The following is a 144,179-nucleotide window of genomic DNA, read 5'->3' as shown; positions in this document are numbered from 1 at the left end:
AACGCTTCAGTGATTTAGAGCAACAGCTACCGTAGGGCAGACAGGTACTCCTTCACTGAATTGAGACATTCTCAACTAAATTTTACACCAGAATAACTCTTATTCCTATAAACTTTAGTCATCGTTCATTTGGTCAGGAAATTGCTAACTAACTTAACAACTCCCCGTAAGTGTGACCCGTTATTTTCGGACCTCAGAGATCCACCCCAATAATCACGCCGTAGGGAAGGAAAATATTGGAGCAAACCCTAAGAGACCCTTATCCATTTCTGGAGTTTGCCTTGGTTTTGATTCCATACAATGAACCCTCTGTAGGGATGGTCGCTCCAGGACGACACGCAGGTCATGTATGAAACCTCACGGTGCAAACCAATGGCAGAAATCGCAGGATGTGTTGTCACACATCCTTCTCCCACTTACTATGAATACTATCTCCATTCACCTGGATTTGAACCATGCAAACACCTTTCGTAGGGAGGCCGCGCCTAGGGCGATACGAGGTCGAGCATGGAACTCACAGTGTGAATATAATGGAGAACGTGATAGAGATAGAAAAGAACGTTATATATACTTTGTATGTCAAATATATACGCTGTATATTACATATTCCCTTTAGCTCTCACTTAGTATTCTAAGACTAGGGTAAATTACTTAGATAAATCCCTGCTAAGTGAAAATAACTAAGTGATTTTTTAGTCGGTCCAATATAACTATTATATTGGTAGTTGTACAATAATGTTTTAGTTCATTAAACACTTTAATAAACCAACGACATTATTGCATGTATATAAAATATTGACTAATTCAACCCCCAGGTCGGTTCCCAGGTAGAGGTGTTCACTTACGATCAGCTTAAATACCTCAACCTAGAAAGAACTTTCCTTAGACAGGGTTCCCTTATAGACAATATTTTATATTTAGTCTTTCATCATTTCATTTTAAACCTAGTTAAAATAAAATAAAAGACTATCCTCTAATCATATTAGAAGATATAACCTAATGTCTAATTAATTTTAAACCCCTTTAAAATTAATCAACTTAGACCCTATGTTTGCATGCAATTCTTTATTACAGATTTTAATTTCTTTCTACCACATTTTATAACTCTTATAAAATTTAAGAAATTAAAACTATAATCATGCATTGTAAGCATACATTAATATAACAATTATATTAACCAAGTAATGTCATGCTCAATGCAACTTTATTTTCATCTAATTAATACAACACTTATATTAATTACGAAAATAAAACATGCATTCATACATTATAACATTTATAACTATATCATGCATGACCATACATACATACTGTATATCAAACATACATATTATGCATGTAACCTATGGTGGGATTTTAAAACTATATGGCATACAATATGCAATATGCTTTTAATTAAAATATACATTCATAATGCATAAGATAATTAAATAGCAAAGTTGGAACGGTTTTTGGCACCCTAAGAAACCAAAATAATAAAAAAAAAAGAGAAAACGACTGCAACCGCCCTCGAACCGCGAACCGGAACCACGAAAACGCGCCGAAAAACACCCTGGACAGCGCCTCGGCGCCTAAGGGCAGCGCCACGGTTATGAATTCAATAACAACTTTATTGAATAAAACTTTATTGAATATACATTTGTTTTTACACAAAATAGAAACTACGAGTTTAGGGCAACACACCCAACAGGAACTATGTACACATTATCTAATAATATATAAATATTCTTGTTTGTAAACAACTTGAGCTTCCCTACTGCCATAGTTGAGACGACCTCTCCCGTTCTGACCTTGAGAGTCATCTCTTCGGCGTCAAGCTATCTCCAGGAACTAATTCCCTAAAATGAAGAACAAATGTGACTCGTGGCTCCTGAATCCAGTATCCAGGCGGAGTCATCGTTCTCCAATAAACATGTTTCCAAAACAAGTAAATCATATTTATCTTCGTTGGCTTTCTTCTTTTGGGCCAAGTATTTTGGGCACTTGCGCTTCCAATGCCCGTCCATATTGCAATGGAAACACTTTCCTTTCTCTGCAACCTTGGCCTTGCCTTTCTTGTCAGTGGCAGCAGTGGGGTCAAGTCTAGGCCCCTTACCAGTGGCCTTCTTCTTCTTGAAAGTCTTACTTCTAGAAGAGGATGGCACAGACTTGGCTCCAAAGGTCGAACCTCGGTGGAACTTTTTCGAGGTGGCAACGTTTGCCTCCCCTTCCTGTCCCTTACTTTTCATAAGAGACTGGTAAGTCTGTAGCTCATTTAAGAGTGTGGTAAGAGTGTACTCCAGCTTATTCATAACCGCATTGCTATGGAATGGCAGGAAACTCTTCGGAAGAGATTCCAAAATGAAGCTGACCTGACTCTGCTCGTCTATGACAGCCTCGTTCGACTCTGCCACGTTTAAGTGGACCATCAGGTTGAGAACGTGTTCTCGCACTGAGGTGCCCTTCTTCATGCAGAAGTTGTAAATGAACTTAAAGGCTTCATGTCGAGCCTATGGGGACGGTTGTCCAGACATGCTCTACAGTGAGTCCATGATCTCGTAAGCGGTAACCGTGTTCTCGAGCTTCTTAGCAAGCACATCAAACATACTCGCCAAGATATAGACCTTGATCCATCTGTCATAGACGTTGCGCACTGCCACAGTTGCGTTAGGCGCAGGAGCTTGAGGACAATCCTCTTGCAAGACGATACTAAAATCATCTATCACGAGAATCGTGTTTAGATCGATTTCTATTGTTTGTAATTCTCGTCGTTAAGTTTTTGCACAGCTAGGAGTGCAATAATAGAAGTAGACATGCTGAAAGTAAAACAAACCTATATTAGTTTCATGCATTAGCCTTTAAACTCAATCAAATTTTAGCAAAAGTAATTAAGCATCCTAACAAAAATTTTTTGCAACGACCCTTCAGTGATTTAGAGCAACAGCCACCGTACGACAGACAGGTACTCCTTCACTGAATTGAGACGTTCTCAACTAAATTTTACACCAGAATAACTCATATTCCTATAAACTTTAGTCATCGTTTATTTGGTCAGGAAATTGTTAACTAACTTAACAATTCCCCGTAAGTGTGACCCACCATTTTCAGACCTCAGAGGTTCGCCCTAATAATCATGCCGTAGGGAAGAAAAATATTGCAGCAAAACCTAAGAGACCCTTATCCATTTATGGAGTTTACCTTGGTTTTGATTCCATAAAATGAACACTCCGTAGGGATGATCACTTTAGGACGACATGCAGGTCATGTATGAAACCTCACGGTGCAAACCAATGGCGGAGTCTGCTGGATGTGTTGTCACACGTCTTTCTCCCACTTACTATGAATACTATCTCCATTCACCACGATATCGAACCATGCAAACACCTTCCATAGGGAGGCCGCACTTAGGGCGACACGAGGCCGAGCATGGAACTCACAGTGTGAATATAAAAGAGAACGTGAGAATATACAACTTGTATATCAAACATATACGTGGTATATTATATATTCTCTTTTGCTCCCGCTTAGTATTCTAAGACTATGGTATATTACTTAGATAAATCCCGGCTAAGTGAAATTAACTAAGTGAATTTTTAGTCGGCCCAATATAACTTTTTATATTGGTAGTTGTACATTAATGTTTTAGTTTATTAAACGTTTTAATAAACCAATGACATTATTGCATGTATATAAAATATTGACTAATTCAACCCCCAGGTCGGTTCCCAAGTAGAGATGTTCCCTTACGGTCAGCTTAAATACCTCAACCTAGATAGAACCTTCCTTAGACAGGGTTTCCTTATAGGCAATATTTTATATTTAGTCTTTTATCATTTTATTTTAAACCTAGTTAAAACAAAATAAAAGACTACCCTCTAATCATATTAGAAGATATAACCTAAGGTCTAATTAATTTTAAACCCTTTAAAATTAATTAACTTAGACCCCATGTTTGCGTGCAATTCTTTATTATAGATTTTAATTTCTATCTACCACATTTTATAACTCTTATAAAACTTAAGAAATTAAAACTATAATCATGCATTGTAAGCATAGATTAATATAACAATTATATTAACCAAACTAATGTCATGCTTGCAACTTTATTTTCATCTAATTAATACAACACTTATATTAATCATGAAAATAAAAATGCATTCATATGTTATAGCATTTATAACTGTATGATGCATGATCATACATACATACTATACTATATATCAAACATACATATTATGCATGTAACCTACGGGGGATTTTAAAACTATATGGCATACAATATGCAATATGCTTTTAATTAAAATACACATTCATAATGAATAAAATAATTAAATAGCAAAGTTGGACCGGTTTTTGACACCCTAAGAAAGCAAAATAATACAAAAAATTAAGAAAACGAACGCAACCGCCCTCGAACTGCGAACTGGAACCACAGAAACATGTCGAAAAACACTCGGGGCAGCGCCTTGCGCCTAAGGGCAGCGGCGCCGTGCTATAGCATGGTGCCATGGCACTGAACAGCGTCGGCACTACAGTGCAGCGCCATGGCGCTGTGTGCTGTCCCTGCAACGCCATCGCGCTGCTGCATGAGACCATGGCGCTGTCTGCGCGGTCTACTTCGTCTTCTTCGCTGTTTTCTGCAACTTTTCACCCAATCTGACGCCACGAACAGCTTTCAATCGACCCAAACTTACAGACTCGATATAAAAAAACAATTCCCAAAACATCGTGCCCTCACATGATCAAATCAGAAGTAAATTGCTATCTACATGCCAAAAATAGGGAAATTTCCAACCCGCAAATCCATATTTTGAAAGTATGAAAACACCCACCAAGAACACTGATTTTGCCCCCAAAAAATCAGAACATCAACCTGGCTCTGATACCAATTGATGGGATGTGAATCCCGTAGCAGAAGCAGATCATCGTCCATGAGTTTTTGAGAAACAAAATCAAACGTTCAAAGATAAAATACATAGGAAAAGTTGTTTACCTTTGAAGAACTTTTCTTCAATGGATTAACCAACGAACACCACCGAACGATCTTCCGTGCAATCCTCTTGGGTCTCGAGAACATGCTTGTGGGAGCAACAGCAGGGAATTTTTTAGAGAGCAAAAACTTGAGAAGAAAAAAAAACTCTGTTTCTTCTTTGCAGGTGTTTTTCTTTCGAGAGTCTGCAAAACCGTTCTGCTTTTCACCGAAAGAGGTAATGTGGGATAACTGCCCACATCACCACATCACCACTCCCCTACATTTTTGGGGGGAGAGGTGGTGTTTGGTTTATATTATTTTTATTACTTAAAATCAATTAATTTAATTAACTAATTATAATTAAAATAAATTAATTAACATTTAATTAATTTAATTAATTATTAATCTAATTAATTATTAATCTAATTAATAATTAATCAAATTCAAATATTAATTAAATAAAACTATATGTTTGCATCATATTCAAACAATTCTCTCTTATATAACCTATAGATTTAATGTACATCTTACGTGCATTAATTTTTAACCTATAATTTTAATATGAATTTAATTCATATTAATTATTTGAATCCTATTCAAAGATTTCTCTCATAATGTATAGTATTAATTTTGAATCTCTATCTAAAATTAATATATACTTATATATAATGTATCAATATACATTATATATATTCCTTTACATAATTTGAACATTTCAAATTATTTCATTATTCTTGATTCTCGTTTTACCCGTTATGAGCTATCAAGGGGACCTAATGGACCCACAGATCAGAAGCTCCAACGGTACGAGATTAATCGGTCAAACTCATTGACCGAGTTAATCAACATTCGTTAACTACGAGTCACCCCACTAAAGACCCGCAGTTGCACTCTTCTCACTGTAGAAGTTTTCGTGTTTATGGATATACGACCATTAATGACAAGTCAATCCTTCACGGGTGTTCGTAACCACAGATGGGTCAAATTACCATTTTACCCATGTGTTACATCTTGCTCCTTAAATACCACTGCTCCTCTAATGAACAACTCGGTTATGGTCCGGCCAATAACCGAAAGTACCTCTCGGGCCAGTGATTAAGAGAACGCTCATCTACTACCCTAAAGTCGGGGAGGAGTGAATTCCATCTTGTGAAATTATGTTCCCAGCTCCACACTCGGTCTCGTCCTCGAAATGGTAGGAATATTGAGTCGGAAACTCAGGCCACTCTCACTCATACAGATCAAAGGACGAGCCCTCATGGGCAGGAGTCCATAACTCACTCAAGATTGAGAATGAGTTGTCTGGTGATCCTATGAAATAGCAATCTGTTAGTCAATGGCGTTACATCTAAAGATTGGCTATTTCGCAGTCCAGTCTTATACAAACTCATTGTATATGATACCCCCACTAGCATGTCTCTACAGGAATGACCTGCATCGAGTCGTCTGTAACATTTACAGAGTGGGCCCTATCCATAGTGTTGTCAGGATAAGGTACCTAGCATTATCCATATACTATAGACCCTTTAGGTTATTCACGGGACATTATCCACTTGTATATCAGGGGTGTATCAAATATATACCTCATATATCAGGGGTATATCAATTATATACCCAGTATATAAAATATATACCCAATATATATGTTGTCCCGGTTACATGATAATAACCTTGAATGTTTAGTTTATTGGATTTTGGACAATGCAATGCTATGAATTCACCAACATATTTATTGAATAAAACTTTATTGAATTTGTTTTTACATAAATACAAACTACGAGTTTAGGGCAACACACCCAACATAATGGTGTGTCACTGTTGCGACTTTCTCTACCTTTAAAGATAAGAGACACGTGCAAGCGTACACGGTCACAAGTAATACTTGGATGTAATCCAATGTCGAATCCTCAGGGACATGTTCTTTCAAAATAGTTTTTAAGAATCGAATGGTTCAAAGATGCAATTGTGGTTTATGAAGAAAATTGTGACAAAAGTTGTTGTTTGGGGTTTCAAATATCAAGCAATTTTATAAAACACAACCTCTTTGCTTCCTACCTTAGCTTTGATGGAAAATATGGAAGATACAAACTTAAGGGAAAATGCACCAGCCACTATTTGGCTAATCTTGGGAATATGACTTATACTCTTTCACGAACCGCTTTTGATTGTTGCATAGGTTAGGGTAACCTACAATCATATTTATATGTGTGATTACTATCCTAGAAAGTAATTATCCATTCATTTTCATTTATGGGTCAGAGGGCCTATGTCTAAGATCGTGTTTTATGCGCTTATGTCTAAGTCACATCTCATATTGACTTCCCATTACTTTACCTAACCCACCCTTCTCAAAGCTGGGTTTTAGTGCATATATCAATTCCTAGTGGCCAAATGGAAAAAAGATGTAAAGAAAATTTGTTAGAAGCCAATCTAAGATTGCGCCAGGCACAATCTGGAAAAATATCGAGCATGCTCGAAATCAATTCATTTTAGCCAAGGCATTCCACAAAGAGGTTGATAAATAAATTAGTGCATAACTAAAGGAAAGAAAATACACGAAAACATAAAAGAATAAATTTCTATTGAATTTAAATGAATAATAATGGCTTACAAAAAGTTCTAGCTTAACCCTCTTCTCCTTCGTGCGTGAGGGGAGTGTAAACTCACTTAAGAACTTAAAAAGAATACAATAGATGAATAATGGAAGTATGAACTTGAATTAAAGGCAATACGATAAGTAAAAGTATGAAAATACAAGAAAAGAACAACTAAAACATAACTCCAAAGCTTATGAATGAAATTTACAGCTAAGAATAGAAGAAATGAAGATGAAAATGGGATGGAAATGGATGATTTGCTACTGGATGAGAGGCTTGCTTTTATAGGCCCTCAAATTAGTTGAACTTCACACCATTTTAGGTGGAAATGGGTTGACATTCTCTAAACAAACTCTCCTTTACTTGGACTCACGGTTTTGGCTTCATTTAAACATGTTGGAAATGACTCTCTTACCCTTCATGAAGTGAAATGCACGATTTGGAGGTTGACCATGCCCAAATTGCGCCCGACGCATTTCTTGCAAAAACAAATTATGTGATTTTCTTCCAACTTTGACAACATTTTGAGCATGTTGACTTCTATTATTGCTCTTTCAGCCGCTGAAAACTTAACGGTGATAATTACAAACAGTGGAAATCGAACCTAAACACTATACTCATAATAGATGATCTTAGATTCGTCTTGCAAGAGGAATATCCTGAAGCTTCTGCGCCTAACGCCACTGTGGCAGTGTGCAACGCCTATGACCAATAGATCAAGGCCAATGACAAGGTCGAGGTCTACATCTTGGCGAGCAATCTGATGTGTTTGGATAACTGTCCTCACAAGCTCGACGTGAAGCCCTTAAGTTCATGTACAACTCCTATATGAAGGAGGGCTCGTTATTAGGTTAATTGTTATAACCTTCTCTAGTTATGGGATTCTCCTTTAAATTAGCTAGCTTATTTAGTATTATTTGTAAATTAGTTGTACTTAGGCTCTATAAAATGGCTCTTTGTATTCACTTTAAAGTCATCACAATACAGAAATTGTTTTATCTTCATCCCTCTCTGTTAGTCCTGTCATGGTATCGGAGCCCATTGACACATGTCATTGGGGTCCCTTTTTTCGCTCCACAAGTCCACCATGGGCGATACTTCCTCTACTTCTTCTTCCTTCATGAATGCATCTACCATTTCTTCTCCATTGTTTCTTCTTTCGAACATTTGCAATCTCATATCTGTTCGACTTGATTCTACAAACTACGTACTTTTGCGTTTTCAGGTGTCCTTAACTCTACGAGCACATTCCTTTTTTGGCCATGTTACAGTTCTTCTCCTTCACTGGAATAGTTTGTTCGATGTGGCAGTGGTTCAGTAACCACCAAAGTCAATACCACATTCCTTCAATGGAGTTCTCGTGATCAGGGTCTTACCACACTAATTAATGCTACACTTTCACCCTCTGCCTTCAATGAAGTACTCTGCTAGATCTCGTTCCAGCATCCTTGAATTACGCACTGCCCTATATACGGTAAAAAAAGTCCTCTACTAAGTATGTCAAGCAGTATATTCGTCGGATTAAAGATATTTTTGACATATTGCTACTGCATCTGTTCAAATAGGTGATGAGGAAATTCTTATTCACATTTTAATGGTCTAACTTCAAACTTTAATGCCTTCTACACTTCTATTAGAACACTAAATGACACTATTTCTATAGAGGAACTTTCTGTTTTGCTTGAGGCAGAGGAGAAAACATTAACGGCACATTCTTCTTCAACTATTCCAGTACCAATTACAATCGTATCTATAAAGGGCGCTCAATTTCCTAATTCAGTAAATTTCAATCACAAAAGCAGTGGCAATCGTAGAATTTTGGCAGATGCGATTGTGGCAATAACGGTGGCAAAAATTTTAGCAACGGTAATGGTGGTGGCTTTCCACAAAATGCTCTTCCTCACTTCAACAGTGGTTCTCATGGACTTCCTCCTCCAAATGGGCGTGGATCACATTCAAATGGCCAACTTTCTAATTTTGGTCGTAGTAATAATTACTGCAATATCTTTGGAGGTGGTCGCATGTACTGTCAAATTTGTCTAAAGCCAAGGCATGTGACACTTGATTACTACAACCGAATGAACTTTGCATTTCAGAGTCGTCACCCTCCCCCTCAACTTGCGGCCATGGCGGTAAATGCAATGACCCCTTCTTCATCCTTAATACTCACAATAATTTTTGGTTGTTAGATAGTGGCTGGTCGTACATGTGAGCAATGATTTATCCAATTTGAATAAAATTGATTCTTACAATGGAAAGGAATCAGTCACAGTCAGTAATGGACAACCTTTAAATATTACGCACACAGGCAGTGGTATACTTTCTACATCCTCGCACACATTTACCCTATCCAATGTGCTCCATGCTCCTTATTTAGTCTCAAGTCTTATTTCAGTTCATAAATTTATCTTGATAATCATTACACTTTTGTATTTGACTCTGACTGGTTCCTCATTCAGGATAAGGTTACTGACAATACTCTCTATAAAGGAAAGAGTGTTAATCGACTCTATCTCATCTCTAGTGCGTCTACTTTGTCGTCACCATGCAATGAGTTACATCCCAAAAACTTTGCTCTTCTTGCAAAAACGGAGAATGTTGGCATTATCAGCTTGGCCATCCTTCACCAAAAGCATTATGTCATGCTCTGTCTACATTTGGTTTGTCAATGTCTCATTCTTTTAATACTTGCGAGTGCACTAGTTGTCTTAAGGCAAAAATGTCTAAACTATCATTTCCTATGCCTCACTTCTCTTCTTTTGCTCCTCTTGAACTTGTTCATAGTGATGTTTGGGGACCTTCTCCCATTATTTCTCTTACTGGATGTCGCTATTATGTTAGTTTTGTGGACAATTTTTGCAAGTTTACCTGGCTTTTTCCAATTGCAAATAAATATGATGTGAGTGTTATTCTTCATAAATTTGTGCCATTTGTTGAAAATCTTCTCTCCTCTAAGCTTAAAACTTTTCGTTCTGATGGTGGTGGTGAGTTTGTTAATTCTTCTGTTTCTTCCTTGGCCTTATACTCTTAAGCAAAATGGTGTTGCTGAATGTAAACACAGGCACATTGTTGAAACTGCTCTATCATCATGTTTCATTCTTCAACACCTGCTGAATTTTGGCCTTATGCATTTTCCACTGCCGTCTTTCTCATAAATAGAATGCCCACTCTTCTCTTGTTATGATTTCCCTTTTTGAAAAACTTTTTGGTAAGACTTTGTATTTACTTTATTTAACAGTTTTTGGATGTGCTCGTTACCCCTTATTAAAACCATACACTAAACGTAAGGTTGAGCACAAAACATCTCAACATGCTTTTCTCGACTATACACTTGACTTCAAACGCTATATTTATTTTGATCCCACTACGTGTAAGTTTATTGTTTCTCGTCATGTTGTAATTCATGAAATTGTCTTCCCTTTTGCCCAACCTAATACTCATACTTCCCATGTCTCCTCCTTCATAGACCCTATAGTTCTTCTCAAGCACCTGTTAACCTTGGCCCATGCCCAACCATTACCTCATGACCAGCCGTCCAGTCCATCTGACCACCTTGTCGTTGTTTCTTCTTTCTCTATTGATCGAAATTTTTGTGCTGTCCTTGTCCCACCTGCACATAACATGCCTTTTTCTTCTGCTCCCTTGTCAACTATTATGACTCATACCTCCATTGTTGTTACGCCTGATCCCGTGCTCCCTAAAGCCTTATCTCCTTATGAAGACCCTACATTATCCCCTTTCCCTATTGTTTCATGAGGCGATCCTACTTGCTCATCCACTTTTTGCAGTTCAGCCATTGATGCTCGCCCCATTAATGCCCATCTGATGCAAACAATGGCAAAGCCATGTATTTTTAAGCCCAGGGCGTATTCAGTCCTCAATGAGTCTTTAACTATTCCTACAGAACCTTCTTCATACACTGAAGCTGTCAAGTTTTCTAAGTGGAGAGCTGTTATGTCAGATGAATTTTTAGCTCTCCAAAGAGCAAGGCACATGGTCACTTGTCCCTCGAACACCCGATATGAATGTTGTTGGTTGTAAATGGGTATTTCGCACTAAGTTCAATCGTGATGGCTTTATCGCCCATTATAAGGCTCAATTCGTGGCTAAGAGTTATGATCAAGTGGAGGACTTTGATTTTGGAAAGACCTTCAGCCCTGTCGTTAAGAAACCTACTATCCGAGTTGTACTGTCTTTTGCTGCTCATTTTCATTGGTCACGTACTCAACTTGACGTCAAAAATGCATTTTTGCATGGTAATCTTCAGGAAGATGCCTTTATGTCTCAGCCCGTTGGTTTTATTAATAAGTCTTGCCGTGATTATGTTTGTTGCTTACACAAAAGTTTGTATGGCCTAAAATAGGCTCTTTGGGCTTGGTTTGAATGCTTCACCAATTATATTTTCACACTTGGGTTTATGGCTTCTCTTGCTGATACTTCTTTATTTGTAAGGTATGTGGATGAATCTCTAACTTTTCTCCTATTATACGTGGATGATATTATCATCACTGGTCCTGATTCTTCCTACATTACTGTTCTCAAGAAAGCTCTAGCTACTGAATTCCAAATATCTAATCTTGGTGCTCTGAGGTACTTTTTGGGTTTAGAAATTAAGTCATTGCCTACTGGTATTTTTGTGAACCAAGCAAAGTACTTACAAGATTTATTAGTTCGTTCTAGAACGTGCGCGGCCCAATCATGCTCCACTCCTATGTCCACTTTTATAGATCTTCATGCTTCTACTCACATGTTTACTTATGCATCTCTCTATCATCAATTGGTGGGTTCATTACAATACTTGACATTTACTCATCCTAACATTACTTTCTCTGTCAATCGGGTTAGTCAGTTCATGCAAAATCCCACAGTTGTTTACAAATAAGAATGTCTCAACTGTGGTGGTAGGGGAGCTCAAGTTGTTTACAAATAAGAATGTGTATATATTATTAGATAATGTGTATGTAGTTCCAAAAATCGAAAGGAACTTATTTTCAATTTCTTGTTTGTTAGAACATTTGTATTTCATTTCATTTAATCAAATGAAGCTTTCAATTTTAGAAATGGTGTGATTGTTCTGTGAAACTTGAAAACAACTTGTATGTGCTAAGACCAACTGATACGCGACAACCCAAGTGTATTGAGCTACTCGAGCCACAAGCCACTTGAATCTAATCGTATAGTTGGTTCAACCTGAAAGACTAAAAGTTAGAGGAATTACCTTCGCAGTCATTACCTTGAGCAAACAGATTACTCACTATGCTCGAGGTCGAAAACACTCCACGAGTTTGTTGACCAATCAAACAAGCATGCTCCGAGGGGTCAAATACGAAAGCCTAAGTTCAACCACACAGAAGGATTCAAAATTTGAGGGGGGTTTGCACAAGGCAGGGAATAGAAACACTCTCAATTTTCTATTAAAACACAATTTCAAGATGTTTAATAGTGAGGGGGTACAAGCCAATTTATAGGCTAAGGCCCTTGGCCTTTAAAGAAAAATAACAAAATTAAAAAGAATTTGAAAATTGATAAATTCCTAAAAAGTAAAGAACTTGCTTAAAAGATGAATTTTAAAAATGATAACTAAAGATATTAAATCGAAAATTAAATCCAAAACAAATCCCACCAAAATAATCCAAAATCAAAAGGAAATCTATTCCTTAAATGGGTGGAGTGGGCGGCAAGGCAATGGCTGGGCGATCAGTGGGGCGTACGGAGGCAAGGCTGGCAAGATGGGCGTGCGCATGGGCGGTGAGTAAGGGTGCTGGGGGGGTGAGGATGCTGGGTGGTAGGGGTGCTGAGGGTAGTGCGATGTGCGCGGGTGTAGGCGCTAGTGGCGTGCGGTGCGCGCGGGCACTTGGGCATGGGGTGCGCATGGACGCTAGGCGAACAGAAGGCACGCGGGTGCTGGGGCAGTCGTTAGCGCACGGGCGTGTGCGGTAGGTAGGGGCGTACATACGTGATGGAGGTTGCGTCCACACAACTGTGTTGACAACACGTGCAAGTATACGCGATTCATTGGTTGTAGTACGTAACAAGGTTATATCTACAGGGATTTTTTGTTGTATTTTAACGATAAAAGCAGATACTAACAATTAAAAATATACAAAGATTAGGTATGGATATTATCTAGGAAAAAAAATAAAATAAACTAATAACAAGACGACAGAAACTTGCAAGAGAAAATAGTTTCGAAGCTATCAACACGAGAAAGCAGTAGCACAAAAAGCAATAACGGGGGAGATTCGGCATACTGTCACAAGTTATCAACTTATCCTCTAGCGTAGAACATTTATTAGTGTCCAGCTCGACTGGGTTCCCTTTCGAGACACCCCAAACATGAGCAAGTACAACTCTCGTTGCGAAATACCCAAGCAATAAACCCAAGCTATAGGCATGATTAGGGGACCCCATTCCTCTGTATCCCTATAGTTATAGAAAAGCGCTAATCACAAGCAAAACAAATCAGCACCCATAAGCCCTTCCGGGTCAATACAGAAGCTAGCATACACGAAACAGCGTCCAATAGTAACGCAAAGATTAAGAAATAAAATCAGATATGCTTAAAAATAAATGTAGCAGCTAGAGGTTCGGTCTCAAATCAGTTACAACATGTAAATCTCCCCCAAAATGGGATTTAGCTCATAATGGGTAAAGAAAACAAAATGGAAGAAGAAGAAATACAACCTATAGTAGAAAAATAGCTAAATTACAGAGAAGAAGAAGCAGTCAGCTCGTTCCAGCAGGCGAGCTTCCCCTTTCTGGCGTCAGCTCTCCTCCCGAAAATGGGTATATTTCGTTCCCTTGTCTTTTCAGCTCTCAATTTTTGTCTTTCTTGGGATCTGCGTGTTTATCGGCTAGGGCAACATACCCTTTAAATATCGGGTTTCGTTTTTAGGGCACCCAACTGGAGATTGTACGGACATAAATGAATCCCGTGTTTTTGAGTAACTATACGGACACTCATGCTCTGGCATTGCAATGCTCCAGCATTCATATGCTCTGTCTTGAAAATGTCTTGACTTCTCTGCTCCGGTTCAGCACTTCCTTCTTTTCTTAGCTCTTCTTTAAAAACATGTGCAAATGAACCACAAATACGGGATTTTATGCTATTTTTGGCCAAAGTTTTCAAGACTAAGGATATTTAGCTAAGAATTTGCATTTTAACAATATTCGGGCTAATTATGACATAAATTTGACATACTTTGCTATTTTAATGCACATTTTCACCCAAATAATCACCGGAATAACTCTCTTTTGGAGAGTTATCAATGGGCAGGCGTTGGCATGCAGGCATGGGCGGCTGGCGCTGGCGTGCAGACGCGGGCAGAGAGTAGGTTGTGACGCCCACATAGTGGACAAGTGGTGGCGACATGCATATGTTTCCCGTCGGGCCATGTTCAGGGCATAGAGAGAAGTGTCGTGATGCGACCAAGAAGGATGGTGCATCACCTATGACACCCCATGGATGTGCATAAGAATGCCTAGAGAAGGCGTATGCAGAATGCAAGGTGAAGGCGATGTCAGTGGTGTCGATGTCAGTGTTGAGAGAAATATAGAGCTAAAAGAAGTTATGTAAGCTTTTCAAAACCATCAAAATGACCAAAGCTTTCAAGAGTTTTTAATGTTTGAACAAAGACCTTCTTAAATAGGGAAAAATACATGTAACTCTTGAATGTCTAAGTTCACCAAAAGCTTACAACACATATTCCACTCATGCATGGCATGGCTAAGTGTCAAAATGCATGTCTAAGTTCACCAAAAGCTTACAACACACACTCCACTTATGCATGACATGGTTAAGTGTCAAAATGTGGATTTTTGAGATTATTTAAATGTTCCACTCAACAAGTTAGTGGAATATTCTACCAACTTCGTTAAAAAATATTATTTTAATCTTCTTAGTCAACCTTTGACTTTCTCGAGTCAAAGTCAACTATTTGACTTTTCCGAAGTCCAACTATTTGACTAAATCCATGCCTCCGATTATGAATCCGCATTCATAATTTTAATTTTTAAATCCAATTTAAATATTTATACCAAATTTCTTAATTGATATCATATATCAATTACTTAATCATATCTCATATGATTAACCTAATTCGAACAATTCGAATTATTCCTTCAAATTATTCCAAGTTTATTCCTATATGAGCTAGCCAGGGGACCATATGGACCAACAGATCATGAGCTCCAACGATCCGAGATTCACCGGTTAAACTCTTTAACCTAGTTAACCCACATTCGTTAACTACCGAGTCATTCCACTAAAGCCCGTAGCTGCACTCTCCTCAATGTAGATATATTATGTCCATTTCATATAACCATGATCGTTAAGTCGACCCTTCACAAGTTGTTCGTAATTACAGCTGGATCAAAATATCGTTTTACCCCTATAATTACCTCTTGTTCCTTTAGTCGCACTGACCCCTAATGAACAATGATTTGTAGTCCAACTATCAAATAAAAAAAATTAAAAAAATTAAAAAACTTCTCAAACCTTTTGACGAAGGTGGTGCCAATTGTTTAAGACCTGGATTCAACCCTTAAGAGAACAACCTTTCTACTATCCCAGAAGTGGGTAGGAGTGAATTCCTTTTTACACCCTATGTCCCTAGCTATCTACCTGGTCTTACCCCTGAAATGGGAGGCTTATTGAGCCAGCGCTGTTGAGCTGCTATCACTCATGCAGATCTAAGGATAATCTTGAGTAAACAGAAGTTCATAGTTAGCAGATTAAGATCGAGTTACCTAGACCATCAAAGTCGAGATAGTCAGTTTTAGACAGTAAACGGTGTTAAAAAGTAAAAGTGACTATCTCATGGTTCGGTCTTATGCACACTCTTTGCACGAGACGCCCCCACTCGCATGTCTCCACACGAACGAATTAGGACCATATCGTTTGTACTAGCTACAAAGTAGGCCGCATCCATAGTGTCCCCAGAATTAGGTGTCCAACCTTATTCCTATACAATAGACCATTTAGACTGTTAACTCAAACTTGATGCACATTTATGTCTCTACATAAAGTTTGAGTCTCACGTAACAGTCTAGGATCCTTAGTTTATTGGATTTAGATCTAATAAGAACATTTTATTGGATTAATAAATACCTATTGATTATAAATTTCAATAACAGCTTTATTGAATAATAAAAGTATATCTGGCATTTACAAACTATGAGTTTTAGGACATAAAACCCAACACGAAAGCTCTAATCTAAATTTCGAAAATCCCATTTATTTTCTTCAATTGCGCCTAGCGCAATTTTAAGGAAGGTTGGAACTTGATCGAACAAAATTCAAATGCAAAAACAAAAATTATGTTTGGAATATACACAAAAAAAGCCTTAATAAATGTAAAAATTTCAAAAGAAGACAAAAAATATTTTACATAAAAACACCCTCAACGCTGATAGAGGGACTGTTCTCATAGTCTTTTTCATGGTTCTTTCAGTAGTACAGAGGTTTTGCCTCTGTCAATATGCTCACAAAAGTATTTCTTTACTCGATACCCATTTACCTTAAAAATATTACCTTTCGGATCACACAAATTCACAGCTCCATGTGGTGGATAAACACGTTCAATAACAAACAGGCCTGATAATCTAGACTTAAGCTTACCTGGGAACCACCTTAATCTAGAATTGAACAACAAAACTGAGTCACCAGGTTCCAAGTTCTTATCCATTATTTTCTTATCGTGCCACTTTTTGGTTTGTTCTTTATACATCTTAGCATTCTCATAAGAAAACTGACGAAACTCATCCAACTCATGTAACTGTAGCAACCTTGCTTCACCTGTAGTAAAATAGTCAAAATATAGTTTTCGCGTAGCCCAAAATGCTCTATGTTCTAATTCTAGCAGAAGATGACATGCTTTACCAAAAACAATGCGATAAGGGGACAAGCCTAACGGAGTTTTATAAGCAGTTCTATATGCCCAGAAAGCATCATCAAGTTTAATAGCCCAGTCCTTCCTATTCTTATTCACAAACTTCTCTAGAATAGATTTTATTGCCCCTATTAGATACCTCCGCTAATCCATTCGTTTTAGGGTGATAATTAGTGACAAACTTATGATGGATGTTATACTTTTTTAACAAATTACTCATTATTCTATTTAAAAAGTGCGTGCCCTCATCACTAATCAAGCTTTAGGTGTACCATATCTAGTGAAAATAAACTTTTGCAAGAAGAGAGAAACTACCTTGGCATCGTTAGTAGGGGTGGCCAAACAAAACCTCAACCCTTTTCGAAACATAGTCAACAGCTTACAGAATGTAATTCTTACTTAATGAAGGTGGGAACGGACCCATGAAGTCGATGCCCCAAACATCGAAAAGTTCAACTCCCAATATTGGGTTTAAAGGCATCTCATGTTACCGCGTCAAGTTACCTGATCTTTGATATCGGTCACAACTTTGAGCGAATATGTGAGCATCTCCAAATAGGGAATGCCAAAAGAAACCACTTTGGAGGATCTTCGCTGCAGTTTTACGTCCAGCAAAATGTCCAACATATGGTGATTTGTGGCACGCCTCCGAAATCTCCTTCTGTTCATGCTCAACAACACATATGGGAAGAATATTGTCAGGTCCCAATTTGAACAAGAAAGGTTCATCCCATCTATAAAACCTAACATCATGAAAAAAAAACTTTTTAATCTGGTGCTTACTTAAGTCATTAGGAATAATGTTGCTCACCAGATAGTTTGCATAATCAGCATACCAAGGGACTTCAGAAATAGCTAATAGATGCTCATCCATAAAATGTTCTTTAATTTTCGAGTTATCATGTTGCAAGAAGACTCTAGCCTAGACAAGTGATCTGCTACTTGGTTTTCTGTTCTTTTTCTATCTTTTATCTCTAAATCAAATTCTTGTAGCAATAATATCCATTTAATTAACCTAGGCTTGGCTTCTTTTTTAGCAAACAAGTATTTTAATGCAGAATGATTCGTAAAAACTATCGCCTTAGTCCCAATTACATATGAACAAAATTTGTTAAATGCGAAAATGTCAGCTAAAAGCTCTTTCTCAGTTACAGTGTAGTTTAACTGACTACTGTTCAAGGTCTTACTTGCATAATAAATAGGATGAATAACTTTACCTTTTCGCTGACCCAACATCGCACCTATTGCAAAATCACTTGCATCACACATTAGTTCGAATGGTAAGTTCCAATCTAGTTCAATTATGATGGGTGCTGAACTAAGTGCATCTTTTAGTGTCTCAAAAGCTTTCAAACAGTTTTCAGCAAAATCAAAGGGTCGATCTACTTCTAACATCTGACACAGAGGTTTAGAAATTTGTGCAAAGTCTTTTATAAAATGGCGGTAGAAACTCGTGTGTCCTAAGAAACTTCTAACACTTTTTACAATAGTAGGAGGGGTAATATGGCCATCAAATCTATCTTATCCCTATCGACCTCAATTCCTTTTCCTGAAATTTTGTGACCTAGGACCATTCCTTCACGTACCATAAAATGACACTTCTCTCAATTAAGCACAAGGTTAGTCTCTTCACACCTTTTTAAAACATTCTCTAAATTTTCTAAACAAACTTCAAAGGACCCACCAAACACAGAAAAATCATCCATAAATATTTCTACCATATTAGAGAAAATAGCGGTCATGGATCTTTGGAAGGTGGCGGGAGCATTACAAAGACCGAACGGCATCCTCCAGAATTCAAATGTCCCGGAGGGACACTTGAAAGTGGTATTTTCTTGGTCCTCTGGAGCTATTGTAATCTGGTTGTAACCAGAATACCCGATTAAAAAGCAATAGCACTCCTTCCCTGCAAGACGATCAAGCATTTGGTCAATAAAGGGAAGTGGAGAATGGTCTTTTCGAGTTACGTTATTTAGGCGACGATAGTCCATACACACTTTCCAACCAGTCACCATCCTTGTCGGGATCAACTCGTTGTCATCGTTAGTTATCACTGTCATACCACCCTTCTTGGGAACGCATTGGACCGGGCTAACCTAGCTGCTATCAGAAATATGGTAGATCACCCCGTTATCTAACCATTTTATTATCTCTTTCTTTACCACCTCTTTCATTTTGGGGTTCAGCCTACTTTGGCTCTCGATAGAATTGGTGGCTCCTTCTAGGATGATTTTGTGCATGCAAAAATTTGGGCTAAATCCTCTTATTTCCGCTATGGTCCATCCAATAGCCCTATTGTACTTAGATAAAATCTACAAAAGTAAAGATTCATGTTCATCAGTCAAATACGAAGAAATAATAACCGGCAAATTATCGTTTAAACCCAAATATACATATTTTAGATGAGAGAGTAGGGGTTTCTTCTCCAGTTCTGGAGGTTCAATGATGGAAGGCTGCAAGGCTTTTGTTGATAGTGGAGGTAGAGGATATTGTGGGTTTCTATTCATCTTGATGGTCTCTTCTTCAACTTCAACTTCTTTCTCTTGTTGATTTTCTCTTTCTTTTCTCAACCTCTGCTCACGCCTTATCCTTTTAAGGGTTCTTTCAGTCTCTAGATCAAAGGTCAACCAACCAAACTATGTGCTCGTACACAACTCCCTTAAAGGTTAGATATAATAATTAAGTCCAATGAGAGAGGTATGCAACAATCACACATGGAACAATTCACTTAAAGAAAAAATATATGATTTTGAAAATTAAGTCTTCGGCAACAGCGCCAAAAACTTGTTGGGACTTTCTCAACTTTTAAAAAGATTAGAGACTCGTGCAAGCGCATACGGTTACAAGTAATACTTGTGAGTAATTCAAGGTCAAATCCTCAGGGACTTGTTGCTTTCAAAACAGTTTTTAAGAAGTGAATGGTTCAGATATGTAATTGTGGTTTATAGAGAAAAATGTGATAAAAAGTGTTGTTTGAAGTTTGAAATGTCAAACAATGTTATAAAACTCAACATCTTTGCTTCCTACCTTAGTTTTGATGCAAAACATGGGAAATACACACTATTGGGAAAATGCACCAGACGCAATTCTCTAGCTTTTCTTGGGAAACTGAGTTCTACTCTTTCACTATTGCTTTTGGTTGCTGCAAAGACAAGGGTAACCTACAATCATATTTCCGTGTGCGATTACAATCCTAGAGATTATTTATCAACTCATTTGCATTATGGGTCAGAGGGTTTGTGTCTAAGACCATGTTTTATGCACTTATGTCTAAGTCAACATCCCATATTGGTTCTCTATTATTGTACCTAACCTACCCTTCTCAGAATTGGGTTTTAGTGTATAAATCAAAATCCCACCAGCCAAATGGAAAAAAGACATAAAGAGAAGTTTTTAGAAACTAACCTAAAAAAGTGACAGGCGCAATCTGGACAAAATCTCAAACGTGTTGAAAATCAAATCATTTTGACTAAGGCATTCTACAAAGAGATTGATAACTAATTTAATGCATAATTAAAGGAAAGAAAATGCACAAAAACATAAAGGAATTATTTTTCATTGAATTAAAACGAATAAATAAGTCGTACAAGGAGTTCTAACTTTATTCTCTTCTCTTTCAAGTGTAAGAGGAGTGTAAACTCATTAAAGAACTTAAGAAGAACATAATAGATGAAAAACAAAAGGTAGAACTTGAATTAAAAGCAATACGATAAGCAATAGTATGAAAATACAAGGAAATAACAACTAAAACTTAAATCTAAAGCATAATAACGAGTTCTACAACGAAGAAGGAATGAAATGAAGTTGAAAACAAGCTTGGAAGGAATGATTTGAAGCTGAGGGAGAAGCTCCATTTTATAAGCCCTTGAGTTGGTTGAACTCTCCATCTTTCTAGGTGGAAATGGGTTGAGATTCACCTAACAACCCCTTTTTGACTTGGATTCACGGTTGTAGCTTGATTCAAACATGTTGAAAATGTCCTCCTTACCCTTCATTAATCAAAACGCACGTTTTTGCAAAGTTGGAAAAAATGCTCCCAATTTGCGCCAAGCGCAATTCTTGTAGAATCAGGAAAACTGTTATTTTCTTCGAACTTTGACCATGTTTTTCTCATTTTTTTCCTAAAATACCATATATTGCAATTTGTCCAGAAATGTTCTATGTATATTCTACTTTAAGAATATGTAATATTTTTTGGCAAATAATAATGGGACAGGGTTTAAAATCGTGGTCAAACAAACATACCGACACATATTTCTGCAGTAAAAAGTCAACCCTAACAACTATCCTTTACGAGCTAGCAAAGGGACCTAATGGATGTACAGATCAAAAGCTCTAACGGTACGAGATTAGTTGATTAAACTATTAACCATATTAATCAACATTCGTTAACTCTCGGTTACTCCACTAAAGACCCACAGCTGCACTCTTCTTACTGTATAATATTTTGCGTCCATGGAATTTGACCATTAACGGCAAGTCAATCCTTCATGAGTGTTAATAATCACGGTTGGGTCAAATTATCGTTTTACCCCTACATTACATCTTGGACCTTAAGTACTGATGATCCTCTAATGAACAACTCGGTTATGGTCCGACCAATAACTGGAAGTCCCTCTCGGGCTAATGAGAGGGTGGATCCCTTATTCAAGTCCTAGAGTCAACACTAAATGGAACACTCATCTACTCCCCTAAAATCGGGGAGGAGTGAATTCCATCTTGTGAAGTTATGTTTCCAGCTCCCAACTCAGTCTCATCCTCAAAATGGTAGGAATATTGAATCGGCGACTTGGGTCACTCTCACCCATACAAATCAAAGGATGAGCACTAACTGGCAGGAGTCCATAACCTACTCAACATTGAGGTCGAGTTACCTGGTCATCCTATTGAAATATTAATCTATTAGCTAACGGTGTTACAGGTAAAGATTAATTATTTCGTGGTCCGGTCTTACACAAACTCATTGTATAAGTACTCTCACTCACATGTCTTCACATGAACGACCTGGATCAAGTCATTTGTAACTATTACAAAGTCGGCCGTATCCATAGTGTTACTAGGATAAGATACCCAACATTATCCATATACTATAGACCTTTAAGTTACTACTGGAACATTATCCATGTTAGTTTATTGGATTTGGGTTCATGCAATTCTAAAATAAACTTCAATAACAACTTTATTGAATAAATATTTGTTTTATGTTTACAAACCATGAGTTTAGGGCATAAAACCCAACATTGTGAAGCATGGGACTAAGTCGGTTGTAACTTCTCCAGTTCGGCCACCCTCTCCCTTAAACGCCTATTGTCCTCTTCCAGAGTGCGGACTTGGGCACAATACTCGTCGACCATCATCTGCGATACTGCAACCCTTGCTTCCGCCTCGCGTAAGTTGCACTCTGCTTTGTGCAACTGATCCGTCAGGGACTTGTCGTCAGTAGATTTAGATTCGCCATCGCTATAATCAGAGTCGCTGGAAGAGTTGTAATGACATTTTGTTTCCATCATATCATGAACTTCCTGAGTGACCTCATCATCTAATGAATGACGATCACATGGCGATTGGCCACTTCGTCAGACATCGCACAGTTTGTTCTAGAGTAAGATTTAAATGCGCTTTAAATACTTTTGTGTTAGATGATCGTGCAAGATGACACCTATATAGACGAATTATAAGTGGAAGATTGGTTGGTGTACAAATTTATGTTCGATGATGGGTAGTAAGCATGAAAGAAACTAATAGACGAGTATTAATATGATGCTGACAAGTTTGGATGTAGTAGTTAAATTCTACTAATCAGCTCATCTGTAGATTAGAAGTAGAAAGTAGTCGCATCAGAGTTCAACATCGGTATATGCCTAGATAAAGATGGTATCGATAACGCTGTATCTCCGTATTTATTGAAAATATTTGTGGGTGTGAACAAACAATAACGATATTGATAACCAAGCCACAGTTTTATATGACCATATAAGAACAGTGTCGTCGATGAATGCACCGATAACGATATCGATAAAGATACATCATCATATCGATGGGAAGTATACTTGGATGCCTAAAGGTGACGTCTGTAAAAGCCCATATAATAACGATACTGATGTATGCGCTTCGATGTGGTTGCCTCGTTGATTAATGACATCGCTATCAATATATTGATATGACAGTCGGACATATAGTTCAAACTGTAACGGTAGCGATCGACGTGTATGTGCAGTTCTAATAACGGCATCAGTGACGATATCGCGATAACAATTGGAAATATAGTTCAAACGGTAACGGTAACTATTAGGCTGTGTTTATGCCTGGATAAAAATTGGAATTGATTCAAGTTTATATAATGGTATCGATAACGATATATCCCAATATCAAACGGAAATAACCATTTGTCAAACGGACAGACAGATGCTTTCTTCTTACAGTGCTTCGCTTTTAGATGTTGCGAATTTATGAAGACCGATTCGCTGTAGTCGTATCAATTTTTATTTAAAAAATTTTTTATAAATTTAAAGATAAGCAAATCTATTGTTAATTAAAACATAATAAATTAAATCAAATTATGTAACTAAAAATTCAAAAAGTGAAATAATTTGTTAGATAGTCAAAATTATAATTTAATTTTAAATGATGGGAATAAATAAAATTACCTATTTATTACTCTTAAGCTACGTTCTAAAATTGAAAAATCAATTTTTTTTCTATTTTTAAAAGGATAAATATAAATGATATTGTACCTTTTAAATATAAAAATAATCATAAAATACAATTTATACCTACTGGCACAATAATTAACAACTTTCTTACCAAACAAACATACTAATCTAAATATGGAGACAAAACTATTAGAAAATTTAAAAAAATGAATGGTATAGTTAAGTATATTAAGATAACCTTTTGTAAGTAAGATAAGAAATAATGCTTTGATATTAGAAAAATAAAAATAAAATAGATACAATACAAAAATTGAAATGCATGGCGAAAAAAATAAATTAAACCCGAATAGTAAATAAATAATTATAAAATCTATCTTATTATATATATATAAGGTTGAGCATCAGTTGGTCAAGGTCGGTTTTTGGCCAACTCCGACACCGAAAACTGACCTAAGTCAGTGTCTTGAAAACCGATTTCTTCGTGATGCCAACTTGCATCGACTGGTCGACTAGTCGATTCGATCGATCGATCGATTTTATCGGTTTTCTTAACATTCTTTTTTTTATTCTTTTGAGCTACGACATTGCAAACATAGAAATAAGGGATGAGCACGAGGGCCAGTGTTGGACTCGAAGGGGCGGTGAGTGACTACTAAGCATGGGGCTGTGGGTGGACTGTTGTGCATCAACGATTTAGAAGATGGGAAGAAGAAGAGGAAGGAGAAGGTGTGCAGGTGAGATATGAGAAGGGAAGAAAAGAATAGGGGGGGAGAGAGAAAAAATAAGGAATGGGATGGGAGGAGAAAAACAAATTTGATATTTGATAATAATAATTAAAAAAACAACCTTAAAACTAGCGGCCATTAAATGCGACGTTGGTTTTCAATTCCTTGGCCAGCGGCCATTTAATATCGTTGCAGACTGCATTTAGTGCAGTCTACTTCTATTTAGTTTTTTTTTTTAATAGAAGTAAATCGCCGATCGGTCGGAAAGAACCGACCAGCCAAAAATCGATTTTCATTTTAGAAAATCGATTCTGACCGAAATATTTATCAAATTGATTGACCGATGTCAATTCAGTCAGTTTTGGTTGGTCAGACTGGTTTTTCGATATCTTTTGCTCACCCATAATATATATATTAACTATGGAAGAGAATCTATCTCTTTTATCAATAAAATTTAATAATTATTAATTTCGATAATTTTTTTTTAACCCTTTTAAAGTAAGAACTCTTCTAACTGCTCTCTCTTAAACTTCTACCCACAATAACTCATTACTATCTATGTAATCATAAATTTCAATACAATAAAATTTATTTGAATTGGACAATTCTTATTCGTTGAAGATTTTCGGAAAAAAAAAAACAACCACAACAATTTTGTGTGTGTTTTCTTGAATTATTTACTTGTACCAAGTTTTTTTATCTTGGGTATATTATGTAATAAGAAAGAAGGAATCTCAAATAAGATAAATTAAAGAATTAAAATTTGAGAAAGAAACTGAATAGTGTACTGCCATAAAATCATTGAAAAAATGTGGGATAAAGAATCACATGATGAAAAAGATAAAATAAGAACAACATCAATCAAAAAGTCATATTAAGATAAATAGGAAAGCTAATACTAAAATATAACATGAATATATTTTAAAACTTGAAAAGAACATTAACTAAATATTAAATTAAACTTGAAAAGAACATTGACTAAATATTAAAACACGAATGTATGATGAATATATAACTTAAAAGAAATATGCATAAATAGATTAAAATAATCTAAAAAAAATTAAAAGTTGAATCACGAATATGTAATTTTATACTATACCTCTTAATCGATTAAATAAGTTTCTAAATTATCAAAGATTCTTTTGACATGGTTCAATTTTCACTCATGAAGAAAATAAAATTCATGATTAATATTTTGAAAATGAGTTTTAGGACAAAGAAAAAAAAGACATAATTTTTTTTATTTTATAGATGATTTGTTAGGACACCTATATGGAGATGGATGCATTACTTCATCAAAAAGTTGCACTTCTCATTAGATTAACTTCTCTCAACACATCTTTTCACTCGAACAGTCACAACTCTTTTATATTAACTCTTGGTTCCATCGAATGGTTACATCTCTTTTGGATTAATTCTCTTAACTCTTTTGTATCGAAAACCCCACGTTCAATATCGAGGAAACGCTGTAATCACAAAAAATGACCGATGATTAATTGTGAAAAAAAATATATAATAAATAAAGAAAAATTAAATGAAAAAACAAAAAATTAAACAAAACAAATTGTAACAATGAATAAAATAATCAATACACGTAAACCTAGATAATAATATTAAATGAATTAGGTTGAAGGTTTGATGTGGCAGCATAATTGAGAATCCTTTGCGAAAGCAACAACGACATTGAATTATCTGTTTTTTTTCCCTTGCAATATATTGCAATGTATTGCACTGGATTGCAATTTGTTGCAAACCAAACAATAACCCATGAAAATGCAAGATCCTATTCATTTAATAGCATCCTTGAATTCAAAATGTAGTTTCAAATGAAGCAAATGAGTTAGAGAAAAACAATAATAGAGAAGTAGTACTTATTTTTGACAATATGTTTTTTTTTCTTGCAATATATTGGAGCATATTGCAATGGATTGCAACTCAAACCAAACAATAACCCATGAAAATGTTCATCCAACCTGTTTTTTTTTTCTTTTTTCATTTTTTTTTGTTTTGCAATGTAAAAAATTCAAACAAGCTCACTCGAAAAATATGAAGCATCTATAATATCAAATATCTTTCTTGCATGTATATTTACATGAAATAGCAACGTTAAATCATTAATACATACGAATATTCGTCCATATTTGGAAGGCTAGTCGTTTTCTAAAATAATTCATGTTCTTTTGATTTAGAGTTCTAAAATGAGCACCAGTTACAATGTATATGAAAAACTTAATCGTAAATACACCACAATCACTACCATTACATTGAATTGGTGTTGAATCTACAATTACAATTGGCCAAGGCTGCACATGTACAGGTGACCCACCTCGTCTATCAAATAATCTAGTATGGTGCAAAATCAATGGCACTAATGTTCGCACCGGCTCTAGAAACAATGTCATCTCTTCTATTGTAGAATAGTTTGGGAGGGAATCCCATACCTTTATCTGACAATCAAGAAAGTCAAAACATATTAACACCCAATGGTTGCTCTTCACGTTGAATGGTGCATATACATAGTCGACATCAGCCCAAGCATCCTTAAAGTCGTCATTAGATCCGATAATGTAATTGATCAATTTGTACTCAACTTGCCAATTGAATGTAAGTTTATCTTGACAACACTATTGATATAGTTTCCACGTTACTCTGAGATAACGCTGCAAATTCAAAAACATGTAATATAGATGTGCACTTACGATATTAAAAAATGTTTGTGATTATGTACAAATTCAAATAAAGGTAATACGGATGTGTACTTAACCAAGAAGACGGTGTCCACCGTAGTAAAGCAAATTGGAAAACAAGAGAATACCCAACAAATATGACCATTTTACATTCTGTTTTTTTTTTCTTGAAACATATTGCAATGCCAAAATCCAAGCAAGAACATAAAATACAAGTGTCAATTGATTCAATATCATCTATATCTTCTAAATAGTTTCAAATAAAACAAATTGGTAAAAGGAAAACAACAATATCCAAGAGAAATTACCATTTTACATTTAACTTTTTTTCTTGAAATATATTGTAATATCTTCCAATGCCAAAATCAAACAATCAACCGAAAAATTCAAGCTACGAAGAATAAAATAAATGTTACGAAGATAAGAATGCTTAGAAGAATGAAAAAATTAAAACTAAGAACCAAGAAATAGAAGCTTGGTCCCCGGAAAAAATGGAAGCTTGGTCGTCGGAATAAATGGAAGCAAACTCACTGGAGTTCGTCGTTGTTGTTAGCACTCGCCGTCGTCACCTCAATCCTCGGAAAAAATGGAAGCTTGGTCGTCGGAAGAAATAGAAGATCAACGGTGTGTGAGAGAGGGTTCTTTTTGGTGTGAGACGGAGTTTCAAAAATCTGAGAGTTTCATATGGGGGAAATTGGGGAGAAAATTAGGAGAGGGGTAGTTATAACTTTTCACCCTCTTTAAATGAAAAAATGATCATCAATCTCTTTAACCTTATTAAAATGGTCCTACTTTTGGCAATTTTCTAATTATCTTTTACACTTCCCAATTCGATTTGCATGACTGTTCGTTTTCCGATGCATGCAATAGTCATGCCCATTGAATCCAATGCATGTAATGTTGAAGTCAAATGTTGTTATGCAACGGGTATAAATAAAAATACGCATGAATACCGAACCCAACAATTACCCGAAATTAATTGACAAAACTCTAAAATGTCAGGGAGTGTAACGAGTACTTCCGTCTCTGCCATACCTAATTCATCTAAGGGTAGCACTTCGCCACCACCATAGCAGCCCAATGTGAACAGTCCACCTGTACAGAATCAGTATGCCGAGAAATCAACAATCTAGACGATGCGAACCAGACGATTTACACATTGAAGGAAGAGTTAGCTAACGCAAAATCCAACCTCGCGTATCACAAACACGCTTTCGAAGAACTTAATTTGCAGAGAAACGATGGAGAGAGAGAAAGACGAGGTGAGAAGAATGGTTCAAACGCTGGAAGTAAGATTGCTGTTGACGAAGAAAAAGATCGAAAGAATAAGAGGGGGTGAAATAGATGAATAGATTATTAGTCACATAAATACTTGAGTAGTTACTTCAAGAGACAGTGACTATGGATGGTTCCAAAGGGCACAAGATGCTCTGGATAACATCGTACAGTACTCTCAAGGCTCAATGCAACGCCCATTCAATATTGCGGATGTATGAGATGATCCAAGAACGGATTTCATGGCAGGAGACGCTTATCAATCAACAACGCAAATGGATGGCAGAACTGGAGACTAGTCTTGCCGCTGCAGAGTGACTTCGTAGGCGAAGATCAACATTATGGGTTACTTATGTTTTTTTTTTCCTTTAATATCTACCTACCTTTTTCTGGGTTTTTTGAAAAACTGAAGACTTTTTCAAAGTTTATTGAAAAAAACGGGTGAGTTGTGAAGTATTTAGAGTTTTGGGGTGTTGCGTCTTTTTGAAAGACGCATTTGACCGTGTTTGTAAGAATGCGTCTCTTCAAGAGGCGCATTCAGTGCACACAGACGGAGTCTTGACGAAGTCAGTTAAGTTCGTGAGACGGAGGTATGGATGCGTCTCTATGTTGGAAATGCAACTATTCCCTGTGCGGTTCAGGGTTTTCTGCACCAGGATTTGACCGAGTATTCCTTCTTTTTTTTTTCTTCTCTTCAAATTTCATTTTTCTTCCCTTCAAAACTCGGTCAGTTTCCATTCTTCCTCTCACTCTCCCATTCTTCCTCTCATTTTATCTTCACCATTACTTTCATTTTAACCCTATTTTTGTTTCCTTCCCTTCGTCCCTTCCATTTTTTGTTTCCTTCCTTTCTTCCTTTCAATTTTATCTTCATCGTCATTCGTAATTGTTAATTATTTTATTGTTTATTTTTTTAATTTTTAGTTTTATTATTAATTTTCTTTTGTTGTAGGAATCGTTCAAATTTAATAGAAATAGCAAACTTGGAGCAAGATTTTGTCTACAACACAGGTATCTTTAATTATTTTATTATATATATTTAAAATATTACATATGATTGTTGAGATATGGAAATATTTTTTAATATGAATTTTATTTTAGGCATGTTTTTGCATATTTTTGTTTTAGTAATTGAAGTTCAAAAGTGCACATATATACAATTTTGAGAATGTTCCCAACAATGAGAAACAATAAACATAATTAATTACAAAATGCTTGGAAAACGAAAACGTTACCAAACAAGTGCTTATATTTTTTGTCCCCAACTTCATTTTGTTAATTATGGTGTAAATATATCAAATAATTAAAAAAAAATTATCTATACTTGCCCTTTACTGAAATTACACAGTTTCAGTAAAAGGCAAAGGCAAGTATAGAAAATTAATAATACTTATAGATTGTTATATAAATAAACTAATAATTAGATTCTTTTTTCTTTTTAATTTCAAGATAAGATATTATTTGAAAATATATTCAAATTCTAAATATTCAGATATTTATGATATTCTATTCTAAATAAAACAAATTATTAGCAATACAATCTAATTTTAACTATTTCATTCTAATTTTCTTAAAACCGATTTATTCTCAATTTTCTTAATTCATGATGTTTTTAATTTTTAATTTAAAAAAAAATAAGCTTACTAATTATCAATCCAGAAGAAAAAAAATTTTATAAACAAATGAAAACAAAATAAAATAAAAGTTGCGAGTTAACAAATCTTTCTTTTTTATCAAATGGGATCTAAACGAACTTATTCAAAGCTTAATTCACTACACCTAAAAACCAATAATAGTTAACAAAAAATATATATATTAATAATTTCAGATGTTTTTGGTTTCCAATTTCCATTTTGAAATATGTAAATATTTTGAAACTCCTAAATATTTATCTAATTTTTCACATATAAAAAAAGAACAAAACAAAAAACAAGAAAATTGACTTGGGAATTGAGAAGGAGAGACTAATTTGTGATGTATTTCATTGTTTTTTTAGAACTAACGTGGATTATGAAATTGTTTTTTTTTATAAATGTTTTTTGGTTTGTGAGTTTTGATAAATGAAAAGGGAAAAAAATAGTGAAAATTAAAAAAAAAAAAAATATATATATATATAGTGCCACACGTTTTTTATCAGTTTGCGAGTTTATTTACTTTTTAAAAACATTTATAAAATTTAAGCAAAATATTGAAAACTAAAGACAAGAAAAGACAAAATATGAGTTTGGAGCATGTATGTGTTAAAAGACAAAAAAAATAAATTCATACGGTTACAAAAAAAGTTTTACTGATTTTTTTTTCAAAGATATTATATATATTTGAAATATTATGTTTGGTTTTAAAGATTTTAGAAGTTTCGGAAATTTGTAAAAGATATTATATTATACTTTAGTTTCAAAATATCTCTCAAACATTTCGAAAATATAAAGATTAAAAGGAACAAAAATTGAAACTACTAATACCAAAATAGTAAAAAAAAATATTTAGGGACTAAATTAAAATAGTATTTTAAATGGTATATATATATGATACTAAAAACAGAAGGATGATGGTTTACTTTATAACTCTTTTTTTTTTAGAGAAAGTATAACTTTGTTGTTTTTATCACTTTTCAAAATCTATTATACATCACCTTATTAATTGATTTATGGTGATAAACTTATAGCAAAAAGATGTAAATATATGAATCAAATCTAACCGTAGCATTAAAAAGTATATCCTTGACTAAAATATCGTGAGTTTGGATCTCCATCCCACCAGTTGTTTTAGAAACGTTAATATACTTTTCTCACTTGTTATAGACTCAATATTATATGAGAACAATAAATAATCATGTTATTTTTTACAAATTAGTATTAGTGCAAAAATTAATTTTGTAATTTTTGTTAAAGGAATATGATTAAATTAAAATATATACTACATGTCATCAAAATAAAGAAAAGGAAACCGATAATGTAGTTTCCTCATATTATTAGAGTCAAACTCTTCATAAAGAAAAAACAAAATTCACCTGTCTGTAATTTTTAAAAAGGGTTTGGATCCTTATTCAAATGCTAATTTGGCGCAATGGGTCGACAAATAAATGGACCACCTTTTTATCTCCAAATTGCTCGACACAGTGGAAAATGAGTAGACACTTGAGTTTTCTTTAATCTACATCAAACAAAACGAAGCTTAGATAGAGAGAAATTCAAAATTGATATAGGAATTGGAAAATATTTGAATTTTAGGCGAATAAAACACAAAAAAACTAAAAAGTTATTAAAGTTTATTAAGAGCTAAACCCTAAACCCTAAACCACAAATCCTAAATTAAATACTAAACCCTAAACCCTAAACACTAACAAACCCCTAAAACTCTAATACAAATCAAACACTAAACACTAAACCCTAAACCCTAGTACAAATCAAATCCTAAACCCTAAATCACCCTAAACCCTAAAACTCTAATACAAATCAAACCCTAAACCTTAATACAAATCAAACCCTAAACTCTAAAACTCTAAACCCTAAACTCTAAACCCTAATCCCTAATACAAATCAAATCCTAAACTCTAAAACCCTAAACCCTAAATCAAACCCTAAAACCTAAATTAAACCTTAAATCCTAAACCCTAAACCCCAACGAACCCTAAAACTCTAATACAAATCAAACCTTAAACTCTAAAACTCTAAACCCTAAACATTAAAACTAAATATATAGTTTATCATTATTTTCTAATATAATTTTTTTAATTTCAAATATCAGATTTAGTTGCATAACCATAATGGGAGACATGGGTGTAGGATTTAGGTGTTACATGAACGGGCCTATTATCAGTGGACCGAATGGTATCGAGTACACTATGCCCCCATGTCTTCAAATAAATGTTGTTCGTGAGATCCAATTCGACTCATTTAAAGACTATTTACGTCAAGCATTATCTATTAACGGAGATCAGAGATTAGAGGTCATATTTAGATACGAGAGTATTGATATGACAGGATCAACTTTGTACGTTCCTATCCCACTACGAGGCGAGCATGAGTTTAGGTTTATGATGACCATTGTTCCATCCCTACCAAATACTCTAGACATTTTCATTACTCAACCTTACATTGATAACTCCTCTCTAATTAGAGAAGTAGATAATTCTCCTCAAATTGCGCATTGCAATGGAGAAATAGATGGTGAAGAACAAATGTCAGAGTTGCCCAGCGATAATTTTGATGATCAAACTATCGCCATAAATGATGAAGAAGTAGAGTATGTAGGACAAATGGCAGAGTTGCCCCACGATGATCTTGATGACCAACCTATCGCCACAAATGCTGAGGATATTTCAACTGATGAGGATGAAGATTGCCTAGAGCAGTTAGGTGACGTGCATCGTGAATATGAAGTTCCTGAAATGTTCACTAATTTAGATATGGATGCTACGAGTTTTATGCCTGAGGTGGACTTTGTGGAGGAAACTCGTGGTTCGGACTACTTGTGTGTAGGAATGGTTTTTAAATCAAAGTCTGATGTAAAAAACGTTGTCAAAAGCTATTCTATTCTTCGTCATCAACATTTTGATGTTGTTGAGTCCAACACCAAAACTTGGGTGGTTAAATGCAAAAGATACAGCAATGGTTGCATGTGGCGGCTACGTGCGAGCTATTTGAAAAAGCATAGGGGTTTCAGATCATGCAATATATTGGCCCACACACTTGAGTCTATGCAAGATTGAGTCAAGATCATTAACAGTTGGACTCTAATCTTATTGCAGCAGAGGTCCATAGCGTTGTGAAATCTAACCCAGCCATCAAGGTTGCAACACTGCAGGAAATATTAAAGAAAAAATATGGCTATTCTGTGGGGTATTCAAGAGTATGGGATGGAAAAAGAAAAGCCATTATAAATGTATTTGGTAATTGGGAAGAATCGTACCAGATGTTACCTGAGTGGATGAATGTACTACAGATAACTAATCCTGGTACTGTAGTTGACTGGTTGTTAATGGGGGCAGAAGATACTGGTGAAGCTGTATTTCAACGCATTTTCTAGGCGTTCGGGCCTGTCATAGAAGGTTTCAAGCATTGTAGACCCTTGCTTCAAATCAACGGAACACATTTATATGGGAAGTATAAGGGGAAATTGTTAATAACAACGTCTGTCAATGCTAATAGTCACATTTACCCTGTTGCATATGTCATTGTATCAGACGAAAGTGCTGATTCATGGGGATGGTTTCTATCTAACATAAGACGTAATGTGGTAGGGAATAGGAAGGATATATGCTTGATTTCTAATAGACACAAGGGCATCATATCTGCCATAAGAAACCCTGCAAATGGATGGACAGATGCATATCATAGGTTTTATTTGCGACATCTTGCAAGTAATTTTAATGAGCGATATAAGGATAACACATTGAAAAGTTTGGTATATCGTGCGAGATCGCAGTTTCAAGTTCCAAAATTCAAAGAATGTATGGATCAACTTGAAATAGCAAATGAAGAATGCATGAGATTCTTCAGTTCATTAGATCCAAAACAATGGACGCGGGCATACGATGGCGGACACCAATATGGGTGGTGTACCACAAATATTGCTGAATGTATTAATAGTGTACTAAAAAGTGCTCGAAAGTTACCTATAACTGCATTGGTCCAGGTAACATTCTATCGAACTGTACATTATTTTGATAAACGAAGAGTTGAAATACAAGCTATCATTGCAAATGGGGAACGCTTCACAAGGTGAATTTTTATTAATACATTTCCTATGAATGATAATGATATGATCATTTAATAAATTTTAATATAATTTTTAGGTATGCCATTGGAATATTAACTCCTTGGGAAGCACGTGTCACTGCACACAGTGTGCGTAGGTTTGATATGAATAGTGGAACATTTGATATTACCACTGCAATTCATCCACGGACGTTTAGAGGTGGAGCCACACATCGCGTGAACTGTAGGGAGCGATCATGCCAATGTAATAAATGGCAGTGCTACGGGATTCCTTGTTCCCATTCCATTGCAGCTTGTGCAAGTGTCGGCACAGATTATTTGTTGTACATAGACAAGCATTATAATCTAGAGACATATATGTCTTGTTATTCACCCCTATTTGAACCTATCTCGGATAAAAGAAGCTGGCCCACCTCTAACTTCATCAAAATTCATCCTGATAAAAATTTAGTGAGAAGTGTCGGCAGACCATCTACATCTCGCAAGCATAATGAGATGGATTGGAGGGAGCCAGCAATAAAAATACATTGTGGAATTTGTAGGCAAGAAGTGCATAATCGACGAAATTGCCCTAGTCGAGGTTATAATCCCACTTCCTGATGTTTGATGTAACATTTTCTGTGTAATTGTTATTGCCCTAGCATTTTCCATTTTAAATTTTCCATTGTGGCATTTTTCATGTAATCGTACTGGAATTATTGATGAATGTAATGTTTTACTTTAATTTTTAACTTAATTCATGTGCAAACAAATAAATTTTGGACTAAAGTGACGAATATATGGTTTATTAATCTACTAGACTATCAGAATATAGACGATAATAATAGCATAGGACCGTATGATTCATCTGTTTTACATCTTCAAGCTAGCCATCGATCTGAGTTGGTCTGGCAAACTGGATACACCGACCCCTTACATTGCAGACGTCGAGCGGCTACTATTAGTAGGGTGACACGTCCAGATCCTCGTATAGATCCATATCTACAACAAGTAGGATTTTATGGTGTGTCACGTTTGAATTTTATACAGTTAGACTGGCATTTGATCACAGCTTTGGTGGAGCGCTGGCGACAAGAAACGCACACATTTCACTTGCCGCATGGAGAGTGTACCGTCACATTACAAGATGTCGTCATCCAATTTGGACTACCTATAGACGGGAAAGCTCTTATTGGATCATTTCAGCACACTTGGCGGGATGTGTGTACTGAATTACTAGGAGTTACACCAGGAGAAAGAGAGTTAGTTGGTGGTCGTCTTAGCTTACCATGATTGGCAAACCAGTTTGATGATTTTGCCCATCTTCCAGATGATGTTGATGATGTAGCTCTACAACGTTATGCTAAGGCATACATTCTTACCCTTATTGGAGGTATTATATTTTCAGATAAGTCGAATAGTAGAGTCCACTTGATGTACCTACCTCTACTAGCAGATTTTGGTATAGTTGGACAGTACAGTTGGAGTGCGAGTTGTCTTGCCTGGCTTTATAGACAGTTATGCAAAGTTGTAGCTATAGATACACAAGATCTAACAGGACCAGTTATATTACTACAAATTTGGGCATGGATCGCTTCCCTTTACTAGCACCCCGCAGACTCCATATACGCGAGAATAACTTAGGAGATAGACCATTGGCAGTACGATACGTAATTTTATTTTTTAGTTCAAGTAATTCACACGTATGTTTCTTCAATAAAAACTAACATTCAACTTCTCGTAAATGTATATGGAACGATGATTTTAGAGTTACTGAATCCCCGACTCACGTACTTATCCAATACCGATTCATGTTGGGTCAACTGATGTCAGATCAAGTATTATTAATTTTATTTATGTATGACTGTTTATTAACGTTGGATTTATTTTTTGGGCTTATCTTACAAAATTAATGCAGATTATCTGGGAGCCATATAGGCACTTATTCGGGCGGAGTATCGCCTCATTGGTCAGCATATATGGACGACTAGGAGTCCTCTCATATGTTTTTATGCGGTAGAGTGGCAATTTCCCGACCATGTTATGCGTCAATTTGGGTGGGTGCAATATATTTTGTACCTTGCAACATAGATATACGTCTTCACACATATGACCTACGCGGGCGTCATGAACAAAATTGGGAACGAACTTTGACTCCCCAGATTCAGGAGTGGGAAAACCGCCAAAATAATACTATTAATGGTCTCCCTATAAATGAGGGTGCAGACGTTGATCATAATTATAATACTTGGTTCAATCGCATTAGTAAGAGATTTCTCACCAGGGTAGGAGCATCATATAATTATTTGGTAATTAACATCATAACTAAATTTTTATACCACCTTATTTATCAGTATTAAATTTGTTTTCATCTTTTTTCCAGAATGTCATGCCCAATATGACTGATAGCGATAGAATACATTTATCTAATATTACCGAAATATATCGATTAATGCAATTTGAAGGAGTGATACCAGATCGTGGGAGAAGACGACAACGAGGAGGAGCTAATATCCTTGATGATGATCCAAATGACTAAGAATAGGAATTAGGTTAAGTCTTAATTTTTTTCTAAGAATTTTGAGGTTTGATTTATTATAATCAATGAAATTTCACGACATGCAATTTCAATTTTAACTATGTATTTATTTTTATGAATTTTGATATTCGTATTTATGAAGTATATTTAATTGAAAATTTAAAAATTTAGATAAATTATGAAGTTTGAGTTTAGATTTTATTATAAAAAATTTAATTATTAAGTTAATAAAAATATGAAATACATATATTAATATAAAAGAATAAAATATTTTATTTAAAAAAGTAGTCATTAAATTTTGAATATTTATTAATATAAAGTAATAAACCTTGACCTAAAATACTCACAAAATAATATAAATCGATAAAACAATTAATTCAAAAGAAAAAAAAACGTAGTGATGTCCATTCAATGAACACTGGCGACGTATGTATCCCTCTAAGATAAGATACGAGTGAAGTTGTTTAATACGAATATCGTAATTATGGTACTTAATCAAAATTAGGATGAGATGTGAAGGGAAGTAAAAATAAAATTAAAAAAAAAAACTAGATGCGTCTCTCCCGTCACGCGGTCCGACGGACCCGCATAACGGACCGCGTGACTGCGTCTGTAACGGACCGCGTGACGGCGTCTGGTGGTGACGCATTCTGATCAAAAAGATGCGACACCCCAAAAAACGAAATACTTCACACCTCATCCATTTATTAATTTCTTAGTGGAATGTTTCATCAATTCACAAAGATCGATTTACCTTAACTTATCATGCACTTCAATATGTGTAAATCAGTATACCTTCTTGATTGTTTGGTTTCTGGTAGCGGTTAATTAATTTGAAAATGGACCGATATCCTTAAAAAAAATAATAACAAAATTAGACCAAATCAAACTATTTTAAGAATATTATTAGAATTAAACCAGATTTTGACCCGATTGCACTGAAAAACAATTCTATTCTCTACTTCATACACAATTGGTCCAGGAGAAATTATGTGAAATATAGGGGTTCAAATTTGAATTAATCTTTTGATCAAGGTTTAAAAGGCCACAGTTGTCAAATTTGAGTTAATCGTTGTCATTATTTGAGTTAATTGTTGTCAAATTTGAGTTATCAAGTGACAACGATTAACTTTGATATGGAGATCTCCATATCGTTGTCAAATTTGAGTTATCGTTGTCAAACTTAATTATAATTTTGACACGCATGTTGATAAATCCTTTCAAATTCAATGTTCGTAAATTGTCAATTTCAATTTTTTTTTTCTTTTTTGTTTTTAAAGATTCTTTTTTATTTGGTTTGGAATTCAAATACCCGATTTATCGCTTTAATTTTGATTCCGTTTTAGATTTCAAACCTTCAAGTATTTGAATTCAAAACCAAATAAAAAAATCTTAAAATAATAAAAATAATACATTTGAAATCGAGTATTTACGAACAATGAATTTGAAAGGATTTATCAACATATGTGTCAAAAATATAATTTGTAAAAAACATAATTTAACAACAAAAAAAATTGAAAGGATACATAGTGTTTGTTATTAATAGATGTACTACTGGTGATTCAACTACATAACCCTAGTTATAAATGATTATTAATATAGAAACTAATTGTTCGGGTTATATAACACTTCAAAACCCAGTATTCTTCCAACCCCTCAACATATAAATACGATATACCAACAGATGGTACAGACGCGATAGGAGAGTAAAGGCTGCTATAGAGAAGAGGTCGACAAGAAAATAAATAAATAGGAGGAGGAGCTACAACCGCTGTCTTACTGTTGCGAAAAGACACGCGTAAATAAATAGTAGTATTTTTTTCTTTTTTTATGTTGTATGTTGTTTTGTCAAAGCAACCATACATCAAAAGAATCGAACATCTTTTATACCTGTATCTTTTATTTAGTTGTTACATTTTTTTCAAGTATCGTGACTACTTATTAATTGCTGCCTCAAAAAAAAATCTACTTGTTAATTGCAAATAAGGTAATTAAAACCAATATTATATCAGAAGACAATAAATCCATTTTCAAATAGTTTTTACTATTACAAATCAGGGAGTTAATTACCGTTTCATATTCCCAATGGGTTCTGGAAGACGCAACCAACACGATCTTTGGTATCTGTTGTATGAATCCATTATTATTTTTTCAGTTTTTTTGTTTATATATCGATAGTAGTAGCAGCTTCGCCCACATAATTGATCACAATCTATTTCGTTAACATGTCAAACAGTGCGACATCTCCTTACATCGGTGAAATTATCCAGTTCCTCTAATGTGAGAACATCATTGCCACCAATATCCCATCGTCATGATCACAGTAGTAGACTCGTCCAGAGTATGCTGCAGGCAGATCGGACTGTTAGGAAACTGCAGGCTGAGTTCGTAGGAAAGGAAAGAGCCAATATCGCCAGGGTAGATGAGATTATTGGCAAATTGAAGGATGAGTTCGGATACATGGACAATCTAACGCTAACCGGACTATTCGCGCATTGAAAGATGAATTGATCGACGTAAAGCAACGTCTCGAGTTCTACAAGGATGCTTAAAAAGAATACCACCAAGGAATACTAATGGTCATGAGCGTTAAGGACGAACTCAGATGCAGGATTGGGAGGTTGAAAGAAGTTATGCTTCTGCCAAAGAGAGGTAAAAAAAATTGTTGCCTTAGATAAATGATTGTACAAACTTTTCTTTTTTTATATATATTTTCTTTTTATTGATCATTTCATTCCTTTTTATTATTTTTTTTTGTTATATTTCTTAGTTCTCTTAAATATGATGTGCCCCTTCAGCTAACTATTAACTATTAATGAGAAACGACCGTATATGTCTATTATCGTTTTAGTATATTTAAGTTTAGTAGAAAGACTTCATTAATTAATACGAGGCATAAGGCTCAATAAAAGTTCAGGCTACTTTCCAACGTAGGGGAATGCCTCTCTAACTCGACAATGCGTCTGCGAAGACGTAAAAGTTGCGAAAAACTCTCCAACACTCGACGGGAATGGAATAAAGGATCCGAGAAAGGAGGTCTGCTGCAACGATACATTTGGTTACACACAGCTGAGCAAATAAGTTATACCTATCGCTATATTTATCGTTGTCGCCGTGGATATATGTATATCACTATTGCTACCACTAACGTTATCGATATGTATACAACTTAATGTATCACTATCGAATAAAGCTTCGCGTTAGCGTTGCGTGTGGTATTTACGTCTAACGCCAGGTCCACCATTATATCTTTATTGTATCTTTAGTGCCCGCTCCAGTGGAGATTGCTTGCTTTCTCGATGGGAATTGGTAATACTTGGTCTTGGTCTTTGATGAGGTAGTGGTGGCAGGGCAAAGAATGGGTGGAGATTAGGATATAGTCAAGATATTCCACTGTCTCGGTAAACCCATTTCTAGTTCTTTTTAAAAAGGGGCTTTGCATTCAAGACAGTGTCATCTGTCTTTCTCGTTGTGGATTTCGATTCATGCGGTCGTTCTTTGTTGCATTGGTGTTTTCACTCCCCACTCTCCACCATAACAAAATGTTTCAACTATATCTCAGGAGTCGTCAAAGGAAGTATGGTGGGCATCTATGGATTCCCGGAGCTGGAGTTGGTTACACACAAATCCACTTTGATTCGATATCCGAGTCGAGCTGGTCTCACTTTGATTAGTTGCCCTCTTTTTGAGCCTATGGGAGAAGGCATGTTTGCACGCTTTCATATAGAGAGATCGATGATAGACCTTATTTCACGCCTATAGACGAAATCAAAAAGCAACTGCCCCTAAACCGATAGGTCTCATTCAAAAGCCACTTTAGTTGATGTGTCCCAATCAATGTGCTCGGTGATGATGTTGTCATCGCTGATACCCAAGCGGAAGCCCCCAAAAATGGTTTTCAAAAAATGGGTGATCAAAAGATCGGTCGAGGAAGGAGAATCATATGAGTCCTCCGAGTTGTTCTCCAGTAGCAAGAACTTTCTTTCCTGGTTGATTGGTCTATAAACTCGGGTGGTACTTTCTGCGGTTTTGTGCTTTTTTCAGGACATGGGATTTTTTAGCAAAGGGGTTGGGAACCATCAAAAGACTAGCAACCTGACAGTCTTAAGCAACATGGAACCAACAACGGTTGAGAGGGCTATCGTCTTTAGGTTAGGTCAGAGCTTAAGAGTTGGCAATCGGTAGTCAGAGACGGGCTATTGGAAGCCCTCTTTCCATTAGGAGCTTCGCCCAACTGAGCTAGGCTACTTCCCTATTGAAACTAATAAAGTATGTGCCAGAACAGCCGTGGGTCTGCATTTTTCAGGAATTAGAGGATCATTGGTCAAATAGCGTATAGGTCTGGGTGGGATGATACGAAATAGAGCAGTTGCCAATTCACATGTTAAACCCAGGAGAAGTCCCGAAACTCTTTGAGACCACTCCACTCTCTCTAGACAACAGATTTCTTCAACGTGGGTAGTCCGAAAGGTCAGGATAAGACAAGGCGGTTAGGCTGAAGGCAAGGAACTCCCGTCTGACAACTGTTAGCTGGCTGTTGACGAGAAAGAGTCAACTAGCGATGCCTTCGGTTGGGTTAGCTTTTTGGTAGGAAACGCGATAGTAGAGTTGCGTCAGGTCCTTCGCCTAACTCTACTCTTTGTTTTCTAGGCAAGGATGCCCATTGTTCCCTGCTCTAACTCTTCCAGTGCGTTCGTTATATACTTTTATGCGCGTTCCTTCTTCGAACCGTAGAGTACAAGGTACTCGCCCTTACTACATCTGAACCTTTATGGCTTTCTTACGCCTTCGGAACGAAAGTTGGCAACATGAGTATGCTACTTCCTGCGAGAATGCATTCTAATGGTTTGTCACGTTCCTACTCTCTGCGATAATGGCCCTCAAGCGACCCACCCTGCCAAACATAGATGCAAAGGTTACCGTTTTCTAAAATGCCTTATCCAAAGGGTCTGCCTCAGCAAATGTACAAAGTGGACCGCAGTTTGGCTGACCCTCTTCTTCCCATTCGGGTTGGGTTGACACAGAGTCAAGTAAGAAGGAATGGAACCACATGAGAGCGGGCCGACAGGTCGGGCGGATGGGGACCATATCTGCTTTTGTGCCATGACAACCTCACTCGAATTACGGGGACCTCGACTTGACCTCTTTTCATCGGTCAATCATCACTCTTTGTCGTCTGTCAAAAAAATTGGTCGAAGTGCTTCTTGAAGTTTTTTGATGTAGTTGAGCACGTTTTTGCTTTTTTCATCGAGATTGGATCGGTATTCAGCCAAGCCGTCCTTCTACCCTATCTCTAAAACTCTAAAAGTGCCTGTCACTTCGTTCGTACCTTCTTGGCCGGTCTAGCCATGCATAGAAGTAGTGGACCGGGAATTCCGCATTGCACTGGCCGGACAGGATTCAAACCTGCAGTCTTCAGGTCATGGGCCCGATGAGTTGACCAATTGCTCAAAAAAAATAGAAAGATTATGTTAAATTTCTTTTGTATCGTACAAATTCCATTTGTGTATGTGCTCCCGAGAAACATATTAAAGGGACGTGAATCCCGGAGCGGAAGCGGACCATCGTTCATGATTTTTGGGAAACAAAATCAAAAGTGTTAAAAAGAAAATACAGGGGAAGATCTTTACCTTTGAAGAACTTTTCTTCAACGATTTCCCCCCGAACACCACCACTGAATCTTCCTTGCTATTCTCTTGGGTCTCGAGATCGTGCTTGTGAGAGCACCGATTTGGAATGAGAGGGAGAATTCAGAGAAAGAGCTTCTGGGAGTGCTTCTATTTTTCTATTCTGTATTTTGCAGAACTGCAAAAGAACCAAAACCAAAAGCAGTAACGTGGGGAGTTACCCCACGTCACTTAACTGCCCACTCCCCTGCAAATTTTGCAGGGGAGTTAAATATTAATATTAATATTAATAATTAATATATATATATATATATATATATAATAATTAATATATATATAATTAATTAATTAATTAATCATACTAATTAATAAATGTTAATTAATTATTAATCTAATTAATAATTAATTTATATATATATATATATATATATCAAATAAATAATTAACCCTTAATTATTTATCACATAAATAGGATCATATTCTATAGCATTTCTCTCGTATAACCTATAGTTCTAATGTACATCTTATGCACATTATTTTTAACCTATAGTTTTAATATGAATCTTATTCATATTAATTTTATTTGAATCTCATTCAAATAATTTCTCTCATAATATATAGTTTTAATTTAGAATTAACTATATATTATAATGTATCAATATACACATAATCCCTTAAGTAATTTGAATAGTTTAAATTCTGCCAAAAACTTGATCCTCGTTTTACCCGTTATGAGCTAGCAATGAGACCTAATGGACCTACAGATCAGAAGCTCCAACGATACAAGATTAATCGGTCAAACTTCTTAACGAGTTAATCAACATTCGTTAACTATGGGTCACTCCACTAAAGACCCGCAGTTGCACTCTTCTCACTGCAGAATGTTTTTGTGTCCATGGATATACAACCATTAATGACAAGTCAATCCTTCACGAGTGCTCGTAACTCAAGTTGGGTCAAATTACCGTTTTACCCCTTAAATACCACTGTTCCTCTAATGAACAACCCAGTTATGGTCCGACCAATAACCGGAAGTCCCTCTCGGGCCAATGAGAGGGTGGGGCCCCTTGTTCAAGTCCCGGAGTCAGCATTTAAGAGAACACTCATCTACTCTCCTAAAGTCGGGGAAGAGTGAATTCCATCTTGTGAAGTTATGTTCCCAGCTCCCCACTCGGTCTCGTCCCCAAAATGGTAGGAATATTGAGCCGACAACTTGGGCCACTCTCACCCATACAGATTAAAGGACGAGCCCTCACGGGTAGGAGAACTCACTCAGGATTGAGAATGAGTTGTTTGGTCATCCTAGGAAATAACAATCTGTTAATCAACGGCGTTACATCTAAAGATTGTCTATTTCGCAGTCAGGTCTTATACAAACTCATTGTACAGGATACCCCCCACTCGCATGTCTCCACACGAACGACCTGGATCGAGTCGTCTGTAACATTTACAAAGTGGGCCGTATCCATAATGTTGCCAAGATAAGGTGCCCGCCTTATCCATATACTATAGACCCTTTAGGTTATTGACGGGACATTATCCACTTGTATATCAGGGGTATATCAAATATATACCTCGTATATCATGGGTATATCAAATATATACCCAATATATCAAATATATACCCAGTATATATACTGTCCCGATTACATTAAAATAACCTTGGATGTTTAGTTTATTAGATTTTGGACAATGCAATGCTATGAATTCAACAACAAATTTATTGAATAAAATTTTATTGAATATACATTTATTTTTACATAAATACAAACTACGAGTTTAGGGCAACACACCCAACACATATAGGACTCTGACTTAATGTTTGCACAGGGAGTCATCGAAAAAAAAGCCAGGAGATGGATACTAAACCCCTCCGCGGATGGGTGGAGGAGAGAAAGGAGAAACCCTAATCTCCGTGGAGTCAACTGAACATCTCAGCAGCAGGATTGAATACCCGGATCGAATCAGAGTTCACGCCGCCCGCCCTGAACAAATAGGAGGCGTGGGCCACAGGTCGCACATTAGCGGTTTGTATAGGCTGCGGTTACGTTTTTCAACGCATCGTACCGTACGATGATGGGAGGGGTCGGTACCTCCTTTAGATATCTCGAGCCCCCATACTCCTAATGTCGAGCTAGAACGGGTACCATAAAGCAGGCAATTTCATCCTTCGAAAATGTTGCCGGTAACATATCGCTTCTTCCAAAGCACCACGTTCATTCCGCTCGCAACAATCGAATTAGTTCTCCTGGTGAAAAAACATTAGATGCTGAGGCTTCCATTGGGTAAGTAATAATAAACCGGGACTAACTCAGTATTTTCACAGCTCAACCCGTCATGGAAGAAACCCAACCCATTCATTTAGGGACCGCAGACGAACCCAAGAGGTTAGGATAGGAACCACTTTAGCGATAGTTATGTAGCGCTGCCGAAAAAGCTTCGATATCGTTAAGTGTGGTATTTATCACTCATGCGGGTCTACTGATATAAGACCCCATTTACTTACCCGCTATCGTAATCAATGAATCGTTAGGAAAACTTTGATTCCCTTTGATGGTGTTTACCAATTTTTAGGAATGTAATCAAATGGTGGGACCCACATCAAACTTTATAATCCCATTACATAAAAAGATGTAATCCCAATACACCTTACAGCCCCATAAATCTCATTCTCATTCCTTATTCCGTGGACCCCACATATATTATAATTAATGTACCACTTTTACCCTTTCTCTCTCGCCTATGGATTAGATCCATATAATTTGTAATTAGTTTTTTTTATTTTATAATTTCTTCTCCATCTATACTCCAATTTTTATTAGTTGATGTGATTTTATTATATAATATGATAAATTAATTATTAATTAATATCAATAAATTTTTTAAATAGATTTTATTACTTTTAAATATTATGGATAATAAAATAATATGTTATATTAAAGTTTAGTTGTTCTAATAAAAAAATAATTTATTTGATGTAATTTTATTTTAATTATTCATTATGTATTAATATTAGATAAATTGTTATAATAAAAAATATTTACTATCAATAATATAGTAATAAATTAAATTAAAATTTATTATTATATAATTGAAAAAAGATTAGCACAATAATATATTTGTAATTAGCTAAAAAGGAGAAATTGGTATATTAGTAATTGTTATATATTTGATTCCAGTAATTGTTATATATTTGATTCCGATTTCGATTCGAGGTAGTTTTAGTAAAAAACATCAAAGAAATTCTGATTAAGATTGCAAAAAATTTATAGTAAACAACATCAATGGAATAATATTACGATTCCGATTGATTTCATTACAATTGATTTCATTACGATTGATTTCTATTACGATTGCGGATAAGTAAACGTGGCCTAAATAGATACCTACTGCTTATGAAATTTATGGGTAACGCCTTCCTATCATTACATTTGCCTATATATATAGGACTATCTTTATCTATGGTATTTATCGCTGACGTCAGATTTACCTATAAATATTTATCGTATTGTCAATATTCTATAGCAGAGTGTATCATAAGGTATCGCTATAGTTATGTATTTGCAATTTTTATGTCTTGCGTTAATGTATCACCATCACAGATTGTAATGTTCAAATCTAAAACCAATTTCCCTAAAAAAAATAGAAATGGGGAAAAAAAAGGGAAAACATATTGGAAATTTGAGGATGAGCGTGAACAAGAGTAGGTGATCAAAATTTAGGGATTAAAGGTAAAAGAGTAATTTAACGTTTGTACTGACCTTAGAAAAGACTAGAATAACAAGTTTTTTAGAATCATATCATATCTCTCTCTGAATTTAGGTCCATTCTTGAGAATATCCCAAAGATGCCATTGCAATAACTATTGTATTTCAGGGTGATTTTTCAATTTGCCCCAAAATTAACATCAACACAGTTGAACGATAATTACCATGTTTCCCTTAAGGTTGGATGTTTGCTCCCCGATATTCCGAGAAATTGGCATAGATAACCTAAAAAAGTTTGTTGTTTGCTCAACTGACCTCAATTAAAAAATTTGACTCAACTGACCCAATTTAATATTTTGAATAGAATATTGAAGGGTTAAATTACTATTTTAGCCCAATATGGAATGCAAGTGAAGTCGCAAACGAATTAACACGGAAGGAAACTAATGGGCAGGTTCGACCATGGTTTTGACCGTGGTTATTGTTAGTTTGAACTTGGTTAGTAGAAGAGTAACACAAATTTTTTGCTTTACCACGGCCGTGAAATATAGGACCCCGACCATGGTGTTCATGAAAGGCAACTAATGGGCTAGGTTGGACCATGTTTAAATTGTTTGATTGACCACGGCCATGAAAAAGAGTACCACAGACGTTAATTTAATGACCATTATACCCCTCAGTTCAAATTCAAACTGTTCGTATCTCTCATTCCATCTTCTTTTATGTTCTTCTGTTTTCGTTTTTGTTTTCACCCATCCGATTTACGCTCCCTCAATTTCCTCTGTTTCACTCTCTACTAGTCAATATCGTGCTCCGAATCGCTTCCCATATCCGAAACTTCGAGTTTAGAACATTTTATTTCGTATTTGCGTCCCTTTTATGGCAAGAAAATAAGTTTTTTTTGTACTTATATTTGTGATTTTTTTCGTTATTCGTCCATTCATTCCTTCCATGGCAGCCTATTTAGTATTTTTGCTACTTGTAGGGCTCGAAATCGGCGTTTTTTGTTTATGATTTGCGTTTATGGTTGAAATTTTGATTTAGGGCTTCAGGGTTTCTGTTTTCGATTGTGTTTGCGTGGGTTTGTGTGGGTTGATGTTTTCTGCTGCATTTGTAAGCATTGTGTGGGTTTTCTGCAGTGGAAGAAGGAAGGTTTAAGGGTTTAGAAATTTGTGTTGAACCACGACCGTTAACGCAACAGTGGTTTTGGGCAAATTAATGGGCGCGTTAACGGCCGTGGTTCAACGCAAATTTCATGACAGTGGTTTTTGGCCATGGTTAAAATGATTGCTTGACCATGACCATGGCCATGAAAAAGAGTACCACAACATTGGTTCTGTCCAAATTCACGGTCGTACCACGGCCATGGTCGTGACATTGAAATTTGACAGAATCAATATCCTTCTTGAATTTGCACTACCTAGGCCATGGTAAGCCCGTGAATTTGGACAGATTATGTTGTTTTTGGGTTTTCATCTGTTCCTTTCTATGTTTGGGTTTTCATCTATTCCTTTCATCTGTTCCTTTCTTTGTTTGGGTTCTGGCTTGTTGAATAATAAGTTATGTATATATTGTATTTGTATTTCAGGTTTATAAAATGGAGATAGTACCTAAGATTCCTCCCTCTAGCTATCGTTAAGCCAATTTGACCTGCCTATCCCACATATGGAGCACGGTAAAGGCTATTAAGAGTAAACTAACCCCTAAGCAACTTAGTATGTTTAGGAATATCATTTTCGGCAATTTGCTAGACGTAAATCTCGTACTTAATGGGCCACTTATACATAACCTGTTGCTTAGGGAGTTGGATTATAGTAGAGCAGACGTAATTACTATGGACGTGCTTGGTAATAGAGTATCTTTTGGATTTAGTGAATAACCTGTTGCTTAGGGAGTTGGAGAATAGTAGAGCAAACGTAATTACTATGGACGTGCTTGGTTATAGATTATCTTTTGGATTTAGTGAATTTTGTCTGATAACGGGCTTAAAATATAGTAGACGGTCGATTCGTAAGGACACTTCTCCTAAGAGGCTTAGGAAGTTGTACTTCGACGACAAAGCTGATACCTTACTAAATGAGTTCGAGGCGAAGTATATGGTGATGCAGTTCGAGGATGACATTGATGCGGTCAAGATATCAATGTTATTATTCGTTGAGCTTGTCTTGTTTGAGAGGGATAGGACGTTGAAGTTGGATAATAGCCTCTTAGGAGTCGTGGATGACCTAGAGGTTTGCTGTAATTATGACTGGGCTGAGATGTCTTTCGAGAAGACTATAAGAAGTTTGAAGCGTGCCCTGACGAAGAAGGGGAGAGATGAGGGGCTGAGGAAGACATATAGTCTGTACGGTTTCCCCTGGGCATTCCAGGTATTTGCAGTGATTGTTTTAGTTTTAATTTATATTATATCTTATTCATTTTATGTGATGTTGTCATATGTCGTGTTGATACAGGTTTGAGGATACGAAACAATATCCTGTTTGACCGGTCGGGTTGCGCATCCTATAAAACCGGATGTTGTCCCACGCATACTTAAGTGGAAGTGTGGACATTCACATGCGTGGGTTGTCATGGAGAAGGAGATATTCCGTCTACATCGGTGAGATCATTTACTATTACATATATATGGTATTTATTTTCATATAACGTGCTCTTACAAGTATGTTTTGTGTACAGGCTAAAGTGCCTATCAGACTTTTCGCAACGGAAGCGGAGGAGAGGTTCATGGAAAGGGAATTTGAGCCACCATCCAATGACGACTTAGGTGACGAGGAACAGGCAAGCGAGCAAGTGCAGTATGAAATGGAAGGTCGTGATGCGCAGCACGACACCACCCATGCCGATCTTGATGTCTCGACCATGGATACAGATGTGAGAGGTAAGAGGAAGACGAAGAGTGCCAAGAAGCATCGCTGCAAATGTAAGTCTGGCTTGAGGATCTTGACTGAGCAGGTGGCGGCCATGGATACGCGACTTGCGAATATGGAACAGGTAGTCACTTCTATGGACGATCGCGTCGCTGGCATGGAAGGTGATTTGAAGAGCATTCAGAAGTTCTTGCGTCGGCTAGTTAAGGTGCGTACTCCATTAATGCTTTCTAGTCCATCTATATGGTATGTGCTCTGACATTATGCTTGCATACAGGGAATACGAGTCGATACTTCGGTTCTTCGAAAGAACAAGGCTGGACATGGAGATGACACCAGCGATGGAGATTCTGCAGGATCAGTTGGTGGTAGCAAGAGTCCGACGAAGGATAAGGATGAAAAACGTGACGATCGAAATGGGGCTGACCAAGACAACAAAGCAATGGAAGCAGACCCTACCGACCGAGGAGGTAAGGTTGGAGATGTGGTGAATGCACTGGAGGCTACGGAAGTGTCTCATGACGTTGTTGGGACTTCGAAAGAAAGGGAAATGGTGGAAACGAAACATTCCAACGTTTCGGAAATAGTCCTACCGACACCCGAGGAAGTACCTTGTTTGGCGCTACCAGCTATCAAAAATCCGCAGGAGTACCAGTCCCACAGACACCCGAGGTATGTACGAATTTTAGCGTTCCTTTGTATTTCACTTAGTAACTACAGGTTGACTTAGTGACTATATTGTTTTACAGGACCAAGTCTTCGATGACTTTTCGGACACCGAATCGGATGAGATCCTCGACGTCCAGTCACAACCCCCAGAGACCTCATCCGACGTGGCATACGGTCATACAGATGACGTGCGCATTCTATCACAGCCATTTGATCCCCCTCCACCTCGTCCGGGGGAACGAAAGAGGAAAACACCATGGAAGCTTCGTGGGTCCTTCGAAGTTAAAGTTGGAGGTAAACGAAAGAAGGTCATGGTTTACAATCCCGTCGCCGAGATCCCGAAGGAACAAGACTCCAAATTTCAAAAGTGGTTGGATGATGCCAGTAATCCGCGAGCAACATGGAAGACATGCTACGCAAAACTAGGCAAGCAATGGTTTCGGGATATTCTAACTCCAAACAAATGGTGTTCGTGTGAGGTACGACTGCTTTCCATGTCTGAATTTGGGTATATTGATGTTCGTACCTTCATTACGTTGTTGTTCGTCTTTACAGGTAGTCGATTCGTTGGTCATGTTCGTGCGTAAGAAGCTCGAACTATGACCAGACTTATGTCGTCACAAGTTCACCACCGGGGATCAAGTACTTGCGGTAAGCTTTAAAAACCAGAAACCTGAATCTATATATTCGCCTTTTATTCAATTGTCATTCTTGTTACAAAACTTCCTCAGATGTATGGATGGTGTCTATGCCTGCATGCAATCTCATAGCGTCATTGCTTCGAGGGTTGCAACAGACTATGATTGGGAGGGAAGAGCGAAGACTCTACTCAACTACATCGATGGTACTCACTCGGACTACGAGCAACGCTGGATGGATGTCGATGTCTTTTATCTACCGTACAATATCGGTGGAGTGCACTGGGTAATGATATGCATCGACTTCGACAAGGGTGAGGTCATCGTGTGGGACTTCTTTATGTCCTTGACACCACTTTCTAAGTTGGAAGAGGTCCTGAAACCGATGATAACTATTATCCCGACACTAATCTGCAGGGTCAGTGTTCAGCTAAACAAGCCGAATATACCACTCACACCATGGCGCATCCGTAGAGTCGTATCAGCACCCCAATAGGAAGGCGGCGGTGATTGTGGTATATTTTGTGTTAAATTTTTTGAGTATGATGCGACTGCCTCTAGCTTTGATACCTTAACATAGTATAGGATGTCATTCTTTCGGCGGCAATTTGTCGTTCAGCTTTGGGCGAACAAATGTATCGTATGAATAGTACATTTGTAATAGTTAAATACTATTTTTGTATATTTCAACGTTGTTATTCTTTGAATCGTATACAGTTGAATGCATTTTTTAAATATGTGAATGCTGTTCATATACTGGATTTGGAACTGTTAAGATAAAAACAGGCACAGGTGATGACAAACAACTTGAGTAAAAAGTTATTCAAAAAATGCAAGATCCACGGCCGAAATATTCATAATTCACGGACATGGTGTCAATAATTCAAGGCGGTGATGAGGAAATTCACGGCCGTGTTGGATAGAATTGAAGGCCGTGGTTGAGATAATTCATGGCCTTTTTCGAGAATTCATGGCCGTGGTTTCGAAATTAAAGGTCGTGGTTCATAAATTAAAGGTCGTGGTGTTGGGAATTCATATACGTGGTTCAGAAATTGAAGGCCGTGGTTTTGAAATTAAAGGTCGTGGTGTTGAGAATTAATGTGCGTGGTTCAGAAATTGAAGGTCGTGGTTTTGAAATTAGTCGTTTATCTGAACCATAACCACGGTCGTGATCAATAAACTCACAGTCGTTAATTGTCCAGAAAAGAGTACAACATTTGTTATTCGTCATAACGTATGAGCGTGTTTCCAAAAATTTCAACCGATTTAGTCTGCTGAGTAATGAAAAATATATCAGTTGGATCTGTTGAATAATAGATAAGAGTACAACATTTGCCAAAATTGGTTAATAGTTCAGTTAATGTTTTACATGTCTCAATCTATAGTTCTAAGTGGTTGGCGGCATGTTTTTTATTATGACCCATGTTGCCACACCGACCGCATTTGTGGACTTGGCGGGTCTCCCCAGCAGATGGAATTCGTACAGTTTGACGTCGACCAACGCGCGAAACATATCTCGACGGCTCCACTATACGGTCGACGAAGTCATCAGGTAATATCCAATTCTCCTCATCGCCGAAAGGGTAAACAGGTTCGACATATGCGTTAATGAGAGTTTGAAGAGTATATGCAGGTGAGCATAGTGTGTACCTGTTCACGTTCCGATAGGTGGCATCTGCAATAGCGTGGGAGCAAGGAAGCTGAAAGTAGTCAAACTCTTTACATCCACAGGTCCTTGCATTTAAATTCACATGCAACCTTTTTAGTCCATCGCTAACGTCTAACTCGTGATGGTCAATGGGTGTGATGGAGTGAGTATGAGAGAAGTTCTCTGCAATACGCATCTTATTCTCACCGTAGTCAGTGAAAATGGTTTCGCAATTGGATGCGTATGTTCGCCTCTCGTAAAACCAGCGTTGTAAGAGTGCACGAGCATGTTCCAGAAGTGACTGGCAGAGAACGTGCATGGATAAGGACTGCATTCATAGACTCCACAATATTAGATGTCATTTGGTCATACCTCAAACCCGATTGAAATGCACGAGTCCATTTTTCAAAACCAATTCCTTCCAAGTATCGCTGGACCTCTGGAAATCCTGCTAGTTGGGAGAAATAGTATCTGAACTCTAATTTCCGGCAAGCCTCTGCCGCTAATATGAACATTTCTTGCAAGGCATCGTCCTTGAACTTGTCCTTCAGGTTCGTAGACAAGTGTTGCATGCATATTCCATGAGCCGCTTATGGAAAGATCTGCCTAACAGATTTTGTAATGCACACATGTCGATCAGATACGAATAATAACCCATCGACCTTTCCAATACACATCTTGACCATGTTCAGAAACCAAGTCCAGGATTGATCACTCTCTTCATCGACAAGTCCAAAGGTAAGAGGATATATTTGATTGTTGCCATCAACAGAAGAAGCAATAAGAATAACACCTCTATATTTACCCTTGAGATGTGCACCATCTATCACCAGTACTGGGTGGATACAACTGGAGAACCCTCTAATACAGCAACCTAGAGCCATGAACGCGTACTTAAAATATTTATCTTTCTCCAGTTCCACTTAAAAAACAATGCCTACATTAACAGCCTTTTATGCTTCACCATATTTGCGTAACAAAGTATATGAATGCTTAGGTGACGCCATAAGCAGATTCAAGGCAACATTCTTCGTTCGCCATGCCTTTTCATATCTAATGTTCACCCTATAGTTCTTTCGCATGTCGTTAATAATGTCTTTAGGTCTGTACTGATGGCTGACATCCTCCAGATTGGACTTCACTAACTGACCAACCACCCAACTCCGAGCTTACCTGTGGTCATGGTTCAGTACTTCACGTTTGCACTTGTGAACATCATTAAACTTCGAAATGATGAATGAGTCACCACCTCGGATACTCTTCGCACGCAAACCCCATTTGCAACCTTGCTTGGTACATCCAACAGTGAACAATGTCTTCGTCGATTTTTTAACCTTAAATTCGAAATTCAACTTCATAGCTAGCACAGACAGCTTGAAGCGTAGTTCTTCCTTCGAACGAAAAATACCCTTAACAGCAATTTCACCTACGTAGTCAGACTCATTGCCAGTTATGATATTCTGCATCTGACGTGAAAAAACTTCTTCAACTATTTGACAAGGTGCATTCCCACTAACTGTATGGGACTCTTGAACATGTTGACCTTCATTCTCATAATGTTCGTCAAGTACATCCTCGGTATGATATTCATCCTCCTCCCCATTGTCATACTCATTCCCATCATCGTCCTCAACCCCATCCTCGGTACGATATTCGTCATAATCATACTCATCATCACTCTGAAATTCGTACTCAACCTCGTTCTCATACAGTTGACCATAATATGGAGATTTGTCGTCGTCTAGGTTACATGGGATAACGTTATCGGCCAATGGTGTAATCTGTCGGACAAATGAGGGGAGATCGACATCATCCAGAGGAGAGTCAACAGAAATAGAACGACCGAAACATGGATCATTCTGCCCTGGGTAGTATGGGAATGAAGACGATGTATGGGTTTCGAAAAAATTATTTCCTCTCCTGCTCCCACTACCATATGATGCTTTAGGTACGACGGTTACGTACAAGGCTACTTGTGACGGATCGGGAGGGCCGTTCAAATAGAATCTCAAACTGTTGTCATCAAATATTAGATAGTTCGGGACTTCGTACTGAAAATCAAATCTATATACGCACTGTACAATAAGATCAAATTGGTCAGGATCAATTTTAGTAAGCATGTGCAAGACACTTACTAGGTTGGCATATGTTATCGTTTCATCAACATCTAGCCCCACCCATGACGCCACCTTCGTACACCGTACCAGCCTCGTTCCACTTGCCACCATAGATCACAAATAGTCGACGCAGCCTGCATGGAGAATAATAATAACACACAAGTAATAAGTAATCAAAGTCACCACAATCGTGTTAGTTTCAGACACGACCATAATATAAAGCACAAACACGAGTGGGGGCACATAATCGAACATTAGAGGACCACGACCCCAGGAACATGTCACAACGACCATGAAACAGACGATAAGCACCACGACCGAGGGAATTTGCAACCACGGCAATGAATCAAACAATAAAGGACCACAACGAAAGAACATGCTACCACGACCATTAATCAGACGATAAACACCACGGCCGAGGGAATTTGTAATCACGGCCATGAATCAAACAATAAAGGACCACGACCGAGATAACATGTTACCACGGCCATTAATCACACAACCACGACCGTCGTCCTAAACACCCCGATCACGAATCGACAAAATGGACCATGGTAGTGAGCCGATCAAGGTTATCTGTATGCAATCAACCTAAAACCACGACCGTTAATCATAAAACCATTGACCACGACCATTAAACGAATAAACACGACCATGAATCATTGACTTACGTAACTTCTTTTACCCACAAAAATACTGATAAAAATTCAGAAATTCCATTTACTCCAACTAAATACATCATATTCTAGACGAATCAAATACAATATTATGAACCAATAAAAAACTAACCTCGTTCAAGGTGTCAGAGATGAAAAATTGACTTCCTTTAATGGATTCAAGATGTGAAAAATGTTGGAAAATGTATGGAAGTTCTTCAGAACCACGTGAAAGATGTGCTTCTGGACAATACGGACTGAAAAATATTTTTATTTTCTGCAATCGGTGAGAATGTGTGGGTATATAATAAATGATAGTACAAAAATTTGGTGGGAAATTATTAAGTTTGTGGTACTTTAATAAATTCATGGCCATGAATCAAGTGGAACTCGCCCATGGTTTTAATTACACCAACCTACGTGATTCCGTGCCAGATTTGTTGTAGTTCAATTCAATTGGGGGTATATCCATAATTACAGAATCTCTAAAATGTCAGAAAAGTTAAAATTGGATCAGTTGAGTCAATTTTTATAATTTAAGTTATTTGAGCAAAATAGAAAAATTTTTCAGGTCAGCTGAGTCAATTTCTCGATATTCTCTCGTACTCAAAATACAAAAACAAAAAAAGAAGAAAAAAATTAACCGACGCGAGCTCGAGCGACCAACCCAGCACCCTCACGACCTTCGGTATCTCCCTCGTGATCTTCGTCCTCCCGGCGGTACGATCCCCGACCGATCACACTCACGCCGACGGATCTTTCTGCGGCGGCGTAACCCCGACCCACGGCAGCCAGATATGCAGCGGTAACTTCCTTCCGGTCATAAACCAGCACAAACCGAAGCAATTTAAGCGGTAAAACTTTAGTTAACCAAGTTCGTTAACGTTGATTTAATTGGTTCTGTTTAGAATTCGGCCTGAATAGCTTCTGAACAATGAAAACCTCGTCTTTGTTTATTTTAGAAACTTCATTTCAGTCGAAATTTGTTTTCGTTAAAGGATTAAGATAAGTGGTTCCTTACTTGAATGGCTTGTTAAGTATGTAATTGATGCAAATTATTGATACTTAAGCCAGTTTTATAAACGTGGAGTTGATATAGCATGTTGGAATCGCTGATGAGAATATGTTTGGTGAATATACTGTGTGATGTATTTTCATGATGTGTGTAGTTATGAATTTTTGATATTGAAGTTGGATTATGGATTTGGGTTTTAGTTTCCTGAATCCTTGTGAAGAAAAATGCATAATTTGTTGAGTATGTGAAGCACATACTTTCATGATAGTAAAATGCATAATTAGTTTGGCTATGTTGAGCATATACATTCATATTAGTTTGGATTAGTTGAAAAGCAAGCATGTTGTTTCATTTAGACGAGATTGAATTTAGTATGCTTAAAGAAGAGGTTAATCTGGTTTACGCTTATCAAGAATTGGAATGGTATTAGTTTAGTCAATTTTATTATGTTGTGTAAGCTTGGTGACTATTGAAGTAGAACTTGCATTTTAAATAAGGATGGAGTCGTTTCAGTTTGATTTTTCATGCTAGTTTGATTGGAATTAAACGAAATGAACGAACACCAGTTCATTGATGGTTCAAAATTTATATGTTGAACCAATACATGAAATATATACATGTATACATGTCTATATAATCTTAGTTGGTTATAGAAGAAATTTTTTTTATGTAATCTTGACGTCGTCCTTTTTCTTGCTTTCTTACAATCTTACCAGATATTCATTGTTAGTATTGTTTACTGAAATGCAATGCAAGCTGCAAGGGTCTCTGCTAAATTGACTCGACGAGGTTTGTCTTGTTGCCATGCATATAATCCAACCATGGACACTTCAGGCCGATTTCTTGTTTCAACTTCTTCGCATGTGGGAGTCAACTTCTTCAAAAGACTTCCGATGAATAGCACAGAACGAGAAGTTGATGATTGCTGGTATGGACGAAAAACTTATTCATCTAAAACTCATGACCCAGTATATATGATTGCAATTATATAGTCTGATTATGATTTATGAGCTATGGGAAATCCTACAGTAAGTAGAATTAACCATAGCTTGTCGATTTGGTGTGACGTGAATATGGGCCATAGCTTTGAAGATTTTGTTTTGTATATAATTACTCGACTGTCAGCAATATCATGACTCATGGAAATGTGTTATAGGATTTTCCTTGGGTAAATGCAATAGAAACCTTACTTTGGGTCTGGTTAGGAAGAAACAACATTTGCATTTCCATTGAATATGTTGTTTAAGAAGAAACAACATATTCAATGGAAAGGCAAATGGTTGAAGGGGTTATTAGAATTAGAAAAATGTCAATTTCGCTTTGTTTTCCTACACATGGTGAATTTAACAATTACTGTCCCTTTGCAATTTATACAAATTAGGGCAGACTTCTGTAAGCTCTGTGGGGAGTTTGCTCCCTTATATGCATCATGCAATATACTTGGTTTATTGGGATCTGTAACTTGTGTACTAAAATCTAAAACTGTACTTTATCCATTATTACTTTTCTAATGACGTATACATTTAGATTAACCGTGGAATTTTTAGTATCTATTTCATGATTTTAAGTCTCATACTTTGGTTTGAATGTAACGCTGCATTTCTTCTTTCCAGTCAACAGGATGGAAGAGATGCAGCCCCTTTGAGAGAAAATAGCAGGAGATTGTCCCAGAGTGATATTCTAAAATGGGTAGTTCCTAGTACGAGATGTAAATATAGAGAGTCGAGTAATATTCATGACACCTGGCATTTATCGAATTGTCAAATGTCCACGATGACCTCAACAAAGGTGTTCCAAATTTTGGAATGACTTTTTTCCTTTGTTCTATTCTTGAGTTCCTATTCCAGTCAAGATCCCTATCCTTCTCTTATTTGTACCCTTGTCTCTTTATGTTATTCGCGAAAGAGTTGAAATGAGCTTTATTTTTTTTTAAATATCTGTAATTGTAACTTCTTGCAATGTTGTTTTCGATTGTAATTGTTATTGCCTATTATTGGGTTGTTTGATGAATTGTTGTTTCTGCTCTCCCAGTATTTATGCAATATTCCACAGTTCGTGAAGATTGTTGAAGTTGGTCCAAGAGACGGACTACAAAATGAAAAGCACATTATACCAACTTCTGTTAAGGTTGAATTGATAAAGATGCTAGTCTCTTCTGGGTTGCCTATTGTTGAAGCCACGAGTTTTGTCTCTCCAAAATGGGTACCGCAGGTAATTGGGTTTGATATTCTATGAACATGTTGATGGGTATATTTTCTGTTCCTGAAACAGTTCCTTTCTATCATTGTTCGTTCTTCTGGTGCTGCTCTTCCACTTTTCATGTGCTTTACCTTCATGTCTGTGTTTCTTGTACATATACTTATAATCTCCTGTCATATTTTCCTCATATTTTTCTCAGTTAGCAGATGCAAAAGATGTTATGGGGGGAATTAAAAATGTTGAAGGTGCTCGATTTCCTGTGTTAACTCCAAATATTAAAGTATGCATTCTTCAAGAGTAATAAAAAGTTAGGACTAATCTGGAAAGAATTTTGTGATAATTGATGAGGTTTTTGGATCTTTTTGTCTAGGGTTTTGAAGCAGCTGTTTCAGCTGGAGCAAAGGAAGTTGCCATCTTTGCTTCAGCTTCCGAATCCTTCTCAAAGTCAAACATAAATTGCAGCATAGAAGAAAGTCTACGCCGTTACCATGAAGTTGCTGTTGCTGCAAGAAAACACGCCCTTCCAGTTCGTGGGTAGGTACTTCAAATCAGAAAACTGAGTATTTTTAATGGATCAGATATTTGATCATGATTTTGCAATCTTCTAGTGTTACACTTCTCCAATGTTTTTTAGAATAAGGAAATTTAGCTGCATTGGCTTGACTTAGTATCCAGACAAGCTAGCACCCAAATAAATACAGCTACTAAGAAAATTGGCTTCCTTTTAAGCTACTCCTCTCAAACTAGATCCTCCCATACATGGTTTAGAACACATGCAGTAGCTTTAGAGCGAATAAACATTGAATGTGAAATTAGTAAGGCAAGATGCATAGTTATGATCGAACCCGAATAACTAAAATAATATTGAAATATGTAGAGGCGGTTTGAGAGAATCAGATAAATCCATTATCGTTCACAGAATATATATAGACAAATATACAAGGTTGACCTAAGTAAAGAATGTAAAAGAACGATAAAGGACAAAATAATAAAGACTATTACAATAATAATATAAAGAATAGGTATTCTAACACTCCCCTCAAGTTGGAGCATATAGGTTAATCATGTTCAACTTATTAGAGAGATAATCTATTCATGTTCCATTCAATGCTTCAGTGAAGATATCTCGTAAATTGTTCTCTAGTCTTCACATATCATGTAGATACCAATCCTTACTGTATTTTCTCGTGTTAATAATGCCAGTCGACTTCAATGTGTTTAGTCCGTTCATGAAATACTGGATTGGATGCAATATTTTTTTGATGAGGAACACATATTTCATTGATAATATGAAATATACAAAAAGGGAGGGGACCAATGATGATGGGTTACAAAATAGCCCTCCAATTCATCAAGAGATCATTTGAAGTATAACTAGAAAAAGAAACAAAGTGACATTTACACCAGGTGAGGTCCGAAACCAGGACACTAGTCAAGAAGTTACAGTAGGATTGGTATCTATCTTTAAAAGTTATATTGTTCCTTTCCTTCCATAAACACCAAATGAAAGCCCTAGTAATCAGGGACCATAAGATCACCTTGTCTTTTGTGAAAGGATGATCCCCGAAAGATGCTTGGAGATGGCCAATGATGTTCAATTGATTAGGAGTCTGCTAGCATTGGATGCAATATGGAGAGCTACTTGATTGTCACGCCACATTTTGGTTGGAGTGGTGAATGGTGATATCAAATCCCAAATCAGTAAAAAGTTGATATATCCATACTAATTCACACACTGACTATGCCACCATTCTATATTCTGATTCAACACTTGAACATGACACCACATTTTGTTTCTTACTCTCCTAAGAAACAAGTTTACCTCCGACAAATACATATTATCTTGAGGTTGATCTTCTATCTTCCTTAGATTCAACCAATTGACATCTGAAAAACATTCAATATTAAAATGACCATGATCTTTATATAATAAACCACGTCCAAGAGAACCCTTCAATTAACATAGAATATGTTCTAATGCGGCCCAGTGGTCAACTGTAGGAGAACTCATATACTGATTCATAATACTTATTGGGTATGCATTGTTTGGCCTAGTCACTGTAAGGTAATTTAACTTTACTACTAACCTCCTGTACCTCTCACGATCTTCTAGAAACTCCCCTTCCTTTGCAAGTTGTAAATTAGGCATCACTTGTCTCAGTTAACAATCAAGTACATATTTTCTCTGTGATAAAAGAATTTCCTTCTTGCTTCTAACCTCAATCCCCAAGAAGTCTTTTAACATTCCCAAATCTTTAACATGGAATTGACTATGAAGAAAATTTTGAGAGATAGGATGCCTGATGTATCATTACCAGTAATAACAATATCATTAACATATACAACTAGTAAGATGACACCAGTTTCAGATGGTTTATGAAAGACAGAATCATCTGACTTACTCTTCTTCATTCCAAAGCCTCAATCACTTGACTGAATTTTTCAAACCATGCTCGTGGACTTTGTTTTAACCCATACAAGGATTTATGAAGGCGACATGCCTTTCCATTTTCCCATTGAGCAACAAAATCCGGTGGTTGCTCCATATATACTTCTTCTTGAAGATCACCCTGCAGAAATGCATTTTTAATATCAAGCTGAAGTAAGGGTCTACGGTAGATGGATGCAAACGAAATAAATAACTTGACAAAAGTCAATTTAGCAACCAAGGAAAAGTATCAGAACAATCAATTCCACAAGTCTGTACGTAGCATTTATCAACAAGACATGCTTTCAATCGGGCAACTGATCCATCAGGATTAACTTTAATAGCAAACACTCATTTACAATCGATAGACTTCTTTCTTGCAGGAAGAGAAACTAAATCCCAAGTACATTGTCATCTAAGGCAGTCATCTCCTCCAACATAGCCGCACGCCAACTAGAACGAGATAAAGCTTCACGAACAGTTTTAGGAATATATAAAGACTCAAGGGTTGCAATAAACGAAGATTTAGGGGAGGACAAATGGTTATATGAAACAAAAGAAGAAACAGGATAAGTACATTGGCGTTAACCTTTTAGAAGAGCGACGAGAAGATTATTACTTGTTTTTGGATCCAATGACGAAGAAGCTGTTGGTTTCGGGCATGTGACCGAATGAGGTTGCCGCCGAGTATAAACCTGAGTAATAGGTTGGAGAGAAGGACCAGGCACAAATGGAGAATTACTGCTAGAGGGCACTTCAGTATAAGAATAGACAAGAAAGTCATCATCTTCCTTTGGATGCTCCGCTTGACTATTAATCACAAATGATGAAAACAAAGTATCTTCAAAGAACGTAACATCAGGGGATACAAGATATCTATTGAGATATGGACAATAACATCAATACCCTTTTTGGACACGAGAATAACTAAGGAAAATGTATTTCAAGGACTTGGGGTCCAATTTTGTGAGTTTGGGGCAAACATCCCGAACAAAGCAAGTACAACCAAATATTTTAGGTTTGTTGGAGTATTTAGATTAGTATATTTTATAATATTATAATATTCTGTATTAGTTTGTCCTTTATCATCCTTTTACATTCTGAGGTCAACCTTGTATGTTTGTCTATATGTATTCTTCAGTAATGATAATAGAATTATCCGATTCTCTCACACCTTAGCTTTTACATGGTATCAGAGCATTAGGTCTTCTCTTCCTAAGAAATTAGGATTTTGTGAACCTTAGGATTTTGAAGTTTGAAAGTTGAAACCTTTGGGTTTCCTTTTTTTTTCGTTGTGACCACTGCCACCGACCACCGTTGCCATCACCATCGCCGACCTTTCTCGGCATCATTGCCGCCGATGCTGCTCTGTTCGTGGATTGTGTTCGTTATTATCCTTTGTTTGTGGTTCGTAGTTCATTATCTTTCGTCTGCTGCCGCAGTTGTCCATCACTACCGTAGTCGTCCACCGCTGTTGCTGTTCACTCTTCACTGCTTCCTGTGGGTTCACCGATGTGCACATATTTTCTGACATACTGTTCGTAGCTGGCTATTGTAGTGGGATTAATTTTCCAGCCAATTTCGTGGCTGCTAGGGTTTTTTGTTTTCAAAAAAGTCTGGTTTAGTTGAGAAAATTGGAACGAAGTTAGATCGATGGAAGAAATTTCAATTATCAAGAGGAGGGAGATTAACTTCATGCAAGTCTGTTTTATCTGACATTCCCATTTATTGTCTCTCTTTATTTCAGCTGCCATCTGGGTTAGAAAACAGATTGAAAAAAGGCTAAGCTGAGGAACTTCCTATGGAATAGTGGTGATAATCACAAGTTGCTTCACTGGACACCACATCCAAGCATTTGGAGGATGGAGGTTTGGGAGTGGGTGGACTATTCGCCAAGAATAGTGCCCTCCTTGCTAAATGGGGGTGACGCTTTGACAGCTTTATGGCATCAAATGGTGGAAAGTCTTTATGGTTTGAGTAACCTTGGCTGGTTTACAGAGGAGAAACAGAACAGGTGTGCAAGATGTCCTTGGATCAACATCTCCCGCCATTGGAAGAAGGTGCAGCATTTCTCTACCTTTAAATTGGGTTCTGGCTCTAGAATTTTTTTCTGGCATCACATATCGATTGATGACGGTTCCCTCAAGAATAGATTTCCAAATCTATTCCGTGTATCTTCATTACCTAATGGCACAATTGCTGATTTTTGGGACTCTTCGACTTCATCATGAAAAATCCAAACCAGGAGATTGCTTAAAGATGAGGAAGCTGAGGAGTTTATTGAATTATTGGCTGTTTTAAATCCATACATTCCAAACAATATGGATGATGGCCGGTTTTGGTCTCGGGAGGCTTCTGGTTTGTTTTCAGTGGCATCCCTCTGCAAATCCTCTTCTGTTCCACCTCTAATGTCATCTGATTTATATAAGGCAAATGGAAAACAAAGAGTCCAAAGAAGGTTAGCTTTTTGTTTGGATTATCATAAAATGAAGGTTAAATACTGCTGATGTTCTTCAAAGGAAGCTCTCTGCTCCCTGCTTACAACCCTCAAATCTGCACTTTTTGTCAAGACAACGGGGAGAACTTGCTCCATATATTTTTCAATGTCTTACGCCTAAGAGGCACACGGACACGCGACACGTCAATTTCCAAAAAAGTAGGACACGACACGTTGGGGACACGTTAATTTGTTTTAAATATATATGTGTGCATATTTTATCATATTATCAATATTTATACTATTTTTACCTTTAAACATCAACATAAATACCATAGGTCCATAACATCCATGCATTAAATAAAAAACAGAATGTTATTGATTCAAAAAAAAAAAAACCAGAATGTTAGAAGAAACAGAATGTTGAAATTAAGTGAGATTCTTTCATACTTAAAACATGCCTAAATGTTGAAACATACCTTGTAGCGTGAAGAAATCCGAAAGAAAAGGAAGAGGAACCTGAGCCCCCATGTGTGAATAGCGGGAAGGAAGTGAAGAAAAACGAAGAAAATGAAAGATGAATCGGCCTGAGTGTGGGGAAGGAGGTGAAGAATTTTTTTCTTTTGACCTTGCATGCGTGAATCCAAGACGGGGGAAGAGAGAAGTAAAACTAGGTTTACTTTTATATAACCCTAATGGGCTTTGGGCCTAATAATTCATTAAAAAACCATATCGAAGTCCAAATTCTTAAAAACACTTGATTTAACAAGAAAAATTGTACTTTTTATCAATATTTCAAATGCCAGTTCTTATTAGCAAACAGATTGAGCAAAGTTTGAGATCATTTTTTTGGGAGATAGTCAGAAGTGTACATTGAAACACTTGGTTAGGTGGGATTTTGTCTCTCGTTGCAAGGAAGAAGGTGGTTTGGGTATTGGGAGATTGTTGCATAGAAATCATGCTTTGCTAGCCAAATGGGGCTGGCGGTTTAGTATAGAAACTTCAGCTCTTTGGAGGCAAGTTGTGGCAAGCATTTATGGTATTGACCGTTTTAACAGGAATGTTTATGGGAAAAAAATTGGTAGTCGTCGTAGTCCATGGTTTTGCATTAAAAAACAGTGGTCGTTGGTGGCAAACTTCACCTTTTTCAGGGTTAAGAATGACAAACGAGTTCTATTTTAGCACCATTTATGGCTGGGAGATTCTATCTTAAAGGATAGGTTTCCATCCTTATTTCGGAGCTCTTCTTCTCCTTTTATACCAGTTCATGATGCTTGGGACTCACATTCTTCTTCTTGGAGAATTGAAGTTAGGAGAATGCTAAAGGATGAAGAATTGGAAGAATACTGTCATGTTTAAATCCGATTCAGCTTTGTGATGATGAAGTTCAGTTGAAATGGAGTTTAAACTCTTCTGAAGCCTTTTCGGTTAGCTCCCTCTGTAAGCCTGGAGTTGGTCCTTCATCTCTGCCTAAGGATTTTGTTTCAAGATTGTGGAATTCGTGCAGCCCAAAAAGGGTGAATGTTCTAACATGGATTCTCCTTAATGAGAAAGTAAATACTTCCGAAACTCTCCAAAAGAAGCTAACATGCTCCTCTAACCTTCTATATGTGTTTTGTGTGCTGCCACTTGAGAAGACCAAGCGCATTTGTTTCTCTTTTGTCCTTATGCATCAGTTTGTTGGGATCTTTTCTTTCATATGTTCAATTTAGCTTGAGTAAAGGACAAGTCAGTATCTTCATCAATTTTTCAGTTGCTATTTGGTCCTTTCTTTTCGCCTAAAGCAAGTATTCTTTGGGTAAACGGCCTTAAAGCGCTTATATCTGAGTTATGGTTTGAGCGGAATCAAAGGACTTTCGAAGGGAAAAGCCGCTCAGCTTTCGAATGCTACAGTATAGCTAAGTTCAAAGCCTCATAATGGTGTGCTCTCTCCAATCTCTTTGCAAATTATTCTCCTAGCATGATTTGTTCTAATTGGGAGGCTTTTTTGTGTAATGTTTAAGCTTCATTTATTAAGTTTGGTTTGTTTGTATCTTTTTTTTTTTATTTTTTTTCCTTCTTCATCCCCTTCATTTCACCCCTTTGGGGGTTTGTATCTTTGAACAATTTTTGTTCCCTTTCATTTATCAATGAAAAGTTCGTTTCTTGTTAAAAAAACAAGAAAAGAAAAAGAAAAGAAAAGACCCATTGGCGTGTCCCGTTCGTGTCAGACGCGTATTGGCTGCATGTCCGACGCGTGTCCGAAAATTAAAAATAATAACAAAAATTTCGGACACCTTAATCACGTCTCGGCCGCGTGTCGGGGTGTTTCGGTGTCCGACACCGACACCCAGCCCATTTTGGCGTGTCGGTGCTTCCTAGCCTTACGCCCTGCATTACTTGTTTTTGTTATTCAAGGATTTCAATTTATCATGGGTCTTCAACAATATAGCAGTGGACAATGTTCTCCAACTAATCCTTGGACCGAATCTGCCTCCACAGAGTCGTTTGTGGTGGTTAAATGCAGTCAAAGCTTTGCACTATGAGCTTTGGTAAAAGAAGGAATCTTCAAGGACCGTCGCAAAACCTCCGCTTGATCGGTTTAGCTTGGCTAAATTTAAGGCCTCACAGTGGTGTTCCATGTCATCTCTGTTTGAAAATTACTCTCCCTCCCTTATCTGTTTTAATTGGGGAGCTTTTAGTTTATCTCTTAACTTTTGAGTTTATATTGTTATCTTTTTATCTTTTACTTTATTTTGCTTATTTCACTCTTTTGAGAGTTTGTATCGTCGAACATTTTCATTCATTCAATGAGAAGTTTGTTTCTTGTTAAAAAAAAAAGTGTTGGTTCGGTTTAGCCGGTTAGGTTCAAGTTGGTTTGGTTCAAAGTGGTTTGGTTTAGTTAGATCAATTCACACAGTTTTTTTTTCCTTCTTCCAGATCGATAGATCTGTTTCAGTGCAATTTTTTGTTTGTGTCCATATTATTGAAGTAATGGCTCAAAAGAAATGTATGGTGACGTATGAAATGATTCTGATGATATCAAAGATCACGGAACATAAGTTGATTGGATCCAACTACTCTACATGGAAAATCAACATTTATTATTTTATGCATAGCATTGATATGGATCATTACAAAATGAAGATCCACCTAGGGATGACAACAAGAAAGCTTGGTTGTGGGATGATCCGCGTTTTAAAAAACTCGAGGTGCACTAAAGCGCAATAGCCTTCGAGGCTTAAGCACGAGGTGCAAAAAAGTGTGGGCTTTTTTGTACGTAGCGCACTATATATAATAAATAAATAAATATATATATGTTCATATACATAATAATAAATACTCAATTTTTATAATAATTTATAGGTTAAAAAAATAAACACTCATTTTTTAAAATGTGAAAATATTAATACATGAAATTAACTTAAATAACTAAGAAAAGTAATAAGTAAGAAAGAGATATTCAAATTTAAAACTAAGAGAGAGATGTTTGTTTAAATAAATGGAAAAAAAAATTAATGTCTTAACCTTAGAAAGAGAAATATTGCCATGTGGCAATTTGACTAGCATGCGGCTTCGTTTGTGAGCTTAGATATGTAAGCTTCTTTAATGCTTTGTTTTCAAACTTATCTTCTCCTCTTCCTTCTAAGTTCTACTCCTACCTTTCCTCGATTATTGTTCCCCTCTCCCAACCTTTCTTCTTTACCTCTTTCTTCTTCACTTCCTTCTGCCTCTCTTCCAACCTTTCTTCTTCACCTCTCCCAGAACTTTCTTCTTCGCTTCCTTCTAACTCTCTTCCAACCACTTTTCTTACTCTTTAACCAGTTAAAAGAGAGAAATTTAAGAAATGAGATGAAAGCATGAGTAAGAGAAGAATCGTGGAGGAAAAAAAAAGGAAACGTTATGGGTTAAATTTATTTGTTTTTCCTAGTTATTAAGAAACGCCTGAGGTGCAAAGTGTTGTGCCTCAGGACTTCAACAAAAGGCGCACAGTTAAAGCACACCTTCCTAGTGTTGCTTTTAAAGATTGTGAGTCTGTAAAAGAGGCGATTCATCTTTCATTTTCTTCGTTAGGTTAACATTGTATATTTATCTATATATATTCTTTAATGATAATAGAATTATCTGATTCTCTCACAGTTTAGTTTCTACAAGGTTTAGTAGGAAATAAAGGCTGCTTGGGGTATAAAGTATGATAAGGTATTTCACCCTTAAAAACTGATAAAGGCATGCGATTAATTAAGAAGCACGCCGTCGAAACAGCATCACGCCAAAAATGTTTCGGAACATGCATCTGAAACATTAAGGCTCTTCTATTTCGAGAAGATGTCTATTTTTCTATTCTTAAACTCCATTTTGAGACGAAGTATCAACACAAGAAGATTGATGAAGAATACCATGTTCACTTAAATAGGAGCCAAGGATACTAGAGAAATATTCTTTAGCATTATCACTTCGTAGAATTTCAAGAGAACCACCAATTGAGTTCAAATTTCATCATGAACGTTACGAAAATGAGAAAGTAACTCAGAACGATGTTTCATTAAATATAACCAAGTTATTCGAGGAAAATCATCAACAAAAGTAACAAAATACCAAAATCCACTTTTGGACTCAATAGGAGGACCCTAAACATCGTAATTAACTAACAAAAAAAGAGCAATAGCTCGTTTATTGACTCTAAGATACGAGTTGAGACGATGAAACTTAGCAAATTGACACGACTCACAATCTAAGGAATGCAATTATTTATTTATTTTGATATCCGTGAGTGTCTGGGCCAGCTTACGCGCACCTCGACTAATCTCACAGGGCAACTGCCTGACCCTACAACATTTGGTGCCAGGAAACAGAAACACATAGGAATTACTAATTCCTAAGGTAGGTAGCCATCATGGAAGAATGCAATTATGAAAATGAGGATAAAGACTTCTTCAACATAGAGAGAGATGGATGACCCAAACGACAATGTTCTTCTAAAGGCGATGGCACTGTAGTGCATACAGTGGTTGTAAGTATGTGTGTATCAAACGTGTTGAGACTGTCGGATTCATGTCCTTTATCGATAGTCTTCTTTGTTGTAAGACCTTGAAATAAGCAATAGCCAGGGAAGAATAAGACTCAACAATTGAGATCAAATTAATAAAGAATTGTGGTAAATTTAAAATAGAGGTCAATAAAAGAGATTTAGAAAGATGGAGTGTGCCAAATCCGTGAATAGGAGAAGTTGTGCCATCCGCTATAGTAACATCAGACAAAGATGTAGATGGTGAAAATGTAGCAAATAAATTGGGATTACCTGATATGTGATTTGCACCATAATCAATGACCCATTTTGATGGGGATGAAAGAAGACATGTACTTTTTTTGTTTTTGGATAAAGAAACTATTTCATTGATATATGAAATATGAGAACATAAGGCCAAGAAAAGGGCTACAAAAAGGCTTTCCAGTTAGATAAGAGGGAGGCATAACTGTAATGATGGAAAAGAGGGGAGCATTTACACCAAGAGATAACCAAAAAAACTATAGATTCAAAAATAAGGTGATGTGTGCGCTCCCTATCTTGGAAAATTCGCTGATTTCTTTTTGTCCATATCGTCCATAGTAAAGCTCAGACAAAATGATGCCAAAGGTAAAGTATCTCCTTTTTGAAAGGGTGACCATTGAGGGTATAATTGAGGAGCTTTGAGATATCTGTGGTCAATGCAGTCGACCAGCCAAACAAGGAAAGAAGCTTATACCATAAGTTTGAAGCCAAGTCACAAGTGACAAAAATGTGCCCGATGGTTTCACCATGATGCTTGCACAAAATGCACCGGTGCGGGGAGATACTCATGAAGGGCATACGTCTTTGGAGTTTATCATGTGTATTTATAGCATGGAGACTAGATTCCCAAAGAAAGAACTTAATCTTTTTGGGGTAGTGGTCCTTCCATATGGTTCGGTACAGAGAGGGTGAGACCTGGGTTGTTGTTGACCGTTGTATGTCTTTGATGAGGGAGGAAGTACTGAAATGCCCATTTGGTTCCAATCTCCAGATAATAATGTCCCTGTTGGATGTGAGGCAGATTGTGGAGAGATTGTGCAAGAGAGATGTCAGCTCCATAATCTCTTCATCCTTTAGATGCCTTCTAAATTGGATGTCCCAAGAGTTGTCTATTGAAGACCATAAGTCTTGTACAGTGCCCAGTTTTCTATTGTGCGAGGCAAAAAGCTGGGGGTATGTGTTGCAGAGGGGTTTTGTGTTGACCCAAATATCTTTCCAGAATCTTGGGAGGGAGCATATACCCACTTTGTATACTATTCTGTAAAAAAACAGGGACTTATGGTTGTCAATGTCCCTCCACAAACCCTTGGTTCCGTTTGGTAGCTGGTTTCGGTGGTCTGTGATGGCGTATTTTGCTACAATAACTTTCCTCCATAGGGCAGAATCCACCATAAGAAATCTCCAGCTCCATTTGGCAAGAAGAGCCCTGTTTTTGTCTTTGATGCAGCAGAGACCAAGCCCCCCTTCTTCAATGGGCTTCTGGACTTGTTCCCATCTGACCAAATTGTGAACCCCCGTGTTGTTGGTGCTCTTCCACAAGAAATTCCGCATGACTTTTTCGATGTCCTTGGCCACTTTTGTTGGGATGGAGAAGATAGAGAAAAAATAGGTGGGCAGATTGGTTAATGCGGCTTGTATGAGGGTGAGCCGTCCCCCTTTTGAAATATGGGAGTGATCCCAAGAGCTAAGCCTTTTCCTCACTTTCTCAATGACTGGGTCCCAAAAGGATGCTGTTTGAGGTTTACCGTGGAGAGGTAGGCCAAGATAAGTGGTGGGACAAGAACCTTTTCTACAGACAAACCTAGATGCCAAGGATTCAATAGCAGATTCCTCCAGGTTTATTCCGAAAACTTCTGTTTTTTGGAGGTTGGAGTTTAGTCCAGATGCTTCTTCAAAGGATTTGATAATGCTGAAAAGATTTGTTACCTTAGTGTCGTCCATGGTAGAGAAGAGAATAGTATCGTCGGCAAATTGGAGATGATTTATCTGTAAAGGCGGGCTGCCAAGAGTGAAACCCTCAATGATATTGTTGGTGGCTGCGCGGGACAAGAGTCTACTGAGACAATCCATAATAAGAATAAAAAGGAATGGTGAGAGAGGGTCACCTTGCCTTAGTCCCCTAGTGGCCTTGATCTTACCTCTAGGTTTCCCGTTGATGATGATCGAGAAATTAGCTGATGAAATACACCCTCTAATCCATTTTCGCCAACGTATCCCAAATCCCTTTGCCTCAAGAATGCTGTCTAGGAAATCCCAGTCAACTTTATCAAATGCTTTTTCAATATCGAGCTTTATCACCACCCCTCTTTCGAGTTTCCTTTCCCATGCGTCAATAAGTTCATTGGCAATAAGCGAAGCATCCAGAATTTGTCTATTAGCAACAAAAGCAGATTGGTATTCAGTTATGGTAAAGGGAAGGACCTTTTTTAGCCTCTCCGAAAGGACTCTCGCTATAATCTTGTACATACAGGAGATCAAGCTTATTGGTCGATAGTCACTGACTGTCCGAGCATCAACTTTTTTCTGGATTTAGCAAATATAGGTCTCGTTGAGGCTAGCATTAATGATTCCATTCCTGAAAAAATCTTGGAACACTTTCAAGATATCTTGTTTGAGAATGTTCCAATACTTTTTGTAGAATTCGGCGGTGAAACCATCTGGGCCTGGCGTCTTATTGATTCCAAGGTCCTTGACTGCTTGCCAAATCTCTGCCTCTAGGAAAGGAGCTTCAAGGAGGTCTCGTTGTTGGAGGGATATGGGGTCCCAATTTAAGGATGATGGTAGTTGTCTGGTACCATTCTTTTTGGTGTACAAATCTGAATAGAATGATACAAATTCTGTCTCAATCTCTGCATCATTCACTAAGCTGTTGCCATCACGGGACAGTAACTCAAGGATAGAGTTCTTTCGATGCCTAGCAGCCACCACCCTATGGAAAAAACCCGTGTTCAAGTCCCCATCTTGCAACCATTTCAGTTTACAATGCTGGCGCCAATGAGCCTCTTCAGATAAAGCTAAGGAGAGAAGTTGTGCTTTTAGTGAGGCTCTATGGGTGATTTGTACAGCTTGTATGGTGCCATCCTCCTCCAAGGAGTCTAGAACGGCCAATTCTGATAATAGCTGCATCTTTCGGCTCTTGGCATTTCCAAAAGTCTCTCCTTTCCAAGCTCTAATGATCCCTTTAAGGCTTTTCAATTTTTGAATGAAACCATGTCCAGGCCATCCTCTCAACGGGTTATTAGTCCACCAACTTTCGATCAATGGGAGGAAAGAAGCATGTTGCATCCAGGCGTTTTCAAAACGAAAGGGAGAGGGGCCCCATTGGTTTATTCCAAAGGATAATTGAATCGGGAAATGGTCGGATGTTTCCCTGTCTAAACGATTAACCACAACGTTAGAAAATTTTGTAAGAAAGGGTTCAGTGCATAAGAGCCTGTCTAGCAATGATAAGTGAGGAGTATCCCTCATGTTTGACCATGTGAAGAGACCATTGTTTAGGGGAAGGTCTATCAAGCTGGATTCAGCAATGAAGTTGTTGAAGAAATTCATGCTACAAGTGGGTCTTCTGTGTGAGGATTTTTCAAAGGACCACCGAGTGACATTAAAATCACCTCCCAATAGCCAGCCTTCATTGCAGAGGAAGGAGAGATCCTTCAGTTCATCCCAAAAAAGACCACGGTCTCTAGCCTTAGAAGGGCTATATATTCCTGTCAACCAAAATTTAAAACCATCAGCGAGGGTGATAAGAAGTGAGAGGGAGAAGGCTCCAATTTTGATATCCTCCACAATAAGGGCTGGGTCATTCCAAAGAATGACGATGCCACCAGAAGCTCCAATAGATTCTTTGAAGGCCGAGGCAATATTTCTCGAGCCCCAGAGAGATTTAACAAGAAATCTGTCAACTTTGGAGATTTTAGTCTCTTGTAGGATAGCAATGGTAGGGTGGTGTTGTTGAATGACACTCTTCACATGGGCTTGTTTCTCCTTTGAGCCAATACCCCGAACATTCCAAGATAGAATATTCATATAACATTAGATGGCCCACCATTGGTAAGGGAGGAGGAGGAAGGGCCATCGTAATTGATGGATGAATAAAGCCCAGCTAGTTCTCTGACATATTTGGTTTGTTTTTCTGGTCTTGTGATTTTTTAGGGGTCTTTGTGGGAAGAGGTAGAATGCCTAGACCCACAGAAGTTAACCAGGGTACTACAATTTGGAGGTAAGTCGAGGGATGAGTGTTGTGATAAAAAAAGGGGTAGGATGAGGGAAGGGGCGTGATAGATTCATCAACTGGTTGCAGCACATTGAATTCTTGTGTGAGGTGTATTTCAGGAGGGAAAAGTAGAGTAGGTGAGAGGGTTAAGGGAGGAGAGAGAGGGGGGAGGGTGGCGTGTGATGATGGATAAGGGCTAGAGATGTAATTTTCAGAATCCAGCTCAGAGGGGAGGGGATTTGTAGTCATTTTGTTCCCAGACACGAGGAACGTCTTTTTTGATGCAATCTCAACAGGTATGTGGGGAACATTGTTTAGGGTAATAGGGTTTGGGAGTGGGGATAATTTTGGATTAGGATTAGGTGGGATGATAGGTGGAGTGTCAGAATTGGGTGGGAGGATAGGTGTAAGGTCAGAACTGGGTGGGGTATCCGTTGTGTGTAATGTGTGGCCCAGCTGTAAAGTTTCAATTAAAGGCCCATCACAGTCTTCCAAAATTTCTTTCCCTTTTAAGCTTTTTGTTCCCAGCTCCAAGGAGGGTTTTGTTCGTAGGTCGGTGGATTTTGCTGGAAAGGGGTTTGATAGGCTGCCCCTGACATAGCTCATACTGGGAACTGCCGGCTGCTGTGATTTGTCTGGTACACGGCAAGAGAGGCTGTCTGGTTGTGAAGCTTGAGGGTACGGACCTGGGAGGCCGTCGCCACCGCTGTCCGGTCGAAGATCATGTTTTTCCGGTGGCAAAACCCCATGGATTCCGGCTAAAAAACCAACATAGTGTTCTGTGACAAAAAAAGGGTCAATCTGTATGGTCGATTGTACCTGTTCGTCCCCGTCTAAGAGAATGGTCTTCGGTATAAAACCTGTGGCGTTCTTTTTGACTCGGATAGTGGCTTCCATAAGATCCAGTCTTGAGAGGGTTTTCTTAGACGCCTCAATGTATCCACCACATTTATTGCCGATGAAGTAAAAAGTTTCTTCATTCCACAAGTCCAGAGGTAGGTTACGGATTTTGATCCAACCTCCATAAGAGGGGACCACGGTGGAGGCTAAGGAGGCCTGGCTATTCCATGGGGCAAATTTTAAGTGATAAGAACCCACTTTTTACCAACCTGTAATGGATGATAGGATTCGAGCTTGTTCTTTGTCTTCACATTTGAGAAGGGCCCTATCTGCTGCAAATGGGTTAACAGTACAAAAGTGGCAAATGCGGGCTTGTAGAGCTCTTATGATTTTAAACCATTCATCATGAAAATTCTTCCGAAAGACAATGATGGAGGTGTCCAGGTTGGTATGAGCGTGTGGGTAGCTCTACAATGTGGTTTCCTTTCGAGAAAAGTTCCCCTGTGGCTGAAATTTGTCCTTCTTTAATACCTCACAGAATGATAACGGGGGATTGGTTTGTGTCTGGTTGGTAGGGGGTAGAAAATGCACAGGGTTGGTTGAGGATGCAGGGATGGATGGTAGGAGAGTCTTATCAGAGGAGTCTTTAATGATGTTGTGGAAAGAAATCCAGCCTTTTCTGTTTTCTCCAACTGGGACAAAGATTTTGTTGATGCTTCCGTTATTATCCAGCTTAGCAATCTCAGCTAGGGTGCCTTTTTTGTTGGATGTCTTTTCAACCCACAGAGTCTGTTCATCGATCCTTGTTTCCTTGAAGAATTTTTGATTGATGGGCAAGTGTATGAGTGAAGCAAAACAAGTTGAAACCCATGTGAGTGAGGACCAATGGATAGAAAGGGAGGACTTGTATTTTGTGAATTCAGTGAGTTTGACACGGCTGCCTCTGTATCTGTTGTCCACAACCAAGGTTTTAAAAGGCTTGAGGCGGGCTTGAGGCTTTTTCTCTAGGAGAGGCGAGGCGTAAGCCTTGAGGCGGTATGAGGCGTAAGCCTCATTTTAAATAGAAAGATAAAAAAAATAAAATTCATAAAAGATAAAACATTAAATTTTGTATTCCTAATATTATAATGTTCCTATAAAAGCATAAAACCCACATAATAATGACAAAAAGAAAAATCTTGATAGTCTATCCAACTTTCTTGAGATAAAAATCTAAAGCTCGTCTACGACATCATTATCACTGTCACTAATAGGATCTTCCATAGAGTCATCGTCATATCTAATTGCTCCATCCTCATTTTCATTGTCACTTTCAATATCCACCCATTCCTTTTCATCCAATGTCATCGGCATCTTCCCTTTATCTGTTTACGAAATAAATTTTGGAAATTTAAAAGTTAGAACCTAAGTTAATATATGTAACTTATAAGTTAACATTGAAATTTAAAATTAAAATAATTTCCCATAAGTCACATACCTTTACTTCTAGATTTTGGTTGTTTTGTCTTATCACTGACGTCTCTCTGTTGAGTACTATTTCCTTCTCCAAGCTAAAAAAATATTGATGTTAGGATCATCATCATGCTCAATAAAGGCATCAACTCCAAATTCACCATCCCTAGTGTTCTCAACAATCCACTCATCATCAGACGCCAAATCATCTAGTACCAATGGATCTTCTTCCTCTTTGAGAGCCTTTCGCTTCAAGTGCTTATCCTTTAATCTTTTATTGTACATGATATAAACTAAGTTATTTAACTTAGTTGTACTCAAACGATTCCTTCTCTTTGTATGCACCTATCAATATGAGACATAATTTATACTAAATTTAGCACCAAAGTCTCAAACAATTGGTTGCAAGTTAAAAAGGAAAATTTTCTATAAACCTGATTAAATGTACTCCAATTACGCTCGCAACCAGATGCTGAACAAGTAACACTCAAAACTTTGATGGCAAATTTAGCTAGTTCTGGTGTGCCATCGCCAAATTGAGTCCACCAATCAACTACATTGTCGAATATCATATCAAGTTAGGAAACCAAAACTAAAAGAAATAATAGGTTATATTTCATCTTCACAATGCTTACCTCGAGATCGCTTTTTGCAAGATGCTATTGCCTGTTGGAAGCCAAAAAATCCTTCCCTCCTTCGAAATGAATCAACCTGAAGATCAGCTTTTACTCTTTCAACTTCATCGACAATCATTTTGTCGATACATGTATATAAACCCAACTTGATCTCTGGATGAGTGGAAAAATTATTATCATATTGGAAATGTGGATTCAAGAAATATGCTGCGGCATGTAAATGTCGGTGAAGTTGAAATTCCCACTTTTCATCAATAATGTTCCATATCTCTTTGTAGCTTGCTTCCTCCCCTCCATGATTTTTGGCAATCTCCTCCTTTGCTGAATCCATGGCACCGTATATAAATCCCATTGCAGGCACCTTTTCAGAATCAACCATTCTCAAAACCCCCACTAAAGGTTTAGTTGTCTTAATTGCATATACCACAGCCGGCCAAAAATGTTTGTCACTTAAAATTATTCTCTTAACTTCCTTCCCTTCTGGCTTTTTTGCCCAAACACTATCCTGCCGTTGCTTAGAAGTAAACATTGCTTGTAATGGTTGTTTAGATTGGCAAATGCTTTGCAATGTCAAATAAGCAGTAGCAAATCTGGTGGTGGCTGGACGAACAAGCTCTCTCTTCGTAAAAGACCTCATCAATGCTAACACCCATCCATGATTATAGATAAAGTTGCTTACTTTTTTTGCTTTTATCAAGGCATTCTTATGTTGAGGCAGTTCACCAAGCTTCTCAAGCATCAAATCGAGACAATGGGCAGCACATGGAGTCCAATATAAATGCTTTCGTTTTTCCATCAACTTTTTTCCTGCCGACTTGTAGTTTGATGCATTGTCTGTCACAACTTGAACTACAAGATTCTCTCCAATTTCATCTACTACGTCATCCAGAAGCTGAAATATCATATTTGCATCCTTTATAGCATCTGAAGTGTCAATAGATTTCAAAAATACCGTTCCACTTGGTGAGTTTACAAGAAAGTTAATCAAACTTCTTCCTCTCATATCCTTCCAACCATCAGATAAGATCGACACTCCAGTGTTTACCCATGTCTTGCGTATGTCATTCAAAATATTACGTGTAGTCTTCATCTCCTCTTTCAAAATCCATGAACTCAGTTCATGCATACTTGGTGGTTTCAAACCTCGACCAAAAAAAACCAATGGATCGACACATATTTACAAAAGAAGGACTTCTTGCCACGTTAAATGAAATACCATTTTAAAAAAAAAACCTCCCAATGTCCATACACACAGAATTACGAGCCTCCTTCGCATTTGTAGGAGTGACTTGATTTTGAACCTTATTTCCACCATCGGCATCAACATCACCAACATCAGTCACCATGAATCGATCCATTGGTCCTCGAATTCCTCTCGAAGAAATATCACAACTACTTGAAGTTGCACCATGATAATATGCACCTCCTTCAACCATTTCTTCAAATTCCTTCTGACTAGTCATCTTAGTCGTTTCTCCTTTTTTGAGATAATCTTGAATCTCTTCTTTAACCTCGTTAGGAACTTTATTACATGGTGCAACATTTTTATGTGTTCCTCCAAGATGATCTTTCATTCTTTTAACACCTCCTTTAATAACTTTGTTACAAAAATTGCATTTCATATAAACATAGCATTTTCCTATTGCACCTTCTTGCACCTCAATACCATACTTCCATGCTGGATCTTTTCTAGCCCCTTTATTTGTTTTTTTAATATTTCCAACCATCTAAATAACAAGAACGATGAAAGTATTAGGAAAATAGAAAAGGAAAAAAAAAACAGAATAAAAAAACCGAAAAGAAAAAGAAATAAACAAAATAAAAAAATTGAAAAAGAATTCAAAACGCTAGTAAGTAACAAGTAACAAATAAACAAAAGAAAAGATCAAAGAAAATAAAACAAAAATGAAAACATAGATAAAGGAGAGAAAAAAAAACAGAACTTAAATAAACAAAGTTAAAATAGCAATAAAATAGGATTGATAAATAAACGAAAACTTAAAAAGTAAAAATAAAAAGGATAGTTAAACGAAAGAAAAAAAAAGAAGAAAAAAACAAATCTGAAAGTTGAAATTAGAATTTTGGAAGTTTAAACTGGCAACCAAATCAAGTTATAAAACATTAAAAAAAAAAAATAACAGAAACGTGAACATGGAGAGGAAAAGAGAGAGAATAAACAAAAAGTCATACTTTTCTGTTGTAGCCCCACCACCACCACCGCTTGATTCCTATCACCGCTTGAAAGTTGAAATTCTGAATTGCTTTGCCTTGTCTGTTAGTGCTTCTTTGGTTGGGTTTTATTTGTTTTTTTTCCAATTCCTTTTCAAATCTTCCACGACTTTTCGTTCCCAAATGGTAATAATAATATTATATTAAAATCTTCCTAGTTCTTTGAGATTCCAAGGCAAATAAATAGTTGCCTTTTCAGTTTTAGTCTTTTACAATGATCGAGGATGCTATTAAAAGCTCATCACCACAAAGGCCGGTCAAAATAAAATTCATCCGGTCAAAATAAAAGGCTTACGCCTGTCAAGCCTTAAAGGCGTACGAATAGAGAGGCGTAGCCTCTTTTTATTTATATAAGGCGTAGGTATCGAGGCCTTTTTTCCCCGCCTCGCCTCAAGGCGCACGCCTCGTTCGCCTTTTGAAACATTGTCCACAACAACAGAAAATCGCTTTCGTTCTATGGTAGTGGTACGAGCAGAAAAGGTGTTCTTGAGAGACATGGTTCAATGGTGGGGTAGCTAGTGGAGACATGGGGAGGGGGGTTGGGGGGCAGAGTGGGTGGGTGGAGCGGTGGAGAGGGAAATGGAGAGAGCTAAGAAGCACGGACACGGACACGGGACACGGACACGGACACGACAGGACACGGCGATACGTCAATTTCTAAAAAACTAGGACACGGACACGCTGGGGATACGTTATTTATTTATTATTTTTTTTAAGATATAGGTAAATTTAACATAAAAATGCTAAATATACTTCGCTAAAAAACATAAATGTCAAGTAAATTTATTGGGTTGAAGATGTACCCCACTAAAAAGCATAAAAATAGTAAATGTAATCCACTAAAAAATCCTAGAGAAGGATTTGAATTTGATTATTGGGTCGAAGTTGTCATCCTAATTTAGTAAATCATATTCTACTCCAGTTTAATTCATATGAAATTAGGGAAAAAAGGAAGTAAGAATAGAGCTTATTTAATTTAACTCACACAAACAGAAGGGTGGGTCACTAGGTAGCGTTTTAGGGTTTTTTTTGTAGTTTAAGTTGTTGAGATTTCAGCCAAACTTCTTGGACTTCCAAAATTGGGCTAAGGAAACAATATTTTTTTATCTGGCGTGTCCCTCCCGTGTCCAAAACGTGTCCCCACGTGTCTGAAATTAAAATAAAAAATTTAATATTCAGACACTTTAAATTGCGTGTCGGACACGTGTCCGGAGCGTGTCCGGACGTATCCGTGTCCGACACGTGTCCGACACAGACACTCCTCCTTTTTTGCCGTGTCCGTGTTTTATAGGGAGAGAGAACCCATGAGACTACTCTTTAAAGAAGACATGTACTTGTGTTACCTGACTTTGCGATGACGTTAAGTAGATTAAAGGATGGTGTCGTCAATGAATCTTGATACTGTTGGAACTTAGCAAACTCTTCCACAGAAATCGTAATTAACTTGTTGGCATCATCAGGAGTAGATGCAACATGTGTAGACTGAGTCTTCTGACCTTTATTCAACAGCTTTCTACATTCTCGCTTTGTATGGTTGGACTTATGACAATAATTGTACACAACGATTTCTCCTGAATTCGATTTCTAAGCACTAGAATTCCATCGTTGGGTGTTTGAACTCGTAAAATTCCCTTCGTGGTTGTTACCTCGGTACACATTTGTACATCCGACCAAAGCACTGTTAGACTGGGATGATAGGATGGGTTTTGGCTTCTCAATGTGAAGTACTTTAGTTTATGCCTCCTCTAAAGATGCGATTTCTGAATCAAAGAGTAATTGTTCTTTGGCCACATCAAATCTAGGTGAAAAACCATCCAGAAAACTCATAATTGCTAGCTGTTCGTGTTAGGCAAGCTGAACTTCTACATCAGTACTAATTAAGGGTAATGCATCAAGCTCTGCATAGATTCTTTTGCGCCTGCATAGATTCTTTTGCGCTTGATTAACTAACTTGTAAGATATTGTTCGCTAAACTTAGGTTGGTAGAAGTCCTTGCAAATTTCAAACGTTCGATTAACGTTTCCTTTTCTAGAATAAAGGAATTCCAAGTATTTAATTAATTCTTTGATAGACTCACATTGATTAACCATTCCAATAATCTCACTCTCAATCGAATTCCTGATCTCTAGAATTAGTCTAGAATCATCTTGCAACACGGCTTTCTTGTTCCCAACCTAAGGTGGGATCTTCAGTTATGTGATCGTCCATATCAATGCTAAATGATGAATGTTGATTTTCCATGTAGAGTAGTTGGATCTAGTCAACTTACGTTATGTGATTTTTGATATCATCGGGAATCATCTCAAGCGTCACCATTGTTAACCATTGATTAATATTAACAGAAACATAAAATTGCACTGAGACAGACCAAACCAAATATGGGAGAGGAAAAAAATCGAACCAGAGAGCCGAATCGACTGAATCGAACCAATTGAACGAATAACACTTTTTTCAATACATGAAACCCTAGCAACCCACGATCTTGGATGGTAACCAAAATCCCACGACAGTGGTGAGCTACGGACAACATGGTGAAGAGGATAGAGATGGAAAAAATATATATTGAAAAAATGATGAAAAATATAGAAACAAATATAAAATATAAAATATAAAGAGGAAAAGAAGTGGAAGGAAGAGAGAAGTGACGTTGGGGGAAGGAGAGAAGAAAGAGAAGGTGTGAGAGTGGGAGGTTGAATGGCTTGGGGAATGGAAAGGGTAAGGATTCCCCCATCGAAACCTTTTGGATGAGTGGGTGAAAACCTCTCTATAAATGTCTTCTCGTGCTCTATTCTCTTAAATGCAATAGGCTTTTTAAATTGTCTTTAATTGCTCAAGTTAAACCAATAGTTACACTTCTATAAAGCTTTGCAGTATGTCGATGAAGTTGGTGAGATATTGTTCAAAATATTGTAGATATTTTGATGTTTTCCTACTAACATTTTTGATATACAAAAATATGGGACAATATATTATATTATTTGGGGGATAGTGACTGTCCCCCTCATATCGTTATAGATAGGTTGAATTTGGCCATGTATTGCCAATATTCTTTGTTGAGTAGTATAACAAGTGAGGGAGAGATAAAAATTACCTTTAGAGAGGTCAGTAATGCCTTGATTAGTAGAGTTATGCTATGTTGGCAATATATTGCCTATATTTTAAACCTTTCTCTTAATTAAATCTCCTTTTTTAAAATGAAGGACAAAAAAGATTTGCTTGTAGTTGGATTTCTACTTCCAAAGAATTTTTACTTATTTAATTGCGTTTGCCTCCTTATGCTATTAGATGTGGAAGGATGTTTAGCCCTCCCATTTTTTATGGTAATTTTGTTTCTTATGTATTAAATGTGATTTCGTCTTTTACTAAAGCTATTTATATGTTATTTACGTTTAAGAATTTTTCCATGGAATGACACGACTTTAAATATTTTGAAAATGTCTTCTACAACCCTGTTAGATATGTATCATGTGTTGTGGGCTGTCCCATTGAAGGAATGGTGCCCCCATCAAATGTAGCATACGTTGCTAGGGAGCTTTACAGAATGGGATGCTCTGAAATTTCCCTTGGCGATACAATTGGAGTTGGTACTCCAGGTAAACCATTGGAATGGTTTTACTTATTTATTTATTATTTTTTTCGTAAGAAATTGAGAAATATATATTGTTGGAACCATGGTACTAAATATCGGACATGTCGGTATGTTGACGTGCTTGATATATTGACAAAGGAAAAAATTGTTTTTCCTTAAAATCATCGATATTTTGTCAATATATCGATATTTTGCCGATATTTCGGAGAAATGTCGAAAAATAAAACTTTTACTAAAAATTTAAACTAAATAAAATCTGACCCAATTAACTCATTTATCGAGTCCATACACTTTCGGTCAGCCCAATAGCATAAGATCTAGCCTAGATATTCTAGAATCCGGGGAGATGAGTATTTATAGGAAATTTTCAAGTTCCATCCTACGGCTTTGTCGATATGGGACAAAAAGAATGACAAATTTTTTCTTTATTTTATCGGCTTTGTCGATGTGGGACAAAAAGAATGACAAATTTTTTCTTTATTTCATCATTTGAGTTCAAAACTTCAAATTTCTTTATTCTCTCTTATTTTCAGTACACTCTTTCTTGAATCCTCTATTATTTCATCTTTCTTCTATCATATTTCAGGAATTCAATTTATTCTCCTTTTTCAAGTTATTTATTTTATTTATAAATATTTATTGAGATAGATGGTGTTTTTTTTTTTTTTTTTTTTTTTTTTTTTTCCTTTCGTATATGACTATATCTATATTTCTTATTTTTTAAAATTATGAAACTAATAATATTATGTCTATTTAAATATGCAACCATAATTCATAAAAAATCAATTATAACACAAATAATTTTTTTATTAACTAATTCTAATGATCTTATCAAAATTTATTTGTTTACTATCATTTTGTTCAAATTTTTTTGTTTACATTGACATTTTTATATAAATATTATTATGTAGGATAATTAAAAATGGTCAATTATAGCCTAAAGCAATCAATTAGAAAAAAATTGATTTAAAAATAAAAACAAACTTAATTTTGTTTCGGTGTTTTCATTGCAACGACATTTCAATAAGTATATTACTTGTATATTTAGATATGATTGTTAAAAGTGACTAGTTATAGGCTAATTAAGCTACCACTAAAATCATATTTACTAATTCAAAAAATCTGCATCAATATCCACAATTTTCGTGATTTTCCCCGAAATATCCGTCGACATCGACATTTTGAACCTTGGTTGAAACATATCATATAGTAAGAAGGTGGATGAGATATTCCCACAAGGCCAAAGGGCTACAAAAAGGAAAGCCCAATTGGTCCAAACAAGTAAAAAGATTGTAGTTAAAAGGTTTAAATGAGAACTTTGGATGGATGTAAATAGCTTTACAGAGTCCCAAAAATCCTCAAGACTCGATGCTCTCTCTTTGAAGACCCTTTGGTTTCTCTCCTACCAGACTCTACAAAGGGTAGCCATCACCACATACATTGGACCATAAGACTCTAGCTTGTGCTCTAAACAGGCCGTGCCTAAGCTGAAAGAAACCTCCTTCAGTACTGTTGAGAAAGCACGAGTGAGTGTCAAACCAAATAAATTAAGAATAAAAACCCAAACAGCATTAGCAAATGGGCAACGGAAGAAAAGATGCTGCTGGCTCTGCAACCCTTGCTTTCACGTGAGGCACCAACTTGGGGAGAAGGATAAATTTAGGTTTTCCTTTGAATCAAGTGCATGTATTCAATTTTACTTGAGTAAACACCCAAAGAGAAACCTTTTGACCATCTTACGAATTTTAGCCTTCCAATTAATCTCCACCAAAACTAACCATCATGGGATGACCCAAGTGGTCAATGAGGGCCAATGTAAATAGCAAAGAACTTAGAGGGAATGAGTTCAAACCATGATGGCCACCTACCTAGGATTTAATATCCTATGAGTTTCCTTGTTAACCAAATGTAGTAGGGTCAGGCGGTTGGCCCGTGAATAGTCGAGGTCGCTCGGATACACGGATATCAAAAAAAAAAAAATTAATCTCCACCAAAACTGGGTCAAAAGGTGATGGTCTTTGTTGAGTGCTGGTACTATGGAATTGACCGTGAAGCTACCATTGCTATGAAGAATCCAAAATTTAGTCTCTTCCACTAGAAGACCGAAGTGGAGCAATGAGGTTTAACAAACCAATCCATTCTCTGCTTTCACTGTCAGTAAGATTTCTTCTCAACAACAAATTCCACCCATTATGCTTTTCTGGCTAACATTAACTTACTTCAAAGCCCTATGAGTTAGCCACTCTGTAGAGCCTCTGGGAGGAGGATATGAGATTGGTTTCACCCATACAAAGATCTTCCAGAAAAGGATTTTCTTGCCCTTCCGAAGTTTCAGCTTGTACAACATTTGGTCCATTCATGAATCTCCAGCCCGCTTACTTGGAATGGTTTTTTAAGTTTCTTATAGTTTAAAATCTGGTTGACACTTGACATGGACAAAATCTATCTTCTAAAGGCATTTTGGCAAACCGGGGAAATATTATGTCATAATTTAATTTAGTATCTGCACGTGCATCTCTGTAAGTCTTGAGCTTAATGGTGTGTATTCTAGTCTATGCCTATCATTTGAAATTGGTTTGATGAAACTGATTTCATCCATTAAAGGGCATCAGATAATTGCTCCATACCTGGAGGCCTATGCATTTGTTGATTTTCACTGGCTTGTTGAGATGTTTGCATACCCAGCAAAATGGAAAAGTTTGTTTAGATGAGAAATAATTTTACTGAGGGGGAATCAAAGTAACGGATGAATTGGCTTGGTGAGAGTTTAAGGATAATGCTCGCTAGAGTTCTATGGTCTCATGCCACAAGAGCTTTGGTTTTGCTCTTTTGGAAGGAGATAAATGACAGGTTTTCTTAAAGATAAGTCAAATTATAATTGGAGTACCTTACTCAAATCCTTCCATAACTATTCTACTTCTACTATCATCCTAGATGGGAGGCCTTCTATTTGATTCCTCCACTCGGCATGGGGATGTATTACCCATGACCTGTAGCAATTGATTTGATTCCTCTCTGGCAGCATGAAGACGTCTTGCCTTATTGCCTTGAGGTTGTTTTGCTGTCTGTTGGTTAATGAAGTTTATCCATCGTTCCGTATATTTTAAAATAAAACTTCATTGCATTTTGTGAGACCATGCTGAAGTGTATGTTCCCAGAGTACTCTATGTTCAAAGACTTAATTCTCAAACTGAGAGTCTTAAGTTTACAGATCAGAGAATGCGAAGAGTGCCTCCTTGTTGAAACATCCCTCCAATTATTACATAGCTTAAGAAGCCAGTTTCTGAGAGCCTCATGTTTTTTAATCGAAAGGGAGCTGGTCCCACTTTATATTGTCAGTTTCAAGAAGGATAGGGTAGTGGTTTGAGTATGTCGAGGACTAGGATCCTTTTGATTTCTGGCTGTCGGAATTTATGGTTTCATTTGTGAGAGAAGAAAAGTCTGTCTCTGCTGTAAACTTTTGTTAATTTTTTTCTTAGAATACACGTATTCCATTAAATTCTTACAAACTTATTGAAAGGATCAAATGATGTTAAATCACCAAATTTGCAGGGTAGGATTATCTCCATAGTTTCTTAAAAAGAAGAATTTCCCTTCCTGAACTCTTCTGTATTCTAAAAAATTCCTCAACAATTAATCTTTTAGATAGTTTGTTTTTTAGAATCCTTTTCGGACAGTAATCTTTCTAACTCTTTGAAGAGTCATCGGCAACATTCCTGTTTTAGTTACCAGAGCCAGAGCATGAATACTTCTTCCCACATGAAAGAATTGAATTCGGTACTTGGCAGATGGAGGAAATTCAGTTTTCATATTATTAATGAAAAGTTTGTATCTTGTTAAAAAAAAAACAAAAAACAACATTCCTGTTTTAGTTAATTTTAGTTCTTATTAGTTCTTATCATTGCAGGAACTGTTATTCCAATGCTTGAATCTGTAGTTGACGTTGTTCCAATTGGAAATCTTGCTGTTCATTTCCATGACACTTATGGGCAAGCTTTGTCCAATATCTTAGTCTCGCTTCAGGTAATCTCTACTTTTCCTTGGTTTTAATTTGTCGGAATCTACCAATCCTAAAAACATCTCTCACAATTAGTTTTTTTTTTTTTTTTTCCTTTTTTTCTTTTAATACAACATGTGGAGGTGGGTATTTGAACTCACGACCTTTTAGTCGAAAATAGGTGCCTTAACCAGTTGAGCTAATTCCAAGTTAGCAATTAGTTGATTTTTATATGGCAAGAGTTGATTATCCCTTGGCATCTAAAACCATTTTATTCCTTTTATAAGAAATTGGAAACTGGATTTTATTGGAAAAAAAGATGTTCATCCCAAATCGTCCAATACCCTTACCATTAGGGCACCCTTCGGGGTGTAACTCTCTCTTTCTTATACACATATTTTGAATCCTTTCCTTTTGTTCTTTTTTCATTCTTTTTGATTTTTTCCTTTGGCGGAAGGAAGGGGGATAAAACCTCCTCTATACGTGTTTGTTTTTATTATGATAAGATACCATGTTTAAAGATTCCAAATGAAAATAACATATTAAAAATTGTTTCTTATCCAAAAAGAATAATAATAATAATAGCATGATGTAAACGACCAGAAAGAACATTAAACCAAAACATTACAGTGATGATATTTTTGCAGCACTTAACATTTGGATGCTCCCTTAGTCTAAGAAGCACAGACAGTTGGATATGACACAGACATGACGACATGCTATGTGTCACACTGTCACTTGAATTTTTTTTAAAAGAATATAAATATCTGTTTTTTTTTTGTCGATGGGTGTCAGAGAACCGCAAAGTAGGAAGGAGAAGGAGAATAAATGAAGGAGAAGGAGAAATGGATAAACGAAAAGAAAATCTGAGAAGAAAGAAGAAATAGAGAACCGGTGGGTGTCAAAGAACCACAAAGTAGGAAGGAGAAGGAGAATAAATAAAGAAAATCTGAGAAGAAAGAAGAAATAGAGAACCAGTGGGTGTCAAAGAACCACAAAGTAGGAAGGAGAAGGAGAATAAATAAAGGAGAAGGAGAAATGGATAAACGAAAAGAAAATTTGAGAAGAAAGAAGAAATAGAGAAGAGAAAGAAGAAATGGAGAAGAAGAAATGGAGAAGAAGAATTGAAAATGAAAGATGAAGGAGAAGGAGAAAAATTGCCTGAGAAAAGGAGAATAAAACCGCAAATGAAGGAGAAGAAATGGAGAAAACGAAAAAGAAATATATGGCAGAGAATGGGGAGGAGAGAATAAAGAAAACCTAGGGCCAGTGGGGTGGAAGAGATAAAATCTGGAAATAAAATGGGAGAATAATAATAAAAAAAAAGACGGGAGAGCAAATGTGTGGTGTAACCACTTATGAAGGAAATATGGATTGTATTAGATGACACCAAATGATACAAATGGCCCCTTATGACCAGTTTGTTGGTGTGTAGAGCTGTAAATAAAGTTTTTAAGTGTGCTAGGTGATCATTTCGAGTTTTACTATATACTAATATGTCATCAAAATACATGTTAGGGCTCCGATTACTAAGACATATTCTAGGAGGGGTAAGATGGGAAATAACCCGAGGGGTAGTATGGGTAATACCCTGGGAGAGGCCTAACGGCCAAGAGAGAGAAAGTATCTACCATATTGGAGGGAGTGAGGGAGGTATGGGAGAAAAAGGGGGAAGAAGGGATTGGGGGGGGGGGGGTAGTCTGTTTTTGGAGCATTGATCCTTGAGTGAAAAGGAAGGTAGGAGAGTCACCCACCCTCTCGAATAGGTGGGGTATCTTGTAATCGCCTTCGGGCTCGTTTCTTTTATCTAGCAGTAATCAGAGAAGTTCGATACCTTACAAATTGGTATGAGAGCCGTTTGAATCTGGGAATAGTTCTTGACGATGACTGTGAAAGAATTGGAATCGCGATGCGAGGCCACCGAGAAGGATGTTTCCGACATTAAAGGAGCGATCGCGACTTTGTGCGTCAAAGTGGAAGAACAACGGGCGATGAGCGAACGAATCCAGAAGATGCTGGAAAGTTTCATGTCAGAGATAATTGGCGGTAAGACTTCGTCGATTACGCAGCTGGGCGAATCGTCGGTTCATAAGGACAAACAGAAGGAGGATGCGATGCGAGTAATCCAGATCAATGATCAGAATTATGATCGCAACAAATTCAAGAAGGTAGAGATGCCGATATTCATAGGTAAGGATTCTGATGCCTGGCTATTTCGTGCTGAGCGCTACTTTGAAATCCACAAACTGACCGATGAAGAGAAATTGATTGTGTCGGTAATAAGTTTCGACGGGGTGGCATTGGTTGGTACCGATGGCATGAGCCAAGAGATCGATTTACAGATTGGGAAAATTTGCAAACGCGGTTACTTAATCGATTTCGAAAGACGAAGGACGGACGCCGGTGTGCACGGTTGCTGGCCATTAAGCAAGAAGGAAGCGTAGAGGATTATCAAGAGGCGTTTGAAGCCTTGTCGGCACCCATGCCGTACCTCCCTGATGAGGTCTTAGAGTCCGCCTTTCTGAATGGCCTGGATCCGGTGATACGTGCCGAAGTGTTAGCTACGGAACCCCAAGGTTTGGAGCAAATAATGCGCAGGGCTTAGTTAGTCGAGGATATTGCTACGGCAGTACAGGAAGCAGGGGAGGGGGTCGTTGATCAGAATGCGAAGGTGAATGCGGCAATGGGGAAGACGACGATGAAAACACCGGAAGTAACTACAACTCCAACTCGGACCGTCACATTGGCCAGTAAGACAGGAACGGCAACGACGACTAATACGACCTCTGTGGTCACGCCTGCGAGGAAGGGAACTCCCTAGAAACGATTAACAGAGGCTGTATATCAGAAAAGGAAGGAAAAGGGATTACGTTTTCGTTGTGAAGAAAAGTATACTGTTGGCCACAAATGCCGGAATCAAGAGCTGCGAGTTTTTGTAGTACATGATGAGGAGTTATACTCAGAAGAAGAGAATACCCCTAAGGTAGGGACAGTCGAGGTGGCAGAGGAAATCGGAAAGGCAGTGGAATTTCGTTTGAACAAGATCGTGGGCTTAACTACTCCGGGTACTATCAAAGTGAAGGGAGTTATCCAAGGCCGGGAAGTGGTGGTAATGCTAGACTGTGGTGCCACCCACAACTTTGTCTCCCAAAGAGTAGCGGAAGAGTTACAAATTAAACAATCTGATACATACAATTATGGAGTGATCATGGGATCAGGGGCAGGAGTGAAAGCCACGGGAATTTGTTGTGGAATTGTGCTAGAATTAACGGGGATTACCGTGGTCGAAGATTTTTTTACCAATTGAGCTAGGAGATCTGGATGTCATACTGGGGATGCAGTGGCTCCAGTCAATGGGGAAAATGGAAGTTGATTGGCCGACTTTGTCCATGACTTTTACAAGGGGAGATAAGAAGATCACAATTAAAGGCGATCCCAAGCTAACGAGGCTGGAAGTGTCTCTGAAAAGGTTGACAAAAGGATGGCAAGTCTCTGACCAAGGGTACTTGATAGAATTAAGGCAATTGACTGCCCATATGTTGACAGAGGAAGGGGAAGGAACTGAGGTGGAAACCCATTACCACGAAACATCCAAGAACTCCTGGGAGAATACGAGGATGTCTTCCAAAGTATGGGGCAACTACCTCCATCTAGGAGTGTAGATCATAGGATACAGATCAAAGAAGGGGAAGCTCCAGTGAATGTCCGCCCTTACCGATATGCACATGTGCAAAAGGAGGAAATTGAAAAACTCATCGAAGAGATGATTGAGGGAGGGATCATCAGGCCAAGCGTGAGCCCATATTCAAGCCGAGTGATTTTGGTAAAGAAAAAAGATTGCAGCTGGAGGTTTTGTGTTGACTATAGGGCCTTGAATAATGTGACAATACCAGAAAATTTTCCCATCCCAGTAATTGAGGAGCTGTTAGATGAGCTACACGGTTCACGGATCTTTTCGAAGATTGATCTAAAAGTTGGCTACCACCAAATTAGGATGGCACCAGAGGATATTCACAAAACTGCCTTCAGGACTCATGAAGGTCATTATGAATTCTTGGTGATGCCCTTTGGGCTGACCAACGCTCCATCTACATTTCAATCCCTCATGAATCAAATTTTCAGGCCGTTCCTCCGTAAGTTCATCTTAGTCTTTTTTGATGATATCCTAGTATATAGCCCGGATCTAACTACACATGAAAGACACTTAACTGTGGTGTTTAATTTGTTGAGGGACAACTCATTGTGTGCGAATTTGAAGAAGTGCCACTTTGCGCGTGAAAGAATCGAATACCTGGGCCATTGGATCTCTGCAGGTGGGGTGGAAGCTGATCAGGAGAAAATACGAGCAATGATACAGTGGCCCATTCCTACCACCCTTCGGGAACTCAGAGGATTCTTGGGCCTCACAGGATACTATCGAAAGTTTGTGGCGCACTACGGTACCTTAGCAGCACCCTTAACCCGCTTGCTAAAGAAAGATGCCTTTGAGTGGGATGAGCAAGCAACAGAAGCTTTTGAAAAGCTCAAGAAACCAATGGTAACCTCACCCGTCCTGGCGTTACCCGACTTCAGCTTGCCTTTCATTATCGATACGAATGCGTCAGGAACCGGGTTGGGGGCGGTACTAATGCAAGAGCAGCGTCCAATTGCTTTCTTCAGTCATACATTATCAGCGCAAGGGCAAGCGAAGTTTGTTTACGAATGAGAATTGATGGCAGTAGTGTTGGCTATTCAACGGTGGCGGCCATACCTGTTAGGCCAGAGGTTCGTGGTGAGGACAGACCAACAAGCTCCCAAGTACCGTTTAGAGCAACGGATAGTCCAACCGGAGTATCAAAAATGGATATCCAAACTGCTGGGATATGATTTCGAGATCCAATACCGTCCTGGATTGGAAAATAAGGCAGCCGATGCTTTATCAAGGATGCCGGTAACCCCACGGTTGGCTACTATGGTCGTCCCCGCTATCTTAGATGCGGAGGTGATTAAGAAGGAAGTGTGGGAATCCTTATTACGAAAAGATATTGAAAGATCTCGAGGCAGATGGGGATAGTGTTCCTAAGTACGGTCTTCAACAGGGAGCTCTCAAATATAAGGATAGATTAGTTGTATCCAACAAGTCTACGCTGATTCCTGCCCTTATGCATCTATACCACAACTCTGTTTTGGGTGGGCATTCGGGGTTCCTGCGAACGTATAAGAGGATGACAGGGGAGTTGTTTTGGCCGGGCATGAAGAGTGATATCCAGAAATATGTGCAGGAATGTTGTGTTTGTCAGCAAAATAAAGCTCTCTCGACCTCTCCAGCAGGATTGTTACAGCCGTTGCCAATACCCGAACGCATTTGGGAGGATATCACCATGGATTTCGTGGAAGGGTTGCCCAAGTCTTTGGGGCACGACACCATTTTGGTGGTGGTAGACTGGCTTAGTAAGTACGCCCATTTTATTCCCCTATGCCACCCATTCACTGCTAAGGTATTAGCGGCAGCGTTTGTCAAAGAAGTTGTTCGACTTCATGGATTCCCAAGGTCAATTATTTCAGATCGAGACAAGATATTCCTAAGCTACTTCTGGACAGAATTATTCCGTTTACAGGGGACCAAGCTTAAGAGGAGCACAGCTTACCATCCACAAACGGATGGACAAATGGAGAGGGCAAACCGCAGCTTAGAAACTTATCTACGTTGTTTCTGCAATGACACTCCAAGGGCTTGGGGAAAGTGGATATCTTGGGCGGAATATTGGTATAATACCACATACCAGGCATCCACCGCGACCACTCCTTATCGGATAGTATATGGCCGCGATCCTCCACAACTACTCTTTTATGGCAGTCAGAGGACATCAAATGCCACTCTGGATCAACAGCTAGCGGAACGTGATGCCGTGATAGAAACAATTAAGAACCACTTAATTCAGGCACAGGAACGGATGAAGAAGTTTGCAGATGCCCATCAGATTGAGATGGAATTTGAAGTAGTAGGGGATATGGTTTATCTGAAATTGAGGCCATACCGACAGAAATCCATACCGACAGAAATCCTTGGCCAAGAGGAGGAATGAGAAGCTACGACCCAAGTATTTCGGCCCTTTTCCTATGGAGCGACGCATCGGGAAAGTAGCCTATCAACTGACTTTACCCCCCGCGGCCGTGATACACCCTGTGTTCCACATTTCGCTGTTTAAAAAAGCTAAAGGCGATAGACATGTAGTGCAACCTATGACTCCATTGTTGACTGAGGAAATGGAGTGGAGGGCCGAACCTGATATGGTCTTTTGCCTATTTGGCAAATGAGACTACGGGAGACTTGGAAGTGCTGCTGAGCTGGAAGGGATTACCTGAGGATGAGGCCACTTGGGAATCGGTTGCTGATATGATCCAGCAATTTCCTGAATTCCACCTTGAGGACAAGGTGTTGCTGAATGATGGGGAAGTTGTTAGGGCTCCGATTACTAAGACATATTCTAGGAGGGGTAAGATGGTAAATAACCCGAGGGGTAGTATTGGTAATACCCTGGGAGAGGCCTAACGGCCAAGAGAGAGAAAGTATCTACCATGTTGGAGGGAGTGAGGGAGGTACGGGAGAAAAAGGGGGAAGAAGGGATTGGGGGGGGGGGGGGGGGTAGTCTGTTTTTGGAGCATTGATCCTTGAGTGAAAAGGAAGGTAGGAGAGTCACCCACCCTCTCGAATAGGTGGGGTATATTGTAATCGCCTTCGGGCTCGTTTCTTTTATCTAGCAGTAATCAGAGAAGAAGTTCGATACCTTACAATACACAACAATAAATTTATGCAAGTAAGGAAGAAGAACTTGGTGCATAAGTCTCATGAAGGTACTTGGAGCATTTGATAAGCCAAAAGGCGTGGCCAACCACTCGAACAACCCTTCGTTGGTTTTGAAGGCTGTTTTCCATTCGTTCCTTGGACGGATGCGTATTTGGTGGTATCTGCTACGAAGGTCTACCTTAGAAAACAATTGGGCGCCTCCTAATTGGTCTAGGATGTCGTTTATTCGCGGAATATGGAATCGATACTTGTCAATTATAAGAAAAATAATTCTCTTGTATTCTTTCAAAGGATTGATACAAGACTATAAATAGTTGTCACAAAGAAGAAACTAAAATGAAATTCTAGCCTGTTAGGATAATAAGGAAAACATTTACCTACTAGAACAAGAAAAGCCTAATCTAAATACAATAGGAAAAAATAATTTAACACTCCCCCTCAAGTTGGTGAATGAATATTCTTCATTCCCAGCTTGTTAACCAAATGCTCAAAGTTGTTGTTCAATCATTTTGTAAGAATATCTGCTATTTGATTATTTGTTGGTACAAATGGAGTGCATATGAAGCCGCTGTCTAATTTCTCTTTTATGAAGTGTCTATCGACTTCAACATGCTTGGTTCTATCACGTTGAACTGGATTATGTGCAATACTGATGACAGACTTATTATCACAATAAAGTTTCATAGGCCCTTCCCATGGAACCTTCAAATCTTTTAAAATAATCTTTATCCAGAGTAATTCACAAATGCCCAATGCCATTGCTCTAAATTCTGCTTCTGAACTTGATCTTGCAACTACATTCTGCTTTTTACTTCTCCATGTTACTAAGTTTCCACCTAAGAAAGTACAATAGCCAGAAGTTGATTTCCTATCGTCTATTGATCCTGCATAATCTGCATCTGTATAAACTTCTAGATTGAGTTTATTGCTTTTCTTAAATAGTAATCCTCTCCCAATAGTGTTCTTTAAATAGTGAAGTATACGATACACTGCTTGAAGGTGGACTTCTTTTGGACTATGCATAAATTGACTCACCACTCCTACAGCATACGCAATATCTTGTCTTGTATGAGAAAGATATATTAATTTTCCAACTAACCTCTGATAAGTTTCCTTATTTACTGGAGGACTCTCTTCAGCTGCACATAATCTATGATTTTGATCAATCGGCGTTGTCATTGGTTTGCTACCAAGCGTTCCCGTTTCAGACAATAAGTCAATCACATATTTCTGTTGTGATAAGAATATACCCTGTTTAGAATAGGCTATTTCTATCCCAAGAAAATATTTTAGTCTTCCTAGTTCTTTAACTTCAAACTCTTGGATTAAACAATTTCTTAGTTTATCTTGCTCATTATTATCATTGCCAGTAACAATAATATTATCCACATAAACAATCAATGTTGTTGCTTGCGCTGTAGCAGAATGTTTTATAAACAATGTATGATCTCCTTGACTTTGTTTATAGCCCATTTTCCTCATAACCTGAGAAAATCTACCAAACCATGCCCTAGGAGATTGCTTTAATCCATACAATGCCTTTCTCAATTTACAAACTTTATTTCCTGCTTGCTCATACCCTGGTGGAATCTCCATATAAATTTCATCTTCCAGATCACCATGTAAAAAAACATTTTTTACATCATATTGTAACATGTCCCATCCATGGTTGACAGCAAGGGATAGAAGTATTCGTACTGTGTTCATCTTGGCAACAGGTGCAAAGGTTTCAAGATAATCAACTCCATATGTTTGAGTATATCCTTTAGCAACTAACCGTGCTTTGTACCTCTCAAGTGTTCCATCTGTTTTATACTTCACAGTGTATATCCATCGACAACCTACTGCTTTCTTATCTTTAGGCATATTAACCAACTCCCATGTTCTATTTTTCTCTAAGGCCTGCATTTCAAGATTCATTGCTTGTCTCCATTCTTCATGTTGTATTGCTTCCATATATGTTTTTGGAATATTTACCTGAGTAAGGTTCGCCATAAAGCTTCTATACTGACTTGAGAGCTTGTCATATGATACAAAGTGAGATAATGGATATTGAGTACAAGTTCGTTTTCCCTTCCTTAAAGCAATAGGCAAATCCATAACATTAGTAGATACTATAGTGTCAGGCTCATTACTGATATTTTTCTCGTCAATTTCAGTTCCAGAGATATGTTAAGACTCTTGGACTTGCTTATCTTTTTCAGTGTTCTTTCTCGAATAAACCTGTAATGGCATAGTAGTAGGGGGGTTGGATGTCTCTAATGAGGTGTCTAAAGATGAAGAGGATTGACTAGGGTCCATGTTAGTAGGGTTTGGTGCATGTGATGGCAAAGGGTTTGAAGGGTTTGAAGGAAAGGTCAGGTTAGGAATAGGTAAATTCTTATCTTTCAACAATATGTCCTCCCCCTGAAGATAAGGTGATGTAAAGAAGCTGGTATCTTCATAAAAAGTGACATCGGCGAAGATAGAAATACTTTTTAGAAGAAGGATGGTAGCATTTATATCCCTTTTGAGTGTTCGAGTATCTAACAAAAATACATTTGAGTGCTCGTGGATCAAGTTTACCTCTTTGATGACTATGAACATGAACAAAAGCTACACAACAAAATACTCGAGGAATCAAGTTATTTGTCGTACGGAAATCAGGGTAAAATTTTGATAGGATATTCATGGGAGTTTTTTGATCTAAAGTAGCAGATGGTAGCCGATTGATTAAGTAAGTGGTGTCAGTACAGCTTCCCCCCAGAAGGATTTAGGAACATTTCTTTGGAAAAGAAGGGTACGGGTCACAGAAAGGATGTGACCAATGTTTCTTTCGGCAACCCCATTTTGTTGAGGAGTTTCCACACAAGACGACTCATGAATGACTCCATGTTTTTGAAAGAACGATGTTAATGTTTGGTTGAAGTAGTCTCGAGCATTGTCAGACCTTAATCGTTTGGGTTTGATTCCAAATTGATTTTCGATCATATGAAAGAATGTTTGAATGGTAGAACCAACATCAGATTTTTGTTTTAGAAGATAAACCCACGAAACCCTAGTACAATCATCGATGAATACAATAAACCAGCGTAATTTGGAAGTATTTGGCACGTTGGAGGGACCCCAAACATCACTATGAATAAGAGAGAAAGGAACTAAAGTTCGTTTATTATTACTAGGAAATGGAACACGCTTGTGTTTAGCAAATTCACAAATGTCACACTGTATTGAATCAAAACTAAAGTTTTGGAACAAATTCGGGAATAAAATTTTAAGAGATCTAAATGAGGCATGCCCTAGTCTATAATGATACAACCAAAGTTTATTTAAAGAGGGATGAGTTTGTGAGGAAACAAAGACTTGAACATCCTTCCCAACACTATCCTTGCCAATAGGTTCATCAAGATAATAAAGTCCATCTTTTTCTTTAGCAAGTCCAATCGTCTTCCCATTGCCCTGGTCCTGAAAAATACAAGAAGGAAAAAATGTTATTTTGCATCCCAAATCTTGTATCAAATTTCTTACTGATATCAAATCAACAGTTAACCGGGGTGTATGGAGCACATTTTTTAAGGTAACGTTTGAATTTATTTGGACGTCTCCTTGACCAGCCACTGTTAATACAGTACCATCTGCAGTAGATATTTTTTTATTGCTCGGACAAGGACTATAGGAGATAAAATGACAACTACTCTTTGTCATATGGTCAGTTGCACCAGAGTCGATAATCCAAGTATAGAGTTTAGGATGTGAAGTTGTACCTGAAAAGGCTACTGAACATGTACCTTGATTAGGATTCTTTTTTAAGGTTTCCAAAAAACTCCTTAGTGTTTTAATCTCATCTGTGTTTAGTTTTCCTTTTTCAGAAATCTCTTCTTTCACAACGCCTTTCTGACTTGATGAAATATGAGCTTGACTATTTCCTCTATTTGTATTACCTTTATTTGACCAATTCTTGGAATTCGAATTCTGATAGTTTTCAGGTTTTCCATGTAGCTTCCAACATTTATCCTTGGTGTGCCCTGGTTTCTTGCAATAAGTGCATACTACACGGTCTTTATTTCTTGTTTTTCCTACCTCCCAATTGTTAGCTCCTATACGTTGCTCTTCATCAGTGATTTTATTACCTCCTGTTTTCATGACCGATCCTTCTGTCTGTGGTTCCAGCATAATACTACGACGAGATTCTTCACTTCTAATAATGCCAATAACTTCATTCAGAGATGAGAGATCTTTGCCCAAAATTTGTATTCGAACAACATCAAATTCTACATTGAGACCAGCGAGAAACGTCTAAATTCGGTCTTTTTCAACAAACTTTTTTAGAGTAGTAGCATCATCAGTACATTTCATATTAATGCATTGATAATGATCCAGTTCTTGCCACAAACTTTGAAGAATTGTAGAATATTCTGTCACTGTTCGATTGCTTTGTTTTGTTCCAAAGATACGAGTTTTGATATCAAATATTTGTGCATCATCTTTTACTTTGGAATAAGTTTGCTTCATTGTTTCCCATATGTCCTTTGCAGTCTTAAGAAACATACATGTATTACTAACAGTAGGAGTCATTGAATTCCATAACCAAGACATGATCATTGAATCTTCTTCATCCCATGCATCAAACTTTGGATCTTTCGATTTAGATCCTTCCCCCAATAATGTGGTTCAATTTTCCTTTTCCTTTCAAGAAAGTTCGAATAAGTTGAGACCATTTTAAATAATTTTTCCCATCCAATCTATAACTAGGATGGATTTATTGTAGGTCTCCTGTGGAAGATTTATTAGTTTCTTCCATGATAGTTTCTTTGGAAGCTTTGGTGGAATCCGTTGACTTTGATTAGAGAAAAGTTAAACAAATAACCTGAGAGCTGGATAAACCTGCTGAACCGGACCAAATCAAGTAGAACCGGACCAAAAAATGACTGAATCGAGGCTCAGCTGAACAGAAGTTAGAAATTGAACCAAGCCGAACCGGAAATCGTGAACCGAACCAACAAATGTTTAGATTTTCCTTTTAAAACCCTAGCAGCCACCCTTTACGACAACAACCCTAGCAGCCACGCGAATCAGCAAATGGTGGCAGCGGCGACGGCGGCGGCAGTGGTGGTTGGCGGCGGTACTGCAGTGGGTTAGGTACAATGAACACTTGCAAAATAGTGTTCAAAACTTCAAACCCTAATGGGTACAAAATCCTAGGAAACTTGGCTCTGATACCATGTCAATTATAAGAAAAATAATTCTCTTGTATTCTTTCAAAGGATTGATACAAGACTATAAATAATTGTCACAAAGAAGAAACTAAAACGAAATTCTTGCCAATTAGGATAAGGAAAACACTTACCTACTAGAACAAGAAAACCCTAATCTAAATACAATAGGAAAAAATAATTTAACAATACTTAATAGTAATCTTGTTTATAGCTCTGTCATCAACACACATTCGCCAAGATCCGTCTTTTTTAGGTGTAAGGAGAGCGAGTACCGCACATGGGCTAAGGTTAGGTTGTATATGGCCTTTTGTTAGAAGTTCCTCAATTTGGTCATGTAGGATTTTGTATTCAGCAGGGTCATACGATAGTGAGGGAGATGGTAATGTAGCCCCTAGAATAAGGTCAATATGGTCTTGGATATCTCGAAGTGGAGGTAAGGAATCTTGGGGTTGTTGGAGGGTTGGAAATTGTGTAAGGAGTTGATTGATTTCTGGAGGTGTCTGGGATGGGTTTAAGTGATCAGTTGTACCAAAATCTTTGATTACCAAACCCATAATAGGGGTAGGATGGTGCAACAGTAGCTGTTTAGCAGTGCACACATGAAAAAGGTTTCATTTTTCTGGATTTTTAATAGAACCAGGACTTGATAAGGGTAATAAAACCACTGTTTTTCCCATCCAAGTAAATCTTCCTTTATTTATAGCTTAAGTATCAAATTGCCAAGAACAGCCTAACAAGATGTGGCAAATATCCATGTCAAGGACGTCACATGTGATTTGATCCTTATAGCTACTACCAATGGATAGAGGAATCGTACACAAAGTATTAACAAGAGCCTCCCCTCCTTTGCGAATCCAACTAACCTTATATGGGGTAGGATGAGGAGAAACTTTGAGATTTAAAGCTATAACCAACTTACTTGAAACAACATTCTCGGTGCTCCCACTGTCGATAATGACATTGCATACCTTTCTATTGACTGTGCATCGTGTCCGAAATAAAGAATGTCTCTCTTGGACTGAATGTGCCTTGGGAGCTAAGACAATTCTTTCTAAAACACAATAAACCTATTCGCCTTCATCAGGTTCAAGGTAGGTGATTTCTTCCTCGGATTCTGGGTTGCAAGAATTATCAAGATCTTGAAAATCCTTCACAAGATTGACTGTTTTATGTTGGGACACTCATTGGATAAATGGCCGACTTGCCCGCAATGAAAACACTTTCCCAACGTAGGCCTAGTGCATGCATTGGGAGTTCGTTTTGTGGGCTGCTTGACATTCTTTTGGTCCTCATCACTCTTGCCCTTAGGATTATAAGTAGGACCTGTTGTGGCCTTCTCCACGAAAGAATATCCCTTTCTTGAAGAACTTTCCTGGTTATCAGCCAACGCTCGTCGTTGATATTGGTTTTTGAACCGATCGGCTTGTTGTTCTTAGCTGTGGCGATTGCTTCATCCAAATAGGCAATAGGTTGTAGTTGGAGTTTTTCTTTAATATCTGCTCGAAGGCCACTAACAAACCGGGCCACTTGGTATTGATCAGATTCACCAAGATTTGTTCTTGCCCCCAATCTATGGAACTCCTCGGTATAATCAGCTATAGAACGAGTACCTTGTTTGCAATTTTGATACTGATTGTATAGGATTTGCTTGAAATTGATAGGTAAAAATCTAGCTCTCATTAGTTTTTTCATCTTCTCCCAAGTATGAATAGGGGTCTTACCAAAACGTTGCCGATTTGTTTCCAGCTGTTCCCACCAAGCTGCTGCACCGCCCTTCAACTTGAGAGCCACCAACTTGAATTTTTTGTGATCCAGAGTGGACATGTATTCAAAGAAACTTTCGACATTCTTGATCCACTCAAGAAAGCCCTAAATGTCCATTTTACCATCAAACTGAGGGAGATCTACCTTCATCTTGTAATCGCTTTGTTTGCGGGGCTGATGCGGATGGTAATGTTGCTGTCGTCGGCCAACGCCCCATCGCTGGAAGTCTTCCTCGTCACTGGAAGAATCCATCTGAAAATCCTGCCCTCGTGGGAACCTACCATATTGCCTAAGAGCATGGAGATCTCTTTGCCAATCTTGACATTGTTGAGGGACAAAGACAGGTTCTTGATAACCCCTAGGTGCCCTGTCACGGAAGTCTTGGTTTGGGGTGTGTGGAATGTCAAGGTTTTGGTGAGGAATAAGGTTGGGTTCTTGAGCTTGGGGGGGGGGGGGGGGGGGGGGGGGGGGGGGCATCTTAAGCAATCTTGGAGGTGTGTGCTGTGGCTCTCGCCTTATTACAATCCCCTATTCCCAAATGTCCTTCCCATTCGTTTTTCTTGGCTGTTCTTGATGTACTTGGAGATTTTCGATCTTATCTACCAAAACGTTCAAAATCTGACGAATCTCTACCACATTTCACTGCAGATTTTCAACAGCTCCTTCAACCATCAACAAGCGCATGGTTGTGGATCGTGGAGAGAGGGCGGCAGCAGCTTCCACCTCTTTTTCGACGAGCGAAGGCTCCCCTCCCGAAGGGATATTCTTCTTTCCCTCCATTCACAAAGCCCAAGGATGTTGGATGCTCTGATACCAATTTGGTGTAACCACATATGAAGGAAATATGGATTGTATTAGATGATCCCAAAAGATACAAATGACCCCTTATTTATAGAGGAAACCACGGAATTGGGAAATAACAACCTATGTTAACAGTACAACTAACTTAAGTAAAGTTAACTACTTGTTAACTACATCAATGTGTCCCCTACATGTCCCTACGTGTCCCATAAAAAAAAAAAGAATTGGACACTCTTATTTAGCATGTAGGACGTGTCTGTTCATGTTAGTGTCCAATGCCGACACTTTGCCATTGTTTACATGTTCGTGCTTTATATCCCTGAGTAGATTAGTCACTTCACTTGGAATGGGCAAACTTAACTTGAAGCTAAAATTGATACTAAAATCAAAATGTGAGATCCATTGTTGGGATGGGGTGGGGGTGTGTTTGAAACAAGAGATAGTAAATCCGGAAGTTACCCAAGTCCTTCATACATCATAGATAAAAGTTTTTTGTTTTTTTTTTTTTTTGTGATAAAAGATGGGAACCATGTATTCAAATAGGAAACAGCCATGGAAGAAACAACCTAAGGGCAGTGGGTTGAGGTCACCCACCCCAGGGACTAAAGAATAACCGCTTTGCTTCGCAATCATTCACAATCATATGAACACTATAATTAAGAAACAGAATAACCGCTTTCCAATCATTCACAATCATATGAAGATGTAATTACAAAAGTGTTTCTTGTGGGAGATGGAACAACAATACAGGATAGGTGGAAGGGTTCCCAACCTTTAATGATGCAATTCCCGTTTCCTACATCTTTTCGAAATTACCACTAAAAAATTGTAAGGTTACTAAAGTCTGGGATGGTGATTGAAAAAGATGTAAGAAGTCTTTTGAAATTACTGGGGCATAATTGAAACCTACCACTTGTGCCCACGTGTACTCTTATTATTAGAGGGGTTGGGAGATCTTGGGAGCATGTTTGGACTCTTGTTCGGTTTCATGTTTCCCTTGGGCCTTGGTGTCCAAAACTTTTTGTTAATTATTCATTAGGTTTGATTTTGATTGATTGGAGCTCGTTCTTTTAGTTTTTGAGCTGTTTTTATGCCCTTTTGTTTTGTTTCATTATTCTCAATGAAATTTTGATTTTTTCTCAAAAGAAAAAAGAAAAAAACACTCACCATGAAGTCATATTTTGATCTTTATTTTAATAGAAACGTCGACGGGAAGAGTTTTGAAACAATTTTAGGATAAAAATGAAACTAGAAACACTATTAAACTTTTGGCAATACACATCAGACATTCCAAGGTAAGTGCACCTTTGGACTTTACGTAGATACAAACGGAAGTTAATGGAAGATAAGTTGTATCTTGTGTACTAGCACTTCAGGGTGAGGAGATGGGAAATTTTATTTAAACACCAGAATGAATTAGACATATAATATGGATGATAACATCCCCTCCCTGGATCTTCCTCTAAAGGTTTTCTTGATTTATTTACATATAAATAATAAAAGAAAGTTATAGCCTATATAATTCCCGATGCTGTGAACATTGGAAAATAATCTTGAATGTTTCCTTGGCGTCGCGATGTACAGACAGTGGTCATGAACATTGACATCTATTTAACCTTGGAATGATAACCATCGCAGCTGTGAACTTATTGCACTATATATATTTACTTGTGTCTACTATGTATTTGATTCTGTTGCAATACATTATACTTTCCATGGCGGCTAGCAACAGTATCCAAATGCTCTATTTGATTGACTGTGTTAATGAAAACAATCTTTCACATGTAAGGCATAATGATGTTGAAAAATGATATAATAAATGAAGATCTAGAAAAATATTTTGTCTTCTTCCCAGATGGGGATCAGCACCGTGGATTCTTCAGTTTCTGGTCTTGGAGGTTGTCCTTATGCTAAAGGTGCTTCTGGAAATGTTGCGACTGAAGATGTTGTGTATATGCTGAATGGAATTGGGGTGAAGACCAATGTAGATCTTGAAAAGCTCATGTTGGCTGGGGATTTCATCTGCAACCACTTGGGGCGTCCTTCTGGTTCAAAAGCAGCAATTGCACTGCGAAAAGTTGCAGCAAATGCCTCCAACTCCAATAAATTACCAGCTACTGCATCCAAATTATGAGGTACTAAAGCTGTAAAATGCATGCCCTTTCTTCTCTAACAGTTCCTCTATTTCTATCCTTTATTTGCTTTTTATTTTTTTGGGGGGAGGTGTTGTGTGCCGATATAATTTTCAGTTGTAACAATCCAGATGGCGCATTTCATTTGAGGCAGAAGTGGAAGTTAAACCATGAAAATTGATAAAAAGGAACAGGAACTTTACTCATTATTTGTATATCTTTGGGTAAAATACACTTTTGGTCTTTTAGCTCAGTTTAGCTCAGTTGACTGATAGTTTGAATAACGAAAAATAGCATGATAGTTTGTTACTTATTGGGAATTTGGAAATTATTTAATTTTATATTACTATTTTTATTGATTGGATATATGAGTTCAGCTGGCATCTCCTGTTTCTTTCTTCTCTTTTCTTCTTCCTCCTTTTGCTACCTTTAATGGCACCACTGTTTTCATCCTTCCTGTCGCCATTGCCACTATCTTCCTCCTTGTGTCCCGTCATCACTTCCACTAAATTAGACTTCCAGTTCTAGATTATTCTAATTTTGAACAAAGGGAAAGCTCCCTTTGTCCAAATCTGGAACAAATAAGCTATGGGATAATTTGGAATCTCTCTCAAACTTTAGGGACTAAAATATTTTTTTTGAAACCACATATCAAATAGACATCAACCTGAAACTTTAAGGATTGAAAGTGTATTTTACTCTATCTTTTTACCTTTCTTCTAGTTGCAAAAGTATTTTATTGTTTTTGTTGCTCCCGTCTAACTTGAGACGAAAACATAAATTTTGTTATTAATGTTCAAGCCAATCATATTGACAGAACTTTTATCATTGTGTTGGTGAAAATAAACATTGATTGTCCATCTAATTAAGCTAGCAATATGAGTGAAGAAAATTATTGCTTCTTTTGGTATCATTTGACATTGCGAATTTGCAGAATTTAGTGTTTCAGCGATGTGCGGACCCGATGCCGAATGCACATATGAAGAAATAATGGAGTCAGTTTCAGTTGTGGCTCAAATCAATAATGTTTGCAGGACTTAAAAGTCTGCAGCTGTCTCCCGTACGCATCTTCCGGGCTACAGAAAGATTTGTTTTTTTAGTACTTAACATGTGGGGTGGGAAAAGAATCTGAAGTTTGTAAGTTTGCTTCAGTCTTTTTTAAGAGCTCTATTTCAGAAAATACAGGAAAATGGTACCCAACAAAATGACGCATGTCTATATAAGAGAATAGTTGAGCAAGTATTTTATGTTGGTAGTTTTCTTTTTTTATTTTTTAAAGCTAAAAGTTTTTTTTTTAAAAGCTAATAGTTGCTGTTTCGACAGATTTTTTAGCTAATATGATAAAGGAACTATCTCAATTACGCAGGAGAACTCCCTTATTCAATGTAAACCTTCACAAGAACAATAAGAATAATCCAAATAACATGATAAACCAATTCCAAGAAAGCTAAACAGATTTATTAGATATGATTAAAGATAAAGGATAAAGGATAACTTGTTTCTATATTTAAGATTTCGAACTCTCCACAATCTAATTGATCAAACTAGATTGAAAGTTCTAAATATGCTTTTTAGTACAAGAATACAAATAAAAGCTTTTAAAGTCTGAGAGAGAAAAACGCAATCTGAAATTTCATTTATCAAATATTGTTTTTCCAAAAGTAAATGTACATTCTTATATATAGTAATTGAAAAGATATAACGAAAAAACACCACACTTGACTAATTAGTCTAAATTCAGCCTATACTTTTTTAAGTTCATACAAATTCATAAATTATTTTTTTCGGAGGACTGCCTTAAAAGACTTCCATAGTCTCACCAACGGTATGTTGATGTGAAAATTTTAGGGATGATGTGACATTTGCTTGCGTGTTAATTTTGAGGTAAAAAAAGAAAAAGAAAAAAAATCAAGATGATGAGGAGACTCCCATGGAAAGCTATTGCAGGTGACCATTAGTAAGAATCCGAACATGGAGAACATGGCGAGCCGCCCCTTGTCTTCTTTACCTTTAACTTGTAATTTTTGCTATCAAGGCAGTTTTTACATATTCTGATTAGTACTTAATTTGTTTACTCTGCGTTGAAATTGGTTGCATAATTTGGCCCAGAATGAATGACATTCTACAGAAGCTTCATATGATGATAAGTATGTGAATTCAGGCCAGAAACTGGGTATATGAGTGGCTTTTCGGCGGAGGAGAAGGCCGGATTCCGCTGATTCTAGAGGATAAAGAAAGTTGGCCTCTTCCCCCCAATGTGAAGTCTCTGCTTCGCCGCAAAGGAGGTGTCTTCCATGGCAGACTCTTCATCTTCTCGGTTTTCTTCCTTTTCTTTTCATTTTTTAAAAAACTCAAATGTGACACTTCATCCTTCAAATTTCCTTGTCATCATTCAGTGTTTGGTTCTAGAGGGATCTTTTACGATCATTTTCTGACTAAATTGTTAACTTTTAAAACTTAGGGACCAAGTAAAAACCTAACTTCAAACTCATATCAAAAGTGTATTCTAGCCATATATATATATATATTCACTAAACCTCCCCTCAAGGCATTTTTCTTTTCTAAATTGGTCATTTTTCAAAGATTTTATACTTCTAATGGGACCAATAACCTTTTTATTTTTTATTTTAATAATATTAACGAAGATTATATCTTCTGGGATTTTTTTTAATATTATTATATATTAAACTTATTTTAAAAATATTGTTATTTAATTAAAAATATTCGAAATAGGGTAGTTTTTGAAACTTTTTTAAAAAATATTGTTGTTTTAAAAAACCAAAGGACGTCCATGCAACGTGGCGCCCATGTTATTTAAATTTGACGAGTTTTGAACAGACGATCACGTTCTAACTCTACTCGACAAAAATTATTAACAAGGTTTGGATCTCTCGATTGAACGTCAATATTTCTTTGTCTCAAGGTTGGCTTAAGTGAACTTCGCCAACTATGCAATAACCTCACCAGTGCAACTACTATCTCTGCACATTCCAAATGACTAAGTATATGGGTCTGTGTGGTGATCAAGGCTGATGTGTAGGCTGACTTCCTACTTAACGCATCTGCCACTACATTTGCTTTACCTAGATGGTATAAAATATCGTAGTCATAATCTTTCACTAACTCAAGCCACTTTCATTGTCTCATATTTAACTCATTATGAGTGAAAAAGTACTTTAAGCTCTTATGGTCTGTAAAGATTTGAATTTTCTCTCCATGTAGGTAGTGCCTCCAGATTTTCAAAGAAAAGACTACTGCTACTAACTCCAAATCGTGGGTTGGATAATTTCGTTCGTGGTTTCAACTGACAAGTGGAATAAGCAATGAGTTTCCATGTTGCATCAAAACACAACCTATCCCCTTTTTATAAGCATCATGTAAATAACAAAATTTTGTGCTCCATCTGGCATGGTGAGCATCGAAGTTGAAACTAGCCTTTGCTTGAGTTCTTGGAAACTCAACTCGCAAGCTATACTTCAAACAAATGAATTGACCTAACGAGTTATTGAATTAGGGGTGTGGCTATGATAGAGAAATCTTACACAAATTGACGGTAATAACCTGCCAATCCCAAAATACTATGTACTCACTAATAGTGGATGGACGATGCCAATTGGTCACTACTTCCACCTTTGCTGGATCTATTGAGACTATCTTTAGACACCACGTGTAAGAAGGATATCTGTCGAAGCCAAAGCTCACGTTTAGAGACATTGGTATATAACTTATTCACTCTTAGAGTTGTCAACACTCTCCTAAGGTGTTCCTCATGCTCTGCATTTGTTTTAGAATAGACTAAAATATAATGAATGAAAACAATCACGATGGGTGTTAAGGAACTCTTTAAACACTCTATTCATTAAGTCCATGAAAACTACAAGTGCATTTGTTAGTTCAGAAGACATTACAATGAATTCATAATGCCCATACCTAAACCTAAAAGTTGTTTTTTAGATATCTTTATATTTTATTCTCAACTGGTGATATCCTGACCGCAAGTCGATCGTGGAGAATATAGTTGCTCCCTAAAGTCGATTGAAGAAATCATCAATTCGAGGTAGAGGATACTTATTATTTACCGTCACCTTATTTAGTTAACGATAGTCAATACATAGCCTCATGGACCCATCTTTATTCTTCACGAACAAAACTGGTGCACCCTAAGGCAAAACACTTAGGGCGTATAAAGCCTTTGTCCAGTAACTCCTATATTTGTGACTTAAGCTCTTTCAACTCTGCTGGGGCCATTCTATATAGAGCCTTAGAGATGGGAGTTGTCCCCGACTCGAGCTCGATGTTGAAATCCACATCTCAAACTGGTGGTAATTCTTAAAGATCCTCAGAGAACACATCTACGAACTCCCTAACTACGAGTATTGAAGCCATCGCAACTGTAGTACATCTACTGTCAATTACACTAGCCAACAAGTCGTCCCATGCTCCTTGATTGACCAACTTCTTAACTTTCAATGTTGAGACCATTTTAGGAATGACCCTTGTCTGAGATCCCTTAAATTTGAAGTTGGTTCTTGATGGTGGTTTAAAAGTGACTTCTTTATGATAACAATCAATGTTGGCATGGTTTGCAGGCAATCATTCCATACCAAGGATAACGTCAAAATCACTCATATCTAGTACTATTAGTGTCACATACAATAAGTGATCTGACACCAACACCTAACAGACTTTTACTGTCTCACTAGCTAACATAATCACCCCTGCCGGGTGATAACTCTCCTAAAGAGATTGTTTTTTGGTCTAATTTGGGCAATTTTGGTGTCTAAATGTAAGGGTCCTTGGTTAAATAATAGAAAGTGAAGTAGGCGCCTAAGCTGTTTAGAATTATCAATATCCTTGAATTGAGTGAGTTTGAGCTGATTCTCTGATTATTTTTGTTTGTTTGAACTGATTATCTAATTATTTTGGTTTGTTTGAGCTGATTATCTGATTATTTTGGTTTGTTTTTGCAGATCTGAGCTTAAGAGTTGGATGCCAAAGCTGGGCACTGTGAAGGCTGTTGTGGGAATGTTAGAGCCTAGGAAAAACCCTATGCTGGAGCTTGCTGGATGCTCTCGCATATGTTGACTTATGCAGTAACTTTATTGTCCCAATTTTTAACCGAGTCCGTACAGCTTCCAAGTGCTGCCCTAAAAATCAGGACCCAATATAAAAGGAAACTAGTACCTAGCGGCAAGAGGGAATAGAACAAAGGAATCAAGTTTAGGATCGGAAATAGAGAATATTCATCACCCATTTCGAGGAAGAAGCTGACGAAGGAGGAGCTGGCCCTTGCATCATTATTGAGCTAGAGGATTCTTCGCCACTACTGAAGCTTTTACACTTGGCAGGTCTTCTTTCTCTCTTATAGCTTTTATTTTAGTGGCTCATACATGCTGATTTAATAGAGGTGTTTCAATATTTCAATGGGAGGGGGGAATCATTTGCTGTAGCTCCCGAATAGCTTTGCTTTAATGGCTCATACATGTTGATTTAATAGATTTGTTTCAATATTTCCATCTTATTGACTTTGTTTGGTCAGCATTATTAGTTTCGTAGAGCTTCGTGACTTGAAAAAGTGCCCTTGATGCATTATAACCTCTATTTGCCTTAGATTCCTCCCTTTGAAGTAGGATGGTGAGTACTCAAGGATGAGACTCGCCCTATCCTGCCTGTAAACAGTGCGTTGTGCTTGTTTACTCTACTGCAAAAGTTGAGATTAAACATGTTTGGGTATTTCGGGAGAAAGCCATGTCTGTTTGGGCATTCAACATTGTGAGCTTGCTAGAGCGTTAGCTAGACGTGAGCGAGAGCATCCAAAGTGATTCCCCCTCGATTCATTTTTATGTTAAGAGTATATATATTATTATATTTTCTATACTCGTATTAATATGAATTAATTTGTCCTTTACCTTTTCCTTATAGCATTAGGTCAACCTTGTATATTTGTCTATATATATAGACATTAACAATGAGAATAGACTACATTGGATTCTCTCAAACCCTAGTATTTAAATGGTATCAAAACACTAGGTTTCTTCTAAAATTTTTTGAATCTTAGGATTTTGTGCCCATTAGGGTTTTTTTGAAACACCCTCCCTACCACTGCTACTGCCGACGCTGCTGCCGTTGTCCGCTCCCACCGTTGCCACTGCCGTCACTCATCGTTGCTACTACCGTCGTCCGCCGTTGTCGTTGCCATCGCCCACCGTTGTTGCTGTTGCCGTCACCCGTCGCTACCGTCGTCTAACTCATTCTTCGATTTGTGGTTCGTGGGTATTCACCGCAGTGGGTATTCGTCGCCGTCCGTTGCTGTTTGTCAACGCCCGTCGTCGTCTGTCACCGCCTCTCTACTCATCGTGGGTTTCTGCAGTTAGGGTTTCTCCATTTTAGAAACCTTGTTTGGTTCAGTCGGTCTGGTCCAAGTGGTCCGATTCAGTCAGTTCGGTTCAAGTGGTCTGGTTCAATCGGTTCGGTTCAAGTCGTTCGGTTCAAGTAATCTGGTTTGAGTAGTTCGGTTCATCTATTTTGTTTGGTTCTATTCGATTGGTTTGATCTGGTTTTATCATTTTGTTCAAATAAGTTCGTGTGTTTGTTATGGCCGAGAAGAAATCAATCGTAACATCTGAAATGATTCCAATGATATCGAAAATCATAGAACATAAGTTGAATGGATCAAGCTATTCTTCATGGAAAATCAATGTTCGTCTTTTTTCGTGAAGTATTGATATGGACGATCACATCACTGAAGATCCTCCTAAGGATGAGAGCAAGAAAGCTTGGTTGCAGGATCATGCTCGATTGGTTCTGCAAATCAAGAATTCGATCGAAGGTGACATTATTGGCATGGTCAATTAGTGTTAATCTGTTAAAGAGTTGCTTAGGGCTTGTTTGGTTGGAAATTCGGATTCTGTTTTTGTTTTCAGATTCACTGAATCAAATGGATCCAACGAATACGTGCTTGGTAGGATTTTGGATATTTTTTTTTGAAAACTGTTTTCGGATTCTGTGATTCAAATAGTAGAAATTCTGAAAACGATTTTTTTATGTTTTCAGTGTTTTCAGATTCAGAATTTGAAAATTTGAAGATGTCGAATTACATTAAAAATGATAAAAACTTTGATAAATATATTACTTCATATTATAAACTCATTTTATGTTTGTTAAAATTAAAAAAATCCAAAATCCGAATTCTACATAGAAAAAAGTTTAGAGATAAAAACAAGATTCAAAATATAATTTTTAGAGAAAATAAATAAATACAGAAATAAATAAAAGTTACAGTGAAAGAAAATTGAATGATAAAATAATATATAATTTTTAGAGGAAAAAATAGATTATGAAGACAAAAAAAAGTTATAAAAGACGAAATTTTAGACAGAAACAAAATTGATATGAGAAAAAAAATAAAAGATAAAAATTAATACAGAAATTTTTTAAGAGAGACAAATAATAATAAATATTCAAAATATGAAAATTTTAGATAGAGAAAATAAATTTTGTGGAGAGAAATTTAGGAAAAAAATGTTAGAATGATAAATAAATTTTTTAGAGACAAGTACGAGAAAGAAAAAAAAAAGTTGAGTATTCAAATAAAAGAATCAAATTTTGAAAAATATAAATATATTTTTGAAAACTAGTTTTGCAAAAAAAAAATTAAATGGTTTTTTATCAAACAGGCCTAAGTTAAATGAAGTTGAGTTTTGAACTCCATGGATTGATAGCTCCCGAGGGACATGCACGAATGAAATGGAATTAAATCTAAGGGCTTGATAGTTGATGTCCTGAATCCAAGAGCTCTCGTCTCCCATTTTTTTCAGTTTCCCCAAAGAGGAGCTTGATCACCGCGAGAGAATCCGATTCCACAACAATATGGGAGAAATTTATGGATCGTGCCAGACTAATGCCCTCAAAATTCATCAGAAGTTCAGCAAGAAGCTGATGGTAAAAGATGGGAAGAAACTGAGAACCCACTACTTGAATTTCACCTGAATAAGCTAACCCAAACCTGTAGACTAATTTCAACAACAACAAGCATCATCTGAGTTCATTTTTAACCAGCCATTCAGAGGTGGATTCCAAGAATTTTGAGAGGCATTGTGTGGTGGCTGTTGAATTTAGAGTTTAAGATGCCCTAGCATTTTGGTAGACAAATGAGCTTATACAATATTCGCATTGGACATCGGGTATTTGCTGATTAACTTATTAGCCATCCAAACCATATGAATGATGGTAAGCAAGCAAACAATGGTATAAAAATTCATGCATCCACCTTTATGCAAAAGAGATTAGCAAACTAAAACGTACCATGTCAAAAAGAATAGATTTGTGCGTTTCAAATTGAACTCGTAATTCCAAAGATCAACCAATTAATTACAGATACTTTTTAGTGTACTACTATAGTCATAGCCAAGAAAAAACACCAGACCGAAGTAGGATTCACCTATTTTCAGTAAACACACATCACCTCACTGCACCTAAGCATTTTATGCATTTTGCATCTTGCAGGCGATAGGCTTAGATCATATATAAGCAAGCTTAATAGCTTTGTTATGATCATTACTGTTAGATATTGTGCTCAACAGACGACATTGTTCCATTAAATTACTTGTCCTACTTTTACAGTTTTTGTACCTAAGCAGTGTTTGTGGTTTTATTTCAGTTTTTTCCTTATTTTTTGGGTTGAGGTCTTCGTGGCTCTTCTCCACCCTGTAATCAGTGAGATGTTTTATATTTAACTCTTTGATTTCTGATTAATAAACAAGTAAGCTTTTCTGATTTTCAATCTTGGTATCAGAGCTTACAACAAATGCTTTCATGGCTAATGATGAAGTTGAAAACTCTTCTTCTAACCCACAAATTACTTCAAACATTGCTCCTGTTGTGAACAATACTTCACAATTAAACGCTTCCTTTGGCCATCCTATAAGTACTGTCCTTACTGTCAAGTTGGATGACAAAAACTACTTTTCGTGGAGGGGTATGGTTCTAGCTGTTGGGTTTTATGCCCTAAACTAGTGGTTTGTAAACGTAAAACAAACATTCATTCAATAAAGATTTTATTGATGTTTCTCTTAGAATTGCATTAACCAAAATCCAGTAAACTAACATCTGAGGTTATGTCATGTAACTGGAACAGTATATATTTAATATACAGCGTATATATTTGATATACAATGTATATATATACAGTATATATTCGATATACAAGTAGATAATGTTCCAGTAGTAACCTACATGGTCTATAGTATATGGATAAGGTTTGGTACCTTATCCTGGTAACACTATAGATACGGCCCACTTTGTAATAATTACAAATGACTTGATTCAGGTCATTCGTGTGGAGTCATGTGAGTGGGGATATCATATACAATGAGTTTGTATAAGACCGTACTGCGATATAATTAATCTTTAGTTGTAACACCATTAGCTAATAGATTAATATTTCAATAGGATGATCATGTAACTCGATCTCAATCCTGAATGAGTGGACTCCTGCCTGTTAGGGCTTGTCTATTGATTTGTATAGGTGAGACTGGTCCGAGTCACCGACTCAATATTCGTACCATTTTGGGGACAAGACCGAGTGGGAAGCTAAGAACATAACTACACAAGATGAAATTCACTCGTTCCCGACTTTAGGGTAAGTAGATGAGTGTTCTTTTAAGTACTGACTCCAGGACTTGAATAAGGGGCCTCACACTCTCACTGGCCTGAGAGGGACTTCCAATTATTGGTTGGACCATAACCGGGTTGTTCATTAGAGGATCAGCGGTACTTAAGGTCCAAGATATAACACAGGGGTAAAACGGTAATTTGTCCCAACTGTGGTTATGAACACTCGTGAAGGTTTGACTTTGTAAGCTTTTGGTGAACTTTGACATGCAAGAGTTGCATGTAATTTGCCTATTTAAGAAGGCTTTTGTTCAAACATCAAAATCTCTTGGAACCTTTGGCCATTTGATGTGTTTTCAAAAAGCTTACATAACTCCTTTTAGCTCCACTTTTCTCTAATTTTTTCCTTCTCTAAAAAGAGTCTCACCACTCTATTCCAAGCCTTGAGAATAGCTAGGAAGATCTCTTGGTGGTCCTTCATTGGAACTATTTGAAGATTTTTGAAAAGCTACAAAGGTTTGTATTTTTCTCTACTTATCTCTAAGCATCATAATGTATGATCATGCATGTTTAATCCTAGGTTGTATTATGCATCTAGATTTTTATTTCGATTCTTGCTCACTTCCGCTGCGCATGTATGTATTGACCTCTTGTTCCTTAAGTCCCACTAATCCTCTGATGAACAATGATTTGTAGTCCAACTATCAAATCAAAAAATCCTCTCAAACCTTTTGATGAGGGTGGCGCCAATTGTTCAAGACCTGGATTCAGCCCTTAAGAGAACAACCTCTCTACTATCCCAAAATTGGGTAGACGTGAATTCCTTCTTGCACCCTATGTCCCTAGCTATCTACCAGGTCTTACCCCTGAAATGGGAGGCTTATTGAGCCAGCGCTGTTGAGCTGCTCTCACCCATGCAGATCTAAGGATAATCCCGAGTAAACAGAAGTTCATAGTTAGCTCAGGATTAAGATCGAGTTACCTAGGCCATCAAAGTTGAGATAGTCAGTTTCAAACAGTAAACGGTGTTATAAAGTAAAAGTGACTATCTCATGGTCCGGTCTTATGCAAACTCTTTGCACGGGACACCCCCACTCGCATGTCTTCACATGAACGAATTAGGATCACATCGTTTGTACTAGCTACAAAGTGGGCCGCATCCATAGTGTCCCCATAATAAGGCGCCCAACCTTATTCCTATACTATAGACCATTTAGACTGTTAACTCAAACTTGATCCATATTTATGTCTCTTACATAGAGTTTGAGTCTCAGGTAACAGTCTAGGATCCTTTATTTTATTGGATTTAGATATAGTAAGAACATTTTATTGGATCAATAACTACTTATTGATTAAAACCTTCAATAACAACTTTATTGAATGATAAAAGTATATCTGTCATTTTCAAACTATGAGTTTTAGGACATAAAACCCAACAGACTTATCGTTAATGGGTAAAATCCATGGACGCATAATATTCTACAGTGAGAATAGTGCAACCCTAGTCTTTAGTAGAGTGACCGACAATTAACAAATGTTGATTAATATAGTTAATGAGTTTTAATCAATTAATCTCGTATCGTTGGAGCCTCTGATCTGTAGGTCCATTAGGTCCCCTTGCTAGCTCGTAAATGATAGTTAAGAACATTTAGTCTTAAACAGAATTTGAACTGTTCAAATTCGTTAAAGGGAATTAAGGTTAATTGTATGAGATGCAATTAGTATAATGTATATTGATACATTATAATATAAAATTATGAGAGAGATGAATATTAGAATTTGATTCTAATATGGCTGATTAATTTAAGTTTAATTTAATTAAATAGGATTTAATTAAATTAATGTGATATATTAATTTGGTTAAATTAAATTAGATTTAATTAAATTAAATTAATAATTTTTTTGTAATTAATTAAATTAGATTTAATTAATTATTATTTTAATTAAAATTGTTTTAATTAAAAAAAAAAGAGAGAAATTGGAGGTAAACCTGGTCACAACTCTTCCTCTCATATAAAAATGGAAGTTCTTCCTTTTTCTTTAGCCCCTGATCCTCGGTTGATTGAGTTTTCGAAACTCCAACGAGAAAATCTCTTTCTCGATCTCTCAATTTTCCTCTCAATTATAAGACGGTTTCCACAAACCGAGTTCTTAATATCAAAAGGATAGTAATGAAGACTTTGTGGTGGCGTTGGTGTTAAGAAACCCTTGAGAGTTGGATCTAAGAACCTTGCTAATAGAACAAGACCCATAGAACTCAATCCCAAAAATCCCAAAAACAAGTATGGAATCAACCCAAGGAAAAGTTTAAGAACGTATTACCTTGATGATCAATATCAAGAGTAGAGAAAACTCGTTTCAAAACTCGTGATTCAAATCATTCCACAAGAGGTATGATAAACACGGCTTGAATGATCCTAACATGCAAATTCTAAAGACAAGAAATTGCACAAGAAATGGGAGATAAAGCTCTCAACCAAGCTAATGAGAAAACTCACTTTTCATTAAACTTCCAATTGTGTTTACAACAAGACATTTGAAGGCTATATATAGTCATCCTAGCAAGCCATATGAAAAGTATTAAGCAAATGAAAATACTTGTAACTTATAAGAAATGAAAAGACTTGTAAATGAAAAGACATAACTTATGAGAAATGAAAAGGCTTGCAAATGAAAAGACATAACTTCAATAAATGGAAAGACAAGCAAATGAAAAGGTTAAGAACATGGAAAGCCAACCAAAATAAGTGCAATCCCGTCCATAATGAGGGATGTGAGTGTTTGACCTTGTTTTTGAATTGAATGAGTTGACTTTGACTTGTCTTGATGGAGTTGACATTGACCTTGATCAAGTGGACTTTGACTTGCCTTAAAAAACACTTAGAAATGCATAACTTGCACCAAATTACAATGAATTGTTCCAACATCTTGCACATCTTCCTTTAATTCTTGTATCGAGTTTAGGAACGCTTGGACACGAAGTAGTAAGGCTTGTTGAAGTTTCCGAGCTCTTGATCTTGTAATCGGTCCATGAGGCATGACAAAGGGAGCTCCTTGGTTCATATCAGTTGGTGTCTACATTGAAGAGGTATCTTCAAAAGGTATGTTCCACTAACTTCTTATTAATCATGCTTATGTCTTTTCTTTGTTGTAATTTTAAAACAAGATCGAAGCACACACATTCGCTCTCTTACTCTGCGGAATCTGATCCCTTCACTAGCGGTACTGAGAGGACAGAAAGTGGATGGGTATGTGTTGGGAACAGTCTCAAAACCATCACAATTTCTGGTTCCCACAAATGGTGAAGGATCTTCAAACCTTCGAGTGAATCCTGCATTTGTAGAATTGGAAGCTATTAATCAAGCTTTACTGGGCTGGCCGTTTGAATCAATGACACCATTTGTTGCTTGTGATGTGGTGGATCTTAGAAGTTCAAGAGAGGTATGGAAGGCTTGAAGAACTTTATGGAGCAACAAGCAAGGCTCGCATCAATCAGTTGAGAAAAATCCTGCAATAAAAGGGCTCACTTAAGATGGCTGATTATCTTGGTCTTATGAAGCAGACTTCTGAGAGTCTAAAACAGGCAGGAGAACCTATGAGTTTGAGTTATCTGATGTCCTCTGTCCTCTCTGGTCTAGAAGTGGAATATCTTCCTATAGTTTGTCAAATTGAGGGGGAAGAGTCTACAACTTGGCAAGAACTCTTTGCTAATTTAGTTGCTATTGAAAATAACTTGGTAAGGCTTCTACTAATGTTTCTACTAGTGCGAATGTTAATTATTCATATTCAAAGAACAATTCTGTTGGGAACAAATAATCTACTTTTGATTCGTCAAAAGGAGGACAACGATTATTCCTCCAATGGTGGCAGAAGCAAATGATAGAGGAAGAGGTCGTGGCAGGTATAGTCCTTACAAAGGTTGTTGGGTGTGTTGCCCTAAACTCGTAGTTTGTATTTTGTGTAAAAACAAATCTATATTCAATAAATTTGTTGTTGAATTCATAGCATTGCATTGTCCAAAATCCAATAAACTAAACATCCGAGGTTATTTTAGTGTAACCGGGACAGTATATGTATTAGGTATATATTTGATATACTGGGTATATATTTGATATACCCCTGATATACGATGTATATATTTGATATACCTTGATATACAAGTAGATAATGTCCCGTGAATAACCTAAAGGGTCTATAGTATATGGATAAGGCTGGGTACCTTATCCTTATCCTGGCAACACTATGGATACCTCCTACTCTGTAAAGGTTACAGACGACTAGATCCAGGTCGTTCGTGTGGAGACATGCGAGTGGGGGTATCCTATACAATGAGTTTGTATAAGACCGAACCACGAAATAGCCAATCTTTAGATGTAACACCGTTAACTAATAGATTGTTGTTTCTTAGGATGACCAGACAACTCATTCTCAATCCTGAGTGAGTTATGGACTCTTGCCCATGAGGGCTCGTCCTTTGATCTATATGGGTGAGAGTTGCTCGAGTTGCCGACTCAATATTCCTACCATTTTGGGGACGAGACCGAGTGGGGAGCTGAGAACATAACTTCACAAGATGGAATTCACTCCTCCCCGACTTTAGGGGAGTAGATGAGTGTTCTCTTAAATGCTAACTCCGAGACTTGAACAAGGGGCCCACCCTCTCATTGGCTCGAGAGGGCCTTCCGGTTATTGGTCGGACCATAACCGCGTTGTTCATTAGAGGAGCAGTGATATTTAAGGAGTAAGATGTAACTCAGAGGTAAAACGGTAATTTGACCCAACTTGAGTTACGAACACTCGTGAAGGATTGACTTGTCATTAATGGTCGTATATCCGTGGACACGAAAACATTCTGCAGTGAGAAGAGTGCAACTGCGGGTCTTTAGTGGAATGACCCATAGTTAACGAATGTTGATTAACTCGGTAAATGAGTTTGACCGATTAATCTCGTATCGTTGGAGCTTCGGATCTGTAGGTCCATTAAGTCCCCTTGCTAGCTCATAACGGGTAAAACGAGGATCAAGTTTTGGAATAATTTGAATTGTTCAAATTACTTAAGGGATTATATGTATATTGATACATTATATAGTTAATTATAAATTAAAACTATATATTATAAGGGAAATTATTTGAATGAGATTCAAATAAAATTAATATGAATAAGATTCATATTAAAACTATAGGTTAAAAATAATGTGCATAAGATGTACATTAGAACTATAGGTTATACAAGAGAAATGTTTTAGAATATGATTTAATAATTAAAGGTTAATTATTTATTTGATATATATATATATATATATATTAATTAATTGATTATTAATTAGATTAATAATTAATTAACTTTTATTAATTAATATGATTAATTAATTATATATTAATTATATATTAATTATTATATATATATATATATATTATATATTAATATTAATATTAATATTAATATTTAACTCCCTTGCATTATTGTAAGGGAGTGGGGAGTTATGTTGTAATGACTCCAATTTTTATATGTCATTAATAATATAAGATTGAGATAATTACTTGTAAAACATAATTTCATTAAAATAAAATAAGATAAAAACTTGTATTTTTCATCTAAAAAAAATGAAAATGATAACTTAATAAGACTTAACTTATAAATCTTTAGCAGCGGAAATCACAAAGTTATTATCCTTAAATAAAACAAGTAAAAATGTGGTATAGTCATAATTAAAAGTATAGATTATAAATAAAATTCAACTATGTCTCATATCTCCTCCTCGTCAATGCCCAGGTCATCCTCGACGTTATTCTCGTCAACTATATAACTATCTGTAAAAAAAATTGAAACAACATGGAATGAGTATAAAAAAATACCCAGTAAGTAGTTCCCATCATAAGGAACCTTTCATGCTCAAACACACACATCATGCTTATATGCATGCATACCTCAACCTAACATATAAACCAACGAACAACTTAACTTAAGATACTTGTGCTTGCTAGCATAAACTTACATATCTAAACCCTTAATTTGGCGCCATGCTATACAGAAATACACCATACCATAACCATCAATTCCGCATGTAATATTTATAGGGTAATTACCCCCATAAATACCATTAACATGAACTAATTTGTTTCCTAGGGCCCAACTTTTAGCAGAAACCATACATGTCATATCATATATCTAGCTACATAACATAACTGCTTAATTTGGGTATTTCATGCATAACATTAATCTTACCTAAATCCATGATACATAAGACTACTAACTTCACTACGAATGCAATGCATCACACATTATATCATGCTTTACCTAAACATGATTTGCTATTAAACATACTTAAAATGACATGAGAAAGCCATAGAATCATAACATGCTTTGTAATACATAAAATTTAACCACCATCACCATTCAATAACAAAATATATTTAAGGAACATGAATAACATAATTCAATAACAAAACAATGCAACACATAACATAATTCACTTACAATCAAACAATAATACAACAAAACATACAAGGCAGTAACTTATGATAGAATCCACTTACCTGAACTTCGTAAACTAAAGGAAATTCCTTAAAGCTTCCTAATAACAATTAACACAACTAAAATTAGGACTCAATTACCTAAACTAAGCTTTCTCCAATAAGTTCTCATAACTAGATATGTTCACTATTCTACTAGTAGAAATCCCTTAATAATTAACCTAGTCCATAATAATCATAAAATATATATATAAATTTGTGAAAAGTAATTTTAAATCTTCATATTAGCCTCTGATTTATATACTATAATATCGATAAAAATAATTTACTGATTTTGCAAATTTACAAAAAAAAAACTAAAGAAAACACATAGCACTGGTTTTCACAATTTTAAACCGTAGGTAAAACTAATCATAAAAATCAATTTTAATGCATTCAAATACATTTTAGGTTAGTTTAAAGGTGTCGGTCATGGTCTCAAAAATTCAGAATTAACAATCCAAAATTTGATACTAAACAAGCTAAAACTATGAAAATAACATAAATCGTTAAAAACCGTTATGAAGCAATTTTATGAACATTTTTAGGACCTTTTAAATTCAGATTTTCAGATCTCAAATCAACAAAAATAAGGACTAAACAGTACCTATTTTATCTTAATAATGAACCCTTAAAATAATTTACACAAGGAAGAATGATGCTTACCGTTGGTGCATTTTCCTCTCTACCGTAAAGAATAAAAAGAGAAAATTTACAGCAACTAAGAGAGCTTGAAATGATGATGGAAACCTTAGAAAATGGATATGAACATGCTTAGGTTCTATAAAAAATTATTAGGAAAAATCTACTTACAAAACTAGACTAAAAGAAACCGTTCTTACCGAAAAGACAAAACTGCAATGAACGATCCTTGAAGGGACTTGGAAAAGCAACCGCAACTCCTCTAAGGTGTGATTTAAAATATAGGATAGATGATTGAGAGGAAATTTTCAGATTTGTTTAGAAATGTTCTTGGAGGAAAATGAATGAAACAAACATAGGTAACTTAAGGAGAATGGCTTGGAAGATGAAACAAACATGAATCTTGGAAGATGGAACAAACTTCTTCTCTCTCCTCATGCATGGCCAATTACTTAATGGGATTGTTAGTGTTTTTTGGTCTTCCTAACTAACTTAATTACTACATGAGTCTCTTGGGTGGAAGGTGAGTTATATTGCCTAATCATGGTTAGTGGTAGGTGAGTTATATTGCATAATCATGGTTATGAGTTAAGTAAAATTTTCTATATTACCCCAATTAAGTTAATTTAATTAATGTAGAAAAATAAAGAGTAAAATAAAGGTAATATGGGGCTTTACTTGGTTAATTACCTTAAAATAAAACTTTGGATAAAATGTATGAAACTTTATAAATACTCAAATAATGCTACCATTACAATTACCATATTTCACAACATTTATCTAATTACTAAAGTAGTATTGTTAATTTTGTTACTTAAATACAATTATAATCTCGCTAATCTTATTAATCTCTTATGCATATTTATTTTTTATTAACATACATAATTAATTAAACATTGATAAGATGAATCACTACATTTTGTTGTCAATTTCTTTTTAATAAGTAAATAAAATTAACTTGAGCTTAATTAGTTAGAGTATTAGAAGCCTACAATTATTAACTAGGATTTGATTAAAGTTTATTGGCATAAAGCTAATTAGATTTGACTAGCTTACCTAAAAAAACAATAATAATATAAAGTCATGAAAATACCCTTATAGGTAATGCGAGGCATTACATATGTGACGTGGGGTACTGTTTTTTTATGCAGAAGTTCTGCAATGGTTACAAAACAGGATGAGAACAGAACTCCCATTCTTCTCTCTCAATCGATCTCTCTCAAACTTTCCCTCTCGTTCCAAGGAAACGCTTCCACAAGCGTGATCTTGAAACCCAAGAGGATGGTAAGGAAGATTCAATGGTGGTGTTCGTTAGGAAAAAGTTGAAGAAACGTTCTTCAAAGGTAATTTTTCCCTTGTGTTTTTCCTTCTTTGCAAATTGATTTTTTTTCTCAAATATCACGAACAACGGTCCGCTTCCACTCCGGGATTCTCATCCCTTCAAAGGTAATAACTTCAAACCAACTTGCCAACTGTGTGGTAAGTATGGACGTACTGCTGCTATATGTTATCACAAGTTTGGTGAATCATTCAACAATTCATCAAATTAGTTCAAAGTAGTAGCAGGAATTCAACCTACATTGCAACTCCAGAGATTGTTGATGGACCAAGTTGGCTAGCAGATAGTGGAGCAACAAATCATGTAACTTCAGACTTAGGGAATCTCAATATCTAATGAGTTCACGGGTAAAGGTGTTCTAACAATTGGCAATGATAATAGGTTAAAAATTTCACATGTTGGACATACTAGTTTTCAAACTAAACCAAACTCTCCTCACAAAATTCAACTAAAAAATATCCTTCATGTTCCTAACATTAAAGGAAACTTTTTAAGTGTTGCTAGACTTACTGCTGACAATAATTGTTTTGTTGAATTTCATTCAACTTATTGTGTTTGCGCAAGACAAGAAAACAAAGAAAGTGGTGTTGCACGGAGTTCTTAAGTATGGTCTATATCAAATGAGGTTATGTAACGCCCCGAGTTCCTCAGGTTAGTTAGTCTCGAATCAGGAGATTTTTCTTTTTTTCCTTCATTTAATTTTAAATTGATTGTTAATTAAAATTATTGATTGTTAATTAAATTTATCTTTACTATCGGGCTCTAAACTCCAATTTAAATTTATATTCGTCAGACTTCGTGTAGTGGGCCTTGTTTTAAGGATGGAATGAACTCTTTTCTCCTCTTGGGCTTGGGTATGTTGGGCTTTTGGATTGGGTTGGTTTTAAAACAAAAAAGAAAAACAAAAGGGGAAAACAAAACAAACCCTAAGCTCCATCTTCTTTTCCCCCTCTCCCTTGCCCAGCCGCCCCCTTCGTTTTCCGGCGACCCAGCCCCCTCCGACGACGGCGTCTTCAGATCCGGCGACACCCAGCAGGCCGCGGCCCTTCTCCGGCGTTCCTTGTGCGTGCGACGCCGCGGCGGTCCTCCGCGAACGGTAAGTCCGACGAGCAGCGGCGGCGCGACCTTCCTCTTGGCGGCGTTCGAGCAGCGGCGGCCGGCGACCCCCGGCGCTCCAGCGGCTGCGAACAGGTACAGCGGCGAGCACGGCAGCGTTCTTCATCCCCGACGTTCCAACAGTCTACAGCAGCAGCGGCGCGCCCGGTGATCTGCAAGAACCAGCGCGGCCTCCTCCTCGCGGCGGCACACGGCGAACGACGGTACAGCAGCGGAACGGCGGCAGAATTTGTACGTTACAGCGGTGTTTTGGACATTTGGCGGTGACCCACATCCGTTCGAAGCTCGATTTAGGGTACCCACACCTTGGCGAGTTAGATCTAGGTGACCCACATATATACGAAGTCGGTTTTGGTGGTAATGCGTCATTCGAACCCTTTTAGAGTTAATTTCGAAGGATAAATAACATACGTAACGTGCTGTATTTTCTGTTTTGGTGTGCTTAGGGAGAGGTCGACGCAAAACTTAAGGGCACGGTTGTGAGTAAGTAGACAAGGGGCGTGTGCGTGTGTTAATGTATGCTCGATGGTCTCTAACGTGATGATTTTTGTCGCGTTTAATGCGAATTTTGTGATGTCATTGTGCTAAATAATTTTCGTTGTGGTAGTCGATATACTTGGAATGGTGTTGGGTATTTGTCGATAAAAAATGGTGAGTTTTCTGCTTTGCTAAACTGTGAGTCTTGCTGTGGTAATGTTTGTTGCCTGGATATGTATGTTTTGTTCGGCGTGTTTAGTGAGCTATTATTCTTAGTAATACTTGTTAAATACTGATGTTGGATGTTGAGCATGATTGAGTTATCATTTCGTTATTAGAAAGTTGATAAAGTTGTGAAAGCATGCTGAACTGTACTTGTGAGGTGAAAGATGCAGGGTTAGTGGTAAAAGAAAGTATATAGTAAGACTCTGGTGAAAGTTGGATTTTTGGAAGGAATGAAAGAATGGGTGTCAGGGCCTCAGGTATAAATGGTCGGGGGCTGATACGCCACTAGTGGAGTGGAGGAGTGAGTGTCAGGGCCTCGGGTGTAAATGGTCGGGGGCTGATACGTCACTAACGGAGTATCGAGGCCTCGGGTATAAATGGTCGAGGGTCGATACGAGGAGTCCTTTGGAGGGAAGACTATTGGGGCCTTGGGTATAAATGGTCAAGGGCCAATAGATGGTGAAGTCATCAGGGCCTCGGGTATAAATGGTCGAGGGCATTGGCATGACTACGAATGTTTCTAGATATGGTTGAGCATGATGTGTGTGTGTGTTGATGAGGGCTACTTACGGAGTAAATTTTATATACTCACCCCCTCCCCCTACAATGATTGTTTCAGGTGAAGGACTCGCGGGCGACCATGGTGATGGGACGGAGGAGACATGACGAGCGAGGACCATAGGCTGTTTAGTCACTCTTGCTTAGCTTAAGTGATTAGTCAAAACATTATGTTAGGGTCAATAAATTATTTGTTTGCATTTGAATAATTAGGATGTTACCCCTTGTTGTTAGTTTCATTTCGAGATGGGTGCCTATTTTAGTTTTATTTCATGCTTTGAGTTTTGCCTAGTTTGAATAATAAACTCGCTTCGTGAGGTGGTCCACGAACATTGTTGAATGATATACTATGAGATTGATTCGTCGTTAAATTGAGGAGAATTGGAACTCGTTTTTATATATTTGTTTGTATAGGGAGTTGGCATGACGTATTTGGGGGTTAGGTTTAATTAGTTGGGTAGTTAACGTGACCGAGAATTGTGTGGGAAATTCTGGGGCGTTACAGGTTAGCTTTCCAAATCAGCAAGGATTCTCACTGGTTCTAGCAGAATCGAAGTTCTTTTGCAGTTCAATCCACCAGCAGAAAGTTGTTGCTGAATTCAAGTAGTAAGATCAAGTCTTCCTATGGTGTTAGTACTTCAGTTTTTCCTTGTAAAGTGTCGTTGGATGTTTTTGGCTCAAAGGTTGGGATACACATCCAACAAAGTCCTTGCATCTATTTTGAATAGTTGTAGTGTTAAAGATTGCTGGAAATGAAATACCTAGCTTTTGTGATTCATGTCAATATGCAAAGTCTCATGCTTTGCCTTTCAAATCATCTTCTTCTTTTGCTAGTAAACCATTAGAACTTATTCATTGTGATCTATGGCATCAAAGGTTCAACTGTTGGTTTTCGATACTATATCAGTTTTGTTGACAATTTCTCGAGATTCACTTACATATTTCCTTTAGAAAACAAAAGTGAAGCTCTTTCATCTTTTATTCAAAACAAGAAACTTGTGGAAAATAAATTTGAGATCAAAATTAAAAATCTTCAAAGTTATTGGGGAGGAGAGTTTAGGTCTTTTGTCATATATCTAAAGCAAAATGGCGTTGAGTACAGACATCCATACTAGTGAGCGAAATGGAATTGTGGAGAGAAACATAGGCATATAGTAGAGATGGGGCTTATTCTTCTAGCACAAGCATCAATGTCTTTAAGATTTTGGTGGGATGCTTTTCTTTGTGCTGTTTATCTCATAAATAGGCTTCCAACACCTGTTTTACAAAATTTATCGCCATGGGAGAAAGTTTTTAGCAAATAACCAGACTACTCCTTTCTTAAAGTATTTGGAAGTTCATGTTTTCCTTCTTTGAGGCCTTATCAGCAAACTCACAAATTTCAATTTCATAGCACTAAATGTGTGATTTTAGGGTACAGTGAAAGTCATAAAGGCTACAATTGTCTTAGTTCCAATGGAAGAGTTTACATATCCAGGCATGTAATCTTTAATGAAAAGGAATTTCCTTCCAAAGCTGGTTTCCTCACTTCTTCTGTCTCCAAACAACAGTCAAATAAAACTGTCATTACTTGGTTTAATTTTCATTATGCTCAATCATCCTTATCCACTTCAAATTCTAGACAAATTGAATTGATACCAATCAAAATGGTACAGCAAATCAAGAGAATCAAAGCACTGTAGTACCATCAAATTCTTTGTTGCCAAGTTTAGAACATGCAGTAAGTGACCAGGTTAGTATTCCTATCTCTAGTTCTCAAACTGATGTTGTTCCTAATCTTGATTCCGCTCTTGCTATTATAAATAATGATACTTGTCCTAGTCAAATTGTCCACCCTACTCATCCTATGCAAACTAGGTCCAGAAGTAGAACTTTTAAACTGAAAAAGCAGAGTTATGTTGTTACTCATATAGCCGGTACAATGACAACAACTCAAGAACCTACAAGTGTTGTAGAAGCCTTACAATCAGAACATTGGCGAGAAGCCATGGAAATAGAAATGAATGCCTTGATGAGAAATAAAACTTCATACCCTTTTCATCCAATTATAACTTAGTTGGATGCAAATGGGTGTTCAAAATTAAGGAGAATCCAGATGGAAGTGTTAAAAAATAAAAAGCTAGACTTGTTGCCTAGGGCTTTCATCAACATCCAGGTATTGATTTTAATGAGACCTTCAGTCCTGTTGTCAAATCATCAACTATCAGAATCTTGTTAACTATAGCAGAGGCTAATGACTGGGTTGTTAGACAGCTAGATATTAATAATGTTTTTCTCAATGGTTTTTTGGAAGAAGATGTTTATATGGTACTGCCACAAAGTCTTGTTGATGAAAAACTACCTAATCATGTATGAAAATTCAACAAAGCTCTTTATGGACTCAAAAAAGCACCAAGAGCTTGGTTTGATCGTTTAAAGAATGTGCTTATCAGTTGGAGTTTTAAAAACTCAAAGACAGATAATTCTCCATTTTATCTCATTACAACAACAACTGAAGTTTTCATTATCATTTATGTTGATGACATTCTTGTGACATAGAATAATAAGAATTTGATTACCCATTTTGTGAAAGAGTTGAATCAGGAATTTGCACGGAAAGATTTGGGTGATCTTTCTTATTTCTAGGGTATTAAAGTTCACATAGATGAGATGGGAATTCATTTAAATGAGTCAAAGTATGCGTTAGATTTTCTTGATAGGCTTGGCATGGCTCACATTAAGTCTTGTCCAACTCCAGTTGTTACAAACAAATATTTCTCGGCCAATAAAGGTAAGTTGATGACAGATGCAACTCTGTACATCAGTGCTATATGAGGATTACAATATCTTACCAATACTCGACCAGAAATTTCTTATATGGTCAACAAGCTAAGGCAATATATGCAACGGCCTACACTTGTACATTGCCAAGGAGTTAAAAGGTTTTGAGGTATCTTAAGGAAACTTTAAACCATGGTCTCTTCATTCCTAAGTAAGATAGTTTGTCCTTGTTTGCTTATACATATGTTGATTGGGCTTGTAATCTAGATGACAGAAAATCTATTGCTGCACACTATGTCTTTTTCGGACACTCTCTCATTTCTTGGTATTCAAAGAAACTATGTCTTTTTCGGACACTCTCTCATTTCTTGGTATTCAAAGAAACAACATGTAGTTGCTAGATCAAGTACTGAGTCAGAGTATCGCTCATTAACTCATATAGCAGCTGAGATTTTTGTTGAGTACAGTCCTTACTCAAAGAAATTCAACATTGTCCCAAGTCTGTTCCATTAATTTAGTGTGATAATGTGAATGTGTTGTCACTTGCTGCCAATCCTGTGTTTCACTCAAGAAACAAACATGTAGAGTTGGATGTGCATTTTGTCAGAGACAAAGTTATTACAAAGGATTTGAATGTTTGTTATGTACCTTCGTCTGATCAATTAGTGGATAGTTTAACTAAAGCACCGTCTGAGCAAAAGTTTACTGCCATGAGGAACAAACTCAATGTGCTTCCAGCACCTTTTCGTTTGAGGGGGGTGTTAGAGATTGTGCTCAACATATAACATCGTTCCATTAAATTACTTGTGCTACTTTTACCGTTTTTGTACCTAAGCAGTTGTTGCAGTTTTATTTTAGTTTTTTCCTTATTGTTTGAGTTTAGGTCTTCGTGGCTCTTCTCCACCTTGTAATCAGTTAGATGTTTTTGTATATAACTCTTTTATTGTTGATTAATAAACAAGGTTTTCTGATTTTCAACCTATTCCAAATTTACCAGCAAATTGTGGCTACCACAACTCTCTCTTCTTTTGATTGAACTCACGAGATTATCCCACTGGTTTGTTGAATATATAATTAGATCCGCTGAGAAATGGACATACGAGAGAAATTGGACAAGATAGATCGTATCGAATAATTGAAGGCACAGTTATCTAGAAAGTTTGAGATGAAGTACTTGGGTATAACAAACAAGATTTTGGTGATGCAAATTCACCGAGAAGAAATAACATGAAAATTTGGCTATCTTAGAAGAACTATTTGAATAAGGTCTTGTAATGCTTCAATATGCAAGACTGTAAGTCAATTTATGTCCCTCCTGTTAATCTTAAGTTATCTTATAGTATCAGCCCTCCTAGTGAAGCAGAGAGGATGGAGAGATGTCTCGAATATTGTATGCAGCAGCAATGGGAAGTCTAATGTTCACCACATGATCTATACCAAACCAGACACTGCATATGCAGTGGAAGTAGTTAGTCAGTATATAAGAAATCTTAGTCAAGAGTATTGGAATATTGTTAAAATGATCCTTAGATACATTAAAGGGTTCATAGATGTTGCATTATGTTATGAGGATCGGACTTAATCGTTAAAAGATATGTTGACATAGATTATGCAAGTGATCTTGATAAATGCAAATCCACCACTAAATATGTGTTCACTCTTGCTAGCGGTGCTCTAAGTTGGGTTTCAAAATTTCAGTCGATTGTGGCTACGTCAACAATCGAAGCAGAGTGTGTTGCAGCTACGTAAGCTAGTAAAGAAGCGGTTTCGCTGGAAATACTATTGGAGAAACCTGGGCATGAATAGGAGGATATTTCTCTATTTTGTGACAATCAGAGTGCTTTGTATCTTGTAAGCAATCTATCTTTCCATTCCAAGTCAAAAACATATTCAAGTGAAAATACCACTTTGTTCATGAAAAAAGTGGAGGATGGAACAAAGGATAGGCATAAAATCAATTCAATTGGTGTCGATCATCAAATGGCCTAACAGAAACATAAACATCATAAAGATGGTCCAGGTAGAAAGAATAGGGTGGAAATTTGATTGATTATCAATCAAATCTCAAAGGAGATTATTATATTAAATATTTTACCAACTTGATTAACAAGTATACTTGAAGGCCAAGAAAAATTGGTGGCCATTAGATCTTACACTTTTCCAATATCGTGGCAAATTTGTGGTCACTAGATCTTACACTTGCCTAAAGCCAATATGTGGCAAATTTATAGCCACTAGATTTTATACTTTGCCCAAGATCAATAGAGTTCAAATTTGTGGCCACTAGATCTTAGATTTTGTCTAAGTTCATTATTGGCAAACTATGTCACATCAAGTGAGAAAAAAGAGTGTGAGATTCTTAATTATTAATTATAATCCTATGCAGCACGAAAAACCTAAGGAAATTCGATATCTTTAACTGAAATTATGCATAGATTTGTTAACATTAAATTAAATATAGAAATATAAGGGCATGGTAGTATGAAAGAGGAAGCACTAAAAGACTATGCTTTGTGAGCATATTCGGTGAATATTTTTTAATGAGCGAATGGTTCACGCTTGGGTTGGCACCTCTATTCTCTCTATTAATTTAATTTCCAGACGTCAAGGTTGAATTTTGGAGGTCTCCTTCATTTACGTTTTATGACTTCCAACTTCCTTTTCCAATATAATACAATTTTTGACTAACGTGGAGAAAGAATCCTAACTCCCCAAACTCCTCTTTTTCTTTTCTCCCAAAAAAAAAAAGTTGTTTTTATTCTAATACGCCAACTACCCATTTGAAATGTTCTCTGAATTATCATTTAACTAAAATCAGATTTCAATAACTTTCAATGAAATAAAATTATAAGTTGCCTAGTTTTTATTTGGACCACCCAACATAGACGGAGACTTTTGTTATTTTCAGTTTAACCTAATGTTAGTAAAAAAGTAAAATAATATTTCAAAAATATGATTTACTCTAAATTTAAAATTATTTAAGCTTACTCTTATTTCAAAATTCCATCTACACAATCCCGATTAAGTATTTTTCTGAAAAAAAAAAAAAGAAAGGACAGATCATTTTGTACCATTTTTCCAGAAGAAACTTAAATCATGAACAAATTACAAGAAAAGTTGCCAAACTGCAGAGAAGATAACAAAATTGAGCCAATATTTAACAACAACGCTATCTGTCACAAAAAAAATTGTGCAATATTTCAATATTCCATATACCATTTCCCATTTGGTGACAGTAATTTTGACATAAACTCAAAAAAAAAAAAAAAAAAACAAAGGGGGTAATTTTGAAGAGGAAGTGGTGATCTCTGCTTCTTATAATTACACAGGAAAGGCAAGGGGGGAATTTAATTTGAAATATATATTATTGGTTAAAAATTAAAATATTTTGAGAATATTGAGTGGACTGGGGACTAGAAATCGGGCCGTTTGGGCCTCCGGGAGACGACGGGTTCAATAACCGGCTTGAGCTTGCTTTGGCGGTGAACCAAAAACCCCTTGGCCTTCGCAGTTGTCGTTATTGAGTCGTCGGTTTCCGGCGCAACGACGGCGACGATTTTGCTACCGGCGTCGGAGGCGGCGGCGGCGGACGGCGGGCGAGGGTAGAGAAAGTCGGTGGGGAAAAACTTGTACTGGAGACCTGCCATGGAAGAAGAGAAGGAAGAAGAATTTTTGGTTTCTTTGCTTATGATACAGAGGTGCGCTTATAACGAGGTATTTATAGGAGGCGCGTGAGCTCTGGGGGTTTGGCGCGTGAGAATTAGGACTAAGTTGGCAGTGGTGGAGTAGAGCGGGGTCCAGTGATTAGAAACGTGGATTTAACTGTGGGCCGCCGGATGGAGGAGGAGACAATGTTTTGGGGCCGTTGATTGGGAATTGAGAGTCTTATGCGTACCGACCATCAGAAGCACGCCACACAATATTTTCAATTTTGTTTTTTAAAGTGTGAAGTGTGATGCACGAGAATCAAATGTTCCAAAAACTTTATACCAAAATAAAATAAAAAATGCTGCAAAAGTAAAATGAACTTCTCTTTAGCAAAAGTTTCTTTTCTTTTCTTTTCTTTTTTTTTTTACCCTGTTTCTTGCTGTGGGATCTCGTAAATTTTAAAACATAATTACATAAATGATAAAATAAAAAAATGTATTTTACAAACTACAACCAACATAATTTGATTTTAGTTCAGAAAAAAAAACCTAGCATATGTGAAAAAGTAATGCAAATTTGTGACATTTTGGAAAAAAAGTAAAAGTATTCCATCGAATAGAATTTGTTCAAATTTAAATCCTAATAATTTTAAATAAAATTTTCATTCGGAATCTTTTAACCTAAAAATAGGTGTGAATCCCAATTTAGTGCATTAATTCTAAATTTTTTTCTATTTTAATTGATGTACTTTTAAAATAGTATCTATTTGGATCATTGTTTGTCAAATTAAACACAAATTTTGTACCTAACGATAAATTTTTAACACAAAGTATGACAATATTTCAATAAATTTATGGGTAATTGTAGTAGGTAGCAAAAATGTTTTATGTATTTCAAAACATATCACCGGCTTTTCATATTTTTAAATGTAGCAAAATATTTGAATTTTTATTTTCGGAATTTTTATTATTCCAATTTTACCATTATGATATATGATATACATCTGATATACATCCGATGTATATTTGTTATCTGATATACATCAAATCTATATCTGATATACATCTGATTTATATCTGATATACATCTGATTTATATTTGTATTTGATATCATCCAATACATATCTTATGTACATTCGAATATACCTCTGATATACTTCCGATACACATCTGATGTACCCCTGAATCTGGTCAATACTATGGCATTCATTAAAATAGTTTAAACCTATAATCAAGTTAAACTCCCTCAATCCAAATCTTACAAAGTTCCCATTTAGTTTGAATATTAGTGCATCTCGTGGACTCTTTTTAGATATTCGGCGAATTAGATGCACTAATAACTGTAGTAGACATCTCCTAATATTAAATGACAGAAAATGTCCAAATGGTTAACTTCTAAAGATTTATATTTGGGTTGGTGTTAGCATATTGAGAATGTTATCTATTAATTCTAATTTTGAATATTGTTGCACTTTTGCACCAGAATACCATATTTCATTCTCCTGTTAAAGTAAAATCAACATTATATCATGTAACGCCCCAGAACATTCCACACGCTTCTAGGTCACGTTAGCTACCCACCTGTCTAACCTTAACTCCAAACACAAGATAACAACTCCCTGTGAAATAATTATATAAAATAAAGCTTCAACTCCTATCAATTTACCAACAAATCAACCCTATAGAATATCAATCAAACATCATCCGTGGGCAACCCCATGAGGCAATTTCATTATTCCAACTAGGCAACTCAATGAATGGAAGAAAACTAAAATAGACACCTATTCCGAAATAAAGTAGACAACGAGTGGGAACCTCCAAATTATTCAAATAAGAACAAGTAGTTTGTGACCAAACTATAAAGTTTTAACCGTCTAAACCTAAACTAAGCAAGAGTAACTACGCAGCCTATGGTCCTCGCTCATCATGTCTCCTCCGCTTCATCACCATGGTCGCCAACGAAACCTCTGCCTGAAACAATAATTGTAAAGGGGGAGTGAGTATATAAAATATACTCCGTAAGTAGCCCTCACCAACAACACACAAACATCAAGCTCAAACAAAAATCATGAAACATTCATAGTCATGCTCCTCATCACATTATGCAATCAAACATAGACATGCTCTATAAGATCCGGCGATAACCACAACCATGAACAATTTAACTACCAACCTCGAGTCCCCCTAATATCTCAAGCACCTCTACGCTTATCACAACTATCCCAGCTTTCCAAAGCTAACTCTTTCGAGTAGAGTCGGCCCCTGACCATTTTTACCCAGAGTCCCGACACTGCTGCATCGACCCTCGACCATTTTTACTCAAGGCTCCGATGACTTCACCATCTATCGGCCCTTGACCATTTTTACCCAATGCCCCAATAGTTTTCCTTCCAAAAGACTCCTCGCATCGACCCTCGACCATTTATACCCGAGGCCTCGACACTCATCTTTATCCAACATTGGTGTGTCGACCCTCGACCGTTTTTACCCGAGGCCTCGATACTTAATTAGTGATGTATCAGCCCCGACCATTTATACCCAAGGCCCTGACACACACCCATTCACCTTCCCCAAGAATCCAACGTTCCTTATCATGACCAACTCCACCACAACCCCTAGCCTGCAAACAGGGTTCGAAAATATGCTTCTATTACACCCACATCTCATAAGAGAATAATATGACTCAGACCAGCACACTCGCATCATAAAGAAACGTTTATATATGCTCAACCAGCACGCTCACATCATAAAGAAACATTTATATAAACTATACTAGCATGCCCACATCATAAGAAAGCATAATCGCAATAACTCCATTTTAACGAACATCCCTTGGTAATCACACATCATTCCACAACAATTCTCTAACAAGGCAAAATTCCACCATTATCTCCGACGAACATACAACAATACACAAAGCATACAGATTAGCACAAACGAGAGTTACCTAGCACAATAGCGTATCAAAATCAATATTAAACAACACAAAACAGCACATTGGAAACCGACTAACACACATTAACGCACGCACACGCCCCTTGTCTACTTACACACAACCGCGCCCCTAAGTTTTGCGTCGACTTCACACCTAGGCACTAAAACAGAAAAAAAACAGCAAGTTATATATACGATTCAGCCTTCGAAATCAATTCCAAGAGGGTTCAAATGACTCATTACCGCAAAATCGACTTCGTATAGGTGTGGGTAACTTAGATCTAGCTTGCCAAGGTGTGGGTGGCCTAAATCGGGCTCCGAACGGATGTGGGTAATCGCTAAACACCACAAACACTGCAGTTTGCGTGTTACAGCAGGGGAAAAATGCTCCAAATCCTTTTTCGACGCTGTTGCCAACGGAGAAACACGCTACAAAATGCCACAGATCGAGGGAGGGACGCCGCGGGTCTGGGCACGGGTCACTGGATCGGGTTTGTGCGTCGCTGCAAAAAAGTGAAGGGGTACGTCGGCCCGCCGTCAAAACCACCGGAAAACGCCGTGCTACCACTGGGTTCGTGAGCGTCTTGCAGTCATCGCCGCTGATCCGAGGATATGTCGTTGCTATGCTGGTCGCCGGCATGGAGGTTAACGAAAAATGGGGGGCCGCCGCTGCTATGGAATCGTCGGGGAGAGGGGACACTGCTGTCTGTCGATCTGCTACAGCCGGAGAGAAGCTACGAGGCTGTGGTTCATCGAGGGTAGACGAACGCCGCTGAGGATCGTCGGAGTGCTGCAGCAAAACGGCGTTCACGGGTCTGCTCGAAGCCGCCGGAACGAGAAGAACCCGTCGTCGAGCCTGCCACCGCGTGCAGTTGAGTCGCCGCTGGTATCGCCGGTTGCCAGAGGAAGAGAAGGGGGTTGGCGGCTAGGGCAAGGGGAGGAAGAAAGAGATGGAAACCTAATGTGTTTTCTTTCTTTTTATTAATTTTCTTTTCCTTTGTTTTAAAACCAAACCAACCCAAATAAAAGCCCAACATAACCAAGCCCAAAAGAAAAAAAGAAACCCATCCCAACTTAAGATAAAACTAATCACGCGGAACCCGATATATATAAATTTAATTAAAGTTTAATTTAAAATTAAATGAAAATCTCCTGATTCGAGACTAACTAACCTGAGGGACTCGGGGCGTTACATATCATATATAAATCAGACTATCACATCAATAGTATATCAGACACTCATATTAGTACGTAATATATTAAACAGTCATTTCAATTATATATCAAACACTCATATCAGTAGTATATCAGGCATATATAAGACTATGACATCAGTAGTATATCAAACATATCAGCAATATATCATATATATATATATATATATATATATATATATCTATCAGTAGTATATCACATACTCATATCAGTAGTATATCACCTTTATATCAGACATACATATTGATATGAAACACTCATATCAGGTGTATATCAGATTATCACATCAGTAGCATATCAAACATTAATAATATCAACAGTATATCAGATACTCATAAAACTAGTATATCAGACACTCATATCACTAATATATCAAACACTAATATCAGTAGTATATAAGACGCTCATATAAATAGTATATTATATGTATATCAGATATACATATCAGTAGTATGTCACACACTCATATTAGTAGTATATCACATTTATATTAGATATACATATCAGTAGTATGTCACACACTCATATCAGTAGTATATCACATTTATATCAGACATACATATTGATATGAAACACTCATATTAGGCATATATGAGAATATGACATCAGTAGTATATCAGACAGTTATATCAGTAATATATCAAACAAGAATATTAGCAGTATATCAGATAAATCGAAACGTAGGGTTTTTTGGGCTTATTTTTGGGTTTGAGGCAATGTTGTCATTTAATATGTGGGTCTTCCTTTTTTTTTGGAAAAAAAAAGTGTTATATTTGAAAACTCAAAACATGGTTGTTATTTTACTTGTTTTACTATTTGTTTTTTCGCCATATCTCAAGTTGATTATAAATTTATTGAGTACAGTATTTATAATGAAATTGTGAGTAAAAAATAAAATAAAAAAGAAAATCAAATATACTAGAATTGTCACTTTTTAAGAACCAAAATTACTACAAAAATAAAAAAATAGATAAATGCTGAAGTTCATGGATAAAAGTAGAATCAGAATCAATAAAATTTTGAAATAGAATGGGATTATTTCGCATTGAAAAAAGAGAGAGAATGAGATTATTTAAAATCCTGTTTTACTTTAAAAATAAAATGGGTTCACCATTTTAATTTTTACCTTTCCTTAAAAATAATTTTTGGTTTTGTTCGGAAAAAAAAGGAAAAGGAAAGAAAGAAGAAGCTTCTTTCTTCTGGAAAAAAAAACCTTGTAGCGTGTAATTCAAGAAGTCTCTTACATGTGAGGCAAAGTATTTTTTCTCATGGACGGCCATTTCTTCCTCCTATTTGAAATTACAATATTTAAAAAAATTAGTTTAAAGAATAACAATATTAAGAAAAAATCTGCCATTTTATCATTGTTTATGCAAGAATTTGCACAACGTTAATCTAGCTTAAACCTGGTCCTTGCTCCGACCCGAAACGCTAAGAGAAGACCTGCACAAGAGGGCAAAATCTTCGACGCTCAAGTCAGTAAGCAGCTCGGACTCAATATTAAGTTCGAGGAGAAATTCGATACCTGATGGTGGAATGAAGCCCTCTATTTATAGGTTTAGGTTCCGACAGGGGTTGCGACAGGCGGTTACCATGGTCGGATTAGAGGTTGGACGTGTCGGGTTCGAACAGATCGAACTCGGACACTTTCCTTGAAATATCAAGTCAATCCTAAATAGGAAGTGGCAGGTGCTCCATCTCGAAAGGTTCCGAGATGGAGCTCCGTAAGCTTGTTCCTTTGATTCTTCTATTAGCGGCGAATCCCCGTTCTCCACGTGGCGGAAGGATATTTCATCCCTAAACATTGCCCCCTTTCTACCGGGTTCGATCTCGATCTGGCAGAGAAGTTTTATTATTCTTGGGGGAGACCAATCCACGTGGTGATTTCCGAAGCCGACAAAATTAATGTTACCGTTGGGAAAATCTCGAAAACGGAACCAGCGTTCGGCGCACACTTGAGTACCTCTGTCGCTCAGACTCTTCCGATCTGGGTCGTCCAATTTTGGACACGTGCGCGACTGGGATTAAATCTCGGGATACTATAAATACCCCTAAATCTTGATCACCACTTTTTACGCTTTTTGAAATCTTTGAGTCCGACCTCATCAGATGGGAATCTTTGCATTAGGTCAGTCTTGTTCCTTCACTTTTGTTTCGTTTTCTCTCTTTTTATTTCAAAGTCATGTCGATGTCTTCTAGTTTCTCAAGCTCAAGTAATAGTAGTTCGTCTAATGGGGCAGCTCGGAATCGAGACCCTTCGCCAGAGAGGGCCGATTCCATAGAGGAGTTTACTAGTAGGTTAGACTCCGAACTAGAAGAAGAGATAGATAACTAGGTTCTCAGAGGATGATGGGGACGATAGTGATACTTCAACCTCGGGGCAAGGTTTAGAATTCCCTTCCCAGATGCCTGAGAACTACCTCCTTCGCAGGAGATATAGCACACCAGATGATATCCTACTCAGGCTTCCCAAGGAAGGGGAACGAGCTGATAATCCGCCTGAAGGGTGCGTGACCCTCTACTTAAAAATGTTTGAGTATGATTTTCGTCTTCCCCTTCACCCCTTAGTGCAGGAGTTCCTAGTTCGTACTGGATTAGCGCCTGCTCAAGTGGCCCCCAATGGATGGGGAGTCATTTTTGGCCTATCTGTTTTGTTCTGGCTTAGGTGTAGGAAGGTAGACGATCTGGACCTCCTCGGAGTCGATCAACTCTTAGCCTATTTTGAGGTTAAGCATATATCTAAGAAATCAGGGAGGTATTATTTATGCGCTAGGAAGGGCATGAGAGGCATTCTAAAGGGTCCGACCTCCATAAAGAAATGGGTTGGGAAGTGGTTCTTCGCCTCCAGTGCGTGGCTGGCCAGGAACGAGTCCGACTTGCCTTTCTTCGACGTTCCTTGTAGGTTTGGGAATTTAGGTAAGAAGTAGAGTCTTTACTTGCTTTCAGTTGTTTCCTTTCTTTGTTTAACTCATAACTTTGATGTTTTCAGTTGCTATAAGGCCAATTCCTCAACTTTCCGAGCCGACCTTCAACACCTTGAAGTTTTTCAAAGGCAAGTTCAAGAGCGGCAAACAGATCAGCACACTTATAACAAATAAGCTTCTCTTCGCCTCGGGATTGCTTGACTACAATCCCCTTCTAGCCCCACCCAAAGCTCGTAGACCAAACTCCGAACTAGGTCAGTTGCCTTTGAATGAATGTTTTTTTTTGTTTTTTTATATGCTTGATACCAAGAAACTGCACGAAAACATCAACGAAGTATTTTTCATTGAATTAAAATGAATAAACGGGTCCTACAATGAGTTCTAGCTTGACCCTCTTCTCTCTCGAGCGTGAAGGGAGTATAAACTTTCTAAAGAACTTAAGAAGAACAAAATGAATGAAGAAAAAAGGTGGAACTTGCATTAAAAGCAATACGGTAAGCAAAAGTATGAAAATACAAGGAAATGAAAACTAAAACTTGAATCCAAAGTCCAAGAACGAGTTCTACAACGAAGAAGAAAGTAAATGAAGCTGAAAACAAGCTTATAAGGGATGATTTGCAAATGGAGGGATGAATTTCTTATATAGGCCCTTGAAGTTGTTGAACTTCCCACATTTTTAGGTGGAAATGAGTTGAGATACACCTAACCAACCTAGATTCACGGTTATATTTTAATTCAAACATATGGAAAATGTCCTCCTTGCCCCTCATTAATCAAATTGCACGGTTTGCCAATTTGGTCTTCAAAATCGCGTCAGGAGCAATTCCTACAAAATAGAAAACTGTTATTTTCTTCCAACTTTGACCACATTTTTCTCATATTTTTCTAAAGTAGTTTGACTTTTATGCATGAATGTTCTATGCATGTTCTACTTGTAATTCTATTTGATAAATAATGATGGGAAAGAGGTCAAAATCGTGGTCAAATAGAGCTATCGACACATGTTTCTGCAGTAAAAAGTCAACCCTAATGTTAGAACTCTTACTAGAACGTCAAACACAACAATCAACTAATGAAATTGAACAACAAGTTTTTAGAAGCTCACCCAAATCTCATTAGAAAACAAAAAAGAAACCCACAACATTTGAATACTTCGGTCATTCAGCAAAGTTCAAAAAAATATAAAATGAATAAGTTTGAGCGATACATCTTAATTAACTAATTATAACGAGAAATACCGAGATGAATTTGACGGCAGCGACGAGCTAGAGGAAAAGTTGACTAGGACGGCAGCGATTAGCGAATTGAAAATTTTAGGCTATTAAATAGAATTGATGGATTGCAAATTTAATATAACCAACAAAACAATCATCATATTATAATATGATCATCCGTTATTATGGTAGTTCACATTTATGAACATCAACTATGTGTACATTGACCATCAGTTTTGTTAGAAATATTAATTCACATAACACATCCAAGTACATTGGCCATTAGTTATGTGTACATTGGACTAAAAAAGAGAATTAAGAAGACATTTCCAACATTAATTGTTGACATAATTAATTCCATGGCTGCTGTCAAGGTAAACTTTGCAACTTTGATTATGTGTAAGATAACTCAACACTCAATTCAAATTTGTCTCTAAAGTTTCAAAATTTTCGTCTTTTTGTCCTATTTGTAGGGTATTGGTTATGAATTTGACAATAATGACTATCACATGCACAAAAGCTCAAATGAGTTATTTTGGCAAACTTTCAAGAAAACGGAAAAAATACCTCGATTCATCCTGGTCCTCTCAGATGAAATTTTAGAAAAATCAAGCAATAGGGGAAGAAAATTTAGCCGAAGACGAGGAGTTCTGCGAGGAGCATGGGAAGCCCGACGACCGCTCTTCAGACCTATGATGGATTCAGATCTAGGGTTTTATGAGGGAGGTAGAGATTAGGCGTGAGCTAAGTAGACCGAAGGAGAAGGGATAAGGAAGGGGAAAATTAAAGTCAAGACAGTACCTTTGGGTCATATTGGAGCCTTTCTTTTGGGTCCAAATTGTTGTTATTGTTTTTTTAATTATAAATATTATTTTGGCCTTTTTTTATTTTAAGTTTTCGATCAAAAAAACAAGAGGATCCCACAAGCAATATGATGGATTTTTAAATAGGCCCAACAAACTTTGCTTAATTATTTTTTAAAATTAAAATAAATTATAACAATTGTGTATTTATGGTGGGGGTTCATTATTTTTTTAATTATAAAGTAGTTTTAAACTATTTTAGCCAAATCGCGTACATCAGATAGGTTGTCTTTTTGAATTATATTATTCTTGTAATTTACCTGATATTGGTGCGCTACTCTAAACTATTTTTTAATATCACCTTTCTAAATTATTTTTTAATATCACCTTTCTAAATTAGGGGTGTAGATTCAAATTACATATGCCTAACTATTCTTAAAATTTCATATGTTTTTTTTGAAGGTTTTTGATAATCTTCAATAAAAAGAAAGTACATATTTTTATTTGAGAAAGAGATGGAAACTCTGAGTTAATTATACAAATCAAGAATATTAAGCGAAAATTTAAACTACACGAAATAATTGAATCTAACCTCAAATTTCATGGTCATTTTAAATAATTTAGCTAAAGTGATCGAGACTTTTGATGTGTAGAAGATATGAAAGATACTTTGGAGAGAAAATGAGAAATAAAAAATCAAACAATATCAATTAAAATTCCTCAAATCTAAATAATTTGGTTCATAAATAAATATAAAATTTGAAATTCAAAATCTACATTGACTTTAAATTTGATTTTGAAAGTATTGAATTCTTAGAACTACAAAATTAACTCATCTAACTAACGTCGATCTTGGTTTGGTTTGTTATTGGACTATAATGTATGTTCATCATTGATTGTAGTAATTAAAATCTATAATAAAGAGTTGCATACAAACATAGGATCTAAGTTAATTAATTTTAAAGGGGTTTAAAAGTAATTAGACCTTAGGTTATATCTTATAATATGATTAGTGGGTAGTCTTTTATTTTGTTTTAGCCAGGTTTAAAATGAAATAATAAAAGACCAAATATAAAATATTACCTATAAGGGAACCTTGTCTAAGGAAGGTTCTATCTAGGTTGAGGTATTTAATTGACCGTAAGGAAACACCTCTACCTAGGAACCGACCTAGGGGTTGAATTGGTCAATATTTTATATGCATGCAATAATCTCATTAGTTTATTAAAACGTTCGATAAACTAAAACATTAATGTACAACTTCCAATTTAAATAGTTATATTGGGACGACTAAAACTTCACTTAGTTAATTTCACTTAGTCGGGATTTACCTAACTAATATACCCTATCTTTAGTGATGGAGCTATTACACATGCACAGCGGAAGCTAAGGATTATAATACACTTAATGAAGCAATTTAACTAAAATAATCATGCTTGAAAAATGATGAAAAAGGTAAAGAGAAAGAGATTAACTTTATACCTTTGAAGACCTCCATTATAACTTCTTCTCCTAACTCAATGGGACCACCAACGACAAATCCGTGCTATCCTCGGGTTGATGAACATTGTTGTGGGACCGAATTTTGAGTGAAAACAAAGGGAAAACACTAATGGCTAGGAGAAGACAATAGAAATTTGAGTGGAAAAATTTTGCACTTATGCAAGGAAGCATTAGCTTTATCCAAGTGATTTTCATCACCTATATAAAGACCAAATGCATGCAAGGACAAGCCTTGCATGCCTTCCACTTCAAACTCCACTAGCATGTAAAAGATAGGTGTCATTGCCTTGAAGAAACACTTCAAAAACCACTAGTTAGTGGGAAAATCCAAAAACCTTTGATAAAACTAATTTTTATAAAAACAAAAATTAAAATATCAATTTTCTATTAAAACAAAAACCAAGCCAAATCAATATCTCATATTAATTGATCTTTGACACCTAAGCTTGATTAATCACATTAATCAAATTACAACTCTTTTTCATGCTTTGAACTTATTTAAAACTAATTTAAATAAGTCATACTCTCCATAATAATTAAATGTCAATTAGATTATATATTATATCTCATATAAAATACAATATTCCCTTAAAAACCAAATTTGAACACTTCAAATTCTTGCTTCACCTAGTTCATGAATTTTATCCTTTATGAGCTAGCATGGAGACCTGTTGGACCTACAGATCATGGGCTCCAACGATTCGAGACTAACCGGTCAAACTCTTTAACTCAGTTAATCAACATTTGTTAACTAACATGACTGTCCACTATGGCCTGTAGATGCACTCCCCTCACTGTAGATATATTTGTGTCCATTCGATATAACTGTCATCGGTAAGTTGATCCTTCACAGGCCGTTCGTAACCTCAGCTAGGTCAAAAAAACTGTTTTACCCCTGAGTTACATCTTTTCTCCTTAAGTACCACTATCCCTCTAATGAACAATTGATTTAGGATCAAATCACTAAATTCAATTCCTCTCAGGCCAGTGAGAGGATGAGGCCCCTTGTTCATGACCCGGGATCAACCCTTAAGGGAACAACCTCTCTACTATCCCTAATTCGGGTAGGAGTGAATTCCGTCTTGCTAATTCTATGTTCCCAGCTATCTACCCAGTTTTATCTCTGAAATGGGAGGCATATTGAGCAGCGCTGATGAGCTTACTCTCACCTGTGCAGATTAAGGGATAATCCTGAATAAATAGGAGTTCATAGATGGCTCAGGATTTAGATCAAGTTATTTAGGTCATCGATAAACGAAATTAATCAGTGTTATCCGTAAACGGTGTTAATATGTAATAGTGACTATTTCAGGGTCAGTCTTACACAATCTCATTGTGTAGAACACCCCCGCTCACATGTTTCTACACGAACGAATCAGGATCACTTCGTTTATGACACCTTACAACATTTGTAACAATCATAAAGTGGGCCGTATTCAATAGTGTCTCCAGGAAAAGGTACCCAACTTGATCCATGTACTATAGACTGTTTAGGCTATTTACTTGAACTTGATCCAGTTTATGTCTCCACATAAAGTCCAAGTACTCATTATAATAGCCAAGTGTTCGTAGTTTATTGGATTTATTAAAAAAAACAAATTCACTTTCATTTAACAACACTTGTCTGAATAACTTCACATTAATGTTCACTGTTTACAAACTACGAGTTTTAGGACAGAATACCCTACACTTAGAATACTAAGTGGGAGCAAAAGAGAATGTGTAATATACCACGTACATTTTTTATATACAAGGTATATGTAAAATATATTTTCTCTCTCACACATTTCTCTTTTATGTTCACACTGTGAGTTCCATGCTCGGCCTCGTGTCGCACTGCCTTCCTACGGAAGGTGTTTGCATGGTTCCATATCGTGGTGAATGGAGATAGTATTCATAGTAAATGGGAGAAGGACGTGTGACATCACATCCTACGATCTCCACCATTAGTTTGCACCATGAGATTTTATACATGACCTACGTGTCGTCCTAGTGCGATCATCCCTATGAGGGTCCATTGTGTGGAATCAAAACCAAGGCAAACTTCATAAATGGATAACGGTTTCTTACGTTTTGCTCCAATATTTTCCTTCCCCACGGCGGGCTTATTGGAGCGAACCCCTAAGGTCTGAAAATGGTAGGTCACACTTACAGAGAGTTGTTAAGGTAGTTAGAAATTTCTTGACCGAATAAATGGTGACTAAAGATTATAGGAATATGAGTTATTCTAGTGTAAGATTTAGTTGAGAATGTCTTAATTCAGTGAAGGAGTGGTTGTCTGCCCTACGACGGCTGTTGCTTTAAATCATTGAAGCATCGTTGCAAAAAAAATTTGTCGGGACGTTTAATTACTTTTGCTAAATTTTGATTGGGTTTAAAGGATAATGCATGAAACTAATATAGGTTTGTTTTTATTTTTAGCATGTATACTTATCTAATTGCACTCTTAGCCGCAGAAAAACTTAACGGCTAAGACTAAACACCATACTAGTGATAGATGATCTTAAGTTCGTCTTGAAAGAGGATTGTCCTTAAGCTCCTGCGCCTAACACCACTATGGTGGTGTGCAACGTCTATGACCGATAGATCAAGGCCAATGACAAGGCCAAGGTCTACATCTTGGCGATCATACCTGATGTGCTTGCTAAGAAGCACGAGGACACGGTCACCGCTAAGGAGATCATGGACTTGCTGCAGAGCATGTTTGGACAACTATCCTCACAGGCTCAACATGAAGCGCTTAAGTTCATTTACAACTCCCGCATGAAGGAGGGCTCCTCAGTACGAGAATACGTTCTCAATTTGAAGGTTCACTTCAATGTGGTAGGATTGAATGGGGCATCATAGACGAGCAGAGGCAGGTCAGCTTCATTCTGGAATCTCTTCCGAAGAGTTTCCTGCCATTTCAAGCAAGTCCACGCTTATCATGCTCATAAACGAGTTGTAGACCTACCAGTCTCTTATGAAAAGTAAGGTACAATAAGGGGAGGCAAACGTTGCCACCTCAAAAAGGTTCCATCGAGGTTCGACCTCTAGAACTAAGTTTGCATCATCTTCTTATGGAAGTAAGACTTTTAAGAAGCAGAAGGCTGCTGGTAAATGGTCTAAAGTTGACTCCACTGTTGCTGCTGCCAAGAAAGGCAAGGCCAAGATTGCATACAAATTAAAGTGTTTCCACCGCAATGTGGACAGACATTGGAACGTAATTACCCGAAGTACCTGGTCGAAAAGAAGAAAGCCAACGAAGGTAAATATGATTTACTTGTTTTGGAAACTTGTTTAGTGGAAAATGATTACTTTGCCTAGATACTTGATTCAGGAGTAACTAACCATGTTTGTTTTTCATTTCAGGGAATTAGTTCCTGGAGGCACCTTGAAGCGGGAGAGAAGACTCTCAAGGTCAGAACGGGAGAAGTCGTCCCAACTGTGGCAGTAGGAAAGCTTAAGTTGTTTTTAGACAAAAAATCATATGTTTTATTAGATAATGTATATGTTGTTCCTAAAATTAAGAGGAACTTGATTACTATTTATTGTCTATTAGAACAATTGTACTCTGTTTTGTTTTCTTTAAATTAAGTGTTCATTTCCAGAAATGGCGTTAACATTTGTTTTGCCAAGTTAGAAAATAACTTGTATATGCTAAGACCAACCGTAACTAAAGCAGTTTTAAATACTGAATTATTTAAATATGTTGAAACTTAAACTAATAGGCAAAAAGTTTCTCTCAAAGAAAATACCAATCTTTGACACTTAAGATTCACATTAATCTCAATAGAATTGGGAGGTTTGTTAAGAATGGTCTTCTAAGAGAGTTAGAAGACGATTATTTACCACCATGTGAATATTGTCTCGTAGGCAAGATGACTAAAAGACATTTTACTGGAAAAGGTTATAGAGCCAAGGGCTCTTAGAACTTATACTTTCAGTCCTTTGTGGTCCGATAAATGTTAAAGCTGGAGGAGGGTATGAATACTTCATCTCTTTTATAGATGATTATTCAAGGCATGGTTATTTGTTAGGGTTGACTTTTTACTGCAGAAACATGTCTCGGTAGCCCTGTTTAACCACGCTTTTGACCCATTTCCCATTATTATTTGCCCAAAAGGAACACATATTCTTAAAGTAGAACATACATAGATTATTTATGCATAAAAGTCAAACTAAACTTTAGGAAAAATATGAGATAAATGTGGTCAAAATTGGAAGAAAATAACAGAATTCTGTTTTTTTGCAGAATTGCGCCCGACCCATTTTTGGAGGGCAATTTGTCAAAACGCACGATTTGATTAATGAAGGGCAAGCAGGAAGTTTCCCACATGTTCAAAACCGTGAGTACAAGTCCAAGTGAGGTGGTTTGGTGAATCTCAACCCTTTTCCACCTAAAACGGAGGGGAGTTTCAACCAACTTATGGTGCTATAAAAGGAAGCCATCCATCCCTCAGCAAATCATCCCTTCCAAGCTTCATTTCATCTTCTTTTAGATGCTCTCTAGTTGTAGAACACGTTTTTAGGGTTTATGTTCATGTTCTAGTTGTTCATTTCTTCGTTCTTCACACTTTTACCTTTCGCAGTGCTTTTAATTCGAGTTCTTACTTTTGTTCTTTGTTCATTCTGTTCTTTTAAAGTTCTTTAGCGAGTTTCAACTCCCCTTACGCTCCAGAGAGAAGAGGGTCAAGCTAGAACTCCTTGTACGACTTATTTATTCATTTAAATTCAATGAAAAATACTTTCTTTATGTTTTCGTGCATTTACTTTCATTTAATTATGTTCTAAATTAGTTATCAACCTCCTTGTTGAATGCCTTAGTCAAATGATTTGATTTTCAACACGCTCGGGATTTTGGCCAAATTGCGCCTGACACTTTTTTGGGTTGGTTTCTAAAATCTTCTCTTTATGTCTTTTTTCCATTTGGCTAGTGGGAACTTGATTTATACACTAAAGCCCAACCTTGGGAAATGTGAGTTAGGTAAAATAATAGGAAACCAATATGGGATGTGACTTAGGAATAC

The 144,179-nt window shown here is 37.0% G+C and overlaps 3 protein-coding genes and 1 long non-coding RNA gene across 6 annotated transcripts; 2 read left to right on the top strand and 2 right to left on the bottom strand.

Annotated features, from left to right (window-relative positions):
* Positions 1–26,923: 26,923 nt before the first annotated feature.
* On the bottom strand, positions 26,924–28,383 carry LOC148211412 (ubiquitin-like-specific protease ESD4). Its single transcript, XM_088124408.1, has 2 exons — positions 28,324–28,383; positions 26,924–27,440 (listed from the first exon to the last, which is right to left on the bottom strand). The coding sequence occupies exons 1-2, from the start codon at positions 28,381–28,383 to the stop codon at positions 26,931–26,933; spliced, it is 570 nt and encodes a 189-aa protein (XP_087980534.1). The 3' UTR covers positions 26,924–26,930.
* Positions 28,384–55,566: 27,183 nt separating this feature from the next.
* On the top strand, positions 55,567–102,934 carry LOC111021337 (uncharacterized). 3 transcript variants are annotated; one of them, XM_022298258.2, is made up of 10 exons: positions 55,569–55,799; positions 56,677–56,888; positions 57,574–57,748; positions 57,992–58,171; positions 58,359–58,439; positions 58,530–58,693; positions 80,879–81,015; positions 84,919–85,034; positions 101,411–101,690; positions 102,629–102,934. In XM_022298258.2, exons 2-9 carry the CDS (start codon positions 56,710–56,712, stop codon positions 101,687–101,689), a joined length of 1,311 nt encoding a protein of 436 aa, XP_022153950.1. In that variant the 5' UTR covers positions 55,569–55,799; positions 56,677–56,709; the 3' UTR covers position 101,690; positions 102,629–102,934. The 3 variants fall into 3 exon arrangements, with proteins under 3 accessions (XP_087980162.1, XP_022153950.1, XP_022153949.1); XM_022298257.2 differs by having other exon boundaries at positions 55,570–55,799; positions 102,622–102,934; XM_088124036.1 differs by lacking the exons at positions 101,411–101,690; positions 102,629–102,934 and adding an exon at positions 99,403–99,728 and having other exon boundaries at positions 55,567–55,799.
* A 16,898-nt stretch (positions 102,935–119,832) lies between these two features.
* Positions 119,833–122,928, top strand: LOC148211411 (uncharacterized). The gene is made up of 3 exons (XR_015790972.1): positions 119,833–121,266; positions 121,356–121,392; positions 122,231–122,928. It is a non-coding gene; the product is annotated as an uncharacterized LOC148211411 (long non-coding RNA).
* A 7,279-nt stretch (positions 122,929–130,207) lies between these two features.
* LOC148211410 (uncharacterized) lies at positions 130,208–132,436 on the bottom strand. The gene is made up of 3 exons (XM_088124645.1): positions 131,755–132,436; positions 131,628–131,672; positions 130,208–130,548 (listed from the first exon to the last, which is right to left on the bottom strand). The coding sequence occupies exons 1-3, from the start codon at positions 132,149–132,151 to the stop codon at positions 130,502–130,504; spliced, it is 489 nt and encodes a 162-aa protein (XP_087980771.1). The 5' UTR covers positions 132,152–132,436; the 3' UTR covers positions 130,208–130,501.
* Positions 132,437–144,179: the final 11,743 nt, after the last annotated feature.

Source organism: Momordica charantia, assembly GCF_013281855.1.
Source record: "Momordica charantia cultivar OHB3-1 chromosome 5 unlocalized genomic scaffold, Mcharantia_2.0 BLBB01000005.1, whole genome shotgun sequence".
In the NCBI taxonomy this organism is placed as follows: Eukaryota; Viridiplantae; Streptophyta; class Magnoliopsida; order Cucurbitales; family Cucurbitaceae; genus Momordica; species Momordica charantia.
Note: the sequence above shows the minus strand (reverse complement) of the source record. Positions and strands in the feature narration are given on the sequence as shown.

Excerpts from the sequence above, each read along its gene's own strand:
- LOC148211412 (XM_088124408.1), bottom strand. The coding sequence starts at position 28,383 with ATGGGCATGACTATTGCATGCATCGGAAAACGAACAGTCATGCAAATC. Across the intron at positions 27,441-28,323 it reads TGCAAATCGAATTGGGAAGT|TGTTGTCAAGATAAACTTAC; the intron begins GTAAAAGATAAT and ends CTATATCAATAG.
- LOC111021337 (XM_022298258.2), top strand. The coding sequence starts at position 56,710 with ATGCAAGCTGCAAGGGTCTCTGCTAAATTGACTCGACGAGGTTTGTCT. Across the intron at positions 81,016-84,918 it reads AATTGGAGTTGGTACTCCAG|GAACTGTTATTCCAATGCTT; the intron begins GTAAACCATTGG and ends TTATCATTGCAG. Across the intron at positions 85,035-101,410 it reads ATATCTTAGTCTCGCTTCAG|ATGGGGATCAGCACCGTGGA; the intron begins GTAATCTCTACT and ends TCTTCTTCCCAG.
- LOC148211410 (XM_088124645.1), bottom strand. The coding sequence starts at position 132,151 with ATGCCGGCGACCAGCATAGCAACGACATATCCTCGGATCAGCGGCGAT. Across the intron at positions 131,673-131,754 it reads TATACGAAGTCGATTTTGCG|TGCCTAGGTGTGAAGTCGAC; the intron begins GTAATGAGTCAT and ends TTTCTGTTTTAG. Across the intron at positions 130,549-131,627 it reads ACTTAGGGGCGCGGTTGTGT|GCAGAGGTTTCGTTGGCGAC; the intron begins GTAAGTAGACAA and ends TTATTGTTTCAG.